Source organism: Sinohyriopsis cumingii, chromosome 8, assembly GCF_028554795.1.
Source record: "Sinohyriopsis cumingii isolate HCF-2022 chromosome 8, ASM2855479v2, whole genome shotgun sequence".
NCBI classification, from domain to species: Eukaryota; Metazoa; Mollusca; class Bivalvia; order Unionida; family Unionidae; genus Sinohyriopsis; species Sinohyriopsis cumingii.
The window spans coordinates 22011075-22155253 of NC_142968.1; the positions used below are offsets into that span (position 1 = coordinate 22011075).

The 144179-nt window shown below is 35.0% G+C and overlaps 1 protein-coding gene across 4 annotated transcripts; it reads right to left on the reverse strand.

Annotated features, from left to right (window-relative positions):
• Positions 1-794: 794 nt before the first annotated feature.
• LOC149793124 (disintegrin and metalloproteinase domain-containing protein 10-like) lies at positions 795-112097 on the reverse strand. Of its 4 annotated transcripts, none has more exons than XM_089967036.1 (18): positions 111720-112097; positions 89604-89748; positions 86846-86967; positions 82716-82896; positions 76645-76774; positions 69894-70073; positions 64747-64887; positions 57349-57544; positions 51078-51238; positions 46365-46563; positions 44532-44694; positions 38253-38351; positions 31144-31228; positions 29912-30017; positions 23912-24055; positions 17928-18067; positions 15718-15927; positions 795-11161 (listed from the first exon to the last, which is right to left on the reverse strand). In XM_089967036.1, exons 1-18 carry the CDS (start codon positions 111781-111783, stop codon positions 11093-11095), a joined length of 2535 nt encoding a protein of 844 aa, XP_089823162.1. In that variant the 5' UTR covers positions 111784-112097; the 3' UTR covers positions 795-11092. The 4 variants fall into 4 exon arrangements, with proteins under 4 accessions (XP_089823162.1, XP_089823159.1, XP_089823160.1 ...); XM_089967033.1 differs by having other exon boundaries at positions 795-11170; positions 111720-112095; XM_089967034.1 differs by lacking the exon at positions 111720-112097 and adding an exon at positions 100195-100350 and having other exon boundaries at positions 795-11170.
• Between the last annotated feature and the right edge of the window lie 32082 nt (positions 112098-144179).

A 144179-nucleotide genomic window follows, 5' to 3' on the forward strand; every position in this document is an offset into this window, starting at 1 on the left:
CTATGGTTCTTACACAATTGACAAGAAAGCATGTGACTTAAATTATATCATTAACACGGGGGGGGGGGGGGGGGGGGGAGTGAGAGAGAAAAGCAGCATAGCCACATACAAATGCTAAAACTCTATGTCGATAGATATTACCCTGTTAATAATTCAGTTAGTTTAGGTGTAGCTGTCCCACGCTGTGAGGATTTAAGCAGTCAAATAAAATGGGACTTTAGTGACTTTGGTGTAACAAATCCTCGGGATTCAGAAACAATCTGGACCAGAAACTTTCACATCATAAGCCACAAGAAACTAATAAACTAAAACAACCACTATGTTAATATGAGCACTTGTTTCCATATGTTCAAATAAAATCTATATAACAATTATTTCACTAACAACAGCCATATCACATATTAATTAACGTTGGAGCTTTACTTGTAATGTGAGCAGGTTTTCTTAATGACAATTTGTCAATTTGTTTAAAAAATTCATGCTTTCATTCTGTTTAATACCTGTGAGTGTTTATCAAGATAATTCCTTAGTTCATCTATGAATTTCTTCAATTTTGCTTCCATTACCTTCCATTTATTTTGCAAAAAAATAGTCTTCCTCAAGATTATTGAAGCTATTTTCTTCCAATTATTTAGGAACCTTAGAAATGCTGGTTGTTTCAACACATTCTGTAATTCATTCAAGTTTAAATAGGGTTGATCCCCGTCTATGTTATGTACTGAGAAACCTAATTCATTTTAAGTTGCAGTTGAAAATCCTGCTCTTGACAAAAGTAATATTCATAAAGGTGAAGCTTTGATACTTTTGATGTAGGTAATTTATTAAATGAGAAACTTGAAAAACACCAAACAATTATGCAATTAACAACTAAGTTAAAACCAAAATGGAATGACTGTATTACTGGATTAGTTGCCCCAAAATGATCATTAATTCGAAAACTTCCACAAATGATAGACACTTTCTGATTAGTTAAGCAATATAATTTACACTGGTGCAATTTACAATATGCTGTCCACAGTTTGAGATATAAAGTGGTGTAAAGAAATTACTATGTGATGATTTGTCAGAGACATTTTAAGTTTTTACTATTTTTCAACAAATGTTTCGATCTATAATTAAAAGTCTGTTAACATGATTACAGTTAAATATCTAGCTTGTTGAAAACAAAGTTCCTTTGTTGGGAATTGATATAACTGTATTATTATGAATATCAACTATTTTATGATATATCTATGAATTTTTTTAACAAGCAATCTTCCGACAAGTTATGATAAAACTATATTTGATTTTGCACCAATTCATGCAGTCCTGCACTGGCATGATACCACTGAGTCACTTATCAAAATCATTTACATGAACAATCGCATTGCTTTCAGAGACCTCTTCCGTTATGGATAAAATGGCAGAGCTTATATAACCCTCACTGACTATCCCAACCCTGTCTATAATTATTAGAATCAGTTCAAACTTTTACCTGTGATGACATATAATTGCTTATAATACATATGTACAGACAACAATACTGGTAACAATGCATATAATTCAATAACAATTATATTATGGTTATTATAGTATCATTGTAAATCATTATATGTTTATGCTGTTATCTTTAAGGGCAAATAATCCAACCATATCTTTTAAATGTACAAATTCAATTATTCCCATTATTTTCAACACAATTGTTTAACGTAACAAAGACATGACTAAATACTGGATTATAGTTTTTGTACCACAATAAAGCAAACACTTTTCAAGCATACTGCCGTTCTTTATCAGAACTATTTATTCATGTCATCAACAGCAACAATCAACTGATGTATTATTAGCACGAGTTTTTTTAAAATAAAAAAATCAGAATTTGTGATGGTGTTTATCGCAGTAACTCTTTTCCATTTTATAACGATATATACGACCAGGCACACCATCAAAAGGAGAAAACATGTATATGGTTAGTACTGTTTTGTTACCATACAGCCGTTTGTTACCATACAGCCATTGTGTTACCATACAGCCAATACTAGATAATATCAAATCATTCTGAATGAATGAAATCAGTGAGTTCTTACTGATTTATTAAAATTCAAAGCATCGCAAAGTAATAAATATTTGGCCACATTTATTTTAGCAGATACATTTTACAGCATTTTTATTCAGTCTTGGTCTGATTTTTAATACCTATGGCTAATATGCCTTTGTTATCAAATGTTTGGTTGAGTCTGAAGGATTTTGTAACACCTATAGCTATTATGCCAATGTTATCGTTGAGTGAAGTTTTTTTAACACCTATAGCTAATATGCCTTTGTTATCAAGATCTTGGTTGCGTTGGAAGGATTTTTAACACATATACCTAACATGCCTTTGTTATCAAGATCTTGGTTGCGTCAGAAGGATTTTTAACACTTATAGCTACTATGCCTTTGTTATCAAGATCTTGGTTACGTTGGAAGGATTTTTAACACTTATAGCTACTATGCCTTTGCTATCAAGATCTTGCTTACGTCAGAAGGATTTTTAACACTTATAGCTACTATGCCTTTGTTATCAAGATCTTGCTTACGTCGGAAGGATTTTTAACACTTATAGCTACTATGCCTTTGTTATCAATGTTTGGTTGAGTCTGGAGAATTTTTAACACCTATAGCTACTATGCCTTTGTTATCAAGATCTTGGTTGAGTCTGATTATGAGTGAAATTCGTCAATATTAGCTATGTGATATTCCACCCGATTGGCTGAGCTCGTCAAGAATCATGAACTATATTTCTGATTCTGATGAGACTTTGATCAAAGGTTTTAAAAAGTTATATATTATGAAAATGATGGACAAGATTAATTAAGAGCAAGACCTTTGCATATTAATGAGTAATCATGGCAGTGCTTGTTACCGATCTGGAGACCGAATTCCAATCAGGTTTTTCTCCACAATAAACATATATTGTCAATGTCATGGACAGATATTATAATATCAGCGCATATTAATGAGATGACTTTCATCTTACTGGTTGATTTTCTTACATCACTAGCTGTTTATCTCATCCACTTTCTATATATTGTGAACTGTTGTACATGATATACAAGTTTCTCAATTTAAACGAAAACACTTTGATACCCCATGCATGGTTATATGAAATCATGATTCTTTTTATAAAAAAAACTTTACACTTTTGTATAGTCCATAAATGTTTTCATACTGTTGCTCTTCTATTTTCAGAGAGCATTTGCCAAGACACAACATATTTTTCAACTTGTGGATATTGTTTTGTAAATCTTTTGATTAAATGAAGGGGCACGCTCTAGCCACTTAGATCAAAAGTGGGCGAAATTCGTGATGAAAATGGAGATGAAGATTAATTGAGATAAATAAAACGTAAAACATGAATATCGTGCATGCTAAAACATGTCTCATGCAGTTCAAATGGCATCCTTGAATCTTTAATGGTGTGTGCTAGAAACTTATACTGAATGTAAATAATTGCAAATCTTAAACTGTTATGATGTCCATCATTATTATTATGTTGTTTTAACTTAAATGATGCCAGAACCTATTGTTGATGTGTCTTCACTAATTGCAAAGTTAGCACACTATTTAAATCATATTTCATCAATTTTATTTTGATTAAAAAGTTCCAGAATAATAATAACAATTCAAAGTGCTGATATTTGAGGGTATTTCAACTGATCATGACAGATATCCCTCTGAGACTTTAGTACTTGTGACCATACAGATATCACACCAAGGCCTTAGTACCTGTGACTTTTAAGGTCCTTAGGGATTTCAATATTAGACTGAAGAGGAATAACCAACCCTAACCTGTATATGTATTTATTTAAAACCAGACTTGAATGCATTGAATTCATCTTGCTAATATAGCTTATATAGCTGTCTAGATATCCCTCCAAGGCTTTAGTAGTTGTGACCATACAGATATTCCTCCAAGGCCTTAGTACCTGTGACTGTACATATATCCATCAAAGGCTTTAGTAATTGTGACCATTTAGATACTGTGTTTAGGCCTTAGTACCTGTGACTGTACAGATATCCAAAGTTGTAGTAGTTGTGACAATACAGATATTCCTGCAAGGCCTTAGTACCTGTGACTGTACAGATATCCAAGGCTTTAGAAGTTGTGACCATACAGATATTCCTCCAAGACCTTAGTACCTGTGGCTGTCCAGATATCCCTCCAAGGCTTTAGAAATTGTGATCATACATATATTGCTCCAAAACCTTAATCACTGTATACACATGTACTGCTTATGCTGTCAATGCTGTCTGAATGAAGGATACCAATGTTTTGCATATGTCAAAATGGTTGATACAAAATCCACTAAAATTGTTTACTTAAACTACCTATAAATGTAACAAAGAATTAGATATGAAAATAAACCACGTACTGTAACAAAGAAAGTACAAGCATAAAATGTACAAAGTCATTGTAAACATTATAACAGCTAGAAATTTTGCCTCTTATTTTTTGCACACTATTACTCTCGTATACTAGTACATATGTAATGTTCTACCATTGTATATATGTACCAGTAGTTTCTATTTTTCACATTTGTCAAATTGCAGTTATTGCATAAGTAAATAATATATTGGATTTACTTTTGTATATGTACCATAAAAAAGGCTGTGGAAAGTGATCCTGTATAGTGCATAATGTTGCAATTATTTAGAACACCGTTTTAAAGCAAAACGAGAAAAAGACCTTACAAGTCTGACATACCAGAAACTTAAGTATACAAAGTTATGAAGGTATGATTTGATCCAATACTACAGAGAATCTGAGACAGAAATGTAATCTGAAAAGACTTGTACTTAACTCCACTGCGAAATAAGAACACTACCTTGTTATATCTATAATTTACAAACATACGAATTGAAATATATCTCAATTCATAAACATGGTCAATATCTTGATCTGAAAATCTGAGGCAGTATTAATTACACTCTCCATTTGAAGAAAATGGTGATTGTTCAAAAGCTAGGGGATAGATACTGAAGTAAATATGAGGTAGGTCTTGCTAATTCTGTTCTGGGATTCCATGTACTCAGCTTAAGTTTGTACATGGTTTTTAAGAAATTAAGATGATTCCTGCAATCTCATACTGCATATTGAACCTGCACAAGTATGAATGTTAAACATTAAATACAAAATAAATTTTATTCATGAAATGGGTACACATGTTAATTCTTGTACTTGGTCTACATAATTTCTGTCAATAAAAGTTTATTTACAAATAAGATTGTGAAAGCAGAGTAAGAAAATAAATATCCTTTTAGAATGTGAACAAAAATTATAAAATCATAAACCAATATATGCCATTTTATGATAGATGATTGCAACAAGTTATTTTCCAACAATCTAATATAAATATTAGTATCAAATACTACTGACACCCAACCAGCTCTCATGTGGAGCCAGATCTTGTCACTGTCCTCAAATGAACTGTTCTGAAATTTCATAGTATATTTATAACTTTTTAGGTTCTTAGGGATTTCAATATTAGACTGAAGAGGAATAATCAACCCTAACCTGTATATGTATTTATTTAAAACCAGACTTGAATGCGCTGAATTCATCTTGCTTATATAGCTTGGGGAGGTGAGGTTTTTGAAAGAAGCAGGTGCTAATTTGCATGTGAAATAGAATACAATTAAGTTAAAATAATAAAGGAAACTTTTGATGTACATGCGATGGATGGCTAAATAAATGTATGCATTTAATAAATTTGCATATCAAATGCATGAATTCCATGGCAACATCAGCATAATATTATTATGAGATTTGTATGTCTGTACAAATTTGGACAGGCACTGATGTGTCACGTCTTTTACACATCAACATACCATCTTGACATAAATATCAATACCAAGATAATCAAGTATAAACACATTACAAGAAGCAAAACAAATCATTCTAATGGATATATTACAATGCTGTAAATGGGGAAAACTAGAATTATTTTTGCTGGTGAGGACATGTGCTTCAAATGATCCTAATTTTACAAATGATTATACACGTGAACCTTCCACATGAGACATTTCTCTTGAGTTTAGGGGTGTCTTTCATCCCTCACAGAAATCTCCCCCACTTGTAAAATTATTAATGAAAAATTAAATTTTTGTTCAATTTTTTTAAACATTTGGTCCAGTGGAAAACATGACCAGCAACCAAAACATTTAAGGAAAATATGCATTTGACACTACTGTGAATGACTGCATCACAAAAACTGATATTAAACAACAATGAACTTGATTTAATCTTCTGTAAACATGAATGTAAACCAGACTATAATACATGTCACTAACAGCCATTGTAATCCATACTGCCTGGGGTGAATGGGGTCTTTGTCTCATACTAGTATGTGATGATTGTTTTCCAGATTTGATTGTCATTATTACAGAGTGGTGATAGTCATGATAGGTGTTTGCAAATTAGTCTTAAGGTCACAAAAGGGTGTGATGGTATAGTTGTGCTTTATATGGAGAATCTTACTATCATGGGCAGTTCTGGCAGGCAGGCAACAATCTCAATCTATCCACAGGCAGAAAACAATTAACACATTAACCCCTGGAGCTTTTTGTCACTTTTGCCTGAAAATCGAGTAGGAAACACATTTTGAAAGCTATTTCTGAATAGACTCGAAAACACCAAATCCCCGGTCATCTTTCAATAACGTACTGCCTAGTTGTGTTAGAAACATTGTTTTTTCGTTGGCTATTTGACTTGCGCATGAGCAGAAGGGTAAAACGGAGCCATTATTTTTGTATGGAGACCATTCTTTATTCTAAATGCCCATCTTATCCTACTTTTTGCAAAGGCTCATCTGTCTGTTTGCAGTTCATACCGGTTTGCCTTAGATCTGAGACCAAAAATTCTAAAATCAGGACACAAAATGGGATTCCAACCACGGGCAAATTTTGGGTAAAAAAAAGTCCGGTCCAAAAGATGAGGTTTTTCTGTCTGTATTTTGTAGTGCAATTAGATATTCCAGATTATTTGGTATCATTGTAGAGCTACATCTGTCTACCTTTCTATAATACCACCCACTTTAGTGTATCATGCATGACCATGATGCTACAGAGCTTGGCAGTAGGCTACTACCTCCTGCCCCGTAGAGTCGTCACCAGGGGTTAATGTGTTAAAACATCTTGGTGAACTCATCAGAGTTGCACTGCAGGCACTAAAAAGAGCATTTTCTATTCTGAGGAAAATTAGGGCTAACTCCGTTCTGAAACCTGCATCCAGTAGAAGTACATTATCTCCTAAGATCAAAAACGATGAAGACTGCCACCAATATAATTCAGCGATAATCCTAAGATATGCTAAAATTGCTTGCAGTACCTATAAGAAGGGTATAAATGGCAACATTTTAATGTGAAACGACTGATTTATGAAATTATGTGCATATTTTAATATTAATAACATGTAAATTTATTCAATAGTTGTCATGTTTTGTCCATGCTGAAATCCTAATCTGTGAGGTCTAGACTCCTGACCAAATCTGGATCTGTCCTGACCTGATCTGTTTTTTTCTGTCACATGTATGCATGCCATATATGACATAAATGCCAAGATCTATGATAGTTTGTTTTGTTAAAGAGGTAAAGTAATTTTTATTACATTTCTGAAATTTTACATTGAAAAGTGAAATAGTCATTATATTTTGATGAGAAATTATAAGACAACGTCAGCATTTCCCATTCCATATTATTTAAAAATACTTTATGAAATCAAATTAATGACCCCAACCCACTCACAATTCTCAGGAAATTAACATCAGGTATATAAAAGAAAGAAGCAAATTATTCACATATTCATGCAAACTTTGAAACTTCAATAAAACAACAAAAGTTTAGGTCTCTGTAGCAACATTTAAAAAAAGCAGAACAACCAACCAGTTTTCATGTGGAGATAGCAGGCTTTCTCTTAGTTTCATAGTGCTTAAACCAAAGAGAACAACACTGTAGAAGCACAGTTCACAAGGAAGAAAGCAATACAAAATTTAATATATCATATACATCACATGAGATCCTATAAACTGGGATACATAACAATAGTGCCTATAGTAGCCAGGTATAGTATATTGAAGTCAAGGAGAAAAACAACTATCCTCAACTTAATACCTGTAATTAGCTAATTGAAACTCAAAGTCTTGCCAATTAATAACCTATAATATTTAGTATTTCCCATCACAATATATGCCTCAATATAGTGTTTACATGTCAGTAATGCCCTCTGGAACTGGTGTAATTACATTAGCCAGCTATAGTACCCTGGAGTCAAGGAAAATACATACTGTCCTAACATTAATACCTGTAATTAACTAACTGAAACTCATTGTCTTACAAACTAATAACATAACAGATGAAGTATTTCCCATCACAATGTATGCATTCATAAGGTGTCCACATGGCAATAATGCCCTCTGGAACTGGTGTAATTACATTAGCCAGCTACAGTACCCTGGAAATACATGCGGTCCTAACATTAATCCTTGTAGTTTGCCATTTGAAATTTGTAATTATCATGTAATGTACTAAATCAAGCATGTCCATGATGAACCTGAGGTCTTCACCAAGGAAAATACTTTATTGCAGGAGTTGAAAAATCTCTAAAACTCCACTTGTCCTGTGAGGCAAATAATAAAACTTTTTACTCATCCAGAATAAATTATTACTAAACCAGCTATTATATACATTTTAAAACTTACACATAAGATATTGACATAATTTGATTGTATGAATGGTTTATCTCTGGAACTGACACTAATCTCTGATACTATGTTTGGTACAGTGTAGTACTGCATTGATATGAGGACATTATATTCCACCAGAAAATAATGCAGGAAGCAAGTTGGCAATAATAAATTTACCATATGACACAACATGGTTCAGACTTGAACTTTGTTCTGAAATAGTAACTTAAAATTAGGATTTTCTATCATTAAGCTAAATATCTATACTATATCACAGGCAAAAGTAATATGATGGGATATTAAATACCTCTGGAGAAACTATGTACCACTTCCACAAATAAAGCACTAAAATAGTGGGCATATTTGAATGGATTTGCTCAGAATTATGTTTAATTACATACTGTACTTCAATAAAACCTTATTTTTTCAAAACAAGGTGAATGAAAGACTTGCAGAACTTATTCAAACATCTAAGAAAAATGGATTTCAAACATTCACCACAATAATTAAAAAAATATATATGATGCTTATTGCTGCAGATTTCATTTCAAAATGATAAAGCAGTTCCCATATATCATTATATTTGTACCTGCAAAAGTCAGTGAAATTGATCTCATGACATTAAAGTCAAGGGGAGTTGAGTCATGTTCACTGACTCATACTGTGGTAATAATAACATCGTGTAAGGGACAAAATTAAAATCAGTTATATGAGAATAGGTATCCCATGAATTGCCCTTACATTAAATCCTGTCTTGAAAGACCACTGCTATGAAAGACAACCTGTCTTGTAAGACCACTGCTATGGAAGACCAACCTGTCTTGAGAGACCAGGATTTCTTGAACAGATTTATTGATAATATAGTGTTAGGGCTTATTGTGAGAGACCATTATATTATTATTTCAAGACAGGTTCTAATGTACTTGTGCCTCAATGTAATTAAATTCATGGAGTTTAAGGCCAAGGGGATTTAAATGATGTCATGTTCACAGGCATAACGTAATACTAATATTGATTTAATAATGACTGGTTACAGAAATTTTAGGGCCAAAAGCATGTGAAAAAGACGACATTAAAAGGACTAATGTCAAAACATGTCTGAAAGAAGTTTCTTTTAAAGTCAATAGCCAAACGCAGAAAAGAGACTCAGTGCATAAATAAATAGATAAAATATGTACATATAGTTGAATGTAGAGTCTATAAACCTTGTGATATTTCTAAGAGGAAAAATGAATTAGAACTGTTAAACATTAGACTAGTGATGATTTTCAGTGAACATTGAATATCTGTTATGATAAAAAATGATAATTGGGGCATCAGATGTGAACCATTTCATTTATTTTAAAAGTATTTTCCATCTCATGCTGTAAAAAATTTCACTGACATCATTATACTGGAAGAAATACAAAGAAAAAATCATTTCAGTCATCCGTACTGTCAGATCCTTTTATTATTTTAATGTGAATTTCTTCATAAAAAATAATTTTTTCCTCTTCAAAGGCAATCAACAGCCTGAATGGTTTTGTTAAAATAATGTCAGCCTAATTTCTTTAATTTTTCATGTCAAAAATTAACACCAGAGTGGAAAAAAAGAATAACGAATTAGAACATTCTTAATAATGTGGAATATCAAAATTATTTTCAAACATCATGCCCAACAAAACTTCCTATCTGCACTAATATTTAAATCGCCTGCAAGAAATATTCAATAAAAGTTGCATCATTCCATACTTTGATGACTGTATTACTTCAGCAAAGATGTATTTTTATTTGTTTGTACCTAACTAATCAGAAATATTATATTTAAACTATACAAATACTTTGACATAATAAACAACAAAAGAAAATGCAAGTAGACAGTGGAATTGCACACAGTTAATTTCACCAATCTGGAATTGCACACAGTTAATTTCACCAATCTGCATAAATAATTACTGGTTACAACAAAAGAGGCAAAGTATAAAATAAAATGAAACAGAAAGGTGATCAATGAGAATATTTTACACTTAACTATTTGTAATCATTATAAAATACACTGAAAAATAAATTATTTTAAAAATTAGAAAAAGACACAGCGGCTAACAGAAAGTATACCCTTAAGAGGCTGACTGATAATACAACAATTTCCTTCATTTGATCCGGTCAAGTAATTTCCTTCATTTGACCCAGTCAAGTACCAGGAAATGTAAGTAGCAAATTATAACATTTTGTTACAAAAAATAGAACCATATTTAAGGTAATTCCTATTATGAAATCATAATTGAAATATTATTCATACAATGTAGTGCACAAAAATAAAATTATTTCATAGTTTAAAAATATAATAATGACCAAATATTAAGATGAACTCTTCTTTTACTCTTTTTATTTCAAAACTGCTGCCCTACTGTTTATTCTCTCCTTTTTTTGAAATGGGATTCCCTTGGCATGCCACTTCCTGGATATGGGGGAGGAGGTCCCTGAGGTCCCTAGAAATGAGAAACATGAAAGATTATTTTATCACACTCACTAATCTGCACGATCATCTGTTGCCTCTTCTGATCACAAGAACAGGTTTCTCATCTAAAATTTCTATGATACCATGTGTTTCGGTAATATTGAAAGAAAACCAGCAAAATCTATGTAAATGAATACCCAGATGAGTAGAATACAAGGACAGGTGGAAAGCTATCTCACACTACTAATCAAATGATGCAATAGGCTATCACAGGTTCGAGTGGAAGTTGAGTACTTAGGAAATTTGTAGCACTTGACTATTGAATTGTTATTAAATATTTATTTGTAGAATTTCACATTTTTGTATATTCAATCACATGATTAACTATAAAACAAATTTATCTTTTATATTTTGATGTGGGGATCATTATATTCTGTTTAAAGCAGGAACAGGTCAGATATTATTTATGATAATGTACTACTATGTGGTAAATAGTTCTAACAAATTTGGTTTGTCCAATAATACATGGTTGCTGATAATACTGTGACATTATTGTTACTATTATTATTGATTATACCTCATGACATAAAAATGACACAATAACACCATAATGCATACATGCCATCCCCTTAAGACCTGTATACCTGCCATTCCCTTAAGACCTGCATACCTGCCATCCCCTTAAAACCTGCATACCTGCCATCCCCTTAAGACCTGCATACCTGCCATCCCCTTAAGACCTGCATACCTGTCATCCCCTTAAGATCTGTATACCTTTCATCCCCTTAAGACTATATACCTGCCATCCCCTTAAGACCTGCATACCTGCCATACCCTTAAGATCTGCATACCTGCCATCCCCTTAAGACCTGTATACCTGTCATCCCTTTAAGACCTGTATACCTGCCATCCCCTTAAGACCTACATACCGCCATCCCCTTAAGACCAGCATACCTGCCATCCCCTTAAGACCTGCATAATTGCCATCCCCCTTAAGACCTGTATACCTGCCATCCCCTTAAGACCTGCATACATGCCATCCCCCTTAAGACCTGCATACCAAGACCTGCATACATGCCATCCCCTTAAGACCTGCATACCTACCATCCCCTTAAAACCTGCCATCCCCTTAAGACCTACATACCTGCCATCCCCCTTAAGACCTGTATACCTGCCATCCCCTTAAGACCTGCATACCAAGACCTGCATACCTGCCATCCCCTTAAGACCAGCATACCTACCATCCCCTTAAAACCTGCCATCCCCTTAAGACCTACATACCTGCCATCTCCTTAAGACCTGCATACCTACCATCCCCTTAAAACCTGCCATCCCCTTAAGACCTACATACCTGTCATCCCCTTAAGACCTGTATACCTGCCATCCCCTTAAGACCTGTATACCTGTCATCCCTTTAAGACCTGTATACCTGCCATCCCCTTAAGACCTACATACCTGCCATCCCCTTAAGACCTGGATATCTGCCATCCCCTTAAGACCTGCATACCTGCCATCCCCTAATGACCTACATACCTGCCATCCCCTTAAGACCTGCATACCTGCCATCCCCTTAAGACCTGTACACCTGCCATCCCCTTAAGACCTGCATACCAAGACCTGCATACCTGCCATCCCCTTAAGACCTGCATACCTGCCATCCCCTTAAGACCTGCATACATGCCATCTCCCTTAAGACCTGCATACCAAGATCTGCATACCTGCCATCACCTTAAGACCTGCATACCAAGACCTGCATACCTGCCATCACCTTAAGACCTGCATACCAAGACCTGCATACCTGCCATCACCTTAAGACCTGCATACCTGCCATCCCCTTAAGAGCAATAAGCATTATCTAAGTGGCATGACAGCCTAATTTGAATATTAAAAGTGTAATCTATATATTGTATGCCATAATTACAATACACTGTAATAAAAATATACATTTAATTTTGCTACTAACTTGAATCTGCAGCTGGTTAAAGTAATGGGCAAAATCCATGTAGATTATTACCAGAATACAAACACACACAACACTCACTTTAACTAGTCTACATGTCTAGTGCTGCTCAGTAAAAATCAACTCGACACATGATTATGTGCTCAATCTGAGTGCTATATTACACCACTGTCGTATTCCGTTTCTAAATTTGTAAAGCACTCTTTGATTTGTCTTTTTTCTGATGCAACATTTTAATATTTAGAATTATCCTCTCTTCTAACATTTTTCAGTAACATAACATCCAAAAGTCATTGCATTAAAGCTTGTTTCACTTAACATCTGCTGCCATTTTTTTAAGTATAGATTGGTCTGCTACCCGGTTCACCTTAATAATATAACTAATATGTGAAACAAGTTTTCTTTTGTAGAAACCTGTATGCTTTCTAAGAATGTTGCATATACATCTACTATAAACAGAAAATAGGTCCAAATGGATGAATGTGCCCTTATGCTATTCTTACGCAGCAGTCTTCCTTTTTTAAAATATTCTCACATTTTTATGATATGTGAGAGATAAGAGGAGATAAGAAAAATGCCATACACAACTTCTTACTATTTTACTAGGTTAATTGCCAGTCCTAGGATTGGAATTTAAAAAAAGTGGAATAAAAATAAATTTTCAAAAATTCGGATGAGCAAGTTTAAAAGACAGTCTGAACACAAAAATGCAAAAACAGTATAACAAAATTTGGGATGCCACTGCAAGTATCAAACTCACAAACCTTGTTTGGCAGCTGTGATACACAGAATGACAAATGTGGGTGTTTATAAGATTATTTTTAACGTACCAAAAAAAACATAACCAATATGCAGACAAGCAAAGGACATATTAATTAGATGAAAGAAAGCGTAATGATTACACTGAAAGCATGATGGTTTTTCAGATATGCATCATAACTCATGAAAGGCAAATATAGGAGCCATTTTCATTCCACTACTACACCTCTCCCTCGATAACTCGCGCACAACGGGGTCCACAAACATAGACCGCACTATAAGCGAGGCGCAAGTTACCGAGGGACCTCCAAAAATTGAATAAAAATCGCTTTGACATCCAGAAAACCATGGGGGGGGGGGGCGGCATTAGGGACTGGGCTGTTTAATGGCTGAATAATCATTTTACAACCACATCAATAATGATTTTTAATAATGCGCTTTTTCTAACGAAGCTGTTCATTATACTGTTTAAATAACATTTTTTTCTTCAAAATATCCAACATATGAAAGACTGAACAACCATCACGTGTACGCGAAAAATCTGTGTATTACGTCACTGCTTTTTGTTTTCTTTATGAGTCTGGTTCCCGTACTGGTGTTTAATAGTATCTTGCCAAATCAGTAGTCCATAATCTGGGAACTAGACTAACTGTTGATACACCACCAAACAAGATTCCTTTTTTTTTCAAAAACACGCGAAATTTATTTCAGGATACGTCTACGCCGAAACTCAATTTTTTATTGTTCTATTAGTACAATGTTAATGTCATGATTTCAATGGAAGTAATAATGAAATTTCTTATCATCCCTGAGGATATCTCTAAATGCCAGTTCAAGAATTCTCTGAACCTCGCTTGCCCACAATGGTCCGTATCTGTGAAATCAAGCTCTATATTTTATGAAGTATTCATTTTGCTTGGTGTCCTTGTTATCTATGATCACAGTTAAGAAAGAGTCTGTTAAATTAAGGTAGTTTCTGTTACATACACAAAAATGTTTATTACAGTGTTCGATTGATCAAATGAAGTGAGTTCACCCGACATACGACCGAGGCTGCTAGATTTTAAGTTCGTCCAATTTTTGTGCCTTTTAACCTTTCTTTTATTCCACCTCCTTTTTTTTAATTCAAAAGACAAAATTAACATGATAATACAAAGGAGGCCAGCTTTTAATTCAGTACAACAAATACAACAAAGATTTCCGGAAGTCAGTTATCAAAACACGGTCGGCATTTAATTAGATTCTCAGAGAAACGCCTGCGGACATAGATGTTACGGTAGATTGACGCATTTTACGTTTAATTACAAGAGGACACATTGCATTTATGACAATTACACTTAAAAGGAACTAAAAGATGGAACTAGAACACAAATTTCAATTGATAAAAAAAATATTTAATTTGTATTTATTTATTAAAGTACTGCCTCCACTCGGCGTGACATTTTCATTGATCGAAATTTCCTTACATATCGTTAATTGCGGTGTACTAGGAATGTCGTTTTGGAATGAAAATGTAAAAAAATTTATGAGCTATTTTTAAATTTGATATTTCAATGTGTTGATTAAAATTTCAATGTCATATCTACTGTTTTCAATGATAAAATGAGCGATACATCAAAGTTTCCATTACCAATTTTGATCGCGATTTTCTTCAAGTTCAACAAATAGGGATACATTTTTGGGGTATTTTCGGGTTTAAAAAATGGGTTCCACACCTGACACCGCATTATAAGCAGGTTCGCAAGTTATCAGGGTGCGAGTTATCGAGGGAGTGGTGTACTTTGTTTTGATGTAAGGGCTGATATAATATCCTCTATTTGTTCTTCTAGACTGTATAATTTTAAACCAACATGTCTTACCCGTGAATATTGAATTGTTGCCAGATTTACATTGCCATCATGATACTGCGGCTGTTCTTGGTTTCGTTGTCTGCGTATTCTATCACTAAGTCTACGCTCTGGTTTGGCTCTAGGCATGCTGCTAGGTGTGTAGACAGCAAAGAATTTGATGAATAAGCCCATGGCCAGGACTAACCCCAGGGCCATCAGTAACACTGCCCACCAATGCTCCTGAACACGAAAATAGAAAATACGATTTTAAGCAATATCATTAAGAAGGACAAGAATTCCACAAAATGCCCAAGGTTTTCAAGTACAGAATTCAGTGCTCTCAGACGTGAAGTATAAAAAGGTTTTCTAATCCTAAATTCATGGTATTCCAAAATGTGAAACAAAAGAAGGTTTTCCAATAGTGAATTCACAGCATTCAGAGATGAGAAATGAAAGTAGATTTTCTAATTTATTATAGTGAATTCACAGCATTCTAAGATGTGAACTGAAATTAGGTTTTCCAATATAGAATTCAGTGTTCTCAGATGTCAAGTGAAAGTAGGTTTTCTAATACTGAATTCACAGCATTCAAAGATATTAAGTGAAATTAAGTTTTTAATAGTGATATCAACGCATTCTAGAATGTGAAGTGAAAGTAGGTTTACTAATACAGTGGTCCCCCTTGTGAATGTACCCCCTGCTCAGTGGGCATCCACATTTTATGGCCAGAATAACTTGGCACCAATAAGTTTGTATTAAAAGAGTACCCCTCAAGAAGGGCCACCCCTCTAACATGACCAATGAACAGCATGTTAGTACAAAAATTTAAAAATTACCCCTGACAAGCAGCCACATTTTATTATTAATATGTGTCCAGAACCAATATTTAATTCATATGGTTAGGTAAGTAATCCAATTATCTCTCCTGATGTCTGTTTCTGGATGTCAGATTGTCATTACTGAAAAGAAGTGCTAGCTAAAGTACATGTATGACTAAAGTTAGTATTATTAATGCCAATGTCTAGAGGAAATAGGGTTAGCATTTATATGATATAGTTTTGGGCTTCACACATCATTTTAAAAAAAAATTATGATTACGACTAGACGTAATTGTTAAGATCGACCATAACATGGTCAGCATAGGCTACATATAGCTTTTGTGGATTAAGACACTGAGAGAACTTAACCTTGAACAAAACAGGGTACCAGACAAAGACCATAGAATCATGTGACAGGGTACTAGTCAAAGACCATAAAATCATGTGACAGTACATGTATCATGTCCTTGATAAACAAGGGATTTTGTTTACTGTACAAACGTTTTATCTGCATAATTAAATTGCAACACTAAACAATTAATAACATAGGAATAAACTGTTACAAAACTTTGAAATAATACTCCGCAAGGAAAAGTAAAATTTATTTGACTTGATGACAATGGGAAGAATTCACTTGACAATAAATTTTATGTTGGGAAGACTTGAACAGACAACATCATGACAGATAAGGAGATTATTCTGTAGTGGTGGGAAAATGGAGTAAATGGAAAAAGAATTATTTTAAATACGAAGCAATGTATGTTCCAAGATTTAAATAACATTTTTGAATGGTTTTGCAAAGCACATGCCAACAATATCCAACTCACATTCCATGCCTAAGGATAAGAACTATTAATTTATGTGACCTTGAAATAAGTCTGTTTTTAACACAAGAAGAACATTTTAATAATTAAAGCTACTTTGAAATGAAGAAATTAACTGCTTTAAGTTATATGTAAATTTCTTACTAAATACATATACATCACATACATCTCATATAGTCCCCCTCTGGAAAGGCCAATCATCTTATACAGCCACTTTCCCGGTGCAGAAGGGTTGGCTATATAAGAGGGGGAACACTGTACAGAATTTATAGTATTCCCAGATGTTAAGTGAGAGTAGGTTTTCTGATAGTTAATTCACAGTATTCCATGATGTGAAGTGAAAGTAGGTTTTCTAATATTGAATTCACAGTGTTCCCAGATGTAACACTACATTTTCTAATAGCTTTATGATTTGTAAATCTACTTCAGTTAACTCAAGTTAAATCCAAGACATTCTAAGTTCAGCCTCACACAAATTACGGCAACATTTAAGCATATCCAATGCAAAAGCATATTCAGAATAAAAATACATGTTTTGTTTATACTTTTTAGGCAAGACCAAATATTTTTATAATTAGACAAAAATTAAAATACGTACCACAATCCACAGTCTAACAGTCTCCAAAGTTTGGGGACTAAATAAGAGGTTCTTTAGACGTGCTAGTGGTCCTTCAGAATCTATACCACGGCAGCGATAAAACACATCACAATAACCCTGGAAGTTATTACATGGGGATCCTGAAAAATAAAGAATACATAATAAATACACAAAACTACATACATGTTCTGTTCTAAGTCAGCAGAAAGAACAGGTTTGATATGATACAAGTCCAGGTTTTCAAGCCGTGATTATATTCATGTGACATAATGACATAATGACCAAGTTCTGTACCCACCAAATTGAAGGAAAACAAGAATGTGGTTTTGTATTTGTTACACAACCCTTTCCTTTATGGTTTCTGAATATTGTATCTATGCTGTGTGAATAGAATTCAAAATAAATTGGGATTTAAATAATTTTAACATGTAAATATCAGTGAAATACCTTACTAGTTCTACTGTGGATCTGCCATATGTAAATATAGTACAAAACAGATATGAGCCATGGAAGATTTAATGGATAAGTGATGCAAATTCAGAGTGGATAGGGACTGAATACAGTAAAACCCCATCAATCCTTTTGTACGGTTAAACGAGGAATCAAACTTAAAAATTGTTTCTGATAAAAAGACCAGGAATATCTGGTAGAGGGTCCATCTTGTGACCATTTGATATTTATTTTAGAAAACAAACGATCAATGTGAAAAAAATTGTGTAGTTTTCATGTATATTTGGGTAGGGTTGATCAATATATATATATATATATATATATATATATATATATATATATATATATATATATATATATATATATATATATATATGTATATCTGCTATTGTGAATTCTAGAGGTGTATCTTTTCATCAATGCACAATGCATATCTGTATCACAATATTTCTTTCTGCTAATGTACATTTCGGCTGAATTAGGTAACTTCTGATTCATCAAAATGCAATCTCTCTGAACTGGGATGATGCATATATGAAATATAAAACAAAGAAAAGAGATTACAGCTCACCCCACCCTAACAAACATTTTTTTTCTTTTCCTATCAACTAAGAATTATCTATAATCAGAGCAAACATAAACAGAAAACATCAAAAAATCTGCCGTATTGTGCAATGTGGATATAAATATATTATGATATATACTGCTACTTCCACTATGTATCATGATTCACATGTTTAGTGAATTCACAACTTTATCATGATTCAAGACATTTACTTTGATCTGACTTCAAGACTTGGGTTTTTCCTTAGGAATTTCTATTGTGTCTTAGGTCAAGTGAAACTATCATATATAGGATTTGGAAAACAATTATACATACCTATTTTATTATCAGACTGCAGAATAGCTTATAGTTGTGTTCATATAAAATTTGAGAGAATTATTTATTTAAATTATTCATTGGAATTACAAAGTGCTCACTGACTTTTTGGGCTAAAACACACTAATTTGGGATTATTGTGAAAACATTCAGGACTGTTAGTTCATCAGAACATTCAAGACTATTGATATATCAGCACATTCAAGATTATTAGAATTAATTTGGAACATTCTAAACTTTTGGACTTGTGAAAGGACATTTAGGATATAATGAAATCGATAACACTGTGTCTTTTAAATTTTCACTTTGTAACTTTTGTGTGTATTTGGTTCTTTTTTATTATTCTTAACATAACAGTTTTAGTCCTATCACTATGATGTCTGCAGTGTGGCAGCTTAAAGTGATGTCTAGCACTGGGGCATCATGCCACAGACATATAGGATCATGTACCACCCAGTTACACAATCCTGATACCAGGCCAACCAGTCCTAACACTAACCTCTTAATGTTTAGTGCCAAACGAGGTAGCTGTTAGTAACATTTTTACAAGTCTTTACTGTGACTCAGTTTGGTTTCAAACCAGCAACCTCCTGCATCCAAGGCAGATACTCTAACCACTTAAGACACCACAGCAGTCTGTAACTCTGAGAAATAAACTGTTTGTTGATTTAACTAATTTAACTAAACTTATTCATTGTGCATTTTTCTTTTACATAGTTTAAGACCTAGAGTCAAAACAATGTATGTGCATATATATATATATATATATATATATATATAGAGAGAGAGAGAGAGAGAGAGAGAGAGAGAGAGATGTGGGTAGAGTTTCATCCAAATATCTCCAAGGTTGCAAAGTCATAGGCTGAAAAACCAAATGTATGACTAAAAAAGACCATAAAATGAATATTGAGGCAGCTGGATGAATGAAAAAATTTCCTCAACTCAAAATCTGAATAAACATATCATGAATATTCAAAGGGATGATTTTTTAAAAATAATTTTGAGTACAATTTACAAGTCTGAAGTAACTCTTACCGCCTGAAATTTTGAATCAAGTTTTATGATGGAGGGGCACTGTTTTGTATAATTATGCTTCAAAAATATGCAACATATAATAAGAAACTGACAATATGAGATACTGATTGGAACGATTTATAAAATGCTATTGTAATTTTCATCAAAAGATCAAATACAGTTATTTGTATGAATGAGAATGCTGCAAGGCATGATACCCGTATTTACCATATGTTTTCGGACACTGTTTTTTTGGGGGAAAATATAATATTTAAATGCCTTGTAAGTTTTCGGACATTGCTCTGCTATAATTTTTTCTACAATTTATGTTTTCGGACACAATCTAGGAAGATCTGCTGCCTCGTTTTGTTGTAAAATTCACAGCGTGTTTACCGTTAATTTAACTGATACAAAATTCGCTTCATTTGGTAGATAATTATTTATTGTGATCATAAGCTTCCATGAACTAATATAATTTAAATTTTTTAATCGTATGTATATATTTATGTATGTATGCAGATAGATAAACATTGTTATATTAAGCCATACACAATAAGTAGCAATATCAAAGAATGAAAAGAAATATGATTTAATGCTGTAATATATTTAAATATATTATTCAGTATCAAGTAGCTTGTCCACAGCCTTTTGTAGGTCCTCGGGCGAAAAGCCCTCAAATTCTGTATCACTATCATCATCCATATTGTTTAATTGTTTGTCATTTCTGATCAGCGCGTTTTCACTTCCGCTCAGATTGACACTGATGCCGCACACCTTGAAAGATTTAATTATCATTCTGCGCTTTTCCTTCAATGTGTCCATGGCATTTACAACCCAGTCCAATACAGTCTGTTTGCTGGCTGTCTTGATCCGTCCGTTGCTGCTTTCATTAGATGATATTAATGCATTCGTAGCATCCCTGATGTATTCCATCCAGCTGCGGCGGAGGTAGCTCTTAACAGGTTTATTGATGCTCACATCAAGAGGTTGCAATCTGGATGTGCAGCCTCCAGGTATTATTGCTGGCACAACGTTTCCGCGCCGCACCTGTTTCTTCACATCATCAGTGATGTGAGCCCGGAACGAGTCCATAACTAATAGTAATCGCTCTCTTCTGGTGAATGGCAAATAAATTTCTTCAATCCATCGCAGGATTAGCGTTTCGTCCATCCATGCTTTCTCTTGAACTGCGATAATCCACCCTTTTGGAGCCTTCTGATCAAGCTGTCTCTTTCCCTGAAAATAATCATTGGAGGTAATACGTCGCCAGAACCTGCAACAGCTAGAACGACAGTAATGTGTCTCTTCTCCGCGCCAGTTGTATGAATCAGAATACTTTTCGTTCCTTCTTTGTCCACCGTTTTCCCTGGCACAAGATCAAAGTACATCGGTGTCTTGTCCATGTTAATAATAAACTTATTGTCAAACTCGTCCTCCTCACATCTATCCATCACGAACTTGTGGAACTAAGCAATCTTTTCTCCAAATCCTTTGGTAAACGTTGGGCAAGAGAGGTCCTGCTTCTGAGCACAAAGTCATGTCTTTTCATGAAACTCTCTCCCCATGAACGACTGGCATGGAATTTGCTCTCCCGAAATTCTGTTGAGACAAGCTCCTTGGCATATATACATATTCCCTCAACACTGACTGGAATTTGTAAGTCACGTTGAGTGAGCACCCACTGAGCTATCTTATCATCCATAGCTTGTCCATATGAAATGGGTCGTCCACACTTAGGCAAATGTCCGTTCAAGTTCAGATCGGCAGAAAAGTCAATTTTCATCCAGGTACTCACCGTGGATTTCGGGATCTTGAATTTTTCTGCTGTAGGTCTAATTCCCAGACATTTTGCATTGTTAACAATATCCTGCTTTTGCTTTAATGTATAATGTTTATAGTGACCACGTACAGAACCGGGTGGAGCACTCTCGGGTTCAAGATAATCAGACTCGTCATCTAGAGCAGCTTTCTTCGTAGGCGGTTCTTTTTGTGATGCATCCTCAGAATCATTAATTCGAAGTCGCTTCTGTGGGCGGCCTACTGGCCTCTTTGGAGACGATTTCGGCAAGGGAGAGACCCTCCATGAACTAGGCAGTGCCTCCTCGCTTGTTGCATAACGTATGATAAACTTATCCATCAAAATTATTACAGTACTAACAATATTATGTTTCACAATGACAGCTATCTAGTATATAAACTTTCGATAGTGGTGGGTATTTTATTTATACTTTATATTTTAATAGCTTGATTCGGCTAAAAGAATATAATTGGTTGTGGGTGTAGACATTGTTACACATAAAACCACATCAAACAGGTGTGACAGTTATGGCTTTGATTAGAAACCATGACCCCTGCTTTATATCATTAAACAATACATCGGAGAGTCGGTATGGATTAGTAAAATTCACTGGCATTGTGCAACAAAACAAACCCCTTATCCCTGAGACATTATATACCAAGGTTTAAACATAGTTATTGTTCTATTGGTAGTAAACCTCTTTGTAGACGATAAATATTGATTGTGGGTGCTAAATGTTCGGTACATCATGTGCTCTTTTAATGAAATCTAGATGGCTGCATTTTATTTCCAAACACACATGTCAAAGAAATCCCACAAGTTTTATTATTAACAATTATCACCTAGACACCTTGAAATCTCCAACATACCGGTACATCAAAACAATCTTGGAGCAGTCGATTGTTTCGAGTCAGCAAGCTCTACTCATTTTGAAGCTACCCTCGGCTAGGTGGGGAGAAAAAAAAGAGAGAACCACCTTTATTTTAAAAAAAAAATACCAACATATTAAACACGCCGACTCGTATATTGCAACTTGCTTGTCATTTTTACCCTTCCTATGCGTGCATACAACACTCACCCCATATGGAGCCTCTCACCTTTGGTGCTCTAAGATTAGCCATCATACATGTACCGGTATTTCTACTCTCGATACTAATGTTTCTGTCATAAATATCTTAAAAATTGTAATTCCAAAATCTTTTTGCTTAGTTTGCATTAATATATTAATTACACAGAAATTAAGCTTGCGCATGTTGGTAATGTAGATTTTAATGATCACCGATTAGCAGAGGGTTAAACTGTGGATTGCAAGATTATATAGTAATATGGCGGTTCTTTTGGAAAATACGTACACAATCATGGCTCTAATACATGTATGGCTGTGTTTTCTGGTGGATGGACATGTATCACATAGACAAAATAGGCAAGTAATGCCTGATTTTCATTCATTATCCTTTCTGTGGTGCTTGACAAAATACTTGTTTTACTTCATGGCAGCACGTCGTCATGTGAGCTAACGGTAACTTCGTTACAGACATGGGGGGGGGGGGGATAAATCTATCTTCAAATGTATGTTTTCAGACACCTAATTAAAGAATTTGATATGTATTCGGACGACAAAAAAAGTAATTATTTGTTGCAGTCCGAAAACAAACGGTAAATACGGTAGCTACATAATACACTGAAAATGAAAGAGTTTGCACTTACATTTTGTGCACATAAAATTCTGCATCAATGTTTTGATTTTGATATTCATCTTGTTTGTCCTGTGCAAAATAAAAAATAAAAATCTTGGAATATTATATGAAATAAATATAAAATCATTCTTTATCTTGAATTTACCTGCTGCAACTTTAACACCCTCTTTCACATTTCCTCCATCTGAACGATTTCCAACAACATCCACCACCATTTGGTAGTACTCTTTCGATATGTTGCTGAGATTTGGGTTATCTGAATGTATGCATTCACTGGTTGCATTAAACCCTGCAACATAAAATTGTTTCTTTTTTATAACGAAAAAACAAATTGTGTCTCATGAGGTTTTCAAGCAATTATCAAATCTCCATCATGGGCTTTCAACCACTGGCAACATAAGGGACATTATATTTTTGATATATTGAAAGGAACTGTCTCAGAAACAATTCAATCATCAATAAAGTATGAGCCATTTTATCAACCTAATTTACAAAGTGGTCAAACAAGCTCAAACCTAGTCCAATTATTATTCTAGAGAAAGATATTTTCAAAGTATAAATGGTGCTAAACCTAATCTGAATATTTTGTGCAATAAATTGGCTGCTTGTAATCTAAAAGAAAAACATACAGTAGAACACTGTTAGTCAAAAGAAAGACAACAAATAACAGTATGATGTGAATTTTGATATCTAATATAGTACAATAACTGCATTAAATTTGAGCTATTAGTGACTTGTGCATTATATTTTATGTATGGCCCTGTCTTAAACAAAATTCTGCATAGGGCAATCAACAATAATTGTCTGAAAAGTTAAGAGAAGATGGGTGTTAAGGGGACATTACTATTATGAATGAGGCTATGGAATGCTAAAAATCCATCTTATTCAAGCTTTAATCAATATAATGATAAGTTTGCTGAAATACAACAAGACAAAGTAACGCTGCAGAAACTAATATCAGGACGATGGATAATCAGGGGGCATAACTCCTGGAAATGCAGTCATGGAAAACTATGAATCAAACTCCTTCAATGCATCATAAATATGAAGGTGCATGTTTTTTAATCAAAGAAATCCGAATAAATTTGTATTGCAGGAACCAAAGTATAGACATAGGTAACAACAAACCATAACTTGTCTAAATTATGTTGTGAAACATTAGAAAGCAAGCACATTTACGGCATCATCAATATAAAGATTTTTTCAAACATTGCCTTAAATCTGACAAAACTTTGTACATCAATGCTGCACAAACCAAAGTCAAGAAGATGGACAATCTGGGCACATAACTCCTATAAATTATGTCATGGAAAATCAAAAGCATTTCTGGTCTGATCAATATAAAGACCAAAGTCAGCACAATGAGCAATCAGTGTCTAATCTATATATAAAACTACATGTAGAATTTGATTGAAATACAACAAGTTATGCTGTGAAACCAAATAAAAGTAGGACAGGTAATAAAGGAACATTACTGTGTAAATGATAATGTGGAACACTGGAAATCTATATCATACAAAGACTGTTCAGCATAACATGCCTAGTTAGGTTACTGTTCAGCATAACATGCCTAGTTAGGTTGAAATCAAACAATCCATGCTAAATTAAAGTTGCATATTAAATAAAATTCAGGAGGACAGGCAATCAGGGGCCATAACTACTCTGACTACACAGAAGGCCCAAAATCCATCTCTTTTGAGGTCTGATAAATGATATTAATTCCCAGTGAAGTTATTTTGCTGAAACCAAATTTTTGACAGAGTGACTAGACTGATTACCAGAAAGCTGGAAGGCCAGATAGGATTCCAACAGATCTACACTGACTTTGTGTACTAGACCCTATTTACAGAGAATCATTAACAGTATTTCAAATATGATAGCCTAATGCCCAGTGCCCCTCCAACTATAGATTTGGTACATTCTATGGTTTAATTAAGTGGCCCCCAAAGCCACCACCCCCACCACAAAAAGAAGCATCACTACTGTGTTGACCTCATTTGCCTGTTATAAATTTGATTAAATGTGGCATGTTATTGATGAAATGAAAAAAAAAAATCATTGGTAACACTAACACTTAAAGTTAGATGCAGTTCAAAAATTGATTAGGAAACAATCATATCTCTGCTCTCTGTATTTTATTCACTACCAATAATTAGCAGTCACTTGTCGTTCATGAATAATAATGAGAGCCAGATGTATCTGATGTCCTTTGCACTCCTTTACAGTTTAATGCATCAATGGTTTAACACAATGACTGGTACTTCTAATGCATCAATGGTTTAACATTACTCCTTTATAGTATAATGCATCAACGGTTTAACATAATGACTGGTACTCCTTTATAGTATAACGCATCAATGGTTTAACATAATGACTGGTACTCCTTTATAGTATAATGCATCAATGGTTTAACATAATGACTGGTACTCAAGCAGTTGTTTGACAATGAAGCCAAGGAAGGAGACTTGCAACTTATCAAAGCACAGTCACAACAACTTGTGTTTTATCTTTAATAAACACTGATCATTATTGCAATCTATCAAAGAGTTGCTAACTGCTGATTCTACTGAAATGGTGTGGATCTCTTATGCATACAGTGTACTGTGACATGAATTAATTAAAACAAATTAAGGGATTGATTGCAAACATGAAAATAGTAATAATGTAAATCAAATTTAAGTTTTGCTTTAAGTAAAATGGAAACAAAAGCATAAAGTGAACAATGCAACAGATAACTGTAATGCCGAACTATATTGTAAAGCATAAAATATTCTGGTACTAAATACAGGTTGACATCAAGATCTGGAACAAAATATTTGTTTTAAACAAAGTCACATATTCTTTGCTGAAATACACTAACAGTGAAATTATTTTAAAGACAAATAAATACAAAAATATTTTGTACTTTTTTTCTTTTGTCTTTTTAATTATATAAATTTCTTACAAGAAAAATAATAATGAAGAAAAATGTTACTATGAGAGTCAGGATATGTAATTCTTTTTAAATAAAAAAAATCACTTGCTTTTGGCTGCATCTGAAAAATTTATTTACCGAGCCCTGGTTATAAACATGTTTTACTGAATTTAGCAAAATTTATTCAAGACAAGTGTAACAAATATTTTTAAGAAAAGCCTCATGCTATTCCTCAAAGGAAGTGTTTTATTTTATTAGAATATAATGATCCAAAAATCATCAACTCAAGACCAAGAGAAGAATACAAAATTAGACTAAGCAATAATTAATATATTTTGAGGAAAATATGTAAAACAAAAAATAAAAGTATAAAAAAAGACTATTTTATCTAAACAAAGAACTTACAAAGACTTTGTATGGTACATTTTATACTTAAACTGTTATAAATGTCATATTTAAAATTCATTTTCCTTGAGCTTTAGCAAATTCAGATTATCAGAACAATGTCAAGAGTTCTTAATACATTAAATTCCAAGTCTGTGTCATTTTCAGACTGTACTGAAAGTGACTATAGTCTTCCAAGCCACGACTCAGTTTTCTAAAGTATCTACTAAATTTCATTTTCATTCTATGAACAATAATATGTGTGAAAATTCTTTGACCATATACGTTTAGAAAAACAAGAAAATGTACCCATATGACATAATGGCAGTAGATATCTATTTTGCAAGAATATGTGCCTAAGAACTGCAACATAATAACAAATAGGTTAAATAGGCTAGGATTGACTACAATACATATAACACCCATTCATTACAAGTCTCTTCATTATAACACAGATTCTTTCATAAAACATGAATGACATTACAGTAAAATTATATACATCATATACTTCATTATAATGTTGTTTCACTGTATGGCAGTATACTCAATAGATACCATGGGCAGTGTTTTGAGGGTGTACTGTATCATATATTTCATTATAATGTGTTCTCATTATATGGTGGCGTACTCTATGAATCATATACTTCATTATATTGTGTTCTCACATTATGGTAGTATACTCTATGGTTGACATGGGCAGTGTTTTGAAGGAGTACTGTATCATATACTTCATTATAATGTGTTCTCACATTATGGTAGTATACTCTATGGCTGACATGGGCAGTGTTTTGAGAGAGTACTGTATCATATACTTCATTATTATGTGTTCTCACTATACAGTGGCATACTCTATGGCTGACATGGGCAGTGTTTTGAGGGAGTACTGTATCATATACTTCATTATTATGTGTTCTCACTATACAGTGGTATACTCTGGCTGACATGGGCAGTGTTCTGAGGGAGTACTGTATCATATACTTCATTATTATGTGTTCTCACTATACAGTGGCATACTCTATGGCTGACATGGGCAGTGTTTTGAGGGAGTACTGTATCATATACTTCATTATAATGTGTTCTCACATCACAGTGGTATACTCTGTGGCTGACATGGGCAGTGTCAATATGATGGAATATTCTACCTGTGTGATATTCTACAAATGATACACACACTGTTAGACTCTACAAAATAGATCAAATAAATTTCATACACAGTACACGTAATTAACTGATGTCTCTAGAGTCAGGTTAATTAAGAGCACATAACATCAAATATACATGCAAAATTAACAACATGCAGACAAAGCTTTAATCAGACCGTAGTAAATTTACTATAACCTTCAAAATTATTTTGTAGGTTCAACACTATGATGCAAGGTCATTATACATCTGGCCGTGCACTATTCTGCTGAATATAAATCCTGGGAATATGTTACCACAAGTTCCAGCATTAAAAATTATTGTACAACATGTGTACACATATACAGACACAGACAGACAGACATTGATTTACACACAGACATAGAGACAAATACACACACACACACACACACATATATATATATATATATATATATATATATATATATATATATATATATATATATATATATATATATGAAAAAAACTATTAATCCTTTTTGTAATCATGGAATCTATATGACTGACATTTCAGACTGTTATTTGTGACCGCAACCTATGTGACAAATTAAATCCACACTCAAATGTTGGATAAATTTTACTGCCCACTCAGTTTGATTTCGATATTTTTTATATCTTTTCATCTGCAGTCAGTGAACAAAATAGTTAAACCAAGGTTAAATATATAAAATTTGACTACAATTATAATCCAACAAAGGACACATTGATTCTTATGTGATACAGTACCTCTAACATCCACTGTTCCATTTTTACATTCATTATTGAATATTTAATAATAATAATAATAATAATAATAATAATGATAATAAAATAATAATAATAATAATAATATATTTATTTATTTCTTTATTTATTTAATGATGGTATCTCAATCAGAATACAGACGTATATGCTTTCCCTTGAGTCCCTCGGATACTTTCAAGCAGTTTACAAGCATGCATCTTACTAACAAAATGTGTAGGATAAGTAATAGGATAAGTAAAGTCACAACATTTAAAACAGGACTTACTTTGGACTTATCAATTATATTGAAACAAAAGGCAGACTGGCATATAATGATATGACTTACTTTGGACTTATCAATTATATTGAAACAAAAGGCAGACTGGCATATAATGATATGACTTACTTTTGGAGTTATCAATTATATTGAAACAAAACAGAAGAAATGAGCTGATACAAAAGACAGATGATATAACTTAATTTGGACTTATCAGTTATACTGAAACAAAAGGCAAATGATATGACTTACTTTGGACAAATCAATTACATTGAAACATAAGGCAGACTGGCATACAATGAGACAGGACAGTTGGAACAGAAACAGGAGATTTTACAAGATACAATGACATGTAGAAATGAACTAAAAATCAAGTTGCAATTAGTTCAGGCATTTTTCTTTAAAACTTTCAACAGAACAAAGTTGGTCTAACTTGTGGTGGCAAAGAATTCCATATGTTTGTTCCAGAATATATAAGTCCATATCGAAATTGTTCAGTCCTGGATTTTGGTAATTTCATGTGGATATGTAAGGTCGACCATAAAGCATCAAAATAGTTCTCTCAACTTTCAGGCACATTACAATTTATACATTTTGATTCCAATACATGACAATATATATTCTTCTCTGATACAATACCTATAAGATCCACTATTCCATTGTAACCTATATTACTGAATACTCACGACAAGCAAGCTTGCACAGCCTTTCCTTTTCTGCTACGGTGCCTGTTGGTCCAGTCAGAAAACACTCTTGCCAACCAAAACGCTCGCAAAGGGATCCTGCGCATTCCTACAATTATGAATGCTCTGATTATCTCTTGCCAGTAACGTTGTTCTCAAGCTAATTTTCTTTGCCCCTGTCATATGCAGTCTGCTCAAATTATTGTTTTAGGAATGTTTTCAGGTTCAAGCTGGATTACAAATTAAAAAACTATATTTCTTTTAGAAAAATTTATTAAGAAATATTAATGATAGTGAATTTTGTCTCTAAATGTAAATCACTATTATTTCATGGATATGAACTATGCTGCTTTTAAAAAAAATTTAAACTTGAATAAATCAATTAATTCCTGGAGGGAACAGTGCCAGGAAAATATACAGCAATACAATAACTGCAGATGGTGTATTACTGTGTATGCCTGTGTGTGATTTTCAGGACAAATCATTTGATTGCTACTGTTGGCCCAAGGACCTTTGTTTTCAAACCAGACTTAACAGCTGTCATATAAAATTTACAGCTAAACAAAATACACAATAATTGGTGTGATCAAAATTACATCATTATCTATTTCTATAATATGTGTTTACAAGTCTGTACCAATATTTTTAGCACAGTTCTTGACATTCATGGACTTCTTTTTATGATAAAAATAAAACTTACATATTGTCAAAAAAATAATACTACAGTGTACCAGCATGATATTGAAGAACCCTTAAGTAGTTTTGCAAAGAAAGGTCACAATCAGGGTACAAACACATTTACATTTTTAGTCAGAAACCACCCTATTTAAATTTTAAAACCCTAAATCCTTGGATGAATTTAACTTTGCTGAGAAAATTGAATGTAACAAAATGATTTAACCAAAATAAATATAGAAGCACTCATTAAAGCCTTTGATAAAGACTGAAAAATTACAATTATTTTTACATAAGAATGCGGAAAACTTTAACTAAATGGTTTTTCCTCGGCATGTTCTTGTTTAGCAGTGAGGAATGGGTATATCAAGCCAAACTAGTTCGGGTTCCATGGCTGGAGGGTTAATGCTGCTGAAACTGATACGATGGCAACTGCTTCCTGGAGAATAATCTCTTTTATCTCCTAGCTGCTAAAGCAGGCAACACATCAACACTATGTTGATGTATCATGTTGCTATATTGAAAATTTGTTATAATTTTACTTTGCAAGCAAAACTTACCCCATTTTTACATGTGTATCCATAATTGCTGCAGTATGCCCTATCAGGTTTCTTCGTAGAAGGAGGACATGTAGCTGCACTGCCAGTTAGACTGTTAAGGACTTTATTCTAGAAATTTATATCATTTTTTACGCTCTTTAATTTTCTGTCAATTCATAAAAAAAATCATTATTTTTCTATACACAAATCTAAAATTGCAAGATCAGGTTTGAGAATGGAAAATTATATACAAGTATTGTATCAAATGTCAGATGTTAACAGCAAATTCTTCTTGATACTACCTGACATCTCAATGCATTTTAAGAATTCATTTGAAAGATCAGAGTGTCCAGAAAAAGCTCCCAGCTTTTCCATGGAATGTACAATAAACAGAAACTAATACTGAACAATAACTTTGGCCATTTTGTACATCTTGATTCATAACGTCTATTAATTTTACAATCATATATAATAATATATACCAGTGTCTGTCAAAGAAAGCCAAATTATAGATGTAGTGCTGATTGATATTTACAACAATCCATTCATTTCATTCAGCACATCCTTATGAAAATCATCATGAATGAAATATCTCCATTATAGTAAGAAAATCTCCATTATCATCAATAAGAAAATCTCCATTTTATCATAAATAAGAAAATCTCCATTATCATAAATAAGAAAATCTCCATTATCATAAATAAGAAAATCTCCATTATCATAAGAAAATCTCCATTATCATAAATAAGAAAATCTCCATTATCATAAATAAGGACATCTCCATTATCATAAATAAGAAAATCTCCATTATAAGAAAATCTCCATTATCATAAATAAGAAAATCTCCATTATCATAAGAAAATCTCCATTATCGTAAGAATATCTCCATTATCATAAGAAAATCTCCATTATCATAAATAAGAAAATCTCCATTATCATAAATAAGAAAATCTCCATTATCATAAGAATATCTCCATTATCGTAAGAATATCTCCATTATCATAAATAAGAAAATCTCCATTATCATAAATAAGAAAATCTCCATTATTATAAGAATATCTCCATTATCATAAGAAAATCTCCATTATCATAAATAAGAAAATCTCCATTATCATAAATAAGAAAATCTCCATTATCATAAGAAAATCTCCATTATCATAAATAAGAAAATCTCCATTATCATAAATAAGAACATCTCCATTATCATAAATAAGAAAATCTCCATTATAAGAAAATCTCCATTATCATAAATAAGAAAATCTCCATTATCATAAGAATATCTCCATTATCGTAAGAATATCTCCATTATCATAAATAAGAAAATCTCCATTATCATAAATAAGAAAATCTCCATTATTATAAGAATATCTCCATTATCATAAGAAAATCTCCATTATCATAAATAAGAAAATCTCCATTATCATAAATAAGAAAATCTCCATTATAAGAAAATCTCCATTATCATAAATAAGAAAATCTCCATTATCATAAGAAAATCTCCATTATCATAAGAAAATCTCCATTATCATAAGAAAAACTCCATTATCATAAGAAAATCTCCATTATCATAAATAAGAAAATCTCCATTATCATAAATAAGAAAATCTCCATTATTATAAGAATATCTCCATTATCATAAGAAAATCTCCATTATCATAAATAAGAAAATCTCCATTATCATAAATAAGAAAATCTCCATTTTCATAAGAAAATCTCCATTATCATAAGAAAATCTCCATTATCATAAATAAGAACATCTCCATTATCATAAATAAGAAAATCTCCATTATAAGAAAATCTCCATTATCATAAATAAGAAAATCTCCATTATCATAAATAAGAAAATCTCCATTATCATAATAAGAAAATCTCCATTATCATAAATAAGAAAATCTCCATTATCATAATAAGAAAATCTCCATTATCATAAGAAAATCTCCATTATCATAAATAAGAATATCTCCATTATCATAAATAAGAAAATCTCCATTATCATAAATAAGAAAATCTCCATTATCATAAGAATATCTCCATTATCATAAGGATATCTCCATTATTGTAAGAAAATCTCCATTAACATAAGAATATCTCCATTATCATAAGAATATCTCCATTATCGTAAGAATATCTCCATTATCATAAGAAAATCTCCATTATCATAAAAAAATCAGTCCTTTTTCACAGTGATGGCAATTACCGATCCTAAATATAAAGTCTCTGTAATGATTACATGAGATCTGCATTATCCAGCTCAAAGCCCCTTGTAATAAAAAACAATCAAGACTTAATAAACTTGCTTGACTATGTCATAATATGTCCAGTTCAATTGTTGTCTTTTAATATAAATACCTAAAGCTTATTTGTGTCATCTAACATAAATTCACATCTTCAATGTCAAGATTCTCATTTTAAATAACATAAGTGCCATAAATAATAAATCCTATATATACAGTCAGACAAGCTTTTTCCACAACTTCAACATTGACCACTGTTTACCATGCAAAGTATTTTAAAACATTTTAGTTCTGCATGGCATATTTTGGAATTTTTGGGTTTAACAAGATGCATTTATGAAAATGTTTATATACCTGTGTATGCCAGGCGTTACTTTTATCACTGACAAAAGTTTCAGATCCTGGAATATGAAATAGTAAGCAGAGACATGATACCACATAAAAAGGTTACTGGAATATGAAATAGCAAGTAGAGACATGATAGCACATAAAAAGGTTAATGGAATATGAAATAGCAAGTAGAGACATGATAGCACATAAAAAGGTTACTGGAATATGAAATTGCAAGTAGAGACATGATACCACATAATGAAGGTTAATGGAATATGAAATAGCAAGTAGAGACATGATAGCACATAAAAAGGTTACTGGAATATGAAATTGCAAGTAGAGACATGATACCACATAATGAAGGTTACTGGAATATGAAATAGCAAGTAGAGACATGATACCACATAATGAAGGTTAATGGAATATGAAATAGCAAGTAGAGACATGATAGCACATAAAAAGGTTACTGGAATATGAAATAGCAAGTAGAGACATGATACCACATAATGAAGGTTACTGGAATATGAAATAGCAAGTAGAGACATGATAGCACATAATGAAGGTTAATGGAATATGAAATAGCAAGTAGAGACATGATACCACATAATGAAGGTTACTAGGAATATGAAATAGCAAGTAGAGACATGATACCACATAATGAAGGTTACTGGAATATGAAATAGCAAGTAGAGACATGATAGCACATAATGAAGGTTACTGGAATATGAAATAGCAAGTAGAGACATGATACCACATAATGAAGGTTAATGGAATATGAAATAGCAAGTAGAGACATGATACCACATAATGAAGGTTACTAGGAATATGAAATAGCAAGTAGAGACATGATACCTTAACATACGATAGTTCAGTTTGATTTGAAACTCGTTTAAATCACTCACACTGCATGCCAAAGCTAAAGCTATGAGGAAACAGGTCTGTATGATAACAGCTTTAGCAAGGTCCAGAGTACTGGGTGAAATTTTTATGAATTGAACCATTAAATGATACAGGACAGATTTGGGTTTGGAAACATGGTGAGGGATTTTGGCCTATTCAAATCAAGGTCTAATAGGTCTTTATCATGACTGATATCTCTTCTGCCATGATGTCTGAATGTGTCAGATATCATAGAGCAGTAGCCTTCTGATGGTAGCCATGATGTCTGGATGTGTCAGATATCATAGAGCAGTAGCCTTTGATGGTAGCCATGATGTCTGAATGTGTCAGATATCATAGAGCAGTAGCCTTTGATGGTAGCCATGATGCCTGAATGTGTCAGATATCATAGAGCAGTAGCCTTTGATGGTAGCCATGATGCCTGAATGTGTCAGATATCATAGAGCAGTAGCCTTTGATCATAGCCATGATGCCTAAATGTGTCAGATATCATTGAGCAGTAGCCTTTAATGGTAGCCATGATGCCTGAATGTGTCAGATATCATAGAGCAGTAGCCTTTGATGGCTGCCATGATGCCTGAATGTGTCAGATATCATAGAGCAGTAGCCTTTGATGGTAGCCATGATGCCTGAATGTGTCAGATATCGTAGAGCAGTAGCCTTTCATGGCTGCAATGATGTCTGAATTTGTCAGATATCATAGAGCAGCAGCCTTTCATGGTAGCTGGTGCCCACTTTTTCTCTACATTCAGCAAGAGAAAATCATTGGCATATTGAAATATTGATGATTAAAACATCTTATGTGTGTACAATAAATGAATCAGTTTATATTAAGGGCCACAATTTGATTGATTAGGTCAATAACTACTTGACTGATGGATTATAATAGTTGTAAAAGTCAGATGAATGCTGTTTAAGTTGGAAATACCAATGCTTGGCAGATGTTACTTTAGCGAATAATAACTTTACTTGGCAGATTTTGATCTCTAGGGGTTTCTGTCAGCAAATTGGTAGATCAGAAGATGGGGTCTAAAGTCAAAAGCCTACCAGACAATCTGGGAAACTTGGTACATAGGTCAGTAAGATGGATAGTGGAATGTGTCTTGTACCAGACTGTTCATTGTCTACTTCCTTTTCAGGATAAACCATTCCCTGTGGCAACGATGCATTTTCACTGTCTCTATATAATCCATGGCCAATACTATGTAGGTAGGCAGTGAATAAAGGAGAAGTTGGCTCCACTGGATGGATGGAGAGTTCAAACAGTTACCAACCAAAAGGAAGGCAGTCAGCCAGTTGGCGCTGGTAAAGGTCGTACCACTGGCATGGGTGGACAGAAAGATCATTTACTAAAATCCCTCTCATTATGTGCTTTGGTAGTCTTATGCATGGTAGACAGACAGAATCTAAAAAATAAAATCTCCGTAACTGTAATTTATGAGGCCATAGGCATGTTAGAGCAGACAAATCTATCATTATCATCAATTACTAAAATCCTTCTTATAACACGCATGAGTAGCTTACACATGGCTAGACAGAGAGAGAATCTAACACTAAGACTATCATAATTGTAATTGTTTGTGGCCATAGGACAGATAAAAATCTATCATTATTATGTCCATCATTGTAGAGATATGAATCCATAGACCTTGTAAGATAGAAGGATCTATCACTAAGACCGCCATAATTGTGTGTAGCTATAGGCATGTTAGGATGGAAAAATTATAATTCACTTCTCCATAAATGTTGAAACATGAAGCCATAGACCTGGTGACACAGAACGATCTTTCAGCATGATCCCCTAGTTGAGACGGCTTGGCTTATTTAATGTACTTTTATAAATGATCGCATGTACATCTCAGGGTCTTTCTGACTCTGAATTCAATCACTGTAAATATCAGTACATTTTCACCCGGCCACCAGTCAAAGCCTTTGAACTTGCTGCCCAGCTATTGCATCATATGTTTTTAATGTACTCTTATAATGGCAACATGTATGTACATCAAGGGGTCTTTCAGTCACTGAATTCTGTCATTGTAAATATTAGCACAGCCAATTGATCCACACATTTTCCCACAAAGCAGGTGTCTGAAGCAGGACTAGCAAGTCTCTGAATTTTGCCGCACAGCTATTACATGCGTATGGTGGACTCCCGCCTCAGTGATTTTCTGCGTCCCTGATCAAAAATTAGCATCCAAATACGCTTAATTAAGCGTTTCCAAGATCTCTGATAAGTTATATTAAATGGATATATAATAAGTTGCAATATCACATGTGCATATCATAATTAAATGGATATATAATAAGTTACAATATCATATGTACAATACAGATCAGTAATAGGTTCCAATTTTATTTCAAAATATTCTGAAATAACTAAGTCTGTGACAATGCAATGTAAAACAAAAATATGATAAATTAGATTTTAGAGTGTTTAAGGCATTAATATGAATTCCATGGAAAGTATTATACACTTATTGACCTCTGAGGTTTTTTAATATTGTACAATACACCTCAATAGTACACAGTTTGTTTCATCTTCAGCATCATCAATGTAAGTAACAGCATTTAGAATGCAATGAAAATACAGTGTATAATATTTAGGCATTATGTATGATTATAATGCCTGTCTGGGATCAATGGGATATACAATGTACTTAATTAAGATACAGTGTATAATATTTAGGCATTATGTATGATTATAATGCCTGTCTGGGATCAATGGGATATACAATGTACTTAATTAAGATACAGTGTATAATATTTAGGCATTATGTATGATTATAATGCCTGTCTGGGATCAATGGGATATACAATGTACTTAATTAAGATACAGTGTATAATATTTAGGCATTATGTATGATTATAATGCCTGTCTGGGATCAATGGGATATACAATGTACTTAATTAAGATACAGTGTATAATATTTTGGCATTATGTATGAATGATTATAAAGCCTGTCTGGGATCAATGGGATGTACAATGTACTTAATTAAGATACAGTGTATAATATTTAGGCATTATGTATGATTATAATGCCTGTCTGGGATCAATGGGATATACAACGTACATAATTAAGATACAGTGTATAATATTTAGGCATTATGTATGAATGATTATAATCCCTGTCTGGGATCAATGGGATGTACAATGTATTTAATTAAGATACAGTGTATAATATTTAGGCATTATGTATGATTACAATGCCTGTCTGTGATCATTGGGATGTACAATGTACTTAATTAAGATACAGTGTATAATATTTAGGCATTATGTATGATTATAATGCCTGTCTGGGATCATTGGGATGTACAATGTACTTAATTAAGATACAGTTTATAATATTTGGGCATTATGTATGATTATAATGCCTGTCTGGGATCAATGGGATATACAACGTACTTAATTAAGATACAGCGTATAATATTTAGGCATTATGTATAATTATAATGCCTGTCTGGGATCAATGGGATATACAACGTACTTAATTAAGATACAATGTATAACGTATACCAACAGAATACAATCTAAACAGAAGGAATATCCAAGTATATCCAATTTAAAATATATTCTGTAACCAATATGTTATGAAGGGAAGTGCCAATAAAATGTGTTCTAGTTGCAAATTATTTATTATTATCATTAATCAATCTGTGAAAGGATATTTGCAAGCTGAGGCAGCTAAGCACTCTGTTGCTTCCCTGCAGGTAACAGTTCGGTTTTCATAGCCACAACTTTGTGTGCAGCATGATCCTTCTGAAGGGCTTAAAAAAGAAACAAGATAGATTTAAATATAAAATAAAATAGATCATTAAGACACCAGATACACAGAATATTAATAATATCCAAAAGCATTGGTTGAGCATCATGTGAGTTATTTACAAGACTTTCTTCACATGAAAACATTTTGTTGCTTTAAAAACTGTGAAAGACTAACTGGAAATATAGTTTAAAGTGTTGAAGCACCAACATCAATCTCTGACCTTCAAGACTTTTTGAAAAAGGAATTGAAGTGAAACTCTAAAATGGAAACAATTTATGAGTTAGTCAAATTTACATCAACCATGGCTCTTTTGAACTGAGAACATTGTGGAGTTCTCTGATGCTCCAAGTTGTCTGGAAGTTTGGTATATGCAACATGATCAGGGTATAATCAAGGTTGTGCGATTACAAGATTCATCCTCAAGCATAAAAATATCACACCCTAAAATTAACTAAAAGCTCCAAAATCATATATCCAACCCCTCCTTTCATGACTTTATTAGATTCCTCAAATATTTAGAAAATTCTCCATTTTGCAAACATGGTTGGGAGAAACTTCCGCTGCAATTTTCAATCTAAGAATAGACCCTGCACAATGAGTATATTCAAACTTGTAAAAAAAAGGACACTCAAGGTGTCACAACATTTTGTGGGCAGGTATCCTTCATACAGAAGTGAAACCTGCAAGTAAACTTAAATATGAGATATTCAAACTTGTAAAAAAAAGACACTCAAGGTGTCACAACATTTTGTGGGCAGGTATCCTTCATAGAGAAATGAAACCTGCAAGTAAACTTAAACATGAGATATTCAAACTTGTGAAAAAAGGACACCCAAGGTGTCACAACATTTTATGGACAGGTATCCTCCATACAGAAATGAAACCTGCAAGTATACCTGAACATGAGATATTCAAACTTGTAAAAAAAAGGACACTCAAGGTGTCACAACACTTTATGGACAGGTATCCTCCATACAGGAGTGAAACCTGCAAGTACACTTAAACATGAGTATATCCAAACTTGTTAAAAAAGGGCACTCAAGGTGTCACAACATTTTGTGAACAGGTATCCTTCATAGAGAAGTGAAACCTGCAAGTGAACTTAAACATGAGATATTCAAACTTGTAAAAAAAAGGACACTCAAGGTGTCACAACATTTTGTGGACAGGTATCCTCCATACAGAAGTAAAACCTGCAAGTACACTTAAACATGAGTATATTCAAACTTGTAAAAAAAAGGACACTCAAGGTGTCACAACATTTTGTGGACAGGTATCCTTCATATAGAAGTGAAACCTGCAAGTACACTTAAATATGAGATATTCAAACTTTTAAAAAAAAAGGACACTCAAGGTGTCACAACATTTTGTGGACAGGTATCCTTCATACAGAAGTGAAACCTGCAAGTAAACTTAAATATGAGATCCAATTGGCCCTGATATTGTTTCCCTAGGTAGTTGACACAAGTCATTTTTTTAATGCAAATTCCCACTCATTTTGAAACTGTAGATGGGGAAGGAAACATTTGGAACACATAACTGCATTGTTTATTAATTAATCTGATTTTGTAGACCATGTATTATGATCACCTTGGCATAAAATGGACAAGTCATTTACATATACAGATGTGCAAGAGAATATAAAAAGATCGACTGATAACAATTATACCAGGCTGGTGCTACTGTATATGGGCAGCAGATGAATGTTGCTATTACTCTATGGTCGTAAACTAAGTAACAGAAAGAAGCACCAACACATTTGGTAATACGTAACAAACAATTTAATTGTCAGAGTTTAAAAAATGAAAATTTAAGAGGAACTTACAGTATTATAAACTGAATCCAAAACAATCCTGAAACATTTCTAATAATGTCCAAAAGAATGAAATGTTTTGTATGGCTTTCAGATCCAAAAATATACTGGTCTTCCAACAGTCCTGACATGTTAAAAATGCATTGTCCAGAACTCCTGTGAATAATTCACAATAGTCCCAAAATAACATTATAGTCCAATGAGCACTTTCTATTTCTACTGAATAATGCAAACAAATGTTTCTTCTCAAATAATATCTAATTACAGCATAAAAATACTTCTAAAGACACGATGTTACAACATGAACACAAGAAATAAGAATAAGAAAATTGTTGAGTGACAGGTTCTTCTATATGGGAATTGGCAAAACAACCAATTAATTGTCAATTACACAACATATTTAGTGCATTTACATTTCAATGGTTTTGCTCTGTCTCCAGCTGCTGTTGTTCCTGAGTGTTTGTAAAACACATATCCCCATGCTCTCCCATTTTGACTTACCCAGCACAAAAATCTTGTCCCCAGATTTTACATCCATATATGAATGTAAATTTATAACCAGAGGGTAGAACAGTATGCCCAAGAGGAATAATTCAAACCCCTATCTGACATTGTTGTTACTTAAGTGATCACACATGCCAATGCTTAGACATGTTGGTCTCAAAATTTCAGAGTCACTTCAAATTTATGAAGAATCACCACACACAATCCCTAGGGGTGGCATGAAAATCCTAAAGCCACATTGTATATCTACATACCACCCCTAAATTATATAACAAGGTCTGATATCTTAATCTTAAATGGTGTAGGTACAGTTGTCCAACATTCATGTATACATAGAGGGGCAGGATTGCATAATCCAAAAAGTGTGGATATAATTAGTCTCTTTAACAGCCTTGATCTCCTCAGTTGTTGTTTTGTCATTCCAAATATAAATTAAATCAACAATCTTAAGACTCAAATACACTAATAAACTGGCTACCCTAAAAACAGCTTTTTGATCTGAAGTGACAACCTGCCTTTATGTAACATAAGACAAAATGAACAAGAGAGTTTTGTGAAAATTTGACTGTTGCGTTTTTGAAGCAGATTTGTAGAGATGGAATGTAACTAAGTTTCATGGCTTTATCTCAGAGTAAACAGACAAATAATGGGGAAACTTTCATCAGTAACCTTGACAGTGATGATGACCTTGACAGTGATAAGACCTTGAATGCCAAACTGAGAAATTTAGGTTTGTCATGGTACATTCCTGTTCCTTAAACTGCTTAATTAAAACAAAGCAGAAACAAAATAAACCGTAAAATATTGACAAATAACCTCTATCGTGACCACCAAAAGTGAACAGCAACTTATCTTCTGGCAACACAGACCTGACAACCCTAACAAGATCTACTCAGTAACGCAGTCAATTTTTTCCAAGCTGGACTAGTTTTCAGTAAAAAGTTACACAAAATGTAATGTACCTTCTACTGTCAAGCTGGAAAACATGCATTTAAATTAAAGGTTCTGAAGACTGATTCAAGACTGATGCAGAAGTGGTAAACATTGTAGTCAACTCATAATTTGTAAGTTTAATACCTCCAGTGCTGTTTCAAACCCTATGGAGCTCAATAGCTTCTAGATATCTCTCAATCTGATGTAAGCCTTAAAAAAATTTAATTTCAAGTGGGCATTGGCAATGGCAATCATCTTCCCACCATGTGATATTCATATCAAAATACAATGACCACTAAACATGTGTTGCCCTTCTGGCATTTCCCTCAAAGAATCTGAATATTCCCTTTTATTCATCTATACTATTAAACCTTTATAAGAGGTTTATTGTCCACTTTAACCTGACCATCGCTTTTTGGACTCCTTTTGTATAAAAGAAGAAAATAAACAAAAGTTTGATCATGCATATGTTTTGCATCACCAAATATGTACAGTTTAATGCATCTAAGGTACTCCAGCAAAGTCAGTCTGGTACCCTGATAAATCCCACTGAAATGAATACGAAACCCAGATCCAAATCAAACATGGACAAACCAGTATCTGGAATTTACCGCAAACAATTTTATTTCTATAATTTGTGGTCTTATTCCATAAGTCCATATGTAAGGCATTATATCCATAAGACTTCGGACAAAACTGTATGAGTTGGCAGGTCTGATAACAGTAACCAAATTTCATCCATTAATCTTAATCAGATCTTAAGCTTCAGAGCAAAAAGGACCACATGACCATAATCTAAAATATTCGCCTATAAAGTTCATGCTTGTTGGTGAAGGAAGGACAACAAATATGATTTCAGACATACCTTCTACTGGGTGCAGTATAATCATTCCAAATTTGATCCCTTGATCTTGAATGGCTCCCAAGGTATTCAGTGCTGAACTATGACCTTGACCTTGAATGACTCGATATTCAGTACTGAATTATGACCTTCATCTTGAATGGCTCTCAAGGTATTCAGTACTGAACTATGACCTTCACCTTGAATGGCTCTCAAGGTATTCAGTACTGAACTATGACCTTGATCTTGAAGATAGGAAAACTAATGCAGGAGGCAACTAGGCAACACACATGCTAATAATGATTAATAAGTATGCCAAGCTTCATCCATTAATTTTAAACAGTTCTAAAGTAACAATGGAAAAGAAAGTGTGATGGAAAGCTTTAAATATTATATGTGAACTTGAGCTTGACAATATGACACAGACCTCATGTGGTACATGCAACATGCAAAGTTTCATTCCTGATCTCAAAGGGTTTTAAAATTGTACAAGCAAAAGAATTGTGGGAAAACCCATGACCTTGACATTCAAGCTAAGACCACTGCTGTGGTATCTAACACACTTACTCATGTTAATCCCTTAATCTCAAACATCCTTAAGGCTATAGAGCAGAAGGAAAAGTGTGATGTAGAATGCAGAATAGCATGCAATGACCTTGACCTTAAGAAGGACCTCCAAAGAGGTTCATAGCACATTTTCTAGTGATGATACATAAGTATACCAAGTTTCATCCCATAACATCAATGGGCTTAAAAATTATAAAGTGGAAAAAAGTGGGACAGAAAAATTAAAACAACAACCTGGCTTTGAATACATGTCAGGTCTGCTTCAGAACTTTTTTAAAGAGGATATTTTTAAAAAACAGATTAAAATGTATATCGAACTATATTACAGCTTGCAGAAGTGATCACAACAAGAAGCTGCCAATACTTGGCCATGACCATGACATTAGATAGGATGCTCATTGAGGTAAGTGAAACAACTTCTGATCATGTTATAAAGATGGTAAACTTGATCCCTTAATCAGCAAAGTTACTCACACAGAACGAAGGTGAACTAATTAATTCGTCATGCATCAATTAACCTTTGCATCAAAGCTACTTCATCTGGAAAAACAGCCACAAACAAAGTTACAGACAAACACAAATCTAGTGTTCTTACTATAATCTTGGGACAATTAATAATAATAACTTTTCTTTCCTGGTCCAAGACTAAAGAATCAAACAAGATTCATTTGAAAACTTTGCCCCTACAGTTTAAAAAATGAGACGTTACCAAGCTGAACCACTCTTGCCCAAAATCTGCATTAAATATGTGTAAATAATTCTTCAACTTTTGATCAGAATACCTTTATTCTTCTCTTTATGAACAAAAACTACAAACAAAAGACACAAGATGTTACATGATGATACTACTCAACATAAGCATGTAAGTATGTATATATATATATATATATATATATATATATATATATATATATATATATATATATATATATATATATACACACACAAACACACATACAACATTTCTCATCTGAAGGAAGAGAAAAAGAAGAGATAATGAGATGGATGAAAAGAGAATTAGTTCTCCCTAATTCTCTTCATTAAAGTAATAAATGAATATAATACAAGCTGTCCCATATCAAGCTCAGAATTATTATAGAGTTGGTTTGAAATAAGCTTTCATACAAATGATTTTTCGTATATATCCTGTTAATTATAATGAATTCAAAAATTATTGTTGTGAACCAGTTTTCATGGATCTCATGCTTGTCACATGGAAACAATAAGACTCATTTCCTGTCACATGGAAACAATAAGACCCATTTCCTGTCACATGGAAACAATAAGACTCATTTCCTGTCACATGGAAACAATAAGACTCATTTCCTGTCACATGGAAACAATAAGACCCATTTCCTGTCACATGGAAACAATAAGACCCATTTCCTGTCACATGGAAACAACAAATCTCATTTCCTGTTTTGCGAATTACAGAAGCAACAAAAATGGGGGAAGGCAAAATCAAGAAAGAGTGGCTGAATAAATGAACTTAGTATATATTTTAACATTGTAAATATAGGTACCTGCAGGTTGCAGTTTCTTTCCTTTTACAAGCAGAGTCAGTTAAAATAACACTCCTTCCATAACAGCAATTGTCTGCACAATTTCCTGTGTCATCTACATAACCGCAATCACACTGCTCACCCTTTTCTACCAAACGATTACCACAGAAAGCATCCTTTGTGTCTGAAATACAGCAAATTTTTCAAATCCAAATGCAAATTATTGATGCTATCAACTACCAAATGTTTAATTGGCATACATTTATTTGATACTGTTCAATAAATTCAATAATTTCTTCAACAAAATATGATATGCCAATGCTTTGCAAAAAGTGCAAAAAGTGTCAGTTGTAAATATTCACTGTCACACCTTTTCTTCAGCTAACATATTGTATTAAAGATTAAAAAGAAAGTAGGTTCAGTTTCACAATAAAATAGACATTAAGATGGGAATCCCTAATTAGAAACCAATAAATCAGCGATATGTAAAGATGAAAACTTAAGATGTCCTAACCTTGGATAAAAGCTCAGGACCCCAGAAATAACAGTTCTGCAAACAGGACATAACATACGTGACACCAATCATGTTAGAGATCACCTTGTAAAATCACCATGCCTCTTTGTCTGAGCAAGGTAAACCTAACTGTAAAGTTTATTTAAGAAATATTCAGTGTAACTAAAGTCATGCGAAATCCTATTTAACTTTGTTGCATTGCTGCAACCTTTACCTTTAGGACTGAGATTCAAGATCATTAAACTTGTTGGCATATCAGTGGTAGCACATCGTAAAGTGTTAGTAAATGTATATTTAAGAGAACTCTAGAAAGACCAAGGTGACCTTAACCTCTGATCATCAGACTGCTAAAATGGAATAGCCATATGTGAAATATGATGAATTTATTTGAAGCAGAATTCAAGTTATTAATTTGCCTTTAAACTATGTTGATGTGGTATGACCTTGACTTTTGACCTTTTCATCCCAAAATCAATTGGCTTTTATTATATATAGTGTAACCTACCTGAAAAGATTGCAGTAGGTGTTTGAAACAGAACTCTCTTTCTTATTTCACAGAAACCATTCAATATTGTTGGGCAAAGTGACATTCACCTTTGGTTATTTGACTTCATTGCTGCACATCTGAAACCTCGTACTGTAATGTTATTCAGTTCTTATTATATATCTACGTTGAATATATCTAACAATTTAGGTAACATATCCTTGTGATAGTTGTGATATTGTTTATACTGTACATACATCCACATGACAATACAATTAATAATGCAACTGGACGTATTAACTGGACATGCACATATGACGCTTTTGAAGGCTATACAATAACTAAAATACTGCAGTGGCTTACAAACTTAAAACAGTGTTTATTTAAAATAAAACCTTACTCATCAAAGATTCTGTTAAGAAACAGGCTCTTCAGAGGTAAACAATGCAGTTTTAAAGACTTTTTTGTCAGCAAGATCATTGAATCAACCAGTGCAATGTATAGCATAACTAATTTGTTTTCAACTTTCACCATTCCTAACAGAAACTGACTGATTTTATAAACATTTACCAGCAGTAAGCTAAACAAAGCTGTTTTCATGTGTAAAAACTGCAACCGTACATGCAATAATGATTGAAAGAAAAAGACCTAAATACAAACCCTAACCTCAGTGTTACACCTGATGGATGGACAGATGGACATTTGGTCAAACACCAATCAAAAAGCTTTAATTACTTGGCAATCCAGCCAACAATGTGATACCCTCTGCTAAAAGACTACCTGTCTTGAGTGTCTTTATGTTGTTAGCAGATGAAGTAGTCTCTCAGTACAGATTTTACTATAATCATACACTTACTAACAAAGCAGAAGACCTTGCCACTCCTTTGGTTGACCACAGCATCCAACACCTGTGAAATGTTACCCTTGCTACAGGGGGAGAATTGGTTATTGTGTAGCCGGTCGCCTGTGGTGGCACTGGCAAACATGATATAGTTTCCATCATTAGCATCACTGCTACCAGTACCAAAGGGGGCACATACAGTCCCTGAATCATGCTAAAAACATAAACAAAGATAAAACTGAAAGCATTTAGTTAATACAAACAATGATCCTTTTGCAAAACTCAAATCAATGAAATATAACATTTAGGATTCAATGAAACAAGGCTCTCATCACCTGAGAACATCACAATGTATCTATGTTTATATCAATAGAATTTAGTATCTAAAGTTTTTCAGCTTTCTGAAAATATAGTAATTCATATTTTTTGGTAGTTTTGTTTCATGCACTAAATTCTACACATTATTTGTGGAAATGGTAGCTACTAATTGCAAGGACACAGACTGAGGCAGCCATCTTAACTTGTTCTGTGCAAGTATTGAAAAGTCAAGCCACTGGATTACAAGTTGGACACTCTCCATCAACTCCAGCTCCACCAAATTAAAAATGTTAACAAAAATCTATTATAATAACCAAATGATTTTGAACCAACAAATGTTTTAGCTAAAATGTTACCTTGCAATATGGAAATTCCTTACATACTGGTGCTATTGCAACTCACTGCAGGTAACTGTCTGCAAGGCATTCTATGTAAAACAATACCATGTTATACTTCTAGCTCACCCTTATATATAGCCATATTGATAATTGAGGAAAATGTATAGCCTAATACCAGTTATACCCATAATACCAGGCATATTATTACCCACCAATGACTTGTAGAGTTGGCACCAATTTGCACTCGAATTTCCATTGCATTTGCAAGAGACTGCTACAAATAATTTTGTGACAAAGATTAAAATACATTTAGTGTCCTAAAATTATTAGGCTCCATTTTATCTAGATTTCTTAAGTTTTGTACTGAATCTGGTAGAGTATTTTTTTAGAATACTGGAAGTATGTACCTATGCAAAATACATGTTTTTAGATGACTCTGAAATACAAAGTTAGATCTTAAAACTGTTGGCAAGAAATAAGTATTACCTAAGAATAGCTAACTGTTAATACAGGAAATATTAATAGAATCCATCTTATACAGTTGTAAGTATTGGGACATTCCACCCAAAGGTCAGAAAAATCACAATGTGAAACTATCTAAAATGGGATAGGAAAGGCCAGACTGTAATTTAAGAAGAGATTGTCATATTATTTTATTCCAGCAACCAAACAAACAATTGTCAAACAATGTTTTATTTGTTCAACAATGCTAGTGAACAATGAGAAACTGATAAGAGAACAGTCTTCTGATTTCATCTAGAATACATGTGTTGTGCATGTTACGCACCCATCTGTGATCATCTTGTCTCATCGATTTGTAAAATGTCTACTATTTTATTCTACTGTTAAATGCATCCCACTCCTAAAAATAGGAAACATTTTAATAAAGGTTTGCATTATACACAAGGAAATAACAGTTAAGTCACTAAAAATATTGATGTTACAATAGTGTCAATAAGTTCACTCATATAAAGCAGGCATATCCCAAAAGGCTTTCTCAAAAGGGCAAGCTCTGTACACACACATACATAGAAATGTCGAGACAATAACAGAATTTTCCCCATGCATCTGGCCAGGATCCAACCCAATAGCATAAGATTTGAACCCAGTCTTGACATAAATCTTAATTTCCTATCCCACCTATCAATGAACATATTGTTCAATATTCAGCTTCCTAGATGAGAGTGACAAACTGACCTAACTGCATCTGGTGGGTGTGAAAATGACTAACTGCATCTGGTGGGTGTGAAAATGACCTAACTGCATCTGGTGGGTGTGAAAATGACCTAACAGTGCATCTGGTGGGTGTGAAAATGAACTAAATGTGTTAAGTTTTGTGTTAGAATCACAAGACAAGCTGTATATACAGCACTATCGAAAGTCCAAGCTTGGTGATATCAAAAAAGGTTGTTGATGTTGTTGTTGTGGGGCTGAACGCCATTTTTCAGCACACGATAGGCTATACATGGCGGCCAGTATTAATGGTGGAGGAAGAACCCAGGAAAACCCCGGAAAGAACCACCGACCCACGAGAAGGTACTGGCAAGCTTTCTCACATACCCACATTAGCTGAATTCGAGACTTGAACCGACGCAGACAGAGGTGAGATGGCAATGATCCATAACGGAGAGCGCTTTAGACCACTTGGCCACTCGGGGCCCCACAAAAAAAGGTAAAAGTGGCCTTGTATCGCTCATGTAATACCATTAGGGGCACATTTCATTCCTGAATCCATTGAGGAGACGGTTAGACATTAGTAACACATATTAGAGCAATATCTGCTGATATTTTCCAAGCAATGTGATTTTCACTTCAACAGAATGATGAATGTAGGTTACATTTCCCTTTAGTAAAGCAGCAGCAGAATTTCATATAGCAAGAACAGCATATAATTTTTGTAATGACTGATCTGCCTCAGTCTGCACAAATCATGCTAAACAAGACATAGTTTTATAAAGAAAGAAACCATAAATTTGGAAAAATATAAGAAAGCAGAAATGACAAAATGTGCGGTAAATGAAAAATAATCTCAAAAAGCCTTCCTGAAATACTCAGTTAACTCTCCTTGAACAATGAGTATTTTATATACTGTATATGTTGGGATACTGTATTTGTTGGGACACCATAAAGTAATTTTTGGGTGCACTGTATGTTGCACTCATCATTTATTTCTAGTCATAAGTTGTGGGACACCTTTTAAAGCATTCAAAACTTACCAGTTGAAAAATGCACTACAACATATAAAACTATGTACTTAGATAAAACTCTTCAATCCATAACAGCATTACCTCATTAACCCAATCCTTCTCCTGCATACATACAATCCATCCTTTCGGATGTCATGAAAAATTATTATTGGAGGCAACAAGTCTCCTAAAGCAGAAACTGCAAGGACTAAATTCAGTTTTTGTTGTTTTTTTTTAAAATCTGCACCAGTTGTACTAATTCTCACACTTTTAACCCCCATCTTATTGACAGTCCATTCAGGATTGAGATCAAAATACACTGAAATTTAATCTATGTTAAAGATCATATTGTCAGTGAAATCAACTTCTCTTCTGGCCTTCACGAATTCATCTAATAATTTTATTTTCTCCAATTCTTCAGGGCAATGCTGGGTCATCAATGTCCATACATGAAGCACTATATTGTGTACTTCAAAAATTCTTCTTTTGTTTCATTTTTTTCTCTCAAATTTCCCAGGAATACCAGTAAAAAGGAACCAAAGTTGGCTTCCCTGTATCACCCGACTTTATATATTAAAAGAAACAATGGCACACTTAAAAGAATCTAAATTTGGTTTCCGATGTTGCTTTGTAAAGTCATAAAATAAAATTTGTATCCGATATGTTGTTGGTAAGTTAAAACAATTTGAGTTTATTGCTCACTGCCAGTTTTGCTTATTCACCACGCGGGCTTCTATTTCCTTGGCATCTGTAGTCATAATTAATACAAATGGGATTTGATTTTTGTGGGTAAATAGTATACACAGCAATAACTTCCTTTAATTATACTTTTTGTAATCCATGCTAATGAAAATATTATCATTTGCACTCAGAATGAATGTATTTTCAAATTATTTTTATTTGCAAGATGCTATCATATAGATAAACTATTTATAGTACAATCTTGGTTATTTTGCAACTAACACCATGTCATGCATGAACGGCATATGCTTTCAATCGGTTGATATTTCCCTCTCACATTTGCAATTTTGTTGAATCCAGTTTTAATTCAGAAATATATTCAAACCTCTGAGTACATCCAACACAATCTATTTCTCTATTTTCACGTCAAAGAACAATGTGTTGTGTTATCTGACATAAGTGATACTCGCTACAGTATGGATGACTATGCTACATATACAGAGTTCGTGGAAATATTTTTTCCTTTAAAGCTCATGACAAAAAAAGGAATAAATGATAATAATACAAGGATAATTTATTGCATTTTATTATCAAATCAGCCTTTTTTAAAATTATTTTACTGCAACATGTAGGGGTGTGTGCAAATTCAACACATATTTATTTCATCTCTTAAGTCTTGGGACATACAAAATATATATAGTTGTACCATAAACTCTGAGGCAGGAAAAAAATATTGTATGGTGTCCCTGTATGTACAGCAAATATGGTACTATATCCTAAACTTGATTACTAGAAAACTCCTAGGTTGATTTGAAATGTGTTTCTTATTCAATTCCCTTGTAAATTAAAATGGTCTTTAATTTTTACAATGAAATGCATCATACAATAACAGTCTTTATGGCTCAGTATAGTCTGTGACTCAGGGTACTTAAAATGCATGATACAATTCCAGTACTCAAGGCTGAGTATAGTCTGTGACTTAGAATACTTAATGCATGATAAAATTCCAGTACTAAGGCTAGGTAGACTCTGTGACTCAGAGTATTCAAAATGCATGATACAATTCCAGTACTTTAAGACTGAGTAGACTCTGTGACTCAGAGTACTTAAAATGCATGATACAATTCCAGTACTTAAGGCTGAGTTGAGTCTGTGATTCAGAGTACTCAAGTATTAAATATTTTGCCAGTTGCAGTGCTACTTACAGGAGATCCAAAATTATGTCCAACTTCATGAGCAAATGTCAGCTGGGAGACACTGAAAGGAACCTCCTTTCCATAGTTAAGTGTGGTGACGATTCCTGTGTTCAAACTCTTCCACACACCTGAATACTGCTTAAATTTTTCACACACCCCTCCTGAGGCCTCTATATGAAAAGAAAATGAAAATAAATATGGATAAATATACATGGACAAATTCAAAGAGTCTGCTTCTACGGTGACCCTTTTTGGCTTTTATCACATATATTTCTTACTCTCCTCTCCTGGGACATCTGTTATGACTTAAGATAACAAACTGGACTCGTATACAAATGCAAGGTACTTTCTACCCATCCCCATGAGTAATGATTAAGAAAATGGAAATGCAAATTCAGTGAAGTTTATACCCTGTCTATCACTCTGAGGTATATAAAAGTATACAACAATAAACTCTGATTATGCCATTCATGAGAGCTGTGAAGTTGCTGGTAAGTTGTGGTAGGTAACCAAGTTTCTAGGTTCTATCTCAAAAGGCATCAATCAAGGTGATAAAGCTCTATAAAGTGCTTAAAAAAGAGTTAGGTAGTTACAATTTAATTTGGGATTAATTAGCTCATAAGTTTAAATTTTACAAGTAATTTCCCACTTAATATAATATTTTAGAAATTCTGTTATATATTAAACGTTGCAAAGAAATGTGTGAGAGTGAATATATGGCTTTAATTGAATGATAGATTTTAGATTTTGTGCACTTTGGCATGTAGAATGGGTAGATACAGAGTCTGCAGCAAACAAAATCAGACCATAAGTTCCAGAAATTTTAAAGGTCTTTAGGGAATGCTTTCTCTGAAGTCTGCTAGGATTGCTTATAAGCTAGGGTCAAGCATAGTGCAGGGAGTCAGGATGTAAAACTAGAAGCATTAGGGTTTAATTAAATATGGAAATGAAAAACCCTCTCTTGTGACTAATTCTCCTTAACACAGTAACATCAGATTAGGCACTACAACAGATGCCATAAAACTGAGGACCGTAGTTTAACATTTTTGTTACATGCCTGTACCTGTTATGTAGATCTAAACTAAGTCATACAAAATGAAATCATTTCATCAATAGTGTCACTGTTATTGACCTGAGATCAGGAAGATGACAATCAGAAGATTGGTTTTCCACTTTGGAAGGAGATTCATGAACCTGAATACAGACAGGCACCAATGTAACTAAAGACCAGGGGTGAATGGATCAATAAATTGATTCCATCTGGAAAGCTCATGACATCAAAAACTTTTTTAAGGAATCCAAACACCCTTTCTAGACAGTATCTTCTCTCACAACTAAGACATTCATTAGGCTTTCATCTCCAAAGGCTGGTGTGCTTAGACCACTCTTGTTCACTTGGAAAATGGTCAGGCACTCCAGCCTGTCATAATAATATCTGTGAAAAGCATGACTTCTGGCTGTTGACTCTGAAGCAGAAGGCCCACTTCAAACTACAAGAGGTCCTCCCATTTTTTGAGATGGAACCTACTGTAACCTGAAACTTTTATCAATTGGTCTAGTTGCCAAAGTTTCAGCCACCACTGGCATAGATGAATAATCTGCTGGAGTGTCACAGTAGATCTATAGCCACATTGACAATACCCATGATGCAAGGGGATTTTGTGACTTTGCACAAAGGTCTGATCACCTATGTTTTTGGAGGATGTTTTCCAGACATTTTGATGTCAGGGATGTGAAGCTAGTCTTGGAGAGTCCATGACTTGGGTAAACATTTAGAAACTGAGATCAAGACTGGAAGGTTTCCTCAGAGCAAACCTCTGGAATTTATGGGAAGACAATGATGACCATAAGGTAATCGTTAAAAAATGTCACAGAATGTCAACCTCAAGGTCTCAATCATGAGCTTTATTGGCATCTTGGCAACTTCTCTAGTATTGGGAAAGGATGGCAAGACTTAAGGTGCTAAACTTGCATTAGGCATGCCTCCTTTGTGTGCCATAAAATAGACTGGACTAAACACTTAAATCTTATATCTTTTACCTGGTGATCTGTGAGCAGTGTGGGCATGGATAGGAAGACATCACTCTCTCTGAGAATGAGATTGACGGAAGCAGCAATGTAGCTAGTGGGAATGCTGAGCTGCCCTTGTTACTACATAAGACAAGTGGAAATATAACTTCTTGGCACGCATGTTTAGAAGATCTCAATAGTGGAATCAAGGCTATGTTTAGCTTGATAAAAGATAGCCCTTGAGCCCATAAGTAAAACATTGCAAGACAGTTATTGTACGTATTGGAAGGTTTTCCAGTCCATGGGTAAGTAACCTACCTTCAGCATTCAAAGACCTGGAATGTCTTTCTTGACGGATGGGACTTTCATATGGTAAACATGTGTTATTGTTGCAAAAGACTTGAGTGAAGTTAGACAGATATCATCTTAATAATGCTAGGATCTTGTAGTTGCTTATCAAAACAGTACAAGATATCAACTGAACTCAAAAATACTGCATAAACTAATTGGAAGGAAGGTAAGTCTTCTTTTAAATGTCAATGGATGGATGTTGGTATTCCATATGAGCAAGATAAAGAGGAGGAGGACAGAACTCTAGGGGGTAGTACAAAGAAGACTTCAACTGAGGTGAAAAATGCCAAGTCTACCAATGATTCTGTTGGATCAAGCAAAAACTGAAGCAGCTTGTGATCATTCACATTTAATGTGAGAAGTGTCAAGAAACAAAGAAGCTTCCTGTGATGATGGCAAAGTCTGAACAGTGAAAGCAGGTCATTGGTAGCAGTGAACCAGACTATGCTGGGAAACAATAAACTCCAAGAACTGACTTTGTGCATCATTTAAATCTGAGATGGGTACTGGGTATCTGAGAAAGGGTACTGAGATGGGTACTAGGTATCTGAGAAAGGGTACTGAGATGGGTACTGGGTATCTGAGAAAGGGTACTGAAATGGATACTGGGTATCCGAGAAATGGTACTGAGATAGGTACTGGGTATATGAGAAAGGGTACTGAGATGGGTACTAGGTATCTGAGAAAGGGAAATTGCCATTAAATGTGGGCCATAGGTTCAGTGTTGTTGATGTTCTGGATATTGTAGAAGGCTCAACCATCAAATGTGGTTACTTGATGCATGAATCAAATTATCATTTGAGCATCTGCGACTAAGCTGGAGATGGTGATGGCATGAATGGATTTTGAACGTAGTTGACCCATAGGGTCTAGGACTGAGTATGCTGGGATGGCAAATCACCATACTCAGATGGGCTAAGTCAAGATCATGCCAAAATTGGAGGTCTGAGGCCAGCTAACATCAGGTCCCATGGTCTATTGTTTAAAGTAGGTGATCCATATAACTGGAAATTACTGAAATGATCTTATTACTCAGAATAAACAACCAAATACTTAAGTAAGATGCAATAAAATGGAGTACACAGATGTAATGTACTTATCATTACAGAAGAAAATTTAGATGACACCATATCATACACAACTGTAATAGAAAATATTCATCAGTGATGAAGATAGATCAGAATTCATTGAGAAAATAAACTGAGTATCTTTCCTTGTAATGAGAAAACTCCCTGAATTGCTCCAACTTGAGAAAAGGAAAAAGTGAAAGTTGTCTACAAGGCATATGGAATAAATGTGCTTAATAGAGACAACTGGAATTAGTAATTGATGAATGATGGGATTCTGCATTAATCCGTATATCCAAGGAGAGACCACTCTTGTCTAACTGCAACCTTGGTCTGCCAAAGATGTATAAGCACTTTTGCTGCTTTAAAACAAGCCAAAATATATTGTTAAAGGGTTGTTTTGCCTTGAAGGGCTGGATTTGTGAGAAAGTGGTAGTGCTCCAAATGTATTATAACATGGTAATGTTTTAATAAAAAGAATCTGAGAATTTTACCTAATTAGATGTATTTCTAAACATACTTTTCACGAGGCACCATTGTAAATTGGTAATTTTATTGTTTATTTCTTCTACTATCTCTGTCCCTTACAAAAATCTCAGTACTGCTATAAATATCCAGGTCAAGAAAATACAAAATCTTGAAATGGGGAACTATTTTGATAAATTTTGTGAAACAGGCACCATAACTCCAGCAAAATATTCTGTATCAATACACAGAGTAAAGAAGGTGACAATATTTTCATACATAATTCTGACATGAAATATGAAAATTTGTTTGATATTCATCCCCACTGCCAAGGAGAGAGTGCTTGGCCAAAGACATTACATTAAAGTATGCAATGTGAGCTATCCTGGAAAGCTTTTTCATTTCTAAATTCATATTGTAGCAAGTTCTCTTTCAAAGTCAATACAGGGTTTAACTGACATGGATATTTTTAAAATTCTGATTTGGAATATTTTATATTAAAATTATGAAATAAGGACAGTTTTGACAAACATAATATCAGCTGTGTGGCCAACAAAAACCTTTTCAGTTTTCAGTAATAAAATTTCACTAGCATCACAATCATTTATGTCACATATATTTTGTCCTACAATTCTCCAATTTTTCTGCTACTCTGCCATCACCAGATACAAATTTCACATTATGCTGCATACACTGCCATCAAATTTGCCAACAAAATTGTATTTTCATTTCTCAAGTCAGTGGCTAAACAATGCTTAGAACATTTTTATCAAAAAAGTCCAAAATTATTAAAACAATGAGGTCTAATTTAACCAGTTCTTGGGACCAAACCAATATATTTAATTGTCAGATTTCATCTAGTTTGGCTCAATAGTTTATGAGCTATTGTATCTTGCTTACAGGAAATGTGACTGATTAATGGATGGACAGCATAAAACTAAATGTTTTCATTTCTACATGGGGGATGGGGACATATTTCATTATAATCAGGATTGTATCTCTTCTTGCAAAGTAGATGTACAAAAAATGCAAATTAAGGATGCCTTAACCAAACCTTCAATCTGCATACTTTTTTAGATTTTTCTAGGCCTGTTTTGATGCTTAAATTTGGTTCCATCCTGATGCCAAAACTGTCCATATTTCACAAGTTTAGTGCAAAATATTCCCAATCAGAATTTTAAAAATATCCATGTCCTTCGATCCCTGTATTGACTTTGAAAGAGAACTTACTACAATGAGTATAACAAAAAATGTTTCCCTGAGAACAATTTATTGGAATGTATCTATGACAAAATTTGAGCAATCAAGAGTATGTTTTGCTATAGTTACTAAAATCTATTGCATTAATTAGGTATATTACTTAAGGTTAAATCATTGACACTTACGTGTAGTTACTAAAAGCTATTGCATCAATTAGGTGTATTACATAAAGGTTAAATCACTGACACTTACGTATAGTTACTAAAATCTATTGCATCAATTAAGTATATTACATAAAGGTTAAATCATTGACACTTACGTGTAGTTACTAAAATCTATTGCATCAATTAGGTATATTACATAAAGGTTAAATCATTGACACTTATGTGTAGTTACTAAAATCTATTGCCTCAATTAGGTATATTACATAAAGGTTAAATCATTGACACTTACGTGTAGTTACTAAAATCTATTGCATCAATTAGGTATATTACATAAAGGTTAAATCATTGACACTTACGTGTAGTTACTAAAAGCTATTGCATCAATTAGGTGTATTACATAAAGGTTAAATCACTGACACTTACGTATAGTTACTAAAATCTATTGCATCAATTAAGTATATTACATAAAGGTTAAATCATTGACACTTACGTGTAGTTACTAAAATCTATTGCATCAATTAGGTATATTACATAAAGGTTAAATCATTGACCCTTACGTGTAGTTACTAAAATCTATTGCATCAATTAGGTATATTACATAAAGGTTAAATCATTGACACTTATGTGTAGTTACTAAAATCTATTGCATCAATTAGATATATTACATAAAGGTTAAATCACTGACACTTATGTGTAGTTACTAAAATCTATTGCATCAATTAGGTATATTACATAAAGGTTAAATCACTGACACTTATGTGTAGTTACTAAAATCTATTGCATCAATTAGATATATTACATAAAGGTTAAATCATTGACACTTATGTGTAGTTACTAAAATCTATTGCATCAGTTAGGTGTATTACATAAAGGTTAAATCATTGACACTTATGTGTAGTTACTAAAATCTATTGCATCAGTTAGGTGTATTACATAAAGGTTAAATCATTGACACCTACGTGTAGTTACTAAAAACTATTGCATCAATTAAGTGTATTACATAAAGGAATCATTGACACTTACGTGATGGTGATCCAACCCATGCCAAACCAAGTGTACCCCCTGAAAAATCTCTGTAGGTGAATAAATATGCCAAACAAAAATCATTGTGATTTTCCAGTGAATGGAGGTTAAGGAAGTTGCTGACATCAAGGTTGTCATCACAGTATGGTGATTTGTGAAGTTGGTCATCACACTTTGCTGACTCCCATGTCATCACCTTTAAGAGATGGAATCACAATGAAGTTTTGTTAGTTTTATTAACATTCAATTGAACTTTGCATTATTAATGTCACGAATGCAGTAGCTCACTTGCAAATTCATGAATCATATCTGCACTTCTTGGAAAACCCACAAGCAAGCTACTGTGTTTATCACTCTAACGTATACCAAAAAGAGTAAGATGTACTCATTATAAAGTAAGACATAATGTTTTAAAACAAGAGTCCCTTAAAGAGACTGTTGCAATGATTGCCAAAATAATATTGGAATCCAAGACAAGACAGTTTCAATTTTTACCTTCTGAGTGGTGTGTGTGATATCAAGATGAGATGGCTATATTGGATGTAAGATCACCACTAGATTGATTCAGGAATGACTAGACATAATATGAAGTCTTTAGATAAAGGGTGGTGACAACACAATTGTCAAAACCATGGTGACCATATTTTATCTCTGACAGATTCATTTAATTTATAAGCAACTAGATACCTTATGAAGTCTTGCCATGTCAACATAACTTTTTCTTTAGGAGATGCAGCAATAAAAACATCATTTTTTCAAGCAGCTGAATTGGATTCTAGGTCAGCACCATATTCCATCAGGGGAAACTAGACACCACAGCAAGTCTTCTGGTTGAATCATATGTATATATGACCATCCATCCAGAAAAAGTAGTGATACAAAATTTTCAACATGCAGGTAAGATGAGCACCATTTTCATTCTGGACTAATTAGATATCGTAATAAGTCTTCTGGGAAAAACCTCATGTCAATATCCCTTTCCATTCGGGATCAGTTAGAAATAATAAAGTCTTCTGGGGAAAGCCTTATGTCAATATCCCTTTCCATTCAGGATCAGTAGCATCAACAAAATTTTAAGGATAACTGCCATGGTGCCCATATTTGATACCAGATTGGTACCATTTTCATTTGAGATGAACTATATAGCATAAGATGTTTTTCAGTGAAAACTTCATGTTGATATAGTCATCCATTCATATATGGTTGACGTGGTAACACCATTTTCATTTAAGACCAACTAAACCCTGACATAAAGTAAAGTTTTCAGCATATTATTTTCTCTGAGAATAATTACCCAATCACACTAGGATTACTAGCTTGCTACTTCGCAAATCGTGAATTCAGCTCTACTAACAGATGAAAATTGTCTTTTCATGTCTATCTCATGGAAACAAAGGGCAATAACTATTGCCATTACCCACCTTGCCACTGCCAGGGGTTGCTACTTTTTCACTGATATACTAACATAGATGGTTACATGGTGGGGTGGTTAAGAGGGATTTTAAGTAATGTGCTTTTGGTATATATTCTCAAAGAAACATAATCTGCTGAAAAATTTGCTTTCTCCTTCAAATACGTTCCTCAATCACATTACATTAATAGGAGAAGGGAATGATAAGCCTCCGACTGCTACCTCTGGTATCTTTCTAGTTAATGATAGATGGATTCCCATGTTCTCTTAATTACATAAATAACACATCCTAGGGTCACTTGACCTGTGACCCTTACATATGATTAACACATTAACCCCTGGAGCTTTTTGCCAGTTTCGCATGAAAATTGAGTAGGAAACACATTTGAAAGCTATTTCTGAATAGACTTGAAAATATCAAATCCCTGGTCATCTTTCAATAACATACTGCCTAGTTGTGTTAGAAACATCGTTTTTCATTGGCTATTTGACTCGCGCATGATCAGAAGGGTAAAAGTTGGACTTCTTTTTTCTTCTTTTTTTTCCAAATGGAGCCATTATTTTTGTATGGAGACCAGTAGTGCCAAAAATTAAGAAATTATTAGAAAGCATGTGTAGAACATCAGTTGATTTAAGCTGCTGCATCTGAACTTAGATTCCTGCCATTGCTTTATGAATATTGTAGGTATTCTCCTTGACAGCTTTGCTTAAGTAAATGTTAATCATATTACCATAACCTTCCTATGATTCAAATGAGCTACAAGTTAAATAAATATATGAGCAGCAGATGGAAATAAAATTAATCATGTGCACAGTGTGCTCTGATATATTCATGGCATAATGTACCATAATTTTAAGTAAATTTTTATTTACATGTATGGACTGATACAATGTGTTACATTATAGTCCAGTAAACTAAAATAAGGCAACTAACTCATAAGGTCATGATAAGCACATGACAGATTTGTCTCCCTCTGGATAGACTTGACCTAAATGCTAATTTCCATTAAGAGCACTGTTCAAGTGCATTAGCAGCACGAAGTTTTGTCATTTTTCAAAAATGTATCTGCCTTTATCCTTCCAAGACTGACATGTGTTTTACATTTCTAACTTTAGATTTATTGTGAATTTACAAGTTTTCATGGGTTACCAATTCTGCATAATTTATAGTGGATTTAAATCATAAATTTAAGGACCCAATTAACATTTTACTGTGAAAACAGTAAGGCTACTTCCCTAATGCACGAATTGGAGTGCAATCAAAAACACATTTAATCATAAGCCACAAAACATTATACCCAGGAAAATAAATGAAATTACAGTATTTTACTGAGCTTGCTTGAACAATAAGATTATCATTTTTGTTTCTCATATTGTAAGAACTTTAATAAAAAGTCACAGCCAATAGGAGGACCCTACTTTTATTCAATATTCAAAGGACTTTATTGGATAATCTTAACTAAAAATCAATTATCATCCATAATTTTAAATCCATAACTGATCTGTAAAATGTCACAATGAAAATTCTGAATGAATGCAATACTAGATTAGCTAGATCAAATCAAATACTAATTACAATTGCTATATTGACAAGAGATTTCCTAATTGACAAACCTGCTCTTTATTTAGACTTTAATCAAGGGTGTCGATGGATGTAAAAACTTACAGACATGTACATGGACAACAAAGTGATTTCAATATTAAACTTCAACCAAGGTTGGATCAGTAAAATAAAATATTCCAAATTTTAATCAGACTTAAAAGAGGAACAAAAGTAATTTGTAAATATGATAAATATGGGCCTTTTTCCTGAAACATGTTTTGAGTAAGAAATTTTAGTGAAACTAGTCAAAGTTGCACCTAGGGTCTCAGTGATCCCATCTCCTTCAAATCTGGATGGCATACATAATCTGAAGGCAGTGCACGAAGAAAAATACTTCAAACACTAGTGCTGGTGAAATTCAATAAAAGATTTCTCTGACAGTATTTCCAGTCTTAATATTGCTGTCATTTCTATTGATGCTTACATTACGTATATGCCAAGTGCTCAAGGAAACCAAATTAACGTCATTTTCAAAATTCTGCTTTACTTTGAAAGAGCTGCATTAAGGAATTATCCTTTCCAGATCACCAATATTAATGTTCATACCTAGACATTAAAAAATAAGTACTTTTCTCATATAATTTAGCATTGATCAAATTTATCATTTTTTCCAAATATGGAACTTATACCTCTCATGTCAGGAATGTGTACTGAAGGACCCAGCAAGCTAATATGCTAGCCTTAAGCTGACTGGATTGCATTCTGTCCTTGCATACTAGTAAAAAGATAATGTTTCGGTGCTGCTTTTACAAGTAAAGAAATGTTGGTTTCAGTTCTGGTGTTTGTTTTTTCCTTTTGTTTTTAAAATATGCACAAAATTTGTTTGTGTACAGATGTGCAGTGACTGGTCCTAAATGATATGATTTAATTTCTGTAAAATCTGTCCAAGTTTTTTTTAAACTACTAGATACTGACCTGCTAAAACTGTTTGAGTGAACAAAAATATTAACAAGATCAAATGATCAAAGCCCAATATCATCATCATAAATTAATCTCAAACCATGATCATGACCCAGATTATAATGATGTATATAATTGCTTACTGAAGTCAGTCATAATAGTGAGATTTTCCATGACAACAGAATATAATGCCTTATAAATTATTCAAATTATGTGACAATTCTTAAAATTTACAATAGAAGCCATTTATTTTCTTTCAAAAAAATTAGAAATGATCTTGACATTAAAACTTTAAATATGGTGAGAATTCTGCTAAACATGCAAATAGGTTAAAAAAATTCTTTCTTGACAGTTCTGCATGACCTTGACATATGGAGTGTTGGCTGTCTGGTTTAATGCAGCCCACTGACAACACTTTCAGTTAATCCATGTCAAAATTAGGGTAATCAATGTGGTTGCACAGTCTGAGGTCATCTATTCAATCACTTGGCTTTGAGTACATAGTTTGCATTAAAAAAATTAGTTTAAGGGGTTTATTCTGCAGCTTTAAAATATGTACCATTGACAATTATTGCAAGCTTTGAAATATGTATCATTGACAATTATTGCAAGCTTTGAAATATGTACCATTGACAATTACTGCAAGCTTTGAAATATGTACCATTGACAATTATTGCAAGCTTTGAAATATGTACCACTGACAATTATTGCAAGCTTTGAAAATATGTTGTCCTAAATATTAAAGAATCTGGATAATAACATTAATGGTGGCAACTTTAGTCTTCAGTGTATTATATAATTAGTCACATTACATCACAATTACTTTATTTTTAATCTGATATTTGATTAAATGCAAAAAAGTGTATTTTGTGCAAGTTTTTTCCCACAGAAACTGAGTCTGTGAAATTTTTTCACTGAAACTCAAAAGACCAGATCTTGAACTTAAATGAATCACCAACTAATGAGGAGGTTGATATGTACATGTTCTCAATTACAGGCATTCACATAATGGACAATGGACAAGCACCAAGGAAAAAAACAGGTTGATTTTCCAATATTTCCCTAAAGTACATAAATACATGTACTCATATCGATAAAAAAATGTGTACCCAGAGGGTGCATAGGGATCAAAGTAGTGGACAGAGATGAAAACTGCAGGCAACCCACAATCCCATGATAGATGAGGTTCAATATAATCAGTCAAATGGCAATATTTACTCTGTTGATAGTGTAACATGATATGGACTCAAACTATAAAAGACAACAGTAGAAGAAAACATAAATTAAATGATACAAGCTGTTAAAAAAATTGTATTTTCTTTGAATGTATCTATCTTATTGAATGAAGTAAATAATAAGGTAACTTACAACAGGTCGACAAACTTTCCTTCCCCCACTTATGCCGACCTAATTATAATCAGTACATACATTTTTTTTAATTCAATGAATTTTAGATAGTTATAATTATTCAAGAAAAAGTTTTAATTTTTAAATAATACCATATATGCCATTCGATTTGTTCCAGTAAATAATTTTCAACCTCAGAGTTAGCTGATTTATAAGTTTACCCCATAATAAGTTAGATTTCATTATGATATACCTCCTGCAAAGTGCATACTATACCATGTTTAAGAACATAGCTGATATACATATCAGCCTTTCTAAGTTTTTGAAATATAAGCACTCGTACCTATCTTCAACATGCCAGAATTCAATTAAGAATGCACAATTACATCCCTTAACAGTCCAATTTTATCTCAAGATATTATGGACAGATGAATTAAAAAAATAAATTAGAACATGACCTTGTAGACATCACGTCAACTTATCCATTGCTCAATACAAAATCATATTTCACTGGGAAAATGACATCGGCATAATCTGTGCATAGATATCAGAGTGTAAGTGATATTTTTTATTCATCTTGAGTGGACTAGATCAACTAAGAATAGTAACACACTTAACTATGGGTCCTGAGAAAACAAGAAAATGTATCTGGGGTCTTAATATATGCACCCTCATTACATTTCCACACACTGGGTGCATGTTCAGCAGATTTTATGAATAAATGTCTTAAAATTATTTTAGTTTATGTGATCAATAAGTAGTGTTCAATACTTAATGTTGATATTTACTTATACATTTACAAACAAATTACAATCAGCCATCAACAGTGTTTCTGTGACCATCATATACCAATGATCAAGATGCAGTTTGCCTACATAAATTATATATCACCTGGAAATCAGAGTCTGACACAAGTGATCACAATGACATAATTTGAGATTTAAAAATAGGAATGACTCTGCTAAAAGAGGAATAGGTGGTATCTATGCAAAGATAAACAAAAATCACTAAACTATGAAATATGAGTCACAGTGACCTAGTTTTTGCTATCACCTATAATACTCCCCATGATGCAATTACACATCAAGTTAAGTGACTCCACTGGCAATAGTAACTGAGAAAATTAGCTAAATGCAAAGGTTAACCAAAAACAATGGACTGAAATATAAGCAACAGTGACCTAATTTTCAGTGAAGGGTGCAGTACTCAAGATATCTAAATAACAACTTACATGATTCTATGAATTATAGTGACAGAGAAAATGGCCTAAATGCTAACTATAAACCAAAGAAGCTTAACTTAATCTGAAAGCATAAATCACTGAACCATGGAATATAGTTAACAGTTTCCTGGTTCTCACCGATGGATGTACTACTCACTGTTGTGACTCTACAATTAGCAATAGTCACTGTGAAAATGACTTAAATGTAACAATAAGATCAGTGTCGATGAAAGATTGATGATGGATATACAGATATCATCAATCCATAAGACAGAATTTGCAATCTGGTCAAAACTTAATTGTTTTTTATCAGTTTACTTATGTATTCGGCCTCTCAAAATAATGCCTGCTATATTTTTCCTAGTGCATCTTTAACACACAGGTTTCACTGATTTGAATTCAAAGACAGGAAAAAAGGTATTATGCAGAAATGTATTACTGTGCCAGAAAGTCCAGTTTTAGATATAAAAATGGTTATATACCTGTAGAGTAAAGCACCTGATCAAATTGCATAGCAAAGCGAAATGATCTATCACTGATATCAAGGTGTAAAGTGACAAACCAGATAGAGAGCTGAATGATGGGAAAGAAAGATTCATCATTAGGTGGACCGAAAGGACGAACTCAAAATCACTTTTTTCTATTGTAATCCATAGATAATTACATTCAGATCCTGTAATCATCTTTTAATCCAGACTTTTGTTATTCAGTTTTAGAGAAGAACATTGGACAAAACTGAGAATTTACAGGGTTATGAAAATTGCATCATCTGCACCACATTTCTCTGCTTTGCAATATGGACCCTCATATTTCATATACATTTTTGCTTACACATTTGTGCAACAGCACAATGTGAGCAAAATTTGTGTAAGTTTACCCCCTTCCTTTCATTAAGTTATTTTTTATAATCCTTACTGTTGTTCTCTGTACTGCAAACTGGACCCCTGTGTACCATACACGTCCATCTGTGAAGTTAGTTGGCCAATAAATTCCGTTAATGGCTTTAACATGGTTGGCAAAGAAAGCCAGGATCTCATCTTGGGCTATATCTTTATTCTGAAAAAAAGGACAAGTAGGGAGTTAGCAAAGAATGATTCTATGGAATGAAGTGCTCCACCAATAACCCTAAAAACTGAGTGCCATTTTTGAATAATGCTTCAAATAAAATTGTTTGAGTCAACTTGTTCATATTTTGAGAAAATAAAATATTTTCTAGTAAAATATGTTTCTTCAATAAAACTTATTGTAATAATACAATCAAAATAACTTGTATAGCTACAACTGGCTTGCAAATCAAGACCTTCCAGGCTAAAACTTTTTAGCCAAACGTTACCTGCCAACCTAGATGGCAAAAGTTGTTAAGTTGTTAAGCCAGAGCCACAATGCAGATAGGGGAGATAATTCTAACTGCCTTCTATGTGGGCAAATAAATTTTTCCCTAACACTTTAGCCTGACAGGTCTGGATTTGCATGGTAGTGGTAGTTCTCATAAGATATTATGATCTGGAAATTGATATGAAGAAGATGCTCCATATCTTGACTTTTGTATACAATACTTGTAATTAAGATATGATTCACGTGGTTGTGGTGGATCTACAGCAGAATTAAGATATACAGTGTAATTAGGACATGACTCATGTGGCTGTGGTGGATCTATAGCAGAATTAAGATATACAGTGTAATTAGGACATGACTCATGTGGCTGTGGTGGTGCTACAGTAGAATTAAGATATACAGTGTAATTAGGACATGACTCACGTGGCTGAGGTGGATCTACAGTAGAATTAAGATATACAGTGTAATTAGGGCATGACTCATGTGGCTGTGGTGGTGCTACAGTAGAATTAAGATATACAGTGTAATTAGGACATGACTCATGTGGCTGTGGTGGACCTACAGTAGAATTAAGATATACAGTGTAATTTAGGACATGACTCGTGTGGCTGTGGTGGTGCTACACCCGTACGAAATAATTAGGCAGATTCCACCTGGAACTTAAGCAGACTCCAGGCGGAATCTGCCTAAAATGTTAAAAATCTGATTAATACAAAGGCGGACATGGAAAATTTGAGAAATCAAAGATGAATCCATCTAGAGTCCGTCTAACTCTAAGATGGATTTTTGTCAAATTCCTGCTTAATAAATACATCTTTAGGCATAATTTTGGACTTAGTTGATTTTCCACCCACCATCTAGGTGGAATTAGGAACTTAGTCACTGACATCTATTATATGAAAGGAGGAATCTGGACTTAGTTTATTTTCTAACCAACATCTAGGCAGAATGAAGAACTTAGTCATTTACATCAGTTAAATAAGGCATAATTAGGACTTGGCTTTTGTGTGTCTGTAAAGTTAAATGACTGAAAATATAGTGATATTTTGTGATTGTAATACCTGTGACTGACAGTTCAATAAAAATATCAATAAGATATAATAATATTTACAATTTGAATGATTTTCAGCAGCATTTATATTTCCTGTTTCTGATAGCTGTAATTTTATTGTTTATTTTGGGCACAATTTATAACTTCTTTTCACAGCTTTCCATGTTAAATTTCTTTTTCAAATTTGTTGTTGTTGTTGTATTTTTGTTTAACTTCAATTGGATTTAACTGCCCTCGAACAAGTTTTCATCTTGTTTTCCGTTTTAAAACATAATTTCGCTTTTCTCCTGACCTGAATTTCCTCGATATGGACCCATTTTTTAATATCGTCTCCGAAACTTTTTTTAAAATAATGCTCCATCCGGTCCCATTCCACAACGAGCTTTCAAATAAGTATTTGTTCCATTTATTGTTGAACAGATGATCATTGTATAAAGCTTTCTGATTGGTCAAAAAATTTTAACTGACCAATGAATCGTCGCGTAACAGAAACTGATGGGAAAGAGCATGTTTGCTAAACATGGCAATTCGAATTTTCGAGCGGGACGAGAGATTGAATAACTATTTGAAAAATGTGTGGCAATGAAAATACCCTGAACGCAAATTTGATGGGAACATAATTGATGAATCTGTATGAAAACTGAACGCCAGGACAAGCATTTTGTGCCATAAAGAGCTTTACAGTAGCAGCTAACATGCTAAATAAGACAAGGAACTGAATCAGGAATCAGGATGATTTTGAAGTTATACAACTCCAAACTGATTAACTTTAAGGAGGGACAATGTGTAGATCACTGGTGGGAATTGTTGCCAAATATCCATGTCTATCAAAGATAGTCATATCTTTGCAGAATTTTCTTGGCTGAAAAGTAGAATCTACTTTCAATCTCATGAGGCATTATTGTGTATATTATCAAAATATTCTTGGTGTGTTGGAATTCAGTGTAAAATAAGAGTAATTATATCATGATAAACATTTGTCATGGCTGCTTATGGAACTAATTCGAGAGACCACAACAGCATCATAGTTTGTGCAATCAAAAATCCAGTGTACAGTACAAGTGACATAAGGCAGGCTCCTAGCTTTTCTTCTTCTCATAATCAAATTGTCTCAAATGGATGCTTTTCTGTAATTTTGCATTATTTTCACGGCTGAATTTTTCAATGCAGATTAATATTTTATATATGTTTATGTGTTCACAGGTGCCTGTGCATATGTTCCAGACTTGATACTTGGATTTTTAAAACCAGTGTCTTAATTATTTAGTGTCAGATACTTCACATCATGTTGTATATACAGTATTTGTTGTACATCACAGAAGGCCTCAAGGCAGATTAGTTCTGTAACTAATTGAATTACCTTCTCTAAATAAAGTCATATATTATTATCATTATTATTTTTATTTTTATTAACTCCCATTTCTCTTGCCTTGGATGTCATATAATTACAACATCAGTTTAATTGTTTTCATGCACACTTAAATATCACCTTGGTTAATAAAGTCCTGTTTAATTCATATCCATTATTTCTTTGAAACCTGCTGAAATGTCTGAAACACTAAAAAAACTTCAGTAAAATACTATATAATGATCAAAATTTTAGTGAAATCTTACAAAAGTTTTAGTCAATTTTTTTGTGAAACCTCACACATATTTCAAAGAAATTTGAGTGAGACCTCAACATAATTTCAAAGAAAGTTTTGGTCAAAATATTTGTGAAATCTCACCAAACTTTAAAGTGAAATGAAAAATACTTAAGTGATGCCATGTTGGATTAGATTTTGTATGCAAGAAAGAAAATGGCATTGCCGCTTAGGACAAGAAAAACCTAAATCTTATTTGATAATGTCTGTCAAAATAAAATGATCCATTTTAAAAATTACTGTGAATATTTATCATTGATTCCCAATAATGCCTAAAAATCATTAGGCAGTTTAATAGAAATCTGAAGTATATTTTTTATGGTTTAGGCAGAAATTGCTTAAAAAATCCGTCTGAAATCCGCCTTGACATTTTCATTATTGGATTGGGTTTCTGCAGGTATTTCCATCTAATTAGGCAGAAGTAAAGATTCCACCTAGTAACAGTAATTTGCGTATTTCGAGCTATATTCCACCCTGAATCTGCCTAAAAGTGATAATAAGGGGAATCTAGGCTAAATGAGCGGAATAAACAGATTCCGCCTAGTAGACGGAATAAACAAATTCCACCTAGTAGGTGGAATAAACTAATTCCGTCTAGTAGGCGGAATAAACAAATTCTGCCTAGTAATAGATGGACTAATTTGCATATTTCGGGCTGTATTCCGCCCTGAATCTGCCCTGAACCCACCTAAAATTTATAATAAGTGGAATCTAGGCTTTAAGTGAAATCCACTTTAAAATTCCACCTGGAATCTGGTTAAAGTCAGGGCGGAAGTTTTCGTACAGGAGTAGAATTAAGATATACAGTGTAATTAGGACATGACTCGTGGCTGTGGTGGTGCTACAGTAGAATTAAGATATACAGTGTAATTAGGACATGACTCATGTGGCTGTGGTGGATCTACAGTAGAATTAAGATATACAGTGCATATGACTCATGTGGCTGTGGTGGTGCTACAGTAGAATTATTATGTTACCAAACAAAATATTTTGTAGGGGTAATGTAATTGTTTCTAAATATTTACTTCTTGGTAAATATACAGATCCAAACATTAAAAGGTAAAGCAAGCATGTTGCAGATAAAAATTGTGTTGGCTTCAAGAGTATGAAAGAAAATCAAACAACCATTGGCAATCATGTCATACAAAAAACTTCTTAGCTTCATAATGATTCGTCAAGAGTATGAAGAAAATACATCAAAGGTTTACAAAATGTTAGCAACTTTAACCATAATCATATTTTATTTGACTATGAACATGATCCCAAGGATATACAAACAAGTGAGCTTGTCACAGATTGAATTATCATGCTTTTATTAAATATTCAAAGGAATAAAAAAAAATAATGTTAAATTAAACCTTGATGCAAATTTTCTAATTCTAAGACACTGACCATGTGGTAAATTGGGTAAATGAGCATATCATGGAATGAATTATCTAAGGGCTATAACATATTAACAGATTTAGCAAATGAAAACCTTGAATCAGAATCTGAACATTAAACTGTAACTGATGCCAACATCAATGCTGTCAACACCAATGCCAGAAAAGTGACTGCTTTGCAACCTCCTAAACTTTGTAAGAAATGAATGAGGAACTGAGGTAACATGCCCACTCCATAAAATTTAAAAACCAGATAAAGTGAAAACAATTCATTTTATTCAAAAATCTAATCAGATCATCTACATAGGCATACCAATATGACCACAAAATTTCAACGTGTCCATTAGATTGCTTATCAGCAAGTCATCAGTACATAGGCTGAGTGTTTCTCTATCAGACTCCATGGTTCAGTGTACAGAGGAAAATACTGAATTTTATCCAAGTTCTTGAATCAAAGAATGCATGTTTCTCCATGGAGTGTAAGATTGACACAGTGTCAAAAATCCACTTGGTGTTAGATATGATGAGCCAACTGAGTAAAATACAAAATAGCTAAGTGTCAAAAATATAAAATTAGGGGTGGGGTCAAGTAAAAACAATTGGAAGTCTCTGGTGCAGAAATGAGAGTAAAGGGAAATACTATATGCTGACCTGTTTATTCTTGTCCATCACATGCTTCCACAGCAATGGGTCTGATCTGAGGTGCAAAATACAAGTATTATTTTGGTCAAGGACTGTCCTCTTCTGTCGATGTAATGTAGAGCTGTAGATATTGTGCTCAGTATTTTGATGGTTATGAGCATCATACACTTCCTGCCATTCCATAGCACTCTGAAATGAAAAGTGTAGACTGAGTACTTTTAGCCCATGGCACCACAAAAACACATATTTCCTGCCATTCCACACCACTCTGAAATTAAAAGCATCGACTCAGCATGTCAATCCCATGACACCACAAAATTATATGTTGACAATTTCCATGGCACTTTATTTCAAATTATTTTAAATGTCAATAATGACTATAATGTGCAGAAAATAAGCAGACATGGATTTTCCTGCAAATTCTGTAGCAATATGAGCTGAAATGTCTTTGAATGATAAACAAGAAGGCAGGGGCCTTCATGTACATCACACATTCAAATCATTTCTAAGATACATTAATCAAAATCTTAACTTAATTGATAATAGCACCACTGGAAAAATGACCGCTATCTCTACCCTCCTACTAATATGGCTAACAAAATAATTAAAGCCATAAAAACATGATTCAAATTTGGTGACTGTTTTGTCACATTTTAAGGAATAAACTAATTATCTTTTGTTCAGTATGTCATCTTTTCTTCAATCACAGATGACCAATCCTTTGGGCATATGCTACAAAATCTTGTTAATAAACATAAATACAGAACACAATAAATTTAATCATGCATTTTAATATAGTAACTGATAAGACTGCATGTAAAACACATTCACACATATGGCCCTGCCTGAGAGCCAGACGCATGCATGGGATGCATGAATATAAAAGGACAAATCTTCCTCATTCTACAGTCCAAGTACTAAATCTATCCATCCCACTGTTTAAGACTCAAGACCATGCAGACAAACTTTTACAAAACTGTAACCAACATTTTTTAAAATTACCCTAACCTTCACTGTAGAACAGGTGGAGATCAGGGCAGCATAAATTAGAAAGGCAAATGCTTACTGTACATGTAGGATAGCTATCAATTCCAGGTTTGTGACCTGTTTCCAAACATAATTTTTTTTAAACCAAAAGCTTAGCCAAGATTTTCAGATAACAATGACCTTGTCTAAGGGTCAGAAGTAGGGCAGAATTTAACTGATATGGAAAGAAAGAGATATTTAATTATATAGTCCAGGTAGGAGGGCTATACCTCAAAGGGATTGGTCATAGGAACAATGGCTTCCCCCAGAGTAAGTGATGACTGTGTCTGTCTTATGTCAAACCAGGCATGACAACAAGTATGTAAGTATAAATATACCTAATATTTAGATTTTACAGTGTATCTATATATATACAATGTTCTTCAAGACCTCTAACATAGCAACAAAAAATTCCAAACAGAAGTGGGTGGGTGTGGGTAGATGATGGTGGGAGGCTAGATTTGAATACCACAACTGACAGTGTTAAAATAATTAAAGGGCAAATAAAGAGGTAATCCTAATGTCAAAAAAAGCATCATCTGAACACATTAATGAATGAAAGAAATAAAAGTTCTATGCAGATTCCAGAGACTTACATAAGGTCCCCAAAACAATTACTCTCCAGGAAAAATGGGGAGAAGTGAGCAATCTACAAAGAAATTTGAAAAATCGATCGCCTTTTTACAAACGTTGTAGTAGTAGCTGGTTTAAACTAGAATAAAAACTATATATGTATTCAAAGACTACAGATGCCCTAGCTGCCCCAGTGCCTAAACTTGAAACTAAAATAAATGTAAAACTCCAGCTGTGACGGTTTGACAGACAGAGAGAAATGCATTACAATATGTGCTTACTAATCATGGTAGGGCATGTATATAAATCTATTCTTAATCCTTATGGAAGTTCATCATGAAAAAAATATCTGATACTTTACCCTAGTCTGATATCAGAGTTGCATGTAACTTAAAACAGTTTATTTACCCACAATGCCAGAAAGTAGCATTTGGTTCATCCTTGCTTTGTGCCCTTATAATTAATATGTCACAATGATAAATGTGTCAGTAGTAGCTGTACCTTTTTCCAACTTGATGGAGGAAAAATAAACTGTACTTACTGACTGCTTTTTCTGAAAGTATTATTTCCCATCTAAATTGGAATACATTTTTGTTTATAGTAAATTGCAACTGCTGTCAAAGGTTTATATATGTCCCCACCAGCTCTCCCTCAACTACCTTCTTGGGTTTAGCACTTGGACTATTAGGTAACTACAGATGCTCAGATGTAATAATAAATACAATGTTTAAGTCATAAATACTAAAACAGTTGCAAAGGCATGTCTATAAATGTTAGCAACAAAAATATGTTTTTAAGAAACCATGAAACATAATGCTGACAAGAAGAATGGTATTTTACCAAATACATGGTATACTCCCAAGATAAAATGTTGATTATCAAAAAGCAAAACTTTACGACCCCCTCCAACTCCATCGACTCACCCAGGCATAATATGCTCAAACCAAAGGCATGAACCAAGCATACTGGACACATTAAGCACCACACAGCCCCCCTTCTTTACCTAAAAAATTCAGGCCATCAGAATAATTTCCTATTCAAAGAATTTATCATTTATGAAAATGTGTCCTTTTCGCAGATCTGTTCAACTTCCCACTCTGTATACTAACCACTGGAGGTTATAGCCTCCTTGAAGTAACTGACCTAGACCAAGTACAGAAAGTGTCAATGCATTGATTAACAGATTACAGTAGTGCAGAGACTAGTGATACCTTTCAAACTGTTTACACTGGATACATTGTTCCCACCATGTTTATACTGGATACATTGTTCCCACCATGTTTACACTGGATACATTGTTCCCACCATGTTTATCACCATGTTTATACTGGATACATTGTTCCCACCATGTTTACACTGGATACATTGTTCCCACCATGTTTATCACCATGTTTTTACTGGATACATTGTTCCCACCATGTTTATACTGGATACATTGTTCCCACCATGTTTACACTCGATACATTGTTCACACCATGTTTACACTTGAAACATTGTTCACACCATGTTTACACTCGATACACTGTTCACACCATGTACTAGATGTGCATGGGTTTTAGCTGTTTCATGTTCTAGGAATTTTTGGGATAACTGTTATTCAGACATTTGATGTGCTTGTTATGCTGGCCCATTATCAACTCTTGGATTAAAATTACTTATGAATCAAACACTTCTCGACAACTATAATTATTGTCACCATAGACACGCAGGATATTTACTAAAGTTCTGGTATGTACCATTTCATTACAACGATCCCTTTACTTCGCACCATCTGCAGTTTACAGAGCAACATCATCTGCATACAGATTTATGGAGATTTTTTTGATTAAAATTGAAATCTTTGAAATAAGAGATATCGGATGGACAGATATCATGGTCATATTCTGTTAACCATTAGATTCACCAATCAAATTACAGCTTTCACATTTAGGAATGAAAAATAAATGTTATTTAGATCATAATGGTTCAAACATGTAACTCTCCCAAACAAGAAATGCAAATATTTACCTGACAGGTTACTGACAGTAAGTGGTGTGGGAATTCCAAAGGTCAGCATAATATGAACTTTTATCAGTTCCTGTCAGATCTACTTGAAGTATAAGCAAATCTCAAGTTTAATTAGATTGGACTTTACCATATTTATATTGGACTTTACCATAATTAGACTGGACTTTACCATAATTAGACTAGACTTTACCATATTTAGATTGGACTTTACCATAATTAGACTGGACTTTACCATAATTAGACTGGACTTTACCATATTTAGATTGGACTTTACCATAATTAGACTGGACTTTACCATAATTAGACTGGACTTTACCATAATTAGATTGGACATTAGCATAATTAGACTGGACTTTACCATAATTAGATTGGACATTAGCATAATTAGACTGGACTAGACTGGACTTTACCATAATTAGATTGGACTTTACCATTCTGTTGTAAGACTTTAGGCTTTTCTTTCATTTTTTTTCTTGCACTAATTATAATTCTTCTAAGGGAATGAACAGTGTTTCCAAAGTGAATTTCATTTTCCCACATTATTATAAACAATATGTAGGAAGAGATCACCATCATAATAATCTACAACCTATTATCAAGTATTACACACAGTATAAATCATTCAACAGGACAAGGTTGAGAATTTAAATCAAAGCTAGAATTAGACAAGTTCTCCATTCAACTATTCTGACTATTACATATAGAATGGTCTTCAAAGCTATTATGGGGGGTGGGGTGCATGTTACCACATTTTATCTCAAGTATTTACCTGAAAATTGAAACAAGGGGGTTTATTAGATTGTGTATTCTGTATATGTTGTTCTGTTCTAAATATAGCACAAATTGGATAGACTGCTCAAATATAAGCTATGGACCCAATGGTGACATCCAAGTACATGACCACATGTATGATTGGAACAAGGTGACAGATAAGTATACTTCAAATATGCATTGGATGGTGCAGGGCTTTAAAGAAATAGAATGATGAAAACTAAACTAAAACTAACTTGGGTTGTTTTTCCCATGAGCCCCATAGTGGGGTAGAACCAAGGAAAGACTTGGATCAAATAGAATATGAAGTTAACTGTGTGAAGGGTTATTATTAGAAAATCCAATTAAACTCAAAGTGTCAGGCTACTCCTTGATCCCACTGTCCCGTTTAGGGATGGGTCTCATTTTGGAAATGAACCAACTGAAAGTTTATGAAAATATAAGGCATAAAACAAACACTAACCAGTATGAGTACCATGAAGGTACATTCTATAACCACCTCACTGTCCTGTCATGGTTGAGTCAGAAGATTATTTATCAACAGATCTAAATGATCTTTACCTTAGATCAATGTAAGTGGCCTTGAACTAAACTTAATGTGCAGCAACTAAAATTATCTTATTTGACTTACCAAGATCTTGACCTTTGACATTTACACACCAATATTTAATTGTTTCTTTCCAAGACTTACCCTATGTCAATCCAGGAACTTACAGGAGAATAAAATGTTTTGTGCAAAATTGGTGTCTCTCTGAATCAAATGACCTTGACCCTGACATTCTGACTCCAGAAGTGATATTTCTGTTCTAAGGTCCACAAACTCTGGTCATGGTACACGGTCAAGTTATTATATGAAAATCATTTCTCTTCTTTCCATTTCAGTGCCTTTTTATTTTCGACTCATTGACCCTAAAATCACTAGCCTTCTCTCTTTCTCAAATTGGAAGGAATATGCAAAGTTAGGTAAGGCAGATTATGTGAAACTAATGTTTATGTACCGAATGGAAAAGGTAACAGGCAGGTGAACAGACATACAGATGGACATGTCATATCAATACACTCTGCTTTTTTTGGTAGGCATATAAAACTTGGTCCAAAATATGTCCCGAAATATAATTTTGGACAAATGGGCCCACCCAAAAACTGAACTCAGGAACTGGTCGGTAAAAATGTGATGAAAATATAAAACTTTAAGCAAAATGTCTCCAATGTAATTCCAAACCTCAGGGCTCCACCAATGGGATGAACCAAGGGAAAGGAAAAAAGTGGAATATACGATAACATTATTCACCAAATATGAAGAGAATAGGGTAGGAGATTACCCAGATGAGCTTGATTATTTTTTAACCAAAACTGTTCACAGACACCTTCACACTTAACACCCACCCCTACACACCCACACACAGGCAACTACAAATACTAGAAGCCCTTGTCTCAGGGGCATAAAAGTCAATTCATTCTCAATACCTGAAACTGACCTCGATTTTTCAAACTGCTTATCAAGTTACAAAATTATCCTTAAGTTGTAACACATGTCAACTTTGCATCTCTGCTGTACATGACTAAAGCCTTCCTGTGTAAATTGTAGTGCATCCTGGGTTAATGGTTTCCTGTACATGACTAAAGCCTTCCTGAGTAATTTATAGTGCATCCTAGGTTAATGGTTTCCTGTACATGACTAAAGCCTTCCTGAGTCAATTGTAGTGCATCCTAGGTTAATGGGTTCCTGTACGTGACTAAAGCCTTCCCGAGTCAATTGTAGTGCATCCTAGTTTAATGGTTTGCTGTACATGACTAAAGCCTTCCTGAGTAAATTGTAGTGCATCCTGGGTTAATGGTTTCCTGTATGTGACTAAAGCCTTCCTGCGTAAATTGTAGTGCATCCTAGGTTAATGGTTTCCTGTACATGACTAAAGCCTTCCTGAGTAAATTGTAGTGCATCCTAGGTTAATGGTTTCCTGCATAATAATGCAATGTATGAGTAACTTATCTTTCTTTCCAATCTATTCTTCTAGTACAAGATGCACAAAGAAGTATGGCACAAACCAAAATTTTTATAACACAAGAAGTGATTTTGGTCTTCTTTTCAAATTTAGGGACAATATACAAGTTAACTTTTGGAAAAGATTCTGAATTAGGTGTTCTGTAACATTCTCATTGCTGCTTAAATTTCTCAAAAATCTTCCAGTCCAAAGACCACTAATGTGCTTTGTACCATAAAAAGGACATAATATTTTCTTTCTGTCTTCTGCAAACTGCTGTTAATCATGGAAAATATTCAAGTTAAAAACTGTCTATATTTTCAATGGACACACACTACAGGAAGTACTTATAACAAACATCATGCTAAATATTACAGCTATAACACTGGATACCAACTTACCCTCCTGTGCCTGTTTGCATCCTGTGTAACTTCTGACTGTACAACTGACCTCATCCAATGGACTGCCTGGTCATAACCACAGTAACCAGATGCGAATGTTGCCTCTCTTCTGTCACGTTCCCTCTGAGTTCTTTAAGAGAAAATGTAAAATTAGATAATAATATGGGTCTAATAATGTATAAGGCAAAAAAAATGTGTTTCTGGTCGACCATCATCCGTTTTTCATTGCCACTTCCCCAACCCCTCAGAGTAAAAAAGAAAAAACATTTTAAAAAATTCCCAAAACTGATTTTTGCATCTAAAGAGCTGGTCTAGCACAGTAAACTTAGTACATTATATAACCTAATCATTATATGTAATATTTAAGAAGAAATTTACAAAAAAATTTTTAAAAATCAACTTACCAAAATATAGTTATGCATCAAATTGAGCTGGTGTCACAGAATAAGGCAAGAAATAATTTAGTTTCTCCTTAGAACGAGTTGATCATTTCCATTGTACATGTGTACACATTACCTATGGTGGATAACTGTTTTTCTACGTAAGCAATTGAACTAGCATGTATCTCATTGTAGATCACTTGCGGCGAGACGCTAAAAGCATGGTATGCGCAGGTATTTTACTCTTACTAATACTCACTCTCCTATAGATTTAAGGCAAGTTTCTTTTCTAACTGACACACTGGCCTTTTGGATCTTGTCAAGGAGTGAACATACTTCATTTCTGTTCTACAGCCACAGGGGTAAGTGTTACATTTGTAGTTTATTTGATATGTAAAGCATATTCAGTTTTTAATGTCATATCGTGAAATGATGCCTTTACTACTATGTGGATTTGAAACGTGAACTTCTGAACTGTTACAAGTTGCTATTTGGGGTTAAATTTAGTAGCAAGTATCTACAGATTTTAATTCTGTACCTGTTATTATGACCAGTTTGGTTTTATTGAAGCTGTCCGTACATTATGTCTATATGTATGCCTGTGCACATGGTGGATCCATGAAGGGTGGGTGTGGCCAATACGAGTGGGTCAACCCAATTCAGGAGAACTGTGTGCTGTCTGTATGTATGTCTATACCTATGTCTGTGCGCATGTTGGATTCATGAAGGATGGGTGTGACCAATACAAGTGGGTCAACCCAATTCAGGAGAACTGTGTGCTGTCTATATGTGTGTGTGTGTGCCAGTATCAGGCTGTCTGTCTGGTCATTCGTGTCTATATGACTTGAAAGATGGTGTAACCATCAAAGCGAAACGAAGACAAAACCGCTAATCTGTAAATTTGTGCGCATGGTGGATCCATGAAGGGTGTGTGCAGCCAATACAAGTGTGGGCCAACCTAAGAATTTGGAAGAACTGTGTGGTTTGTCAGTGGACACATTTGCAAGATTTTACAAATATTTATGAATCATATGGCTGTACAAATGACTGAGTCATATGTTTGTTTCAATCGATTGTTGTTTCAGTTGAGTACAATTGAGTCATTTTGATTACATGAGATAATTTGAATCTTACTTTCATCATGTGAGATTATTTGAATCTCACTTTCATTACATGACATTCCATGAGATTATTTGAATCTCACTTTCATTACATGACATTACATGAGATTATTTGAATCTTTCATTATGTAGCAGGGATGGCCCTGGCTTTTAAAAAGCTGTCGCCAAAAAAATTGCCAACCTCAATATTTTGTCGCCAATTTTCAAAAAGTGTCGCCAGAACAAGTAGTGTACATTTTTCCAAGTGTTAATTTAATCTATTAATGTAACAGGCAATGAAAATTACAAAAGATGAGTTAGCTAATACTTTAATTACAACAAGCATTAACAAAATGTTACAAAGTGTTACATGAAGGTCCGTCGCGATTTTAGGGCTGCCCACTTGTTGAATGCAGTCTAATTTTTCACATCTGTACATGCTGATTGTCATTAAATTCTCGAGAGATGAGATGCAGAGTTTATTTCTGATGTCAGTTTTTATGAAGTTCATCTTACTGAATCTACGTTCACAGTCTACAGTGCTGACAGGTGACACCAGTAGTCTCTCAGCAGCCGCAGATGCGCAAGGGTGCGTTGCCCTGGATCTCACGGCCAACTGAATCAAGTCCTTAACACCTCTATACACCTTACCATTCCTGAGAACTTGAACCCTAGCATAAGCCACAAAGCCAGCCAACTCCTGACTAACCAATGCATTATCAACTTTAGTTGACATTTTAATAATAAAAAAACCCTATGATCGTACATTGCAATGTAAGATAAGTGACATACAATGCGACCGTCGATTGCATGCATTCCGTAATTAAATGTCCCCCTCCCCCCCCTTTATGGCTAGCTTCACAAAGCTTGTAATTGCTTTTTAAATCCCAAGAATGATCACTGAAAGCTGTATAAATTTTCTCGACAAGCAAAATAGGATCTCCATTCCCACGAATGAAACTTACACGAGTCAACACCTGGCAATATTGGACCATATATATAAGCATTAATTCACACCCAATTTAGGGATTCTTTCACTCCTGTATTTTGAAAAATAAATAATTATTTTTGTATTTATACACAGTAGTCGGTACTTCAAAGGTCATCAGTTTTCTATGACGGTTCAGCAAAACTATTGTATTGGTATATGTAAAAAAAAACAGAAGGATTAGCCATTCAATTAATTGTATCTGTTCTATTCGCGTCTTCAGAAGTCAGTCAGTTGTAGGTATAGTTTGGTAGCATGATGGACTGTATCACAGCATACAGTACTCAGCCCAGACGTCAGCATAAGCAGATTTTGATGTAACAATGCACTGTAAAGATGGGGTTGTCAATACGAACAAAGGATCGTTTGTTTAACAGATAGATTCCAATGCATTGCTTAGTCAAGTTTGTGGCTTCCTTTCGTTCTCCCTTTTAATTTATCCAGTCCAAATCTATGATTGTATGTGCAAATTAAATAACCAAAAAGTCTGTCGCCAAAAAAATCGCCAGATGGAATATTTTTGTCGCCAATAAGGAAAAAAAATCTCAATTTGCGACATTGGCAAAGCCCAGGACGATCCCTGATGTAGATTATATGAATCTTACCATCATACATTTGAATATATGAATCATTATTTTTTGTTTTCCTATTTGTGAATGTTTGGATAAAGTAACTGAATGAGACTGCTTATAGCACGAAAGAATCACTGTATTTATAGAATATATATATATATATATATTTATTAATTCATTTCATAAATTTCCATCATTCATCTATCTATCCTGTTACAGCTGGTTTAGCCCAGTACTTGAAATGCTTAATACATTATATATAATAATCATTATAATATATATATATATATATATATATATATATATATATATATATATATATATATATATATATATATATATACACACACACACACTCACACACACATAATGATTTTATTTGAAAAGACATACAAATCCTACCTACCTATCTACCCTTATTTTAAAACCACTGCAATAGTAAACACATATTGGGGGAGGGGCTTAGCATTTAACGGCATCTCAGCTTGATGGTAGCCATATTGTGCCAATTAAAAGTGACATTGTAATAAAATGAATGTAAAAAAAAAGGAAGCATTTCACTATAATTTTAGGAAGAGAAACCCTTCCAAATAAATGTAAACTGGAAGTACAAGATAAAAGACAAAGATATTACAATTCTGTACAAAATCATAAAAATAAAAGATAAAGGTAAAACATGTAAAATACTTAAAACATATTGTCAACCTATTTTAAAAACTGAATTCCCTCAAAATTTCCAACATTTCCTTTGGTGGCAGATTAAGATAGAGTTTCTTCATTGAATTGATGTCAAAATATGTTTATCTTACCGTGTGAAAGACTACAGACTTCACAAGTGTGTGGTCCACCGTCCATGTACAATGGCATGGTACACATTCTGGTTAAGAGGCACTCTTCACTGTGTAGAAAGAGGCACTCTTCACAATGTAAAAATGAGTCAATTATGTGTGTCCAATACCCAATCAGCACACTACCACCTCATCTATGGGTTTTCTTCTATACGAGGGATACTATACTCTACAATAGCAGGTTTGATATTCTGCACCTTGTTTGTGGAATTTTCATTCTACAATTTTGCCAAGTATGAAAAACATGTAGATTTATATTTGAAATTCAGAAAAACATTTTCTTTCAAATCTTTTGCACAGTTGAAGTTTTCAGAATGATTCTCTTACGAAGATGTTTTCAAGAATGTTTCAGCCAAGGTATTGGAGATTTCGGGCATGGTCATGATATATACATCAGATTTTTTAAAATGTTTAGTACAGCTGCTTTTATTTAGAGCAATGATTTTTTTATACCATAATCCATACCAATTTAATGATTTTTCATACCATAATCCATACTGATTTAATGCTTTTTCATACCATAATCCATACTGATTTAATACTTTTCATACCATAATCCATACTGATTTAATACTTTTCATACCATAATCCATACCAATTTAATGATTTTTCATAACTTAATCAATACCAATTTAATGCTTTTTCAAACTATAATCCATACTGATTTAAAGTTTTTTCATACCATAATCCATTCTGATTTAATACATTTCATACCATAATCAATACCAATTTAATATTTTTTCATACCATAATCCATAATGATTTAATGTTTTATCATACCATAATCCATACCAATTTAATGATTTTTCATACCATAATCCATACCAATTTAATGCTTTTCATACCATAATCCATACTGATTTAAAGTTTTTTTCATACCATAATCCATACTGATTTAATACTTTTCATACCATAATCCATAATGATTTAATGTTTTATCATACCATAATCCATACCAATTTAATGCTTTTTGAAACCATAATCCATACTCATTTAATGCTTTTTGATACCATAATCCATACCAATTTAATGCTATTTCATACCATAATCCATACCGATTTAATACAGCGGGTAAAAATATTTCAGCATAGAGACACAAGAGCTCCATGCTTTCCTCTTATTTTCTGTAATGTTAGAAGCTTGATATTGGTTTTATTATAGCATCATGATAAATTTTCAGTTCTAGGATTGGCATTGAAATATTAAAGACCATTTTACATTCCTTGATGTTGTCTTTGAATGTAACATCAAACCTTATTTATCAATCGCCAAAGGTTTTGGTATTCTTTCCCCAGGAATATTCCGCACTATCTTCGTAAAATTAGAATGCAGTTTTTCAGTCATACCACTATGATGTCTGCAGTGCAGCAGCTTATAGTGATGTCTAGCACTGGGGCATCATGCCGCAGACATGTAGCATGATGTCCCACCCAGTCACATTATCCTGATAACAGGCCAACCAGTCCTAACACTAACCTCTTAACACTGAGCGCCAAGCGAGGCAGCTGTTAGTACCATTTTTATGTCTTTGGTATGACACAACTGGGGACCAAACCCATGCGGGAGGTCACAGGGGCACCTTCCTCTGATGAAGGCCTTGTGAGAGGGTCAAAAAGCTAAGGAGTCATGAATTTGTCTGCTACAGGAAGTTATCTATCCTTACTTTATTATTATTATCAGTAGTAGTAGTAGTAGTAGTCAGGGCTGGCGCTACCATATAGGCAAACTAGGCAGCCACCTAGGGTGCTGATTTCAGGGGGTGCATTTCTCCAAATCAATAACAGTTTTGAAAAATAAATAAATAAATTTCAGTTTTATTGAGGGTCGTTTTTTATCCTGGTTTATTTCATACAGAGACAAATAATTGGGTAGATTCAGTCTGACCGAAACACCAGGCTGACCGGAACAAGCAAAATGAGTGAGTGAAAATCGCGCATATATGAAACTTTCAGGACGTAATTACTGTTTATAAATTTTGAAATTTATATTTTCCGGGGTGGGGGGCGCCAGAATCTAACCTTGCCTAGGGCGCCAGATAGTCTGGCGCCAGCCCTAGTAGCAGTAGTAGTATTTTCATTATTACATGTATTATTACTACTACTACTATTATTTAAATTGATAACTAAGTACTTGTAAAAGAATGTATCACCCAATGTGATCTGATACACATTCAAATGGTATACCTGTAAGGGTCCAAATTTAGGTCCTTATCCCTGTATATGACAGAGTGGTGATCTGCGCTTAGCTGAGACTTATTAAATCGGTTGTTGACTTCCATGTGATACACTGTGTCTCCTGGAATATGGATTTCACCACGAAATAGTCCCTGAATAATAGCTCCATCTACTTTACTGCCTGGTATACCTGTATAAAAGAAAGTACTTATTTTTCTGAGGTTGATCTCCTTGCATCTAATACAGGATGAAAGCTTAAGGAAATAACATTGCCTTCTGCTTATGCTCATTTTGCAAACTGAAATTTAAACTGTCAACCATGTTAATGTAGAAAGATTTCTTTAAATGTAACAAGCTGGGGGGGGGCCACTAAATTTTATCAGTTTCAAATAAGTTTATTAGCACCAGAATGACTCCAAAGATTTCAAAATTCACAACCTAATAAAGGGGTGTCAATTTACCTGAGTGAAGGACATAGGGAAATTTTACTATATCTGATTCCATGTGACACAATGACAATATGTTAAAACTCATCACAAAAAAAAAGACAAGCTTAAAATCATACTTTCAATCACCCACTCATTACGGTGTTAGGCCCCTACTCTTCCTCGAGTGTTTCATGGGAAACTAGAGGATAGTGGACTTCTCTATGGAACCCAAAATTACAAGTTTAACTCCAGCCATCTTGATCTGTGATATCTGGATTAGAAAATCGTCATTGAGATACCTCTGTCCAAGTGTAGACCACCTATGAAATGCGATGATAATCGGTTCCAGAACACGCGACTTAAAGAGCACAAATTTTTAAAAAATTGTCTAATGAGACATCGACCTTCCACCTGTTGGCCTCAGAATCAATCGAGAGGTGCCCCTGAGAAGTTTAGTCAATTGACAAATTATAGTTCAAATTTAGCCAAGGATAGTTATGCATCTTCACGCAGATAAGGCATACAATTTCTGAAGTAAAATAAAATAAAGAAAATTCACTACTGGAAATAACAATTATGTTGCAGAAACCACCTACATGTATAGTCTGAGTTTCCTCTGACCCTTGCCTCCCCATTTTTGATATTTGGACATTTATGTTTGGTGTCGGCATATGGTAGCCGCTTACTAGCCCGCCTAGCAAATTTTAATGACCTTTCATCGAGATATACCTGCATGAAATCGATAGGAATATGATTTTTTTTCTCAGAAATTGCTAGCATAGCATTCTTTGTCTTTAATCTGCTAACAGATGAGATGAAACTATGGCATTGATGAAATTTGACCTGGAACTCGGCATTTGCATTCCAAGTCACATTCCTAGACAAATCTCGCAACCTACATGTTAATGACATCAGACATCAAATAGTCCCATGATTTCAACAATAAGTCATTTCCAAAGTTGCTGTACATAGAACTCTAAAATATTAATTAAAAGTCACGTAATGTTTGTACATAAATATAATGCACACTTAATTCTCAACATATTAATTCTGATAATGACCAGAAACCTGTCGATACCACTGCAAAGTTAAGAAAGCCAAATTCATCAAATACTAAGCACGTGTCAGCAATGTTTTTGTTGGTATCACGTGACTACTACACTGACCTGTGCTCTCCGCTTGGTGAATTTGGTTGTTTCTAAGTTGCTGCAACATTTACAGATGTCTGGTCTTTGTTTTCAGAATAAATATTTTTAGAAGTTTGTGTTCCTTCATTTTTGATAAATATTACGTGACTTTCAATTATATGTTCGATTTGTTTTCCTACAGCAGCATTAGAAATGGTTTATTATTGATATCACGTGACTATTTGAACACTGTCGTCATTGACATGTAGGTTGCAAGAGTTGTGTAGTCATGTGACTCGGAATGCAAATACCGAGTTCCAGGTCAAATTTCATCAAAGCAATAGATACGGTTAGTCTATCAGCGGAATAAAGATGCAAAGATTGCTAAACTCGCAATTTCTGAGAAAATAAATCATATTCCTATCGGTTTCATGCAGGTATATCTCGATGAAAGGTCATTAAAGTTTGCTAGGCTGGATAGTAAATGACTACTCTTTGGTGTCGGTGAATTCCAACTTTTCGATAGTGGACTCTGACCTTACCCACCAACATAAATGTCCAAATATCAAAAATGGGGTGGCAAGGGTCAGAGGAAACTCTGACTACTCCATGTATAGACTGACAGGCAGACAGACCTCACTATGGCTACATTTCAACACACCTTAGTGATCAAAACACAAAAAATGTATATCCAGAATGTATCTATACTCCTGCTCTCGGTTTGAATCTTAAACCAGTTTCTCATGTAAATAATCTACATCATATCGTTTACATCATAGGTGCTCAATGCAAGCTTAATGTTGAGGGAAAAAAACAATAATATGAAGGGAAAAAAACATACAGAGTGACAAAAATACCTAAGATTACCCCAATGATCCGTTCTGACATAGTACCCTCTCTATCTTACTATATAAGAGAGAAGGTATGTAACTTCCAAATACTTGGTTCCACCCATGACCCTTGATTTCCTTCTCTTTTTTCCGTCTTTAAAGGCACACGACCATACTCTATGGCTTGTTTTACTCCTGAGATATTTTGCTATTCATCAAGCCATCATTGACTTTTCTGCGTTGTACCAAACTGAAGTTATGGGTTCCAAAATGTGCAATTTTTGCCTGCTGGGACGACTCTGAGCTCATGTGACAAATGGTTAAAAGAGCTACATATAACATCTTTGCGACTCTACCATACATTTACGTGTAACTCGATTCAACTTTAGGAATTCTGCTGTATGGAAGAATTAGACATTGTCTTCTTCACTACACATACATTGCATACAAGCGACTCTCATTTTCAAAACATGTATATTATGGTGTACACACGTCAATGCCGAAATATGATTGGCTCAAAAGGTTATACTTTAATGTATACTCTCATTAATTTAACACGTTCAAATGATTCCTAACATGATGCGATCATGTTATTACCTATTTTTGCCTGGGTACAAATAGTCTATATTGTGAAATGGTTCTCTGATGCATGGATGTTATTTAAGTATAATCTTTTGAGCCAATCATGTTCGCCATTGACGTGTATGCCCCATAATATACATGGTTTTACTATATATGATACACATGTTTGAGTATAAGTTAAGTATAACCTTTTGAACCAATCATGTTCGCCATCGACGTGTGTGCCCCATAATATGTTTTTACAATATCTGATATACATGTTTTGAAAATGAGTTGTTTGTTTCTTCCATGGAACAGGATTCCTAAAGGTGAATCGAGTTATTGGTAAGTAAAAACTGACTGTTGCATCTACCACTGGTCTGTAATTAAAGAAGGGATGTATTGTAGAGTTGCAAACATTGTATATAGCTCTTTTCACCGGTTGTCACGTGGTCTCGGAATTGTCCCTGCCGCCAAAATTCGCACGTTTGGGAGCCCCTAACTTCAGTTTGGTACAACGGAGAATAAGCAAGATGGCTTGATGAATAGCAAAATATATTAGGAGTAAAACAAGACATAGAGTATGGTGGTATGCCTTTAAAGACGGAAATAGCTGAAGGAAAATCGAGGGTCATTGGTAGAACCAAGTATTTGGAAGCTACTTACCTTCTCTCTTAGATAGTATGATAGAAAGGGTCATATGTCAAAACGGGTCATGGGGGTAATATAAGGTATTTTGTCACTCTGTTTTTGTTTTGTTTTTTTGTCCTTCAGATTATTTTTTTCTTTCTCAACATTAAGCTGGCGTCGAGCACATGTGGTTTACATATGGTAGATAACGAAGCTTTAGACTGGTCCCCGGTCTCAACAGATGCTGCGTAACGACTCGATGCAACGCAGTTTATAAATGCAGCCAATCAAGTCTTGATTTGTATCTTCGCTCGGGTGCCTATGATTAATGATCGGGGAATTCCAGTGTTATCACAGTTTCAATAACCTCTTCCAGTTTTAGAAATTGTCATGCATAAAATGATTGATACATATTTTTTTTTTTAATTGGCTCAATAGGATTTGAGTTAGGGTGCATTCTCAAAATAATAGTATCATTAGGTCATGAGCACGGTCTATCCTGAACTCAAATAATGATCAATATCATCATTGTCATTATCATCATCATGGTCAGTTCGACTTACCCACAACTTCTCCTGTATAGAGAAAAGATAGGTCTACGGACCTCAGCGTGCCATCATCTTCTTTCATCATATGCTGAGGTGTAAAAACTGATGCATCTCTGCGAAGCCGCAATTTAAAATTCCTGCAAGAATTTGTTTTAAAATAATTATGATTCAGAGGTAAATAACAATGACAAATCTCCAAGCTCCATCTTACTATCGTTAGCAGTTCCAGTGGACCACTGCCCACTGTCCAATTAAGCTGGGCTCTATTTGACGTATTACCTATTGGTGTTGAGCGTGCTGCGTTTGTCTGACAATAAATATGAATGGTTGACTAATAGGCTCTTCTCCAGGCTGTACAAATGAAAAAAAAACCACAAAAATTCCCCAACTTAACAGGTCTTTAGCAAAAGTTCCTGTTTTATAGCCTTAAAAAATGTAAAGCATTTGTAAAAGCCCAAACTATTATTACGCATGATTATGACAAGGGACGCCTCCATCGCAATGCCATGATGCAGTGCCAGATTAAGGACTTAAAGGGCCCTAAGCACTGAAAATAGCATCGTGCCTCCGCCCCTTCCAACAAAATGTGAAACTTTCACAAAAAGATAATTAAAATAATAATTAAAAAAATACAAAAAGCTAAAAAGGTGGGAAAACACCAGTGTTGCCATCATTCCAAATCAAAATACTTGTACAAGCTAGAGCGAAATGGTCATATATAATTCATTTACTTTTATTGTGTGTTTTATAGGGTAATCCGGCACTGCCGTCAAGAACTATAATGCTGCTTCACTCAGAGAAATCACTGCCTGATAAAATGGTTAAGTTTTTAGTAGAAAGTCTTTGATTTTAAAGAAAATATTTATTCTGATTGGTGACATAATTGCGGCTCGTTGATTTTGATAAATAATTACGTAAAACAAAGATTAGTGTAGTCCAAAAATGCAAATTATAATAAACTTTACTTCTAAGATTGTCATTTTTCTCATTTTTATATATAATAAACTACTATATATAAGTGTACTAAAATAACAATTCATGATACTGGCAGATTAATGTACAATTTGGTATGTGGATAGGTACTCATGAAAGATAAATCTTTTGCCAGATGTGAAAATTTGGTCCTTGTGCTTACACTTACATAATGGACGACTTTAAATTACGGTCCATTTTACAAAACAGTTGGTACTCTGAACCTAACAATAATATAGCTAATACAACTAGAGTAACTACAATTGCTCGCCATCGCAGAACCTCCCACGTTTCAATACATATTCTAATCAACACCCCCATACCCCGCATTCCCCATACTCATCCCGATACACAGGCACCGACTTAGAGATCATAATGCAAAATACGTCTCTTACCTCATACATAATGCGTCTTGCTGTTCTGACAGCACACAGAATGTTTTAGGTTATAAAATGAAGAGTCTGAGTAATCAGTCTTCACTGATATGCATTACTGATGCTTATACACCAGCATAAAGAAATATATATTTGTAATATTTGAAAGGGTTATCTATGGTTGATTCTTATACCGAATTTCAGGTGTGTGTGTGTGTGTGTGTGTGTGTGTGTGTGTGTTTACAATAAGCTTGATAGAAGCAATAAACTACATTACCAAAGCATATGAAAATGGACAGGTTCTAACAATATTTATCACACAGTGACCCATCCACTTCTGGGCAAGATTCAAAACAAGCAATACAATGTATGTAAGTCTGGCATTTTAATTGCTGAGTCAGCACGGTTCCTAGGTCAGAATCAAAACACCAGATGTCATTAAAGCATATTAGCTCATGGGATACAAGTAAATTCACACCTACTATAAGTTATTAATCTATGTTGACTCCTGGGATACAAGTATGGTCAAAACCTGCTATAAGTTATTAATGCATAGACTGACACCTGGAATAATAGTCTATATTGACTCCTGGGATACAAATGTACTCAAACCTGCTATAAGTTATTAAAGCATATTGATTCATGGCATACAAATACAGTCAAACCTGCTGTAAGTTATTGAAGCATATTGATTCATGGTACACAAAGACAGTCAAACCTGCTCTAAGTTAATGAAGCATATTGATTCATGGGATACAAGTAAGGTCAAACTTGCTGAAAGATATTAAAACATATGGATTCATGGGATACAAGTACAGTCAAACCTGTGGTAAGATATTTTAAAACATAATGATTCATAGGACAGTCAATCCTACTGTTCACATGCATATAAAGGCAACCTACATATTAAGACCAAGCTCCACAGTTTCCACTTCTACCTAACAACTTTAGTTTGTATATAAGATCACCTGGCAATAGAAACCACTCTTAGCTGGTCTCGGCCTTGCTTTAAATACACAGATTTTATATGCGATAAAAAGATCTGAAACCTGGCTAATCTGAATTTTCCAATAAAAGCCGAAGAGACATTTCAGTCCGTGTGGTTTACTGTACTTTGGAACTGGCCTAGCCTGCTCACAATCCTTGTTCTCTAAAATTATTTTTTTCTGGTTGAAATATGTTCAGATTATACGGGTTTCACAGTATGTGAATACTATCATGCAATGCTGACGTTCGTGTTAGAGAAAACGGTGCCACTGAGAAAGCCATCTTAGCAAAGCCCATCAACAAAACTGCAGATTTGAACGCCTTTGCGCACACATTAATTAAATATAACTTGACACACTATTGCAAAACATAAGCCAGTAGCATCCACAGCTGATCAACAATGTAACAATTTCTTCGAAGTTAATTAATGTTATTATTACCTTCCAAAGGCATCAAATTCCAAATGAACAATGCCATCTGTTGAGCGTTTGCTGCGTAGATGGCGCTGGTGGAGAGCTGCTGAATCATAATTTAGTTCTTCATAGTGTAGAATATAGTCATCAAGGTTGAAGCCTCCAGAACAAACTGCAAAAAATAAGATAATATAAAGTGCCAATTATATATTATGGTGTAGGGAAAATATACATTACAGAGAATCGTTCCGAATTATCCACTAAGATACAAAAAATCTGGCAGCACAACTACAGATCAGGAACCAGTGAGGAAATGAATTAGATTGATATGAAACCTTGGCCTCAAGAATTCCGGTGAATTATTACATCCACCGTAAACTCTCCTTGAAAGTTAACGATCATTTGTATGCATGACAACTTACGTTCATGCTTCTTGCAATTTGGGTTTGAAAGATTCAAACATTTGCATAAAATATCACGTTTCCGTTGTGTAGTTAGGACTGTTTGATCCATACCATGCCGATAAGTTCGAAATGTTCACGTGACTGGTCAATCTAACCTGTTGTCTCTAGGAGAAACAAAAAGGATTCAGACTCCTCGAAGTTGGTTATCTACCTCAGTCCGGATATTACCTCTGTTACAATCATGTAAATTAGGTGATAAAACACCACCTAGATAAAACCGTATGCTTTAATAATTGCATCGCAGTCAATTGAGGTTCCAGATACTTTGATCTCTTATATATCATAACTTTAGTGTAAAATAGAAGATTTTACCAAATACGTGTAAGGAACAAGAAAGAATATTTTTACGTCCAGTGTTGGAGCACAAGGCTAATGATGTTACAAGGTATCATGTAGCAGACGTCACAATATTCCGATGACGTCACGTGCATTGGAACCGCTAATCACAGCCTGGTTCTTTTTCCCTTGTTTGTGTTTGGATTTCAATCTATAATGAAAGAATTAAGGTTGGGCCCAGTCAACGTGCCTGTGTACTAAGGCGCTGAGTCAATACACAATGGTTTAAATTACTCGGGGGTTTAAATAGTCTTACGTCAGCGATACATTTTGATAGAGTATGAGCTGTTGGGACTGTGGAGCAGATTATATTCCATCACATAGCTCACTGATATCATTGCCACCTGTTTATATTTCCAACAGGTCTTCAAAGCAGTCCCCTTCAAACGTTGAGAGAGGCCCGGGCCACTTCGAGAGTTTAAGGCCCCTAGGCTCTGGTAATATTAAACTGGAAATTAATCGAATACCAGAACAAACCCATATAATTTCCTATATAAAGATTTAAAAGACAACTAAGTAAACAATGAATTATCTTTAGAATTGTTTATTTAAAACAACTTTTTGGGGTTCCATAGGGGTTGAGAGCCGGGCCATGTGCCCCACTGCCCCCAACCCACCCCATCTGTTTGGGTCTGCTTCAAAGTAGTCCTCATATAACATGAAAAACAACGTCACTGCCTGTACTCACAATATGACACCTGGGTAAGACTTGTTTCGAAACATCATTTCTGTTATGTTAGCTTTATCGGAAAGATTGATAGATTTACTGTAACAACGCAAAGTCTGCTAGCTTAGAGCATCACATTTTGTCCTTCATGTTTGAAAAATTCTTTCTGAAACAAGATTAATGGACAAAAGTCATTCTCAAGTTATTACTAGCTTTCATGTAGCAGGGGACAGTTTCGCATAATGGCCCCTGGCAAATTTTTTACCTTTAGGGAATGGTGTGACTTTTTGAGCTTTTATTGTGTAATAATTAAAGAAATGGAAATTCATAGAATTCACATACTTGTGAATTTGGTCTTTCCAGCTTGTGTTATTCTTGAAATTGATGTGAGGCATGTACACCTCATATATTCACTGCACAGTATGTAGCCAGTGAAATACCAATAGTCGGCTAGGCAGCACAGCCAACTACTTATGGCAGTAGACATGTTGGTTCAAGGCAAGTAGAATATCTATATATAAAAAACTTCCTGGATGACAACTATTTTGATTAACATAAAACTTTTAAGTATATAATGTTTTTAACATTTTCACCCAGGGAAAGGACTTGTGTTTGCACTATGAGTACCACGTGTTCTCAAAAATGGCACCTTTGGACATGAAAAATGCATGTATAAATTTGAGGGTGGAGAGTGGGGCGCATCAACTTTTTATTCTATGAATTTCCATTGACTTGTTAGATCATTAGTGAATGATATTCTTATGTGCTGCTTTATTATGCCCATCCCATAATATTGGACTTTGTGACCTCACTCATGTAATTTTTTATATTTTTTATGAATTTTTATATTAGGTTGGTGTATGCAACATTAAATTTGTGCATACAAACTGTCCACTCCCCCACCCCCTCAGCTTGTGTTGGCAGTAATGTTATCTGAACTGTAAGGGGTAGTCACCCTATGTAATTAGTATGGAGATTTTGCATTCAGCGAATACTTACTGTTTTGCAGCTAAGCAAGCTGAATGTGTATATTCACCAATTAATATACCTGTTTCTTATTATTTTTTTGTGTTCACCTATTCTTGAATGAGGCAAAAGACACGTGTTGTCTGATGGCAACACCCTAAAAATGATAAATGTAAAATCAAGAGAGCATACCCAGTGCGATATGATATACCCTTTGGTTATCTTTGTTAAGTATTACTCTTCCCAGTATGCTTCCGCATTCATACATTTTGCAGTGAATACTTTATACCTTGTTTACAATGTCTTATTTGTGTTAAATTGATAGTTGAAAATGAATACTTGTGGAAAACAGGGAGCTCAAACAAATTCAAAGTGTCTTTTGATTAAACATATTATGAATGATGCCATCCTCCCCGAACGAAATCCAAGGTATTTCAAAATCTTTCTTAGTCACAAAACAGGCATCTATTGATTCAAAGGGTTTCTAAATGGCACCAAAATGGTTATAATAAAAGGTGACAAGCTTATAAATAAAGGTCATACCTGTTAGAGTTACTCATTAGATAAGGTCATTTCTAACTGTTTTCATTTCCTAAAGTAAAGAGATACTTCCTTCTTAGACTGTATTTAGGAACTTATACAAGAATATTTGACTATAACAGCAGAATGGTCTAGCCAGCACACACGATGTAAAGTGAACAAAGTATGACAATTTTGGGCATTCTTTCCTTCAAACATGCCTACGGTTTTTTTCTTTCTTCAAATATTCTTGCTTGAGAGGATTCATCCAGTAAAGATGTTGTTTCACAGGCGTAGAATCTACAATCTTATTGTCGTAACAGATTTCATTTGTTCGTGTTGGAACACCAAGAAATAAGTGCTCATATTCACATACTAGCTGTTTTCGTTCATTCTTTTCTTGTGGTTGTAGGTTTGAAAGTTTCTGGTCCAGATTCAGGACCGGATTAGGTCAAGTGTTGGAGATGGGTTTCCGAAATTTCAAAAGGTCCCTGACTGAACGTCTGTGTGTCTACGTACTCAAGATATACATAATACCTAATTAAACGTGCGGATGAATAATGACAAAATTTCAAGCGACTGAAAGTTTATGTGTGTACGTTTTTTTAGCGGAAGGAGTGTCCGACCTCCCACCCCCACCCCGATCCGGTCCTCAGACTGTTTAATATTTCTGAATTATGAATATTAGTTAAACCAGAGTTACTACTTAATTTCATCATGTACATTCTCGGTAAGTGGGACGAATACAACTAAGCTGATTGAATAATTACCTGGCCTATCTCTACCAAAATAATCCCTTAACAGATTTATATCACAAAGTTGTTAATGTTTCCGCCTTCCAGGAGTGTTAATGATGTAATTAAGTTAACTGTATAAGGACAAAACAATTTAGCCCGAAAAGAATTGTGAGGTCTGGGAAAGAAAGCCAGAACTCTATCGGCAAGCAGAAAACTCCTTTCCTATTTATTTGACTGATTAGAGTGAAGATTAGTTCTTGTTACTTCACAAACCTCTGACAACTTATATTTGAAATAAAAGACTACTGTGTCAAGAAAATTAATCTTGCTATCTTCATTCATACGATCGATCTTATGATCAACGCAAGCCTTGTTAGTTATGAGTGGTTTAACGGCGACCATTATTTTCAGTTAACTCATTGCCTAGTAATATAGAATAGTCACTGCTTCGATAGCCATGGGTCCTGCGACTAAGTCAGATGCCAAATTGACGCATTAGAGAGAAACGTTACTCAAGTTGCACTAAATTCCCTGAATAAGAACACTTTCACTAGAAGAATTCTCAGACAAAGGCAAAGTAACTGATAGCAAAAGACTATGAAAGTGACAGTGTCCTTTAATATTTTAATAGGAATATGCTTCGTAGAATCACCAATAAGTGATATAGAACCTTTCAACATGACTGGTTAATAACTCTCCATAATAAAATGAGATTGGGTTTTGTTTGACCAATTGCTTTCAGTACATGACCATGACCATGATCTCTTTAAGAAAAGGAAATCTGGGATAACACTATCTTTATTATATTGCTTATTTTACAACCTACCCTACCTTCTTACAATACGTGCACGTGGGAAGAGATGCGGATTTCTAATCAGTTTTATCAGAAGTGTGATTTCTAAAGGTTGTGACAGATTAAGACTTAGACGTACTCACGTGAGATTGAGATGATTAAAGCTGTTTGAATGAAAACTTATTGGCAAATGAAAACTTGTGACTCAAGGAATAATTGTCGTCTGTATGAGCAGCATTTTCCAATGTTTCCACCTTTTTGTCATAAAGATGGGTCTTGACATTATCACTATGGATGCAGCAATTGAACTCCTCAACTACTATGAGCTGTTTGAGATTACCTTACCCGTGATCAACATTCTCGGCTGAACACCACCTATCAAATATTTGTTCTTTTTCCTTGCAAATTCGGCACGAGTCTGTCCCATTTCATTTTACAGTTCCTCATTTTGTCGATATACCTTACGCACCAACTCATAGCCCTTCAAGATACATTCCTTAACTACATCATAATCAGCACTTTGTTGTACCAACAATGAAATCTAGACTTCACGGGTTTTGTATATTAGTACAATTAGTAATGATACATTCCAATGCACTCTTGGCATTTTCAAGTTTTCAACAATTTTCTCAAAGTAAGGAAAGTAATTATGTACCTCTTTTTGTTGAAAAGGGGTACGAACCTAACAATGCTTGTAACATCAAAATCTAAACTTCTGTATGGAAGGGACGTATTCGGCTTGTCAGTTCTAATTATTTTAATTTATATTGCTTTTCTCTTTCTTTCTTTCCTTCTTTCTTTCTTTTTTTCTTAGCATTTGTATTTCCCAATCATATGTTTCTCTCTGTCATTCTCTCTCTCTCTCTCTCTCTCTCTCTCTCTCTCTCTGCATGTGTATTTCCATAATTTCTTTCTGAAGCTTTAGCTTTCTTAACTCTAGTCTCATATGGTTTTTATAACGGGAATTAATTTAATTTCTTATCAAAATCATAGGTTGACTTACTAAACAAACCAAAAGCACTCTCTTTGAAAATTTCCTTTCCCACTAAAATTCTAAATCCAAATGTGATTTATATCTTGCTTTGTTAAAGATACGTTCGCTTCAGAAAGATCATACTGTCTGGCAAGCTCGAGCAACTAGTCCTTCTTCATAGATTCTAACCGTTCCTGAGCAGGACTTAAAACAAAGTCCATAACAATTATATTGTAAATGCTGGTTTCAGTTAAGATATTCCAAATGTGTGAAATTAAAAGATCTTCACTAATAACAATGTAAATTCTCAAAAGGTCAATTTAAATTTTAAAGACACTTTCTAATATATCTGAAATGTTTTAAAGAAATTGATAACCCGAACGATCCCCCAAAATTTGTACGACTCAGGGTTTTTGGCTATCAACAGAAAGAAGCGAAACCAACAAGTTTAGTAAAATCATCCAATAGTTTATTTATCTAAGTTACAAAGTGAAAATTTAAGAGACACTTGCAGTATTCTTGATTAAATCCCAAACAAACTCCTAAGTATCCTATCAAAAGTCCAAAGTTATGGAATGATCCGAATCAAGTCCAACAGTCTTAAATGTACGGACGTACCAATACATATTGAAAGACCTGGTGTATCAAAATGATACAATCGAGAATGTATTTTGACTATTTTTAAAAATTCCAATGCAGTGGTATAGTCCAAATAGTCCTCTAATATTATATTTGAAAACAACTATAAACTCTGATCATAGACTCCCAATGCCTGATATGAGACAGGAATGAATATCGTGTTTACGAAACCCTATATACACGAATCTTCACTTGATCTATGATGCAATAGAGTTTTCAGGAATTCTAATGAAACATTTCACTAACTTATAATCAAGGTTAGCCCCATAGCTGAAATTTTGGTAAACATCTTACTTACTTCTTACAACCATGACAAAATTGGGTAGGCAAGAACGACAATCCTCAATAACGGGCTGACATTAAGTACACCATATAGATATACGTAACAAGTGATTCACCAGAAAAAAAGAGGAAAAAAAAACTTAATCAACCATGCAAACACAGTTAGACAAAAGATTATGACATGTCAAACGTCGAAATATTCGATATGTGTACTTCATAAATAATAACTTAAATGCAATATTTACTTACTCATACATGACTATTTTGATATTTAATTCGTATTTTGTTATTTACATACAAAATGTACTTTTTGATATGCAACATATACTGAATTTAATATACTACTCAACTACTCACAATAATGTAACTAATTTAATACTCAACTACTCACAATAATTTAACTAATTTAATACTCAACTACTCACAATAATGTAACTAATTTAATACTCAACTACTCACAATAATGTAACTAATTTAATACTCAACTAATCACAATAATGTAACTAATTTAATACTCAACTACTCACAATAATGTAACTAATTTAATACTCAACTACTCACATAAATTTAACTACTGTATGAATTTAACTACTATAATACTAGATTACTAAAATAAATATAACTACGGTGATACTAAATTATTATTATGAATTTAAAAGCTAAAATACTAACTACCTGAAGAATTATTTTACGTTATATTTGTTCATTATTGTAATAAAGTTTATAATTTTTTTATCAGAAGCCACTTAATAATTCTTGAATTTTATAAGGAATAATTGTTTTTTATTTAACTGGTATTTATTTGTATTTTTTGTAAAAATAGTACATGATTTATATGTAACATTATTTACTGCTGCTTCTGTGCCGTATAGCACCAACACATACCAAGCCATTGCTTTTTTACATAGGGTCATAACATAATCTTAGTTCTGAATTTTCTTTTTCGTCATCTACCACAAACAATAAAAACACTAATGTAAAGGAAGAGGTAAGGAAGGACGCTGACCACATACACCAATGTTAAATGCAATGTACAGATCATGTAGTTTCAATAAGCATGTTTTCTTTTTTTGTATCAGACTCTCTTGTGATGCCACATTACAGTTTGCGAAACAAATATTTCATAGCTCCAGTGGAATAGAAACGGCAATTATCTCTTATTTAATTTTATGCTGAGTTTTCCTTCCAGATGATGATGATAATAATCATGATGACAACTTGAAATAATACAGTTTCTTTGCTACTTTACCCTCATATATTTAATGCTGATTTTTTGATAAAATTTTCAGTATGCATAATTTATTATACATAATTCATCAGCCCTTAAGGTACCCCTATCGTTCTGAATAATGTAAATGATACTCGTTGTCGCCGAGTACAGATATGTAAATCGCAGGACAAGAGTACATCGTGCTTGAAACGCTTTAATACAGTATTGTTGTACAAGTGTAAATGTAATAAAATATTGATGTACATGTATAAATGTAATAAAATATTGATGTACATGTGTAAATGTAATAAAATATTGAAGTACATGTGTAAATGGAATAAAATATTGATGTACATGTGTAAATGTAATAAAATACTGAATAAGCTGGCATTTTCCTGACTTTTTTTATTTTCACTGTCTTTATTACTTCCACGTATATCTCCAAAATTTTAGAATTCAACATATTAGCGACAGAAATGTGGGAGCATTTGAACAACATTGTATTCGGTCATGGGAGGTTCTGTTTCAAGAAAGGAACTTTGTTTCGACGAAAGAAACATATTTTGAAAGACTTGAATACCTTTCACTTCCTAACCGCTCACTGTTTTAATTATCGGTATAATAAAACTATTTTTCAAAATAATGGTTGCAACGTCGGCACCCAAATCACACTGTAACTATTACAAATATAACACCAACATAAATTTGCAATTTCACAACCAGTGACCTTGACCATGACATCCCATATATGGATCGCAGACTATTGGAAGCCATCCTTCTTCAAATACAGTGCAGCTATGAAGTTGATACAATTGGCTACAGAAAACATGAAGAAAGCTGACTTGTCATTGTGAAACCAAAATGACAATCTCAGCTATTGATACCTTGAACTTGGACCTTTGGTTTCGAGAATCAATAATGCCCAAGTGTAGACGGACTACGAAGTTTAATAAAAACAATTTGAAAGATTCAGTGTCTTTAACAGTTATTTTGACCGCTCACCTCTCAGTCTCCGAAACAATAGAGAGTTTGACCCTTCTTAAGGGTAGTCTCCCTATACAGTTTGAACTGATGAGGGAAACTTTACATCACATGCAGAAAAGAAAATCACATGTTCAATTCTAAACACCTTGACCTTATACAATGCAGTGCCACCATGGACAGGCTTCTCTGTCAACCTATGAGTGAGACATATATGATCCATGAGAATAAGACCAAAGGAAACTAACGTTATATTTCAGAAACCACCTTGCCTACGGATGGACGAACAAACATCGCTATTGGCATCTACTCGCCTAAACCCGCACTACCCAATTTTCTATCGGAAGGAATAAAAAGAAAGAAAAAAAAAACGTTTGTAACTTTCAGAAAGCAAGCAAATTCTATTACACTAAACAATCAAGTAGTGTCTCTTGACTGAAAGAAAATTTCTCACATCTATGTATCTATCAATATATGACAAAGGACAAATTAAGCCGTTGCTAGTTGTATGTATGTATGTATGTATGTAGTATGTATGTACGCACGCATGTATGTACGTACGCATGTATTTATGCATGCATCTATATATGTACGCATGTAAGTATGCATGTATGTATGTATGTATGTATGCATGTAAGTATATTCGTACGTAAGTACGCATGTATGTATGCATGTACGTAAGTACGCATATATGTATGATTGTACGTAAGTACGCATGTATGTATGCATGTACGTAAGTACGCATGTGCGTATGTATGTGTTGGGTTTAATTACACATCAACATTTTTTGAGATGCCGTATTAATCTTGGAGAGAGAGAGAGAGAGAGAGAGAGAGAGAGAATAGTAAAATTGTCAAATTACGTAAAATGAATTATAATATTATGGATATGGTATATATGTTGACATATATGTCAGAAATTGTTAGGGTGAAAATATAAAATACCAATCAAAGACAATATGCCTATTTTAGAAGGATTGCGATACCGACACATGGCCTTCTGGTTTTGTATCTTGCAAATAAATTATTAATAACATGTTTTAATAATAATATTGAAACCTTTCCCTATTCAATGTAAGACTTGAAAACATTATTAAGAGAGAAAACAAGTATAGTCAAATATTTCAATGGAGACAAGATGTGTCACGTGACAAATCACAAATACAAGCCATTAGGAAATTAAAATCACCTTCAAATGATAGAATACCAGGAAAATAGCGTCTTTTGACAATTATTTTGAAATTATTATCTTTGACGAAAAGTATTTTTAAAAATATTTCATTACAATATTTTAAGTTAGTCGATTAATGTTAATCTATTAGAGATTACTGTAGGGTTTTAAAATTACTACGTTGATCGACTTTTGTGCACAATATATATATATATATATATATATATATATATATATATATATATATATATATATATATATATATATATATATAATGTTTTGAATCTTTCATGCTTCTCGATTACCTTTTTTCCTGTTTTTTAGTATAATCTGATGTATAGTTCAACATTTGAATTAACTAAGACCTTTAAGATATGTGCAGCCTTTATTTCTGATGCACAATAAGTAGTTCTTCTTTTTACTAACTATAAACCTGTCACCTTGCATACAGACTAGGCTAATTACGTATAAATACTGTTTATCCAAAATATATGGCAAATATATTCATACGCGGCCGTCATGTGTTTCAAATGCGACAAAAACACGGGCATGTACCCGTCTATGCAGTCACTACTATTTTAGGAAAGGTTTTGTTTATACTTGAATAGGCTGTATACTGTATATGTTTAGCAGCAATTGTAACGTTTGTCTTAACTCTTTTATTTTTAAAGTGCTGATTTTTCAACTTTGCGTATAGTATGTTTGTCAGAGATAAAAGGATCATTACTATTATGTACAAACAGACTGAAGTATCTGCAATTTCAATTTACCTGTAAGAAGTACAAAATCACCTATCAAGCATACATGTTTGTACTCCCCACCAACAACGATATATGCTAAATGTGTACATATACATGTGGTTTGACTCTCGTAATGCTTACCTTTGAATTCCAACACTAATGTACAGAACATAAAATATTTACATATCACAGAATAACGTGTCATGTTGGTACAAATCTCGTCCGAAGATTTCAGTCAGTAGGTATTATCCTTCTACTACTATCAACTTTAAAGTATATCAAAAATAATTTCCCGGTCGACTTCTCTCGCGCAAGCGCACACCATTTTGCTATTTCTAAACAATTTAAACTATAGAAGTCGTGGGGAATGTATGCCAAATTTCATTTAAGGCATCAATCGGACACCTGTACTTCGTAGGTTGACTTCCTTGTTCATTTTTTTTTGTCCGCTTTTTTTGTTTTGTTTTGTTTTTTTGTTTTTGGTTTTTATTGCAGATGATTACTGTCAAAGCAAGCATGTGACAGTGAATAACAAGATCAAATATGGTTGCAGTTAAATAATTGCACAAAGTTTAACGCATATATTTCAATTTTTTTGTTGCAGTTTATTTGAACCCATCCTATTCTCTCCAACAATCCCACACTGTGTGATTAAGGTGAAACCGGAGCAATCGTGTGCTGGTTACAATAGATAAGGGCCCACCCTGATATATTTAGAAAAATCATGACGCGAGATGAATACATTTAATACACTCGAAGAAAATGTTTACTTCCTTTTAACACAACAAAGGTATTAATTACAGTCACGGCTAAAACTGTCCTTATTAGAGCTACACGATAGAAATCACGATGACTCTCTCTCTCTCTCTCTCTCTGAGAGAGACTCTCATTTGCTCAACAGCTGCAAACAATAAATTGGAAATCAATTTTTCATAGCTGTTCTCCGCGTGACATCTGCAGAGTTAAGATCACATAGCGATTGATACACGACCCATGTACTACGTCAGATATATCACATGTTCACAATCTTCCGTTATTGTTGGTTTGTCCATTGAGAATCAGCCAGGCGTTAGAGTCCCTTACAGCAAAAGGCAGGTAGGTTGCATACAGCAATACAAGCAAAAGTAAGCGAGGTTCTGGGGGTGAATTTAATTCTGTTTCCAAATGACGAAAGACTGAAATCAGTTTGGATCAGTCACTGAAACCGGAGAGACATCTTGCGGGCAGTCCATTTTTGTTCGTACTTGGACCACAACTCTTAATACAAGAACCGGAGACATTACCAACTTTAAGGTAGTTGATTCCAAGACCCGGGCGCAAGAATAGAGCGGTGTCATATCATTTAAGTTATTAAAATGTGGATAAACCCAAATGAAATAAACCCATAAATCAATTATGATAAATAGGAGCTTGCATCAAGCTAAGAAGACTGGAGGTAACAAAATTATCATCATCAATGTAAAAATGGCACTGTTTTGATGTAGATATTGGCTAATAAAAGTGTTCGAGTCTCATCTTTCTTGTAACTAGAGGCAGATAGCACACACTACAGTACCATAAATGCGCAGTTATATGCCTGCCGCCTGCCATAATGTTTTTTTCTGCTCAAGTGATACTTTGATAGAACTAAGAGATTACTTGTCTGCCTTAGAGGCAAGCCTTCCATGAATTTGTTTACAGGATATGGGGTTTTATCCAGGATACTTAAAATTAGCAAGCCACCTATAATGGTTGGTAATGATTGTGGATGTAACTCAGGTATGACGGAATATATTTAGAATTGTGTGGAAACCACTCGGAACAGGTCGGTGCATCGCCATGATATGTTGGTGGGTGTATGAAAACTTCTAGATTGGATCGATAACAACGACTTTTAAGAGAGAGTGGTATCATATGTTTAGTGTTTGTTCTCATGCATTGTATTATTTCAGGACATTTGCCGCTGCCTTGTACCGCAATGACAATATCATCAAACCGCACGCATCCTTTCAACATGGGGAAGAGAATTGGGCAGTATCCGACCCAAAGGCAGATAATGCAGAACAGGCTTTTACAAAGCCAGTTAATGGCAATTGGTACTGCACAATTCACTACAGGAGCGTGGGAGGTGGTACTCTGGTTGTCAAGAAATCTCTTTAAAAAAGTATGATAATTCATATTTCTTTTCAGTTTTGCAATGAGTGTGTGAAACAATAGCCTGCAATAATAAAATTCCATACCATTCTGTCCAAAGTCTTTGATGCAACGTACGACATTATGGAGTCCGTTTGTCATAAAAAAGAACAACCAAAGACACGTGTGATTCATAAATTTAGTGGCAAGGATAACTGGATTTGATATAACACCTAGAATTGAAAATTAACTGTTTCCCTGCACATACTATTTGCAACGAATTAATTCTATTCAGTCCTGAACACCCTCGACATAGTTCCTAAAATGTACAGTCGGGAATATTTTCATATTCTCTGTTCTCATGCTTGATTTCTTTTTGGAACTTGCTGTACATCTATCTACCTATTTTACAACAACTGATAATTCATATAATAACTAAATGTGCAAATAAACGTAAACTATTTCCCTCTACGTGGCCTATTCGACACACCGTATAATCCATTTGAGAAAACCACATGGATACACAAATCTAAACATGTAATTTTCACCGCAACTAATCATGTACGTGGTTTAACATTCACAATTGGTGACAAACATGACATCCAACAGAACTGAACAAATTGTCATCATCTTAGATCTGCAATTGCTCATGTATGGTACCTCATCAGTTTTTAATTTTGTTAAAATTTGTCTTTTTCTTAATTTAAATCACCCTCTTGTTTTATAGGAAGTGTCTTCTCATTCACTAGCGGAAACGCATACCATAACTAAAAGAGTTATCACTCATACAAACAAATCCAATTTATTTAAATCAGACATATCTTTATCTAGAGATCAGGTGTGTCAGGGACTGATTAATATAAATGCAATAAACTGACAACGAACAGTGCGAAACTAGTATCTAACTAGCATGAGCGCTTTCGACTCTTGAATGAGTCTCTTTCAAACGCAAATACAAAACATAGACAAGACAAACAAATAAAACAGAAAAACTTTACATGTCTGTTTCTACAGGAATTAAACCTTTTAACTTTAATATGTTTCAGCTAGTTTATTTGAGCTTGTTGCTGATAATGGAAAATATTTTTATTGACTTAGAAATTGATGAGCCATAAAGAAAGCTGTTATTTTATGTAAATTTATGCAAGCACAAATCATATCCCGGATATTTCATTTTTATAGTAGTCTCAGGCTATTAAGCAAATTTAGAGAATTATTTAAAAGAAAATGTGTCGGCTGCAAAATATAATTTTATTTGTGCATGATTGTCTTTTTCTAGTCTTCTTCGTTTAAACAGCTTTGTTTCAATGTTCTAAGACGGCGTATCCAGGAAGATCCATTTTCTTTCCTGGTTTGGGAACTCCAGTTGGGGTTGTGAACAATTGCAATAAGTGTTATATCACTGAAAGTGTGGCCAGATTAGAAGTGTTCTGAGACCGGGCTTCTGTACAGCTTCTTTGTCATCCAATCAGATCTATGAAGGTTGATCCTTTTGTGTAGCTTTTCAGCTTCTCCGACATGCTGTAGGCTACAGATCTTACATGTGATGAGATAAATGACATTATATGCTTTGCACGTTTTGTTTGGACCATGCATGTTTAGTCTTTCTCTAGTTACTGTGCTAGAAAACGTCCTGGTCTCTATCTTATGCTGACAGGTTTTACACCTTTTATCGCCACAGGGGACATATTGACTAGGGTGGTCTTGATTAGTGATTGGCGTTAGCTTCGCCCTGACTAGGATGTCGTTGAGGATTTTTGGTCTCCGGTAGGCTACTACAGGTTTCTTAGGGATGATTAACTTTAGCGCGTCCGACGATTCCACGATGGGCCAGTGTTTCCCAATGATTTCATCTACTTTGGGGTTGTCTGGATGGTACGTCAGGATAAATGATATCCTATCGCCTTTTACTTCTTTCCATATTTTAGTAGGTCACCGCGGTTTGTTTGTTTAGCCCTTTGGATTGCCTCCGTAATCAGGTCTTTGTCGTAGCCTCGGTAAATTAAATGTTTAGGTAGCTCTTCAGACCTTTTCAGGAATGTTTCATCGTCGAAGCAAATTCTGTGTATCCTCAGTGCCTGGCTATATCGGATGTCCCTAATGTAGTGTTTTGGATGACACCTGCTTGGGAGGAGATAATGGTGTTTGTCGGTTGGTTTCGAGTAGATGTCTATATGGTGTTTTTTTTCTACCAGTCTGGTTGTTGTGTCCAGGAAGTCGTGGTTTGAGTTGGAGATTTCTGCCGTGAATTTGTTTGAGGGATGGAAGTTGTTTCTTTTGATAATAAATCATCCAGACTTTCTCTTCCATGTTGTCACTTCATTTCTTTATCATCGATAACGCGTACCCACTGGTATAGTGTAAGTTCAACCGATGCTAAAAGTTGACCCTCCAGATTTCCCATAAAAATATTACCATACGAAGGGGCCATTTTTGTACTCATTGCGGTTCCATTAATTTGGAGGTAGTTTTCTTCATAAATTCAAAGTTACTGAGTTTTATAACAAGCTCTAGGAGTTGGATTCGGAAGTGTGCGGGTGGATTGTCTACAGTTCTTGCATCCCATGCTTCTCTACACGCCAGTATCCCTTCGTTGTGCGGCATGTTAGTAGACAAAGATGTGACGTCAAAGGAAGCAAGCAATGTATCTGGCAGTAATGGTTCGCTTGCTTTGCTTTTCATGAGGTAGTCTGTTGTGTTCTGAAGATATGATGGTAATTTGTAGACACGTCATCTCATAAAATGATCCAAATATTATGATATCACTTCTGTGGGTTGTCCGTTACCGGAGGGTTTAGTTCTGCCCGGGTTTCCTTGTTTGTGGATTTTAGGTAGAAGATAAAATCTACCTGCCCTTTGGTTTTCTGGACTTAAGTAGTTTCTTGTTTGCTGGTCTATGTGCCCGATTTGGTACGCCTCGTCAATAATATTAGTGATGGTTTTTGCATATTCTAGTGTTGGATCATGGTCTAAATTTTGGTAGAACCTACCGTCACTTAGTTGTCTTCTTGCTTCGCTAATTTAGTCTTCGATATCCATAACGACCATAACGGAACCCTTATCTACAGGCTTAATTATGATGTCTGTTCTACTTTTCAGTGAGTGAAGGGCATCTGTTTCTTCCTTTGTCAAATTAGAGTATCTGTTAGTATGGTTGATGTGTCTGGAAGTGTCGTTTTCAACTGAGTTGATAAAGGCTTCTAGATTTGGAATTGAAGCTTTTGGTGGGGTCCAACTACTTTTCTTTCTAAATATGGGTTTGTCGCAGCTTATATTTTCCTCTGATTTATTTACTGGCTGCAAGGCAAAATGGGCCTTGAATCTTAAACGGCAGCTAAACTCTTCGGTGTCCTTTTTCAGCTTCCTTCTGTCATATGTCTTTGGACGAAGACAGAAACTCAAACCCTTCAACAAAAGTTTTTTTTTTTCTGCTTCCGTACGTTCTAACATTGAGATATTGACCACTGAGTTCGTAACAGTTGAATTAGTTTTTGCTATCGAGTACTTACTATTCTTTCTTTTACGGCGATTTTTCTTCTTACGTTTGTTTGAGAAGAAATTTCGTTAACTCAACTTTCTTCGCAACAGTGATTTGGTTGTAGATCATGACTTCTGAGTTTTCTTTCTCTGACTTTGCATAGTTTTGCAGAGAGTCGTTTTTTATCCTTATTTAATTTAGAGTAAAACGTTTGCAATTGTTCCTCTGTGGAAACTGAATTCAGCTGCTGTTTTAATGCTTCGATGGTAGCTGATTTGACTAGATATTGATGATTTATGTTTTCCCCAAGTATGGCTGTGAGTTTCATGGACGCATCGTGGGTTATTTTATTCCATATCTTGTTGAATCTGTTTGATCTCTTGCCAATAATTTGCGACTTGACATGAATCTGAAGACCTTTAGTGACTGTGTTTGTTTCGATGAAATGATGCAAAAGAGTGCGATGATGCTTTAGACGAAGTAAGGCATTAGTTTCACTGCGAAAAGTTTTGAGTGCTTTCTCTTTTGGCTGAGACATCGTCTCCATTCTACTAGATGAGGCAATTATCTAAATACAAGAAGGAAAAAATAGGAACGTATACACTAACACGACATAAAATACAGAACTGAAAGGATGTTAGATCACACCAAAGGTAGATCGTGCCATTCGAGGCTTATACTATAAAGAATACAAATCATATGGCAAATAAGAATCCTTTCAAGTGCACTGGATCCATCAAGGGATCACGTGTGTCAGGGATTGATTAAGATAAATGCAATAAACTGACAACGAACAGTGCGAAACTAGTATCTAACTAGCATAAGCGCTCTCGACTCTTTAATGAGTTTTATTAGACAAGACAAACAAATAAAACAAAAAAAAAAAAACGGTTACGTTTGCGAAACTTTACATGTCTGTTTCTGCAGGAATTAAACCTTTTAACTTTAATATGTTTCAACTAGTTTATTTCAGCTTGTTGCTGATACCGGAAAATATTTGTGTTGATGAACCATAAGGGCATATGTTATTTTATGTAAATTTATGTAAGCGCAAATCATATTTCTGATATTTCATTGTTATAGCAGTCATAGGTTATTATGCAAATTTAGAGAATTATTTAAAAGAAAATGTGTCGGCTGCAAAAGATAATTTTATCTGTGCATGGTTCTCTTTTTTCTAGTGGTCCAGACATTATGATGAAAAATGCGTCCCATATATGGATTCCTGCTCTGACTGCATAGATGTAGTTTGGTCATAATATATGTAAAAATGTAAACGTAACTGAACTTTTGTATATTTCACCATTGACCCTATACAGCTGTTTCAGGTATAGCAGCCAATAATGAGACTCATCTTGCTTTTTACGATCTCCATATTTGATACATTGCAAAGTTTCCCAAAATTCCTCCCAGAGATTTTTAGGAGGAAATGCAACGGAAAGATGGATAGATGAATCGAGTGTAATAATATCCCCAAAATATCCCCAATGATTTTGTTTTTGAAAAAGCTCGGGTTCAATCTAGACTTAAATTTCCACATGAAAGGCACACACAAAGTTGGTGATGACCCACACAGATAAAAATGACATGGGAGTATCAAACTAATTAGCACAACTTTCGCATAATGTTCTTGGCTATGAATTCAGTGCTTTACCTGATTTGTGCATTATATATGAGGGTCTAACACATTCGGTTTGAGGAGCCCACTGACTCCCAGAAATTGACATCGACAACAGCCTGGTACTTAATTCAAGCAGCCGAGGTAACCTGACTTGTAATCCCCATGCTGTTTAACGAAATACTGAATTCAGGTAGCCCATATACCATGGCTTGTTACCCCCATGATGTTTAGAGAAATATCGAATTCAGGCAGCCCAGTTATCATGACTTGTTACCTCCAAATGTTTAAAGAATTATTGAAATCAGGTAGTCCAGGTATCATGTATTGTTATCCCAATGCTGTGTAAACAAATATCATGTTATCCGTCTGCCCGTCCTTTTATCCATCCGTTTATCCATTATCTTTTTTTTTTCTCTCGGGACGGTAGTAATTTTATTTACATGTCAATTTTAGTGCAATTTTGTATATATGACATTTTGCTGACTCCGATGGATCCGAGGGAAGAGACAAAAATCATTGTTAGTATTAGCGATGAGTCAATCGTAAATTGTTAGATAATCGGGAAGTAGGGGAACGTACGTGTTTAAATAATGAAAGAATGACTTAAATAATAAGAAACATGTATTCAATAACTGCATCTAATGCCTAATTTCCTTAAGAAAATGATGACACTCATTTGCCGCGAAGCACATATGGCAAACCAAATTAGTCTTGGTACCTTGTGTCTTTGATCAATCTTTTGAGCAGGTTTGTTAAGCGTTTTTTTCCGCATACAAATGTCTTAGGCTTATTCACAGTAACTATTACAAATATAATTAATACACAAATGCAGCATTTATAGCATTTGTGTAGTTGTCAAGTACAAATTACTTTTTTAGGTCTAGGTCTTTTCTATTTTGTTTAAGATATATCTACGACAGGGTATTGACTGCGATAGGCGGATCTTGTGGTGTCTCCAATATGATTTTAATTGAGAAAGTACGTCATTCTTTCCAAATTTGTATAAATTAGACGTGAAGAACAACGATTTATAAATTAAACAAAATAATATAAACATAAATATCCACTGGAATCATTATCCACCTTAAGAAATATACCCGTGTACAAATCTAGATTCAAATATAATGAAGTAACTTGAGGAATATATAATCGTAAGAAAACATGCACACCCAAACCATTAGCACCAGAGACACGTGCCGTTGCCGCGTCACTGTAAGAGAAATGAAGTGGAGTTAAATCATTTCTTGTTAAGTATCTGAATAGAGCCAACATTGTGTGATCCTGTGATAATTACATGTCTGCCTTTATCTTGAGATCTGATTCACCAAGACGTTTAAAAACTGCTACAACAGTTTAGAATTAATCACGATTACAATGGTGATAACATGTATTGTGGCCTGATATCATCTTAAAAAAAGGATAAAGAAAGGATGTGTGTGGCTTTAATCCAGATTAAAATTAAAATAATTTTTTTTACATGTAGCATTCAAACTTACATTGATTCTGTGCTAAAAGTTCTCTGTATGTGTCCAGCGTTGTAGAATCTCAGGCTTAGTGTTGTACGGCACAGCAGTACATAAAGGTTATTAGTACTGAGGTAATTGGAGTGTAATATATATCAATGGACACACAAAGTAGCCATCCCGGGCTGTTCCCATGATTGGATTAGAGCCTGTACGATTTCAGTCGCGACAAGTGAGCCACCACGGTTGAACACATAACAGCGTGGAAATGTCTATACATCATCATAACTGAATAAAGAGAAGCTGGTAGTAGTCGCAACTAGTGTATTTCATTTGATCTTGAGCTTCGTTCTAGGTGGTCAGTGAGTGATTAGAGGCTGTCTGCACCTATATTTTACCTTGAGCATCAACAAAGATCCATAGAGAACGAAGGAACACAAGGGTACACAGGAATCCCATAGAAACGATTCACTGATAGACAAACAACCCTAGGATCTTAGGAAGGCTGCAAGGGTACACAATAATCCTATACAAACGATTCACTGATAGACAAACAACCCTAGGATCTTAGAAAGACTGCAAGGGTACACAGGAATCCCATAGAAACGATTCACTGATAGACAAACAACCCTAGGATCTTAGGAAGACTGCAAGGGTATACAAGAATCCCATACAAACGATTCACTGATGGACAAACAACCCTAGGATCTTAGGACGACTCCAAGGGTACACAGGAATCCCATAGAAACGATTCACTGATAGACAAACAACCCTAGGATCTTAGGAAGACTACAAGGATACAGAGGAAACCCATAGAAACCACTCACTGATAGACAAGCAACCTTAGAGATCTTAGGACTCTAAGGGTACATAGGAAACCCAAAGAAACAGTGATAGACAAACAACCCTAGGATCTTAGGAAGAATCCAAGGGTGCATAGGAAACCCATAGAAACCACTCATTGATAGACAAGCAACCTTAGAGATCTTAGCAAGACTCCAAGGGTACATAGGAAACCCATAGAAACCACTCACTGATAGACAAGCAGCCTTAGAGATCTTAGCAAGACTCCAAGGGTAAATAGGAAACCCATAGAAACCAGTCACTGATAGACAAGCAACCTTAGAGATCTTAGCAAGACTCCAAGGGTACATAGGAAACCCATAGAAACCATTCATTGATAGACAAGCAACCTTAGAGATCTTAGCAAGATTCCAAGTGTACATAGGAAATCCATAGAAACCACTCACTGATAGACAAGCAACCTTAGAGATCTTAGCAAGACTCCAAGGGTACATAGGAAACCCATAGAAACCACTCATTGATAGACAAGCAACCTTAGAGATCTTAGCAAGATTCCAAGTGTACACAGGAAACCCATAGAAACCACTCATTGATAGACAAGCAACCTTAGAGATCTTAGAAAGATTCCAAGTGTACATAGGAAATCCATAGAAACCACTCATTGATAGACAAGCAACGTTAGAGATCTTAACAAGACTCCAAGGGTACACAGGAAACCCACAGAAACCACTCAGTGATAGACAAACAGCCCTAGAGATCTTAAGTACACTTCAACGGGTCTACAGGAATCCATAGAAATCATTCAGTGACAGACATACTGTAATATAAAATGTGGAAATTATGTTTATGTATATATGACTATGGGCAAGCATATGTATAGCAAACAACTTCAAGTACCTTGACGTGTTTGTGAAGCAAACAGAAGTGCATTCATCTTGTTCGAAACAAGGACACATTCTAACTCTTAAAATCTGCTCATCTGAAAATAATTCTGTTTTTCTTTTACAATCTCGCCATCTTACGTCTCTTGCACGCAGAAGACTTTTGGTCTTTGGACAGTTTCTGTATATCAGCAAATCGAAATAGCTGGCTCTAAGATGTTCTACATGAAAAATCACGAATGTAATGTACTAAATTGTTTAGAAAATACAAATGATCCAGTAACTAGAAAATAATGTCTTCTATATTAGTTATTTGAAAACTTTAATCTTCAGATGACGAAACTAATCATAAAACATTTCCTTAATATGCTTTACTCTTTTTTCATTAAGCAAATACAAATTTGTTGGAAACTAATTTATGTATTTAAATATTTATACTTGTGATCACGTTTGTCCACAAAGTCTATTTATTTACTTATTATTTTTTATAGCAGTCTTTCCTGTGGCATAATTACCTTTCTTATTCTACTTGTCGATATATTAGGCGTGACTCTAGTTTTGTATTATCTAAGACCGTTCAAACTCTTCCTGGTTTCTTTCCTTAGCATTAACAAAATAGATAAAGATAGAGATGACACAATGAAAGAGACCTCTTCTTTGAAATGATAACTGCTTAGTTCCCGCTTATAAAGAAAATGTAAATTATACACACCTCTACTGTATATAAAGATCCCATATTAAATAGAGTAATACGTAGATGCCGTGTATATAGAACACAACAAAATATGTCAATAGCTGCCGATTATACAGCCATTGTCTTTGTAGATTAGATCTAAGTACATGAATCAGATACGTTCTTCTAGCTTTACATGTTGATTTCCGACTTGGGCGTACATGCCAAAGTTGTAATCGGGGCACAGGGTGGCCGAGTGGTCTAAGGTGCTAGCCTTTACAGATCTCTGACATCTCACCTCTCTCAGCGTGGGCTCAAGTCCCGGGGTCGGTCAATGTAGGTATCTGAGAAAGTTTTCCAGTAACTTGTAGTGGGTAGGTGATTTTTCCTCCACCAAATGAAATGATCGCTGAATACTATCATGTGCTGAAAAATGGAGTTAAAACCATAACAAACAACCAGCCAAAGCTTTAATTTGATTACTGATGTGATCTATAAGTGGAATCGATTTATCCTCAAGACTCGATTGTTTACTCGAAACATGACAGAATCACCTGCCCATGAAGCATACATGTTTATACTACCCAGAATGATTATGTGCTATATACAATGGTTCGGGCTTTGTAATACTTACCGTACTGCTCCATCAAGAATGTACAGAAGATAAAATATTGACATATCACAGAAAAGTGTGTCATCTTGGTAAATATTCCGCCAGTACACTCCAGTCAATCAATTTTAACTGTCTTTGCGATCTATTTTATGTTACATTCAACAATTGTCAGCGTTTTAGTAGGCATTATTTCTTCGTCTGATTCTCTAAATCAAAGCACACGGTTTTGACTGGTTCTCAACAGCTGAAGCATAAAATAAGAGATTTATCGACCATTCCATTCAAGGGAAAATAATTAGGTATATCTTCCGGGGTTCATTTGATTTTAGCAGACGCTCAGTTTCAAATAACTGTTGACCATGATGTTAGCACTGAATGACAAGATCATATCTGGCTGCATTTTAATACCTGCATATACTGACATGCAAATACATCATTTAAAAATTTATAACCTGCCCATTTCTTGCCGGCACATATGTATTTCGTATCTGTCTCATGAATAATGTATAAAAATAGACATGGTTATATGGGTAAACCAACAGAGCGTAATGAGTAAAGCTCCGCCCAAGAAGATTTATAACTCGAGGTCAATATATGTAACTATATAGCTAGTCGAAGTAAATAATACACCATGCTCTCATGTCAAAGGTATTCTTTACAGTCACAATTAACACTGTCACATTTACCTATCGTATGCGCACACAACTGACGACTAATCTCCCTCTCTCTCTCTCTCTCTCATAATTTTGAAATCGTCTACCTGAATTTTAAATTGAAAATTCTGTAATAGCAACTTAGGATTTGTTTGCTGAGCACAACTCTGTTGTGTGAATTTCTATCTTCCTGAATGAGCGAGGTCTTACTTGAATAGCCTTTCGTGCAGAAACTGTTTCTTCTTCTTTTCTTCTCTCTTCATGTCAGACTCGGATAGAAACACTTTTCACTCAAGTTTACAATTTTGTAAAGAATATCGTTGTCACCTATGCATTTTTTTTATATAAATATTTCAGAAAACTGAATTTACAAATCTCAATGCATGCGAAATAGTATGATAATTCTGGCATGTATATATATATATATATATATATATCAAATCGTTAGGGACAGGCTTTGGTTTCTTCAACAGAGGTTTTACAATGGCAGTTTTGAAGCAAAAAAACATGGGAATACTCCGGTTGAGATAAAATTATTAATAACATAAATATGTGAAGGCAATATTGAATCTAAGAACTCAGTTAGCAGTGATGCAGGAATCGGGTCAAGTCAATATGACTTTGGAGCACTCTTTCTAGGATTGTACATAAGAAATCGGGTGAGACAAGTTAAGGATAAACTGAAATTGTGCCGTCGGTTGATCTCTAATGTTTTGAACTTTATCACGGAAGAGATTTGATAAACATACTTTAATCTTTCACTGCAGACAGTAATAACATGTACACAAGTTTGTAGATACTCACACGGATGAAACTTAAAACCTTTAGCCTAAGCCAGGTAAGATAAATGTTATGCCACACCTGGTTCGCATTGAGGGTATAACCAGAATGTAAAAGTTATAATGTATCTCTATAGAATAATTACTGGAGTAGAAACAATCAATCGGTGTTTTGCTACATATACAGATATTATCTTACAAGTAAAAGACACAAAATGGGTATTTAGTCCTAAACAATTTGAACTATAACTTTTTCATAGAGCTCAATTTAATTTTCGAAACTTAGACAAACTTTTAAAAATTTATTTAGGAGAGGTAACTACACACACACACACCTATACACACACACACACACACACACACACACACACACACATATATATATATATATATATATATATATATATATATATATATATATATATATATATATATATATATATATATATCACATACTTTAAAAATAACATGGCTTTTAAAATGTTGGTGTAAAGCAATTTGATATACCATTACTATTGGTATATCAAAATGTGATCCACCCACTGCGTAATAACACGCATACATCAACAGTCTTGGAACTTTGTGCTGTTGGGTCTATTCTTATAGATCAATGATGAATTTCAACTCGTTAATTATTAGGCGGGTATGAAAATAACTATAAAAAGTAATAATAATCTCCGTTTTGTAAATGACTTTAACATGGTACACAATTTAATCTCAATCCCTTCTTTTTCCATTTTCCCCTCTCCTCTCATGTACTAGGGACAAACTTTGCAGAAATCTGGGGTGAGAGAGATAATGAGATTTAGTTGGATAAAAAAAAAACTTGAAACTGAAACTGCACCAAGTAACTACAATATCGTTCTTCAAAATGGTATGTTTACACTTCCATTGAGACCTATTTATATAATCAATGATACAAAGTTGCAATGCCGGTCGACACAGTATGGTGAATGTCTTGGTTACGGGGAACACCTATGTAAAGTATTAAAGGCTTTGTTGATGTTGTTGTTGTTTCTTAAACCTATTATAAGGTTCTAAAAATTTATTATTATTAATCAAATATGAAACTATCCAAAGGCCGCCTCTCTCTCTCTCTCTCTCTCTCTCTCTCTCGTATCAAGATAAGGACGAAAATCCATGAAAAGACTAGATTAGAGGATTTTCGCTTATTTAATACCACAACGTCTTTGGACCTATGAATGAAGCAGCAGGGGGGGGGGGGCGAATCGGACATTTTGTCCAATCGTCATTTGGCTTAATTAATACTTTCTGCACTCAGCGGATCCGGTGTCGTCAGCGCCCGGTAAAAAAAAAACGACGTCGTCGTCGGGGGGGTCGTCCAATCGTCATTTGGTTTAATTAATACTTTCTGCGCGCCGATCCCAGCGTCGTCAGCGTCCGGTAAAAAAGCGCGACGACCGCGTCGATGTCTTCGCCCCCCCCGCTGCTAAGGGGCTATTTACAATGATCTTACAAACAGAGTGATCACTAACTCCTACTCTTGTAGATCAATTAGGTTATTTGACTGATCGGTAAGTCTAAAATTAATTCTCGTTAAAAACCGATTATGGCATCGCATATAGACCGGATTAATCGGGCTCTCAACGATTAAGAATCCGGGAGGGGCTGTTGGTGAAAATGAATAAAGGATATACCCCTGTTGAGCTTGATTTGATTGCTTGGTATCTACCTGGTAACTCCCTTTGATAACATCACATACTAGATTGATTGCTATCACCGATGCGATATTTACGTTGTATGGAGCAATATGCCTACCACCATCTCCGTTATCGTGTCTGAGGATAGTTGATGGACCGAAAAAATCATTAAGAGACTTTCTTAGTTCTGGCGCGTTGTATCCTGGAAACTTGAAATCGGGTAAATCGGCTTCTGTGATATTATACTCGGTTAGGAATTCTTGTTTATCATCATTGCTGCTATTGGATATTATTTTAACGATTTGTTCATTGATATATTCCATGTCTGATATAAGTTGATTTAACACCTCAACGTGTTTTTGTGCTTTTGTTTTCCGTAGTTGTTCTAGTTGCAATCGGTAATTACGATTAATCTCGATAAAAGCACTATCGATATCATTTAAATTAACTGTGAACACGACGGACGATTCAGGAGTTTTCTCATACTGAAAATACCATTGCATGGTATTCCTGTCTTGAAATATAAACCTGCCGGGTAATAACGCGTTTTTCATAATAGACAACTTATTTCGATACCTGTGATCAATTTCATGATACGATTGCGCATTCGTGTGAAATTCCCGCGGACTTTCATGAGGTGGATTCTCAGGCCAACCTAGTATGGTTCTTATTGAACTGTTATAAATATCAACCATATACCCCGGTGTGTTTATTTCAATCGTCGACGATAACGTCGGTTCATGAACCGTAATAGCGATTTTTGATTCTTTTCCTGTGATCGATTTTATTCTGCGTTGAAATTCTTTATTGATTTGTTCTACTTGGTATGACCCAGTTGGTATTGTAACCTCCTTCCAGTCTGGGGTCCCATTGGGTTTATTTGTCCATGCAAAAACCAGCGAGTTATTAGGTTGTTGTCCGTTAAATGCATCCGCTCGGATATTAGGCCAACTGTGATATACTCGCAATTTTGCCAGCGCTATTTCCTTCACTGGAATCGGAGAAGGGAAGTTTACACTGAATTCTGGCTTCGTTGATGTTATCGATATCATACTTGTTTGTACCGGAGTGGTGTTCTCCGCGATCCGTTGAAGTAATTGAAACCCTTCGGGGTTCAGCGACATTATTATTATTCGCTGTTTCTAGTGTTTAATTTCAACACCGAATATTAACAACCTGCTTGTTTTCAGGAGAATGTTTTGAGCCCATTGAAGTGGTTTCAGCGACGTGGTTTCCAGCTTCCAGTTGAAAATCCTCGATTTTTGACATCGCGGAGTCATACAACTGGACCATCGTGGAGAATTCAACATCGGATATAAACGAATTATCTATCGCCAACGAGATCAACCCGGATAATTTCGAGTACGCGTCGGATACTATTTGATGTTTTACTGTATACTCGTTGAGTTTTTTCTGAGAACACGATGATATCTTTCTAGTGATTGCGTTGGCGACTCCAGCAATTGTTGTCGCCGCGGAGATAGCGATTGGAACAGCGATTGGGGCCATCATGGTCACCGTGGATAAAATAACACCGGTACCGGCTACTATACCTGACACCGAGTACACGACCGCGTCGATGGCGGTTATTTTTCGACGGTATTTTTTTATTTTTACACGGTATTGTTCGGAAAGCGTTTTCAAATTCGCGGAGAATTCTTTTACGGTATTGAATCGATATTGATGTGACGTCGGTGATACCTCTGATTCAATTACCTTGGTGGTCATTTTTATTTTAAAAGAGCTAGTGTTTTTAATTACTTAGATCCGCTACAAATTCCACATACCATGTAATGTTTGCCCTGGTTAAATTTCTATCAACGGCATAAATTGTAAACGGTTCAGTTGCGTCCTTGTCTATAATTGTTGATATTGTATTGTTAAACCCGGATGAACTCGACGATAATATATTAAACTGCATCGTTGAAACCAGTGTCAATCGATAAATGCCCTTAACAGTTGCGGTAATATTTACTATATTCTGTGTAGGAGTCCAAGTGAATGATCCATGCCGAATCGTGTATACTGTGTTGATGGTGTTCTCATGAGGGATTTTTATTTTTGTCATTTCCGGTATTCTGTCTTTGATATCTGTAACATCAGCTCTGATTGTTCCTATTTCCTGTGTATGCGCGTCTATATTCCCCTTAATCGCTGCAACATTAGTTTTGATTGTTTCTATTTCCTGTGTATTCTCGGTCATACTTTTTTTGTTCGCTGCAACATCAAGTTTGATTGTTCCTATTTCATATGTATGCACATCTATACCTTTTTTGTTCGCTGCAACATCAGTTTTGATTATTCCTATTCCCCGCCAATACGCGTCTATATTTTTTTTGTTCGCTTCAATATCAGTTTTGATTGTTCCTATTTCCTGTGTATGCGCGTCTACACTCCTTTTGTTCGCTTCAATATCAGTTTTGATTATTTCTATGTCCTGTGTATGCGCGTTTACATTATTTATGATCGTTGTAACATCAGTTTTGATTGTTTCTATTCTTCGTCCATGCGCGTCTGCATTATTTATGATCGTTGCAACATTAGCGCCGATTATTTCTATTTCCCGTTCATGCACGTCTACACTCCTTTTGTTCGTTGCAACATCAGTTTTGATTGTTCTTATTTCCTGTCCATACGCAGTGATATCATTTATAGTTATTGTAATTTCATCCGGTTTGACATTTTTTCTACCAAAGAATTTATCAACGGCGTCATCAACCCTGTTAACATTTTTTCGTAACGAGGTAAATTGGCCCGACAGCGTTGTAAACTCCAAAATACTATTTTTTATCCCTACAAGATTTGGTTCGGTCACCGTCGGGGTCCCAAAAAAACTAGCAGTAGTGAGTGTTGTATACCGGTGACAGACTTTTGTATCCCCTCGAACTGATTTGCTTGCGCGTTAAATTTATCATAGAAATTTTTTAACGAATTCGACATGGATATATAATTGTCGCCCAGTGTATTTATTTTTCCATTTATCGTCAAGATGGATTCACCTGATTTAAGTCGTCCGTCGCTGGTATACAACGCGATAGTGTTCTCGGCGGCATTACGCTGTCGTATTAAAACGTCATCCAGCGACACATTACTGGATTTCAATTTACCCTGGCGGTCTTGAAATACAACTATTTCGCCCGGGTCAACACTGGTTAGATTTAACGTATCAGCGATTTCATCCTCGATTAGTTTTTTTATGTCATCGGTGGCGAGCGTTTCCGTGGATTCTTTCAGCGCCGAAACCGGTCGTCCCCAGATATCAATCATTATTATTGTAAAAAAACTGTTTTTAATTAACCCGCCGGGCCTCTACGACCCCACTAGTGTATTCGTTTACAACCACATGAGGTGGTTTCCGCGATGATGAAATCGCCGCGAGTACGTTCAATACCTCACGGCCGCATATCGGTGGGTCACTTAATTGTTGTGTTGGCAGCGTGGAATAAAAAACCGGGGCTGAACACGCCCGGATATACCGCATGAACTCGTTCGGCGGGGCTAACCCGTATGAATCAAAATAGACGATCGCACGCGGATCAATTGCATATGCAACCCAATGAGTTCCCGCTCCGGAGGATTTATCGAGGTTAATTATACCGGTTTCAATATTCCTTGGTTTTGTCGGTAATTGATCCCTCATAAAAACACCTCTGAAGTTTTTTATCGCTAACGCGTTTGCGGCATCTATTAAATCAAAATTAGACATAGGAGTCATTGACTCTTGCATTAATAAACGGTTCCCGGTAGTCTTAGACCCTTCCCCGAGTACCATGAATACGGGGTTCCCGGTAGTCTTAGACCCTTTCCGGCTACGGGTCTTCCTCGTTTCTTTTTTTTATAGCCTTTCCCGGTTGCCTTCTTCAATGCCATTCCCGCCGCGGTACCAACGGCTCCTAACGCCGCCGCCTTCGCCACTGCTGGGGCCGCCGCAGCAATCAACGCTGGAATCGCAGCTAACAGCGGAAATATCCCACCGGTCTTTTCCATGTTTTTAATCGCTGCGGCCGAAAAATCTATTTGAACACCCTTTTTATTCTTCATCGCATCATTGAAATGTTTTATTTGACGCGCCGTCAACGATATCTTATGATTACCACCTGCCATCTGTGACGGCTTTAACGTTATTGTGGTTCCACATTGTTTAGCCGACTTTGATCGTAATTTCTTGACTTGACCATCGGTCAACTCTACACCGACAACACTATACGACATTTTTATTGTAAACGCGTTTATGTTTTCAATTACATGTTTTCCACTGGTGCATCAACGATTCTCATTCGTCCACCAACACCTTCCAACAGCATTGATTTATCGCTGAGAATGACAGCAACCGCTCTATAATTAACACCACCCGGGGCTATACGAGCTCGGAAGTGTATATCAACGACGGACTGTCTCGTTAAATCAAGATGTTCCAACGAAAAGTAATAAATCGGATACAGGTTTTTAAAATCAAGTTGTGATATTTGCAAACCGGTGTCAACGTTTTGATCACGACCCATATATGACAGCATCCGATGGTACACGCGAGCAATATGGTTGTTGTCGTAATTAAGCTGTATATCCTCGGATGGTTCCTGTTGTCCGTTTATTTTCAGCGAAACCTCCCTGACTCCTAATCGATCAAATATCATATGACTGTGTTCTTGATTATTCAATCGTCTTATATCCTGTAACGCAACAAATATATGACGTGGAGCCGAAACGCCTTGTTTGGATGCCAAGTGCCATGTAAATGTCTCACCGACATTATCCTCTTTGACATCAGTTGTTACCGCTAGCCAACTCAACAACGATTTTCCCCCCTGTTCCATAAATGATAACAATCGTGCTTCCGTGGTAACTGATGGAGTTAACACCGGCATCCACAATGCTATTTTAGTTAAAATGACTTTACCGTTATCGACGCCAGCAGCACGCCATATTGCATTGTTATCATCGCTCCTTCGCGCTAGCGCAATTGTATGCTTAGCCCCATAGATAACTTTTCTGACATTTCTGCAGAATCCAAATATGTGATGGAGTGGAATCGCGCATGAAAACTGTCGGCGTTGTCCTTGCAACATCCCTAATCGTGTTGCAAAGCCTAGATTAAAATTATTGTTAGCACTTTTTATAATAGTAAAATCAGCTCCTGGTCTTGCCCTGCGGTCTGGGTTGGCTGCTTCAGCTTGATTAGCAACTGAAGTATCTTGTGGTGTCAGCACGTTAATGTACTGAATATGATCAGCGTTATTAGTGGTATCCTTCGCGAACATCATAGATGGGCCCGCCGATCTTGTATAATCATCAGAATATCTTGCTAGCCCGATTGTCGTTGTTGCAACATCAACATCGTTTTCTATTGATTCAATTTCTCGCCCGTCAATGAGATATCTAGCACTCTCAAATAACGCCATGATGCCGTTGTTGACAAAGCCAACTCGAACACGACCGTCATTTGCGTATGGTGCATTATCGGCAGCATTTGTTACAAGTTCTCCCTCAATTTCGATAAACGCTTCACACGGCAAAAAGTATTTACTGGTATCTTGGACTTGAAGTTCAATTCGCGATCGTAGGTTGGCTTGTGGTGGTTGATAGGAATAAAATTGATAATCACGGACAGAATCATCCCTGCGCACTGGGGCGTCCATATCAAACGCGGGATCAGCGGTTCGCGTAAACATTTTATTATTTATCATGTTGATGTTTTCAATTGCGAAACTCTTTGAGTGGAAAATCTACGATTTTCATCAACGTCGTTTTCGTTGTAAATTCTTTAAATTTTGTTTAAGGCCACTTCCCGCTATCGCGTTCATGAGCGCGTTGGTTGTTGCATCGGTGGATGGCTTTGCCATCAATGACTCTAGTTTTTCTTCCACGGCGTTATTTATTACTTTACTGACATTTGCAGGCATCACTGTCGTTGATGGCATCACCGGTGGTTTCTGTTTTCTTTTTCTCACCAACGATGCTAGTTTATCTCGTGCGGCAGAAAACGCCCTTCCGGCGACATCTCCAATAGCACTAATACCCCTATCACGAATAACATCAATAGCCTTCATTCCTGATTGTTTGGCTAACGGCGCCACTTTTGGAGCCATTCTTGTAAATAACCCCGCAATGGTGCTACCGAGACCGTCTCCGTACCACGCGCGGTATACAGGCAATCGTGAGTTTACCACGTAGACGCTGACTGGTTTATCATGGTTGTAGTGTATAATCATCTTTATTATAAAAACACCAGTGTTTTCCAATTAGTGATTGGTCAATCGTTGTAATGACCGTGGTCCACGAGTTCGTCTATGAGCGTTCGATATACATTAATGTCCATGATACCACCGGCAAATAACCGCCTGCAAATATCAGCGGCCTCATTGATTATATCCGGAGAGTTATTTCCGGCTCGTTTTCCTCCGATTAGTACTTCCAGCCGTGATATATCACTGAGAACATTACCAGGACAAGTAACGTCTTTACCAACAGAGTATCCTTTTCCTTTTTTTGGTTTCCTACTTTTAACCTTATCGAGGAATGCGTCGTAAATGGGATCACCACGACGTGATAATTCATCTTTATATCTACTTGCTAAATACACGATTCTTGCCCAATTATCCGTCGACCTTACATACTTTTCGTAACCTTTGTTGATATACTCCTTTTGAACGTCCTTATCAAAATTTGTAACAATAAAATTAATCAATTCTTCATCGCCGTCGATGGCTCTAATTTTATCCATTGCGGACTTTGTAAGTACATTACGGGGTATATTCCCCTCTTTCTGTATTTCTTTCTGTATTTCTTCCGGTATTTCTTCCGGTATTTCTTCTTCTGGTTCTCTTGCGGTGGCGCCTAGTTCTTCTTCATCGGCCATTGTAACATAAGGTTCTTGTGGGTCCGTTATAGCGAGTGGTGGCGGCCTCCCCCTCCGTTGGTGTGTTGTAGCAACCGCTATTTTCGCAGGAAGTGTTTCCAGAGACTCTTTTGTTTGCTCGGTCTGAGCCGCTATCTTTTCAAGCGCACCGAGGACGGGCACAGTTGCACTCGTTATCGGAGCAAAGAGTTGTTCACTTCCAACAGCAAAATCAGTTTGTAGTTGTTGCCGCGTTTGAAGTTGTTTTCGGACCCTGTCTCGTAACGGTATGAACTTTTTAAGCGCTGCTAGCCGCTCTCTGGCTAGCCGAGTAGTAAGTGATTCGCCTACCATTTATTATAAATAAAATTCTTCTAATTTTATAATACAAAACCCCAACACGTCATTGCAATTACCAGGTCAAAGTATCCATCAACGACAAAGTCAAACTATACGACGCAATCCGGGAAATCACGGGGGGGTTTTAAACTAGTGGTTAGTTGATAACACCACAGCAACGGCGGTGTCGCGCGACCATTCAGTACGCACATAGTTGTATAGGAAAATCTAGATTGATAAGAATTCTTGGAGGAGAAAATATACCTGCATACGTATATGACTTCGCTGATGGCAAAAAAAATGTTGTTTTAACGTTTTATTTTTTTTTTACTTGTACACACGAGTATAATCGGTGATTTCAATTAAGAGTTCTCTCCTCCACAGCGTCTTCGTCTAGAATCTTCCTGATGTTTGTAATTTTATTAGAGATTTCTCGACGCCGTTCAAAAGCCTGTCCGAGTTTTTGTCGTATTTTTTCAACGGTAGTAAACAATCCAATAAATGCATTTACGTCTTTGCCATACAGGTTTTCATTGATCGTATATTGTAATCGCTTTATAAAAGAATACTCACGTGGCAAGGTATATCGACCTTTCTATGATTGCTCGTTAATAATTTCATAATCGGACAATATTTTTTGGTTATCAAGCTTATCAGATAATACAATTCCTTGATTTTTTAATTTTGAAATCTCGGTTAATATATTATTGATGTCTTCGATATTCATATTCTTATAAAACATCTTATTTCTAAATAAAAAAAAATTATTTTACAAAATGAACCCTGCGTATCAATCCCGAGGTGTGTTATCTAGTATGAAGTATTAAACAGACAATTCGTCATGGCGACTTCGTCACGGTGACCTTGTCACTCGCTGATATAATCGGAGGATTTATTTATATACGAAAATCGAATTCTGTGTCCATTTTTACCTGATAAAGCTGTTTGATATACTCGTTCTGCAACAAATCATACTGAGGCCCTACAAATGTCGAAATATTTTCCTGCCTCATTCATTGACCGAAATATTTTTTCTTCGTGCGTTGATGTATCAAACGATTTGACACCCCTTGCTTATTTTGAGCATTTACCAGTTTGGCCTTTGTTACTATTTTCACTCTGAGAGATAGCTTGCAGGTTTATAAGAGAATTATTTTGAGGACATCCATCAATATGATCAATAACGAAACCATCCTCGATTAGCCCCTTAAACGCTTCATATACCACCCTGTGAACAAGATAAATTTTCCCCCCGGCACCAAACACCAAATACCCGTGATTATTTACGGTACCAACTGTTTTTTTAGTCTACGATGTCTAACAACGCCGTCACGAGATGCTTCATAATTAACGAGCACAGGGTGAGGTCTGAACTCTTGGTTCATTTGTATAATAATACTACTTGTCTAATTCATTATTTGGTTTAATTATAAACCTTGCAATGTAGTCCTGAGGAGTTTTGATGATTTTGTCCTTGACGGAGTCAAGGACGGAGTCAAGGACGGTGTTTTTTATTCGCTTGTCATAATAGCGTTTTAGTTCCCTGTATCGCTTTCCGCCACAATTGATACACAACTGTGATTTTCCTCTTACACCAACGTGGCAAACCAAGCACGGGAGGGGGCCAAGAGAACCATTACGAACGCTTTGTAAATGATACCCGCAGAATTCACCTCTACATGATTTATTGCACGGGGTTGTCGACCCAATCATCAACCATTTGCAGTGATTCATTATACTATATTCTTTCATTTAAATACTTGTTTTAATTATATGGAGGAGTTCGAGAGATTAGCAGCAATTAAGCCCTGGAAAAATATTAGGTTTAATCTCGATAGAGTCCTCAAGGACGCACCAAAAGCGTTAATAAACGATAGAACCCTGTTGAATAAAATACGCGATTGTATCAATGAATTCAAGCGTGATGGTGCATCTCATAGTTGGTCAACATTTCGAATTGATGGTGTTGTTGATGCTACCATGAACGACAACCGCGCAGCAACGATAATATCACAACTTGACGGTAAAAAGTATTTCTTCAGAGTAAAATTCATTGTCCGGGTGGAATCAGGTAATTGGATCATACGTGATAAATTTGAACCGGTTCTCAGCGACAAGAAAACAGTTATTGTTAGCCGCGACTCCAAGCCAGGGCTGTTAACCGGAATTGACAGACCATACTATGAACGAGCGTATCCTGAAACAGCAGTTGTCTATGGAATATACCCGTTAAATAAGAAACCTGATATCGGAAAACTAGCGCCGATGAAACAGTCAACGGGGATAAATTGTGTAGCAGAACGAGTAATAGAGCATTTTACAAATGCGTGTCGAGGAAATAAACTGACCGATTTACGACGTAGCAAAATAAACCAATGGGAGGAGACAGTGCGCGAGCGAGGAGCAACCATCAGCGACATAGCGAAATTAGAAACGTCGTTGAGATTTCCAATAACCGTTACAACAATAACCGGTGAAGTATTATACGAATCAAAGTATAAATCAAAGGGAGCCCCAATCAAAAGTATTGATCATAACGAACACGCGTGGACGCCCGCGGTCACAATATTTCCACGGGATAGAACAGTAAAGTATATCCCGGGGGAATTCCTGGGAGAGGATGGTTTTCTCGCGAAGAGGAAACTATTTGATGCTATTGCTTGTTTGTGTAAAAACGACCCTGTGTCAGTGTGGTTACTTCGCAGCGCTGAAAACGATGTGGATACCTTTGATCAGTTTGTAAGACCAAACGGTGAATTATATCGCACTGAAGCGTTTCACAACAAGATGAAAAAAACCGCCATGGAATTTGAAGAGCATGATGAACAACTGCTAACAAATTGTTTTACGATTCCATCGGTTGCGGCTCATGTTGCAGCAAGGAAAAATGCGTGGAGACCAACGCGCAAGGAATTTCTACCGGATGTACAATCCAGTTGTTTGGAATACTATCACGGTGGACTATGGAACACTGAATACAACCGCGACGCTATGATTTCCGTTGATATGGTTGCCTGTTATCCAGCGAGTTTTCTCGGGTATGGATCCGCCGCTGAGTACTTTAAACGATTTGGACACCCCAGACATGAAATGACTCGTGTTGCTATTAATGGACCACTGCCTGATTTTGATTTAACCGGATTCGCTCGCATAGTATCATTTGAATTCGCGGCAGGACTTCATCGCTGTTGTTATATTTGGATCGGTAGACACATGGCTGAAAAGAGATGGCTTCCAATAGCGCTGCTACGGTTTATGATTGATTGTAGCATGCTTGTATCGTTGATTGTCAGTGACGCGATTATATCATACCGGGCGCAGACTGAAGTCTGGTTACCAGAACCAGAGCGTCTAGATAGCATAATTGACGAATCCAGAAAACACATTGATGCCGACGAGGAATATATCATCGAATGGTCCAAAAAGATATTCAACCAACGAAACCGCGAGGCAAAAGATCTCGGTAGAAGAATAATTGGTAAGTTCACACAAGGTGGAAAAAACTGCGACTACAAACGATATTGCTCACGGCTGATTATAGATGACGCAGAATATGATTTCGTAATCAAGGACGCAGTGGCAAAAAATAGATACGTGAACTGCAAAACAGCTTTCTTGTCCAATGGAACAAAGTTGGGTACAGTTGTTACCTACAGCGATGGAGACAGCCCGGCATATCCACATTTGAGGGCGTCTATGCTGGGTTACGCCGCTATCAATTTATTCTCGATGATAAATAGATTTCCCGACACCGCGGTTAGAGTTGCGATTGATTCATTTTACATAGACGTAAAGTATAAGGGAAACATAGCCGAGTTTACTAGTCCGGACGAGAGTTGGGGTATATGGAGAATTAAAAATGAAATACGACGCGATTATTCCCCGTCAGCAGATGTCACCGTTGAAAATAATTACTTACGCGGTGATAATCTATCAGAATGGTCTAATGCACCACCGTGTTCTGATCCAATTTGTAGATATAAAACAGTTTATTTAAGCGGCTGTGGCGGGTCAGGAAAGACGACTCGGGCAATTGAATTATTTCGAACGCGGGCAAGTATAATCGTGCTTACACCGACCCATAGACTAGCGCGAGAGATAAAACAAGGAAGTGTTGACGCCGTTACTTATCACAGCTTTTTTCGATACAGCGGCGGTGAGTGGACTCCTGATCGAATGGGGGAAAAATTTATTCCTGAGGTTATCATCTGGGATGAGATATGTACTGTTTCGTTAGATGTTTTACAAATGTTTCTTGAGTGGTTGCTGCGCGCGAATACAGCGGTGATAATGTGCGGAGATCATGGCCAACCACCACCATTTGTCGGCGAGGGTCCACATGATTGGTTAAAGGGTTTTGTGGACTATTATGAAGAAACCGATACTGATTACCGAGCACTTGATGAACAACTGCGCGAGGTTAAAAAATTAATCAGATTACAGCCGGATAGAGTTCAATGTGAAATAATCCGCGAGGTGATTCCGGAAACGCCGTTAAATGAATTCTGGGAAACATGGAAACCAAACGATTTGATTGTAGCGAGTAGAAAGATAGTCAGAGACACACTTCAGCGGAAGTTGTTTGCGTTGCATAAGGAAAAGTTTCCAACGCGTCCAGTGCCGTTGTGTTATAGACCCGCTGACACACGGCGGCAGAACATTGAAGTTGAAATCCCGGGCCCAACAGCGTCAGGGACAAAAAAACAAATTCTTGTGCTGAATGATATTGTGCTCGTTGATATCAGCGTCGTCGAGGACGCGCTACGTGCTGATAAATCCCCGTGGACGCTAGGATACGCAACGACAATACATTCCTCGCAGGGATTGACCATCACGGATACAATTGTTTGGATGGTTGATAATCGCATCGAATGGCCAAATCTGGTCTATCTTGCAGTGTCCAGAGTACGGAGAATGAATCAGCTTCGAAGAATTGTTATTGACGAAGCCAGTGACAACGATGACATCATCGATGCTAGCGTCATTGATAGAAAACTCTCGGGTTACCGCCAACAGGATAAAAAAAAAACAGCGGCGTTTTGATATTGATGCCGAATTAATAATTGCGTTACGACAACAACAGAATAATCACTGCGCGAGTTGCAATTGTGTAATGCGCTGGCGTTATTCGGATAAAGACGCTCGCCAATTTACCGTGGACAGGATCGATAACAGTCTCGGTCATGTCAAAAACAATGTGAGGTTGACCTGTCTTGAGTGCAATAGACGCAACGGCGCTAGTTAAGACCACGCGGGGGCAATTGAGTATCGTCAGGTATCACTTGTAGTTGCTCGCGTGTAAACCCCCGCTGTGGGGCAGTTGAATCCAGTCTATAGATCGGTGGTCTACCAGTTGATCGTGTTATCGTTGATATGTTATGTGTGGTAACACTCCAAATAGGATCAGTAGCTCTTTTTTTACCGCCTTCAAGCTCTCCTGGTTCATACAGATATCTAACAGTGACATCGCCGAGAATCGGCTTGGAAACGCTATCTATTTTTGATCTTCCGGGTATATACTTTTTTTTAATCGTGTCGCTGGGCTTCATGTTGATTGCTCGGGTAATCTCGTTATTTAACGCTGCAATTACGCCTGGCAACCTTTTGACCCATTCACGAGATCGTTTATCTTGGATGAATTCCTTCGCGTATTGATACCCAAATAACCGTTCAGCAAGAGTCCGATTGAATCGTTCAACAATTGCCTGATCACGATGTAGCGCAGTATGACCTCGTCGTATCGCGACGCTATGATGTTTCAGCGTTGATAAAACAGCGCCGCGAAATTCACTACCAGGATCAACTTGTAATAGATTTGGCCAGCGCAGAGGACCCCTTCGGTAAATCCGCTCAAACGCATCGGCTACTTCAGTTGCTGACTTTGTTTTTAACGGCTCCGCTTTTTTGTATCGACTCGCAACATCAACTACGGTTAGCGCGTATTTGTAACCGTTGTCATGCGGCAGAAATAGTATATCAGCCTGATGAACTTCATTAGGTACGCTGACATCAAAGCGCGAGAAGTTGATTTGTTTAGGTGGCGGTAGATAGATTTGCCATATAGCCTGTTTGGATAACCAATTAGCCGCAGTGGCCTTTGTTACCTTTGCAGCGCTTGCGAGTTTACCAATTGCGGCCTTCCCCTTCCAGTATCCTCTCGGAGAATAATAGATGGATTCCATGTTGTTATTATAAACGCTAGCGTTTTCAATTACCAGCGCGAGAAGCTCCGTTTCCAATCATTAATTTACCTTTCATAGCCGATTTTACCAACCATGAAGCCAATTTTTCTTTGAATGATTTATCAGGAATAGCATTTAACGCGTGAATTAATTTTACATCCGCGATATGACGCTGTTGCAGATCGCTACTTTTGTAGTAAGCAACATCATGAGCATGACACGCCTTATCGATAGCGTTTATTGGATACTCACCGGGTTTGGGCTGATTTTGATCATCGAGTCTGATATCTAATCGTGTTCCGGGGCCACAGTAGCTATATCCTGGGAGGTGCTTTTCTCCTGGATACTTTGCCCACGGTGTTCCGGGGAGTTTTGATAACTTGGCTGCAATATCACCTCCTCGCTTTTTTTTAAAGCATCCCCGGGTCTAATAGAAATAAATCTAAATTTCTTTGTACCGCATCGTGCACACTTACCAGTAAGTGCCGATCTGTTATTTCTTGTTGTAACGGTTGTCATATCATTTGTGCCAGTACGCACTCTACACTTCACACAATATAAATCCATAATTTATGTATAGAGATATGAATATAATTGATTTTTCGGCGACTAAAACGAGAGAACCAGTTAAGCATGTTGCAGCGTTACCAAACTCGATCCGGATGATTATCATCGGACCATCTGGATCCGGCAAGACGCAATTGTTACTCAATTTAATAATGAGATGGATGAAGTGGGATAAGTTGTATTTAATCGCCCCTAGCGTGGATGATCAACGATGCTACGAGGTGTTGAAAGATTTTAACGAGAATGCATCAGCGATCGCTGAAAAAAATGTTATTGAGTTTATTACAGATATCAATGATGCACCAGGTATTGATGATATTGATGGCGACGTTAACAATCTAGTCGTGTACGATGATGTTATGTTAGACAATCAAAAAAACGCAGCTAGGATATTTTCCAGAGGGAGGCATAAAAACACCGACGTGATATATGTCACTCAACGATACACTCAGATTCCAAAAGTAATCAGAGACAACTGTAATATTCTTGCTGTATTCAACGGCGTTGATACACACACGCTACGAAATATTTGGCAGACATGGTGCGGCGGTGACATGGACTTTAATGGTTTTCGAAACTTTTTTAGTCATGCTCAGTCGACCCCACATGGATTTGTAACGATAAATTTACATGATCCTCGGACACGATATCGTATCGGACTTGACCAAATATTCGGTTAGTTGTAAATAATTTTCATTGTAAATAGCCCCTTAGCAGCAGGTGGGGCGAAGACATCGACGCGGTCGTCGCGCTTTATTACCGGACGCTGACGACGCTGGGATCGGCGCGCAGAAAGTATTAATTAAACCAAATGACGATTGGACGACCCCCCCCCCCCCCCCCGACGACGACGTCGTTTTTTTTTTTACCGGGCGCTGACGACACCGGATCCGCTGAGTGCAGAAAGTATTAATTAAGCCAAATGACGATTGGACAAAATGTCCGATTCGCCCCCCCCTGCTGCTAATGATGGTAAATGTTAAGTCAAACCGACCAAAGAGAGAGAGAGAGAGAATTTATGGTCGGTAACAATGTTAAATAAAGCAGACTAATGACTTATATCAACTTTAAATATATTACAATATTTTAATTACCTCTTGTTGGTTCTTCGTTTCGCTTAGATTCTATTCCACGCTAATTTCCTTGCGCCTGAAAGTCAATGCATTGATGAGCGTTCATTATTCATGAATCAGTGTGTCTGTAGGCCTAGTCCTGTACACTCTTGATTAAAACCATCTTAAATATATAAATGATAAGTGTAACTTATATTGATTTAATCAATGTGAATAAAAATAGAAACTTAAAAATGAAAACAATCAACTTATCAATATGAAAAGGTGAGTGTGAAAAGGCTCCCCCCAAAAAACCAAAAAAAAACAAACAACAGAACTACACTTTGTAGTGGACACACTCAGCAGGGATGTGAGTTCATTCTGGGTGTCAATACATTGTCGCCTCTCTTCAATCTAACTCCGTGTACAAATCTTTCATTAAAAGGAAGCTCGGCAAGCCTCGTTTCCTTTTAATGAAAAATGTATATATCTCGTGGTATATCATGCTAATAAAAAAATATAGTATGCAAAGTCCGATACATAAACAATAAACTGGTATTTCGTTTAAAGAATATGGAACGTAAAAGCATTTCCCGAGTTCAGTTTAATGATCAAAACCTGCACACATTTATAACAGTATATAAGTCAAAGGGATATAACTCGATAAATAAACGTTTTTACTCTGAGCGGAATATACTTTTCATTCCCGTCGCATTTATTTAAATGAATAAATAGAAGAAAAAAATTTCTCAAAGTGATATTTAATGCATTCAACGACGACGACGACGATATATATATATATATATATATATATATATATATATATATATATATATATATATATATATATATATATATATATATATATATATATATATATATATATATATATATATATATATATATATATATATATATATATATATATATATACGCATACATACATACATCAACCGGTATTTCATTTCAAGAAAATTAGAACCTAACTGTCTGCACTGAGCAAAGTTAAATTTTGAAACGTATTCATATTTTGATTAGATTCTTAATCAGAAGGAGGTAACTCTCTATATATTTTTGAACTCCCCTACACACACTCACACTGATCTGCGATGTCTCAAAAACATAATTATAGACGTATAAACCGATCAGCGATATCTCAAAAACATAATTATAGACGTATAAACCGATCTGCGATATCGAGGAACATATACATGTGTAGTAGTTTATCAAGAAATACAACAATGATTACATAAATCGGAGTGCAGAGAAAAAATTCAGCATTTCGTTCAAGGAATATAGAAATGTCAAGAAATATAAATATTACACACATCAATATACGATGAAAAAAAAACAACAACTGGTATTTGATTCAATGAATGTTGTTATTCTAATATTGACATGTGCATTTTTTCATCTTTCATTTTGGTAATTTTTTCGATTTTACGAAATTTCGTGATTATGGACTGGATTTGTATGTGACAATTCCACATGAAATGCATGGGATTGAAGAAGCTAGGGAGAAGCGTGTTGACATCTGCAGATGTGTGTCTGTTTCTGTCATTGAATGTTTGAAATCATAATCTGGGGAAAATATGAAGTCTTTCAATCGCAATTATCAAAAAGACGCGATAGAATTTAATGCTTATTTCATTTTGAGTGCAGTAAGGAGGATGTAATTACACTTATCATCGAAATTACAGTACAATTTCGAAGTGTGTAATCAAGATTGAGAACCTATGACATGGCTCATGTAATTCGGATTTGCAGAACTTAGAAAGTACATTTTGAGGAAATTCATGATGTAAAACTGTAAGTATATTTTTTCGCCATTCTTATCACCAGCTAAAGAAGACAGTATATGACTTGTCACTTGTATGTTATTTGTAAGGACCCTTTCTTGCGTCTGTTGTATATAGTAGCTAGCCTAAATCCGAAATATTGTATCAACGCGGAATGTGCCAAATTAGCTGGTATGTGGCAGTCCACGAAACATCTGTTTTAGTTCATTCAGAAACAAATTTAAACAACCATAACGTAAGGCGCCTCTTCCGCGAGTGTACATGATTTGTTTACAAATCAAAAGTGCTGGCGTCTGCGTCCATTGTTTGTTTACAATAGAAAGTAGTTATTTTATGCACGTGAATGCTATATGTGTATTGGCGCGCGGGTTCAGTATAGGGTATTGTTGCACAATTCTGACAATATAAAGTTAACGGGGAAAAAATGTTGATAAAAAGATACCAAAATCTGTTCATTCTAGATCAAATGGAAAAGTTGTTGCATTGCTCATTCATTCACAAATATGACTCCGAATTTCAGTTTTAACTAGACACGCCATTTTTTTTCGAAAGTTATGTCGAGCGCGCGACTAAGTTCAAATTTATCTGAGCGGAGTTATGTGCGCAGTAATAATGTTGTTGTTGTGTAATGAGGAATATGCGCTTGTGTATTTAGCTTGGAATGCGGCATACATTCAGTTACTTTGTTTCATCTAGTATATTTTGTTAATATAATTAAGCATTAGGTAGAATTTTAAAAAATAGCATATAATAAAAATGTTACTGCATTTGTATGGGAAAATAAGAACTCGTTTTGTCAGATGGATATACTGCACACCCAAGGCCGTGCAGTATTTACATTCGAAAAACTTGTTCATATTTTCCGATACAAATGCAGTAACCTATAAGTATAAAACGGAATGGAAAATATGTTTTCAACATTAGGTGGCCACAGCAACACTAAACGATGACACAGAAAACTGATACTAAAATTAAATTAAAGTTATACTTTATATAAAGCTTTGTATTCAAAAATTGATATTGAGATCAAATAATAACGAGGAAAACTGTATAATAATCCATATGGAACGATGAAGGAATAGACTGAACTAAACTGTCATCGTCATTAAGCTGCGTGTCAGATTTGATTAAAATTCAATATAGATTAAGGGAGTTCTGGCGAAGGCAAGAAAGTTGTTGAATAGGGGTCAAAAATAATGTTGCATGCAGAATCGGTACATAGGCACTGTTATGTAACTAAAGTAGTAAAAAGGATACAACATAACTCTGTCATAACCTATAAGACATGTGGCAAGGATCACTATGAGTTGTAACTTAGATAGGGAGGAAGGGCAAGGAAACCCGACCAACCTCAAATACCTGAAGGGAGGAGAGCACTTGACCCTAATCCCTAAGCACAATAAATCTTGGATTTATATAATTTATTGCACGCAGAAGAACCTCAAAGAATTCGGACTCAAAATTCAGATTCGAAATTTATACATATTAAAGCCATTGGGAACATTAGAACTTTTTCAAAATCAAATATCAAATTCAAAATTTAAAATTATAAAGCCTTTATGTACCTCAGAACTTTATTTGAGAGGACACCTCTAAAGCTCAAACCAGCCACATATGCTTGGACAGACATGGAGGTGTCTACAACAAAAAAAAAAAAGATTGAAAAATTGCGGGAGTCTAATAGTTAAGGGATATAACTCTGCTACACGGTTTTTTTAAAATGTTGACAAAAAGATAGCTTAGGTCTCATCCACTTCAAACCTTATACCTAACTTGGATGTGTGTTAGTATTTAAACTTAGCCAAGATCGTGTCATTTTGAAGCGTGTAATTTGGGTAAAACAACCAAGTACCATCATAAAATAATTGTATCATTGTTTTGGGACAATAACTGTGGGTAGGATAGTTAATCCTAGGACAATATCATCAACAGATCTCTATGCAGATGACACAACATCGTCAGACATCCAAAACACAAAGCATGAAGTCGCAATTTCTTTACAGAATGCCCTAAACAAACTGGAAAACTGGTGCACATGCAATGGCATGGTGGTAAATACTGGTAAAACTAAAATATTACTTATCTCAACTCGGCAAAGAAGGACAGATCTTGATAATGATGAACTATATCTGACATGGAAGGATAAAAATTTGCAAATGGTTTGTCATGATAGACTACTTGGTGTTCTGGTAGATAATAACCTATCATGGACTGAACATATCAAACATATCAGTAAAAAAGTCAATTCAAGTTTATGGCTTCTCAGTAGGATAAGACATTTTCTCTCTGAAAGGCACAGAAAGCTATTTTATAACAGTTACATACAACCCTATTTAGACTACTGTAATATAGTATGAGGTAATTCAAATGGTAAAAACAGCAAAGCTGGCACATCTTCAAAAAAGAGCATTTGGGCTAATATCAATCCAGAAAGAAAGCAAGGAAAATTTAGAATGTAGGTTAAAAATATTACCCATTAAAGACCGAATCTGTCTGAGAAAAGCCAAATTAATGTACAGGATATCCCATAATAGTGCTCCTGAATCTTTACAATCACTATTCCAGTATAGGCTACCTGGTAATACTCCCCACCTGCGATCCAAGTCTATCAAACAGTATAAAATTCCCAAACCAGATAAGGAGTTGTTTAAAAGAAGTTTCCAATACTCTGGAACTCTGCTCTGGAATAGTATTCCAGTTGAGATTAGAAATGCCCACTCTATTTCCTTCTTCCAAACCCAATATATACAGTGGCTTCAGAGATGCAACTAAAATAAATAAAATCCTTTGTATGAGGGCCTCAGGGTAGATTAGTTCTTAGCTAATTGTGTTAACCTCTTTAAATAAGGTCATTATTATTATTATTATTAATCAGTGGCACTGCGCAGCAACTTCACAGCAAGCTGACAGTTCAAGTGAACTAAAGATCTATCTGTATCCAGTTACTAATTAAATTAGTTTAAAAGCACAACTAATTAAGAAAGTTACTGTGCGGAAAATAAAAATGGGTGTGTCTTACAGTCAGAGGTTATAACTCTGTGAAACGATGACGCATAAAAATGACAATCAGATTCATACCAAGCACCATAAAAATCTATTGAAATAAAATGATAAGCATGCTATTTATTTTTCATAAATGAAAGTGAGAATTAGCGATCACAACATAAGACACAGAAAAATCTGATAATCAAACTCAACTAAAGTCTCATGAAATTGAAGCTGTAAAAATTATTAGATTGGTATCTAATAACAAATAAAGGGAGCTGCTGTACGGAAGTGGGTTTGACAATATGCGGATATAATTCAACTAAAGGAAGACAAGAACACTGGTAATCGAATCCAGTTAGATATTTACAAAGATCAGGCTACTTATCATATTTGGTTTAAATCTAAAAATAATTCAGGGAGTTATTTTCCGGAAACGAACTTGTGTGGGTCTACCAATCAGGCGCTATAACTCTGCTCAAAGACGACGTAGATGGGAAATTTTACCAGGGCCTCATCAATATCGTGCTGCATAACAAACGGAATTCCAGTATCATGTACAAAAGTTACTGTGTAGAAACTAAAGTGGGATAGGAGATGTGAAGTGAAGGGCACGTACACATGATTTAATATTTTGTTTTCTACATCAGGGGTTGGTGGGTGGGGATTAAATATACATTTAATCGTGTTTGATACGTTATTTATAACATTCGTATCGCAAAGATAAATAAACTGTTAAAAACACGAATACTTCCATGACCGTAAGGGCACTGCTCTTGTGGAAACTTTAAAGTTTTCTTTCTTGTTTTATTTCTGTCTTTCTTTTGAATGTTCAGATGAACTAAATCTATTTAAAGGCACCTTTATTGTGAATTTCAGGTGAATTAGATCAGACTTAAGGTAAGCGTACAAATGCGAACAATACTCATCTGCAAAGAAAATTGAAATGTGTCAAACTTACCCACGGACTATTTGAGAAGATAATTGGATTGAATCAAACTTATTCAGGGGAAATTCGGAATGTACTCTCAAATTTCTAGAGAGTTAATAATTTTTCCATCGTGGTAGATGTTGTATAAAGATTGGTGGCAGGTACATATAATACATCTATGAGCAGATTTAAGGATATATTTAACGACTGATGGGTAAACATTGCATTGCCACGATTGGCTTTGCCACTCGTGATAATACAAATGTTTCCTCTTCACAAGTGAAACTTATGTATACTCAAAACGTACATTCTCTTTATATTATTTATTTTAAAGGCAAAAACCTTCTATTTATCTTCTGTGTCAGTTTGGTTAACGGCTGTATTACTACATCGATAAAATGAATTATACATGCCCATCCATACACATAAACATACATTTGTATACGTACATATAGGTTTATGTCTCTTTTGAATAATTGGTAGGTCATACATTTCAATATAGTTTACTTCACATGTTCACCTTGAATTCCTATGATATATAACAAAATTTAAGAAAAGCACACAAGTTTCCTTTCTGTATTAACAACTTGGTAGGATACCACGGATAATTGGATTATGTATCTCAATAATAAATGCAAAATACTTCGATATTTTCAAAACACTATACAAAATCATGCGGAACGATTTGTCATTCTGATTTTATTTATAAATGTTCTCAACATAATAGAACCTGACATTAAGTTGGAAGAATTAATCTGCTCCATCAATACGTAACTCGCAATCTCTGAAAGCAAGTTTTGCAGTCTTTAAATAACTTATTTCTTGAGTACAAGATTAGAAGCTATATCGAAATATCAGCGATTTCTAAAACCTGTAAACCATAAGACAAACAAGACACATATCTATTCTGCAGAGTAATAATTAATCTTCCAATCGATACAGTCACAGCCGTTTGATCACACAATTTGCAATTGATTCAAAGAGAATCGAATGCGCTTTACTACTTAAGCAACTAGTTTTGCACTGTTCAGTTTAATATTTTTTACAATCATCTTAGTCAATCCAGGGAACAAGCAATTATTGTTGAATCCAGCTCACTTGAAATAACCCTTATTCGCCTTGTAATTTGTATTATATTTATTGACTATTATTTTCGGAAAGATATTCCAATTTTGTTAAGACTAAGAAATTGCTACCAACCTGAAAATTTCTTGGTGATTTGGTGTTTTTGTTTTTACTGTGAACTTTATGAGACTGTTAACTTTTACAAAATTCCAGAGATTTATAGGCGATCGTCTGAGAGCGCCTAATTTGTATATTCGATGTGTTAAGCAAAAACCCTATGAAAAAAAAAGAAGATTTAATATTCGCTTAGCGCAATCTACCTATAAAGTGGAGTAAATCGTATCGAGGTACTTAAGTGTTTACCATATCTTATACAAAATGCTCCATTCAGGTTGTTACCCTGCATTTTATTTCAGATGTAACTTCATTATATCAAAAAATGGGCATATCGAAATGTATCATTTTGGATGCCACTATGGGATCTGTGGGAATTTTGCACTACAGGCGTCTATGTAAATTTAACATTTTGGAGGGGTCACTGTAGGGGCCAATGAACATTGAACATAATATTTCATTATGGGGTCTATAAGAATATAAAATGAATGGGCCTCTATGGGGGAAAGGGAATTTTAGCATGGATGGGATACTATAAGACCTGTGCAAAATGTATCGTGACTGATGGGTCACCGTTAGGCATATGGAAATTTTACATCTCGGATGTCACCGTGGTGGTCATATAAATTTAACATTATGAACCACTATTAGATTCCACGGAAACTTTACCACGAGTGGACAAACCTGGTGGAGGGACAAACAAAACACCTAATGACAGACAAACACTCACTTTTATTAACCAACACCCACCTTTCTTACCAGCACATGTCTTTATAATCCAACACACCTTATTTACTATCCAACCGACATCCACGCCAATACTAATACATAAATAAGTGACTGTGGGTATATGATTGATAGAATCACAGCGTATGTCCTTACAAACAAATACTATCCAACAACAAAAGTGAGTGGTTTTTAAACCAACCTATATATTTTGAGAGATTAAAGTAAATTCCGATGGAAGAAAGAATGAGAGAATACGAAGAAATAACTAGTCGAGCAGCTAAAACAACAGGTATCTAGAGTATCAGGCCAAGCAAGAAAAGAAAGAACGCATCTTTGGGGTACTTGCATCCGTGGACTGCGTAACCCTAATGATCTCGAGGATCGATTGGAAATACTGGTGAGATAAGTTTGTGTGGACAGCAATGCCCCCGAAATCATTAATGAAGCCACATTGCTCAACAAATCATCGCATGAGCAAAGGCACATATCGTGCGCTTATGCATAAACTTGTTTAATATTTTCATGATATATATGGCTACGACACCGATGATGAGTTCTGAAATGATTTAGACGGTCAATAGCGCCCATAGTGTGACCACGATCATTACCATCTCATTCACGAAATCAGAATTCAGTGTGACTTTATCGCACATGTATCGCACCGAGAGTATTACAATTGGACTAATATATTATTGAACTTTCCTCTGGTGCATACGATATTGAATTGATCAATAAAGAACTTCGACAAAAATTTGCATTAATAACCATCAAAGACTCAAACATTTATATACGTGCCGATGAGCCACACTGAGTTCTGTCATTGCATTGAATCTCAGACGTTTTAGCTTGACCTTGATAAATTTCTGATGATACAAGATTTTTATGCATAGGATATCGTGTAGTGCGCCTGACATTGTCAGAAATGCCTCAGCGATGAAAGTTATTTTAACTTGTGACGTCGTCAATGGCAGTTTCGAAAGCAAATCTGAAACGAAATGCGTAGTCTCCCAAAGTTACAATCTGTTTTGGTTTTCACCAACCATACAAGCAGGTGACTTGATATCATCACACAGCGCCTCTGTATCTACCATGTTATAATAATTGGCTGACCCATGTTCTTTTGTCCTGGGTAGATCAAGATGGGCACGTGACTGATATTTCAGGTTAAACATTGACGATACGACTGTACATTAGAGATCAACCTGACATTTCATAATGATAACAATGACAGTCATGCGTTGACGTGTGAAACCCATTCGTATAGTTAATGCGAGTAAACCCGTGTACATGACCTATTATGGAACTGGGCTTGTTGACGTTGTTCGTTGATTATTTGCAGACGCCACAAAATACTCGGAGCTATGACCTTCTGACCTTGCGCTATGCACCTGTTATATACATCTAATTTGCATTTATTGTGGTTATTTTTTAAATTTTATTTTTTGGTTTCAATTACACGCTATTGTAATGTAACATTGTATGTTAGACTTAACTTTATCCAAAATCAGGTTCATTTTTTGCTTGACCTGTATTTTTTTAAAGTTTTTATTCTGTAAACCACGAATACATAGTTAAATTATTCTCTATGTGTATGGGTTTAATATCAAGATCATTATTATTGGAAGTAAATATATTTATTTGGGTCCAGGTCTAGGTTATTGGGATTTACCTGGTGTATCTGACATAACTTAGGTTCTGTGTTTTAATTTTAGTGATAAGTTTCTAATACAAACTAACCGTTTCTTTTGTAAACATCAGGATCATTCTAGAAGGTTACTTTCCATTACGTAATAGATTTTTATTTTACAGAAAATGCTAACTGTGACGGGAAAGTGTGTTCGTCTTTAAGATCTAGAACAATTAAGTTGTATTATATGTTGTGACCAGTAATTTTTTTTCGGCTGGAATTTATTTCTTTAAAGTACTGAATTCAAGTGATTATTTATCTCTGGAAATACAAAAGTACTCTGATAAAATCCTTGGAAAGAGACATTCACTGGAATTTATAGTGAATCAAAACATGGAATTATATTACTGTGATTCAACAAAAGACTGTTGACACATTTTCATTATACAGGTTAAAACAGACACAACAACACCTTCAACTTTGGAGTAAATTTGGATATCTACTAATTTATATTCTGGATCATAAATTATTAGGACTTGTGTCTGTAATTATATGATTGTTTTGGGATTTAATTTTAACTTGTATTCTAGAGAACTAATTATTTGTTGAAATTACTAAGCTGGCTGCTTTTCACTCTTTCCTATTACTTATTTCAAATGCATTGACTCGTAACAGAAAATTGGGGGGTCGACGTTGAGATACGAATTTCTCTAAAATATTTCAGAAAACTTTGTTTTTCAGATTAAGATTCAGCTTGTTTATAAATTTTTTAAATCTAAGGTATTATTTTCACATTTTATAAATCTTTAATGAAACCATAAGCGTTTACAATACCATCTAAAGAAGAGAACTTTGTTTTGAATCCTACCCAGGAGCGATTAGAATTTTTAAAAATAGAATTACAGCAAACAAAGTTGGAATTAGAGATAAGACAGGTTGTGTTTCAGGCAGAAATGATGCAAATGCAGAAAGATAGTGACGAGAGAGAGAGAGAGAGAGAGAGAGAGAGAACGACATTGTCAGAAGAAAAGAGGAGAGACAAATGCAAAGAGAAAAGGAAGAAACGGAATTTCAAATTAGTTTTAAAGAATTAAAGCTGGCAAGTGGAAAGCACTCCTCCACCTTAATGTTTTCAGAAAGATCATGTTAGTACCTTTTTCAGGAAAAAGAATGAGAAGTAGATAAATATTTTGTTCAATTTGAGAAAATTGCTGAAATGGCCATGACAGCGCTTGACTTTGTTATTACAATGTGTACTTACTGGCAAAGCTCGTGAAAATTACAATTCTCTGTCACTACAACAGGGTGCTAGTTATGCGGTTGTTAAGGAATATATCTAGAAGGTATATGAGTTGGTACCTGAGGCATATCGACATGGTTTTAGGAACTGTAAAAAATCAACTGACCAGACTCCTGTCGAATTTGCACCGACAAAAGCACGACAATGTGATAGGTGGTGTTCTTCTGAAAAGGTTAATAAAGATTACAAAAGTCTCGAACAATTTCTATTAGTTGAAGACTTCAAGAATTGCATCAATAGTGACGTTAAGATTTACCTTGATGAGCATAAGGTCGAAAATTTATAAAGTGCTACTCGTACACTGACGAGTATTCTTTAGCTCATAAAGTTTCGAACCTAACAGGAGATAAGTTTGTGGTTAATCCACTTGTAACTGAAAAGCCTTGTTTGGATCGAAAACTCTATCCTATTGAATAATAAATCCCTGATTTATATACAGCTTGTTCAGTTACAAAACCTATGACAAAGAAAGCTCTTGTGAATGATGTTCATGTTGAAAAGTATTCCTTTAGCTGACACATATACTGGCCAGGCTTTGGATGAGGTCACCTTTACTCCTTTGTTTGGATCAATCAAAGTGTATTGATTACAGTGATCCTCTTTTAACTATTCATTTTCTTTATTATAATCAGGGTGACAAACGACAATCACGTGGCTTCGAACAGGAAAACAATCATAAGAGTTTGTTTACGAGGGTCATTAGTGAATCTAAAGCCGCATCAGTACCTGTTTGTTATTTTATTAAAAATGGGGTCCTTACGAGAAAAGGTAGACCACCTGAAGTACCTGCTGGTAACGTATGCTCGGTGAGCTGTCAAATTGTACTTTCAAAATCGTTGAGACAGGAAATTCTTAGTTTGGCTCATGAAACTCCTTTTCAGTCTGGAACCACATAAAGGATGCGTTTCTGCCACATACATACACCCACCCGCTGATATTGTGGGGAAGTTTACTTGGCACAGAAATATGCAGCATGGTCTTGCTGTACCAAAACAGGTGCTTTTGACGTTTCAACTTGCAGCGCGAGATAATGACCAGGCACAAAGTGAAATGGTATTTGACAACTTAGAATTTACTGAAGTCTTTTTGGGGTAAGACGGTTATCAGGAATCTTCGGAAGAAATTCGGCTGGACTACACATAAGCCAGTTATATTGCCCGTGTATATCACAATCTGTGGTCGTAAATGGACCGGTATCAAAACGTCGACACGTGTCCCTAGATTTCTCAACAGGACCGTGTACGTTTTACATGATTCATTTCTTTTCGTTGGAGCAGCTGGAGTTGTTCCGGTAGTCCTTCTTTGCCATATATTTTCACACACGCTGTTGCTGGAGGGCACATGTGGAAATTATGTAGAATTTGTAATTAATCCTGTTGCGTATTTCGATTAATAATATCCTATCAAGAAGTAAAGGTCGGTCTTACTCAAAGTCAGCTGGGGAAAAATCAAACACGATATCAAAAACAATTGTGGAGTCACGTTAAAACTTTCTTCAACAAAATTAAACGGAAATGTCCCCTTGTGGTTGACCAAAATATAGCTTGCTCAGCTTAATACGACTAAGCACAATAACACTTCGGTGATATTAAAATTATATAAGTCAGAAGTGGCACAAACGCAAAACCCGACGTAATATTCCCATTCCTTGTAGACACAAAAGGTGTTCGGTAGACGCTTAATATTCGGGATATTTACGTTAAGCTGAAAGGCGCTGTCGCAAAAAACCTGACTGAAGTCGCTGAAAATTGTGGAATCAGAGACAACGGCGTATCGGTTGCATTTACGAAAGACTACATTAGTATTTGTGGCAATATTGCAACAAAAGAATATGTAATTAATCAAATCGCTAGCTTTCCTGCACCATCAGGCGTAATAACTTCATGGAGCAGAGTTTCAGAAACAAAAGCCAAAGAAGGAGAGGAAAAAGCTAACCTAAAATGGGAGACTTATTATAGATTCTCTTCAAGAAAATAGTTTTGAAAGACTTAAACGTCACCTTGTAAACGTGCACGAGTCTTGATCATAGTTGTTTATCATAAGTGGATGTAAAGGTTGGTTGAATAGAATAGTAATGTTGATACATAATTAGAGGCATTTTGGAGTTTCGTCACCTAAATTACGTATGAACCAATGTTAAAGATTTTTTTCACATATACAGTATCAAAATCAATAGTTGATGGAGATGAAATTCAGTTCAAAGCAATCAGCGTTTATCCTGACAAGTACTTAACCATCTTTGGTGTTTGTATTTAAGATTAGAGTTTATCATTGTATATGGATTTTGACCACGGTGATGTAATTGATGACTTTACCACAAACGGGGTGCTGGCTCTGCTGGTAACGGATGTTAAAATCGAAAACAGTTTCGTTCCAGTGACTGGTGTCTCTTGTGGTGCGAGCAAATTGATTTCAATGCGACTGCATTTACGAGTATGCTTCTATTCCGAATTATTGGCAGACACTCAGAGCAGTCTGAATACTGTCAGTTTTGCTCGGTTACAATTGAAGATCAAAAAATTAATGCTATTGGTTTAAACTGTGTTTTAACCAAGAAATTAAGATCTACGTAAAATACAATAGGGCAATAAAATACAACATAGGTCTATGAAACAGGAAATTTAGGACGTAGTGTGAACAAATAATCTGCCAGTTCATCGTGGCCGTTTACTCAAGAGATAGCTTTACACCAAAAGCTAGACAGATATATTACATAACTCATGATTTCATATATATCTGTAAGTGAATTCACAATATTTCAAAAGTGATGTTTAAGTCCGACATGGAAATTACTTTGTAATTCCAATGAACAATTAAGAAAAATAATTCATTTCAAAGTTTAAATGAACACTACTGAAACTGGGTGTATAACAGAGATATCTTAAGCTAGGAATAACTAATCTTGTTTATCTGAAAAGTATATAAAAACCTAAGACACAATTAGACCACCAGGATGTGGGTCATTTCCATTAAACACAGTTTCTCTCCTTCAATTCTAGCAAAGAACCTGACAAAAATCAGGTAGGCAATGGTTTTTCCAATGGAAAATCCAATGTCCTTAATTCAAAGCAAACAAGTTCGTTTTTTTTTCTTCAGAATAAACTGCTACAAGCATGGATAAAAGTTAAACAAACACACACACACACACACACACGCTGTGCCTTAAATAATGTTTAATAGGAAAAAGGAATTAATCGATAATAAGCTTGTAATTATATTTGACATTCTGGTTCTTTTAATTTCAGGTTCGTCTACTTTTGGATCCAGTCCTGGAGGCAGTGGAGGTAAATATGCCCATACATTACTGTTAGTTATCAACCTGAAGATATTCCTCAACAAAGTGTTGGCCTTTGAGCTAATTTTTTTTAATTACTTGTGGAAGCCAATGCATAATTTTTTTTTCGAACAGTGTGCAGTTATCATGCGTACGAAAGATGAAATCCTCAAACCTGAAGAAGTTATGCAAGTCGAAAGAAACGACGATGAACATGAAAATTAGAATCACTCACGTTTAGAATAAAAGCAAGGCTTACACAAGTTATTTATTTGAATCCAATAGCTAGCATCAGTACGCAATACACTCTTCGTAAATTTATGTGTATTGTTATACCTTTATATATATATATATATATATATATATATATATATATATATATATATATATATATATATATATATATATATATATATATATATATATATATATATATTAAAGACCTTCGGTAAATGATCATTGCAAAATGTTAAATGATATAGTTGTTTGTACGCCCCATCTTTTTAATTTTGCACCGTCCGTCCATCCGTTTCCAAAAGTTTAATTAGAAACATTTTCCCCAAAACATTTTAACGCAGGTTATTGAAAT

What these genes read in the sequence shown, in the direction of transcription:
- LOC149793124 (XM_089967033.1), bottom strand. Translation starts at nt 111,783, where the DNA reads ATGACACACTTTTCTGTGATATGTCAATATTTTATCTTCTGTACATTC. An exon ending in TTGCAGTACAGAGAACAACA is followed by an intron (nt 57,545 to 64,746) that starts GTAAGGATTATA and finishes CATCTCTTAAAG; the next exon opens with GTGATGACATGGGAGTCAGC. An exon ending in CAAGGTCTTCTGCTTTGTTA is followed by an intron (nt 44,695 to 46,364) that starts GTAAGTGTATGA and finishes GCTGTATTTCAG; the next exon opens with ACACAAAGGATGCTTTCTGT.